This window comes from Myotis nattereri (genome assembly GCF_964212035.1).
Source record: "Myotis nattereri genome assembly, chromosome: 11".
In the NCBI taxonomy this organism is placed as follows: Eukaryota; Metazoa; Chordata; class Mammalia; order Chiroptera; family Vespertilionidae; genus Myotis; species Myotis nattereri.
In genome coordinates, this window is record NC_138086.1 from 17054160 (window position 1) to 17198338 (window position 144179).

Sequence of the window (144179 nt, forward strand, 5' to 3'; positions counted from 1 at the left end):
AGATACCAGCTCTCAAGCACTACCTGCCCCATTATTGGACGCACCGAGGCCCCATATTCCTGTACTTTGATACTGAAGTTACCTTTCTGGCCCCTCTTCACAGCAGGAGCTCAGCTTTGCTGCCCTTTAAGTGAGCACTTCCCCGCAGGATTGGGAGTTTTCTAAAGGGACGGTTGTCCTGAACCGGAGGGGGGAGCCCTCCCAGGGAAAAGACCCATCTAACACCACAGTGAGCAAATCTCTATCAACACGCAGGGGTACAGGAAGCTAGCTGCAGAAATGAATAAACAGACCTTCCACTTCAAGTAAAATTTTCTTTATTAGAATTTCGTATGATATACCTCAAATCTGCCTGTTGCATGAGTGGAACTCCGTATTGATGGCCTGCAGCATAGGATGAACGGCCTGATGGATGAAAGTCAGCTGTTCTTTCTTCGTTTCTGTTGTTGTTTTTTCTGAAAGTCACCCCCACCCTTTTTTTTGTTTTTGTTTTTTGGTCTTTACAGTTTTAACATAGTTTATCTTTCTATTTGCTTGCGTGGGATTTATTTTTACGTTTGTGAATCAGTTCAACAAAGGATAACCGAATCTACTCTGCATAAGGGAAAGCATCAGATGCTGGGTTAAAGATGTCTCATTTTTCTGTCTGTCTTTCACTCTGGCACATTTTGAAACGACAAAGCAGCAATTCTCATCATGAGAAGTGATTGGACCTATGACACGACTCTACCACTTACTAGCAGGGTATGCTTAAAGAGATTTTTTTTAACCTCTCAGAACCTCAAAACCCATCTTTGCCCTTTGAAAAATGAAAATAATAGTGTCGATTATATCATGTGCTGCCTCACAAACTGTAAGTGGTGGCTATACACAGTCTTTTAATCCTTACCTGGAGATATGTTTTTACTGATTTTAGAGGAAGAGGAAGAGAGAGAGAGAGAGAGAGAAAGAGAGAGAGAGAGATGGAGAGAGGGAGAAACACGATGTGAGAAACATCAATTTGTTGTCTCCCAAACTCGCCCTGGGGATGGAACCTGCAGCCTAGGCAGGTGCTCCGACTGGGACTTGAACCCGAAACCTTTTGCTATACAAGACGACACCCAACCAACTGAGCCACCCAGCCAGGGCCACACAATGAATAAATGGAGATCAGATTACTTTGTTAGACTGCTGGGCACATTGTATGTGAAGGCATTTCGTAAACTGTAAATATTATACAATTGCAAGATATTGTTATAAATAGCTCTAATAATTTTAAATTTGACTCATGCTCACTCCACCACAAGCTGGCATAGCTAGGAGATTTGCTTGGCTGCCAAGCCTGAGAGTGAAGACTTGATAAGGGTATTGCCAGTTCTCAGCTGATCCCTGTGGCCTGTTTGGTTGTTGTGCGTCCAGAGCCTGACCTTAGCCTGCCCTTCCCCTGGGAGCCTCCCTCCAGCGAGCTGAGCAGCTCCGGGGGAAGGACTGAGGGAAGTCGGAAGCTTAACTTCCTTAGGGGTCATTCATCACTTTGGTTCAGCAGCCTTATGACAGACCGTGGTGGGAAACGCTGGAAACCCCAGTCCTCCTGCGAAAGGGGAAGACGTGTCAGATCTAGTCCAGGGAGCAATCTCGCATCTGTGCCGTGAGAATGATTATATAAGCCTAAAAAAAAGGCAGAAGTACACAGAGGGTGACAATGAGGAACAGCCTTGATATGTGTGAGAATAAGAGAATTCCCAGGTTTGGTTTGTTTTTGGTGACATGTCCAATTTCCAGTTTACTTGTTTTTTATTTGTGAGAATAAGAGAATTTCCTTTGCAAATGAAACTAAAGCACACGCTTTCCATGTTTCTTCATCAGCAAATTGGGGACAGTTTAAATAAGAAAGGCATTCATGAAATGAACAAAAATGGCATCGTCAGATATGAGCATATAGTGGCCAGCTGGGTTCAATCATTAGTCTGGGGGCCACACTCAGAGGAAGATAAACTGTGAAGCAGAAGCTTCCAGGTCCCTGTGAGTGTCGGGGTTCCCAGGAATAGTGGAGTGGAGTGGGGGGGAGGGGTGCGGCTGAGAAGCCAATGTTACAATGAAGTAGCATTTCTCTATAAGCATTTCTGGAACCTGCTTAAGAAGATTTTAGAAGGAGCTCAGATCCCCTCAGACTTCGTCATTTGTCCTGATTTTATTGTTTAACCTTCTCAACTAACTTTTTATTTATAAATTATATCATTATTATTATTAGAGAGGCCCTCAACACCATATAAACTCCAGGCTCTATAAGAAGTGGATCTAGCCCTGTCTACACTGCCATTGATCTGGTTTGGACTTTTTAAAAAACCTAATTCCTGGACACGTAATAACTACCCTAGGCCCTGGGGACAGTGAGTGGCAGTGGGATGCTGCCAGGGAATGGGGTTCTGTGGGAGCTGGGAGAACTGAGCTGGTCCCTGGAATCAGGAAAGGTCTCCCCATGAGCCTGTTGCTGAACACCTGAGGGCTTGGGGGTGGAGTGAGAGTGGAGACCAGAAACCCAGTGTGAGACTCGGAGGAAGTGACCCCGGCTGAGGCTGGAGAGGTGAGCAGGTCCTGATCCTGGAAGGGCCAGGGTTAAAGATTCTGCCTGGAGCACCATGGAGGCCATGGGAGGCTTTAGGCAGAGAAGGAGCGGCTGAGACGTGTTTGGCAGGAGTTCTCTGGCTGAGCTGCGGGAACTGGCAGGAGCCCGGCCACGCTGCATCGGGAGTCCGTGTTGCAGTCATTGGAGAAAAGGACCGCGGCCGAGACTCCGGCTGAGACGTGAAATCGGAGTCGAGAGCTTGCGAGTGACATGACAACGCCGACGAGAGCAGGCGCCAAAGGTAACACACACACCGGCTCCCGCGAGGGTGGAGGCGGGATGCCAGCTTCAGAAACGTGGCAGCCGGCGTTGGGGCGCGGGGGGAAAAGCAGAAAGGGAAATGATGCTACTGGTTTGAAGCAGGTTGAGTTGTAGCGCCAGCGAGACAGCCAGGTGGAGATTTTCCGAGTGTTTTCATCAAACATTCTTAAGCTTGAGGATGCAAACTTTAGCTCAGCAAAATGACATGCCATTGGAAATCTTGGACCTGTGGGGTCCTTTCAGTTATTGAAATGACACACATTAAATCTGCGAGTGGCAGAGGTGTAATGCAGAATAAAGCAGAGGATCGGGAGAAATGAGACTTTTATTAAATGTATGCATATGATACAGTCACTTAACTGGAGGAATGCTGATATAAACATTTTGCCATATGAACAGTTCCAGAAATTACCAAACTCTTCTTGAAATGTCAGGGTTATTAGAGAAAAGAAAGAAACAGTTGGTAGGGCCTCCCGATACTTCCAACATTAATAACCAAAAGGACATAAGCAACACGCTGAGCAACTCACCTTTAGGCAGTGGGCGTCTCCGGCCACAGAGTGCTGGGCTGCAGCCAGTCCAAGGGGCCTTAGAAGGTCTCCAATCGCTGCCTGTCAAAGCTACGTACTGAAATAGCAGATCTGCTGGCAGGGCTGGCACTGCTGATTTTTGGAGGTGCTGATGAGTGTGTGTGTGTGTGTGTGTGTGTGTGTGTTTTTAAATATATTTTATTGATGTTTTACAGAGAGGAAGGGAGAGGAATAGAGTTAGAAACATTGATGAGAAACATTGATCAGCTGCCTCCTTCACACCCCCTACTGGGAATGTGCCTGCAACATGCCCTTGACCAGAATCGAACCTGGGACCCTTCAGTCTGCAGGCCAATGCTCTGAGCCAAACCGGTGAGGGCACTGATGAGTTTTATTCTTGTTGAATCTCCGGCATTCTCCCAATACTTGCCAGGATCAACAGTTGCCTACATTAAAGAAGGTAAACGATGACTATGAATGCTGCTATGGGATAATGCTAGGGATTTCCACGTAACAGCCGATGATAATAAAGTCCAAACTCCTTGACATGGCCCCTCAAATAAAAAATTTCAACATCTGTATGCATCTTCCATGTGCAGGCATGATACTGGTGAGAGAGAGAGAGAGAGAGAGAGAGAGAGAGAGAGAGAGAGAAAGAAGAAGAAGAAGAAGAAGAAGAAGAAGGAGAAGAAGAAGAAGAAGAAGAAGAAGAAGAAGAAGAAGAAGAAGAAGAAGAAGGAGGAGGAGGAGGAGGAGGAGGAGGAGGAGGAGGAGGAGGAGGAGGAGGAGGAGGAGGAGGAGGAGGAGGGAGGGAGGGAGGAAAAGAGGGAGGGAGGGAGGGAGGGAGGGAGGAAAAGAGGGAGGAAGGGAGGGGGGGTGAGAGAAATGATGCAGGAAGAAGAGGTCAAGATACCAAAGCACTCTGTGATATAGTACAAGAACCAGCTGTACTATTCTGGCCATCTCCACATACTCCCACTCCTACACCGAATAATACTGTCATCCTCCTGTGGTTTGCTCAGAGGCCTCTCTGTCTGGGTGGAAAGCTCTTTACCGATTCTGAGCCTTCGCCGACTCCCACTCCCAGGCGGGCCACGGGCCATGCTGCTTCTGCCCCTGCACCTGCACTCCACCTCCTCCTCCTGCTGGCACCTTGGCGGAGCCCTCCCTGCACTCTGCTGCCGTCAGTCGTCTGCCTTTCTCCCTGGAGGATGAACTCCTGAGAGCAGGGGCCAGATCAATTTCTATTTTTCTGTATGTAACCCTAGCTCCCAGCACAGTACCTGCCCACACAGCAGGTACTTGGCAAACATGTGCTTCATAAACAAATAATAGCATTTTCGAGAGGAAACCAAAGAAAATAAAGGGTGAAAGAAGAAACTGTTTTCACTAAAAGGGGAACTGGACAATATACTGGCAAGTAGTGTGTATCTGATTGCCAATCAGGAACCATGAAAATAATTCTCCCAATAAAAGATTTTTTTTAAAAAAAAAAAAACAAATGATGCTAATCTTGAAAAGGCTTATAGTATCATTGACTCTAAAAGCAATTCTGCTCAAAAACACCATGTGCTTGCCAGGCCGGTGTTGCTCAGTGGTTGAGCGTTGACCTATGAACCAGGAGATCATTGATTCCCAGTCAGGGCATATGCCTGGTTGAGGGCTCGATCCCCAGAAGGGGGCATGCAGGAGGCAGCCAATCAATGATTCCCTCTCACTGATGTTTCCATCTCTCTCCCTGTCCCTTCCTCTCTGAAATCAATAAAAATATGTTTTAAATAAGCACACCACAATGTGCTCAAATGAAAATTCCAAAATAGAAAATGCTGGTGGTGCTAGAAATATGATTTGTTTTCCCCTCTTAATATAGACAAGGTTGCAAGGAAATCTAAATTATTCATTGCACATAACTCTAGCCAGGGCTAGGTGGTAGTGTTTTGTCACTCAGCAGAATTATATTCAATGGACTTAAAGTTTGTGGAGAATATTTAAAGGGGGATCCAGTGAATTAAGATCCCAATGAATTGCGATTATTATCATAATCAGAGAGATTTTAACATATATATAGTATATCTAAATGGATATTGTCTTAAGGTAGTGTCCTTGGAGAGGCCATTTTTCCCCAGTGATGCTGCCACAGAGCAAACACGTTCATGTCTCCACTTTTGGAGTCATTTTAACAGTCATCCATGAGCCACCCAAGATTTGTGAGACTATTTATTCTGGGTTGTTCCAGTGAGAAAACTAAAATTTTTATTTTTTTTATTTTTTATTTTATTATTTTATATGTTTTTATTGATTTCAAAGAGGAAGGAAGAGGGGGAGAGAGAGAGAAACATCCATGATAAGAGAGAATCATGGATTGGCTGCCTACTGCAAGTCCCCCACTGGGGATCGAGCCCACAACTCGGGCATGTGCCCTTGACTGGAATCGAACCTGGGACCTTTCAGTTCACAGGCCAACTCTCTATCCACTGAGCCAAACCGGCTAGGGCTCAAAACTAAAATTTTTAAGTTGGTTTTCCAAGTGATCAGTTTACAACACAATAGAAATAAGAATTTTGTAATGACTGAGCCATCCAACAATGGAATGAATTTTTGGTAATGTAACATTTCCACTGAAGGTGTTCAAGCAAAGGCTAGGTGACCACTGAACAGAAGTGATAAAGAGAGGATCCATGTATTCAAAAGTCCCTTTGAGTTCTGACCACCTGTGATTCCAGGAATATCTGAGTAATCCTATCTAATAAAGACAGAATATGCAAATTGACTGTCACTTCACGACAAAGATGGCGGTGCCCAAAGCCAATAAGGAGAGAATATACAACTTGACATGACAAAGATGGTGGCAGCCGAGCCAGGACATTTGCGTTGTCACCATGACGACGATGCAGGTGTTCTGCCCCACCCTGGCTGCTCCGGGCCTCTGGGCAGCACTTGAAGGTGGAAGGTGGCTCCGGGCCAGAGCGAAGGCGGTGCCAGCAGCCAGGGGAAGGAAGGCCTACTCTTGCATGAATCTTCATGCATCGGGCCTCTAGTTATTTTATAATCACATTAAATGTGTAGCATTATAATCTACACACATCAAGCCCTTACTTTTCTAGGTCTATGCTCAAATGTCAGTTATTACAGAGATCTTTCCTACTTGCAATATTATTCCTACAACAGACCCAAAGACTGAGAAACAGCGATCAGGCTATCAATCCCCAGAAGGAAAGTAGGGGAGGGCGGGGGTAAGGGGAAGAGATCAACAGAAGGACTTGTATACATGTATATAAGCCAAACCAATGGACATGGACAACGGGGGGATGGGAGCATGAGTTTGTGTGTGGGGGGGAGGTTGGGGGTTAAAGGGGGGGATGAGGACACATTTGTAATACCTTAACTAATAATAAAAAAATATATATATATTATTCCTACAATCTCCTTTCTTCCCTCTTGCCCTGCTCTGTTTCTCTCCATGCAGCTTCTGTCTGATATGCTCTGTAGTTGCTTGGTCATTTATATGCTGTCTGTCTCCAGAAGGCTCCATCAAGGAAGGGATGTGGTTGGTTTTTTTCACTGCATTAACTCCAGCACCTAAAACAGAATCCGACATGTAGTGTGTGTTTAATAAATTGTCAAATATAAACAATATTAAAGTGTTGCAGAAAAATTAAAAACAAGAAAGAGAGACAGAAAGGAGAGTAAAATACAATTCCTCTACTTTTTGTACATAAATTACATACCTTCAAATTTGCACATATCATATGGGCCAGTACATAATTGTTGAAGAAATAAACTTGGGCTATCATTTTCATGTATTTTCTTCTCATCTTTTTTTTTTCAAAAAACACAAAGGTTTTAATATGGTTTTAATCATAATTCATTGTTTTACCTAAAATGTCATTATACAGATGAATAACTAATCTTCACCACACTTGGCTATAATGATTTGCTGTCCTTTCCAAAAACCAAACCATTTTCACATAAGGTAAGATGTGTTACCACTGAAGTTATGCAAAAGCATATGCTCAGGCCATAAAAAAATCTAATGAACATCATTTCTAATTTCATAATCATCTCTCTCATTAGAATCATTGAAAAGAGTTGTAGCTATTTTTGGAGGCAGTATACCATAATGAGTGAAGATAATAATAGTTAAAATATTTTTGCAAAAGAAAAAAGTTGGAGTACTTACACTTGCAATTTCACTATGTACAACAGAGCTATCATGTGGTATTGGCATAGAAAATTTACACAAATTCATAGATCAGATTTGAAAGTCCAGAAAGAAACCCTTATACTTGTGGACAAGTAATTTTCCACAAAGGCACCAATGCAATTTAATAGTATTTTTTTAAGTGCTAAGACAACTGGATATTTGCAAGAAGATGAATTTAGACTATTATCTTACACATATGCAAATATTAAGTCAAAATGGGTAACAAGCTTAAATATAATAACCTAACACTATAAAACTCTTAAGAGAAAACATAGGAGTAATTCTCTCTGACTTTGAGCTAGGAAGTGATTTCTTATGACACCAAAAACTCAAGCAATAATAGAAAAATTTGATAAATAGAACGTCATCAAAATTAAGAACATTTGCTCTTCAAAAGACATGAATAAGACAAGCCAACGAATGGGATAAATGATCTGCAAATCATATATCTGATAAAGTCCAGAGTATATGGAAAATATATGTCCCAATAAGAGACAACCTATTTTTAAAATCAGCATAAAATCTGAATAATTATTACCAAAGAAGACATAAGAGAGACAATGAACACATGAAATGATTCTCAACATCATTAATTATTAGAGGAATGAAAGTTAAAACTATAATGAGATACCATTTCATATCCTTGAAATGGCTATAATCAGAAAAAAAAAGCAATAGTAAATTGGGATGTGGAAACACTTGAACTCTTTTCAATTGCTGATGAGAATGTAAATTTGTGCAGCCATTTGGGAAAATAGTTTGTCATTTTCTGGAAAAGTTAAATGTAAATTTACCATATAACTCAGCAATTCCACAACTACATACCTATCTACCCAAGAGAAATGAAAACATACGGCCACATAAACACTTGCATATAATTGTTCTTACAGCAGCATTATTTATAATAACCCAAACCTGGAAACAACCCAAATATTATATATATATATATATATATATATATATATATATTCACCAGCTGCTGAATACATAAACAAAATATTATATATTATACATGTACTGATAAATGTATATTTCAATGCATATACATTTTAACTGATTTTTAATCTATCTCTGTGCTAAAATGATACATTTACAAAGCCTCATGAGCTATATATTTTATCACATTTCATAAGAATATGATATATATATATATATATATATATATAATTTCAAATTAGCTTCTCTTCCGTTTTCAGCCCAGACACAAATATGAGTGCAAATTCTAGCTCTGTGGCCCTGGCTAGTTACTTGACCTCTCTGAGACCATATTAGTGAAATGTGGGAATAACATTTACCGCACAGAACTGTAGAATTAAATGAGATGAACTATATAAAACGCTTAGCACTAGGCTGGCACAGTGTCAGTTCTTAACAAATCCTACCCAGTATTATTGTTGGTCTTTTCGGAGTTTTATTTGCAAACCTAGGAGCTTCCTAACACTCAGGGGTGAGGAGAGGGGAGCCATTTTGCGCCGCGGAGATGGCCACTTGGCAGTCTGGCTGGCCGACTCCCAATCTGTCACTTCATCTCTCAGAGCCTTGGCTGCCAAAGTCTGTGAAGGAGGACACTGTTTGTCATCTCACCGGACTTGCTGTGATTAGGGAAATTGTATTAAAGTGCTTTGTAAACTACACAATGCCATAAAAAACCTAAAGTGTTCTGTGAACATAGCTGTCTGTTCCCATCGCGGCGCTTTTAGGAAAACCTGAATAACTAACTACTGCACCCCTCAGATTAAAAGGACCCCTTTCGTGGCCACGGGGGTGGCAGCCAGTCACTTCAACATGAACTTGTATTCCCCTGTTGTTTGAACCTAAAGTGAAAACCTGTGTCTCTCCCTGTCGGAGACCTCTCTGCCTGTCCTCAGGAGCTATCAGGCGCAGCTAAATCTGTCCCTGGCCAGTGTGTGCATAATCCCCACTGGTTCTGAGACCTCCATCCACCACTGATGTGACATTCTTTGTGTTCAAATGTCTAGCTGACGTCTGATGCTTAAAACAGCCCATGCCTTCACCCCGGCCGCATTGTCACAGCCTGTATCACCCTCTTAAAAGGCTATCGCAGCCGCTCCCAGCACCAGTTGCTGGCCAGCCTGCCCCTGGCCGCCTCGCCTGCTCCTGGCTGCCTTGCATGCCCGGGTCCTCAAGCTCCTTGTGCGTCTGACCAAACAGGAACCATGTCTACCTTCGGCTACAGGAGAGGACTTAGCAAATATGAATCCATCGACGAGGACGAGCTCCTGGCTTCCCTGACGCCCGAGGAGCTGAAGGAGCTGGAGAGGGAGTTGGAGGACATTGAACCTGATCGCAACCTGCCGGTGGGGCTCCGACAGAAGAGTCTGACGGAGAAGACCCCCACGGGGAATTTCAGCAGGGAGGCGCTGATGGCCTATTGGGAAAAGGAGTCCCAGAAGCTGCTGGAGAAGGAGCGGCTGGGGGAGTGTGGGAAGGTAGGCTTTTCGGACCTTTTCTTGGCTGCTCCCCGGACCCCTCCACCCCCACCCCCACCCCAAATCTAGGAACCTGCTTTCTCTCCCTCTGCAGTCCCCCTCACTCTTCGGTCCTTATAACCTGCTACTGAACACTGTCTCGGGCTGAAACAGTCCTGTAAGTTCTATGGCCACCCGAAGGATCGTAATGTGTAAAATGATTGGCTGGGGTTCTAATAATTGGCTAAAGATGGAATCTTCAAGAAGAAAATAGTTCAAAAGTAAGGCATAGGTTTAGATAGTTTGCCAAACGTAAGTCTAATTTGAGTTATAAGCTGGGGATGTGGCATAGTATCTGTGTCTGAGATTTTATAAATATGTATTATAGTTATGTAAATTTATTTTCTTCTTTAAAGACAAAAATGGGTACTCTTGTTGCGTTGACTGTGATATGGCTACACCAGGAAGTGTGGGGTGGCAGGAAATTACATGAAACTGAGAGTCAGGGGACCTTCTTTCTAGTCCCTTCTGTGTCTCTAAGTTGTTGGACAGATAGTCACTTAAGCAGGCTCCTCTTTCCCGTCTGTCCATTGAGGGACTGGGGGCCTGTGGTTTTATTGTACGCATATGAACCAAACCCCTTTGAAATTTGGGTCCGTTGTGGACCTTCTCCTTAAGAAAATACACGTGCGCTTGTGCACACACACACACACACACATTTCTACACAGAATTTCAAAAATGATGACATGCATCCAAAGCCCCCTGAGGGCCCAGGTTAAGCCTGCCTGGGTAGACGGCTCTAAGATTCCTTCCTACTTTACAGTCGTGATGCTGGGGCCAGAAAATGGACTTCTATCAGAGCGCAGGCCTCCCGAGCCCTTGTTCTCTGCCCAGTAAACGTTTCTTTAAATTCGCCAAATGAATCATGAAAAGGAGCTCAAAAGATGATGGGAAAATGGTAACGGCCATGAGAACGTTGATAACGCCAATTTCTGAGTTTCTGGAAGAACACGGGTCTGGAGCGATAGTTTAAAACCTCTGTGCTTCACTACAATCACCTGAAAGCCAAATGGCCTGGAGCCCACGGGAAGACTTCCACAGGACTAATCTAGGCGCTGTTAGCTGATCTTGGTGACAGGGTGTGTGGGCCACATTTGTAGCAAGATATGTGTGAGCTTTGCCCATGTCAATCACCACAGGAGGGGTCACTGGGATCGGGCCCGTGTCTGCCAAGGCCACGCTGGCCGCCTGCATGGAAGGCCTGGAGGGGGAGGTGACAAGGAAGGACACACATGACAGGCCAGGATTTAAGGTCAATTCCTCCACAGCCATGCTATTTAGGGGTCTTTTTTTTTTTTTTTCCTGATGTGGGAATGTGCGTTAAATATATATATATAATATGCCCTGTTTGTGACAGTTATTCAAGAAATTCCTTCATAAAAAGATTAAAGGTGACCCAGAAGATGCAGGACAGACAGCCATTGTAGCAATAACCCTGCAAAGGCATTTTAATGCCACCATGTCTTTAGCTTGGTGGGTGGGAAGCAGAAGGCGAAGCCTGCTGTCAGCGGTGGGTGGAACCCACCTGATCCCGCCAAAGGTTTGGCTGATCCCCACCAGTGGCTTATCGAGTCAATTAGAGAGGCTCCCGTGTTGATGAACTTTGACTCCTTTCTGGCTAATTTTTCTCTCGCTACACTTTCCTCGCTGGCCAGCTGTCCCTGTAGTCACATGGAGTGCTGGGCAGAAGCTTGCTGATGGAGAGTGTAAATCCATTCCAGCCGCAGGGAAAAGCTCAAAGCAGACGATGGGTGGGTGGGTGGGCGGGCCAGGAGCCACAGCATAAGTGAGGAGCACACAGCACAGATCATGAGGAAGGAGGAGATGGGGGTCTTTGCAGCTACTGGCTCTATAAAAGCTCAGGAAAACCATGTTCAACTTCTGTTGGATGACAGTCTCTGCCCCCCCCCCCACCCCTCTTCACACAAAGCTATGTGACACTCAATAGCTCCATGGGCCTTGGAGACCAAGGCTCTAACTCCCCTAGCTTGAGTACATTCACATCATTTCAATGAATTCTTACCTCCCGCACACGAGAACTCAGACTAAGAGAGGTTCAGAAATGCATTTGAGATCAACACTCTAAAAGCAAGCTGAAATTCACACCAAGTTCTAATGGCACAAAGACCACGATTCTCAAAATGTGGGTGCCCGACCTTCAACATCATCTGGGAACTTCCCAGAACGGCTAATTGTATGCTCCCTCCGACCTGCGCATGAGGGACTCTGAGAGTGGGGTCCAGCCATTAGCCCGTGTCATGTTACATCCATTCAGTGAGCAAATATTGATAGAGCCCCCGCTACATGCGGAGCCAGGCGAGCGAAACAGACATGATCCCTGTCCTCACCCTGCTAACAGCCTTTGGGGGAAAATGGCAAACAACTCATTAAAATAGGCACTTTTTAGGGGGAAGTACAAGGTGGTGGGAATGCATCGCCAGGGTGATTTCAGGGGGTGTCAAAGAAAGCTTTCTGGAAGAAAGCACGTTTTTGAGGGGACAACATCTCTTGCAGATACAGCCTAAAGTTCTTCAAAAACCAAAATGGATAAAAATTTAAGGCACCATACCTTGAATTTTGAGAAAGGTCCCTTTCCTGCAAATATGGAAACAACACACACACACACACACACACATCCCTCTCCCTCCTGATCTTGAAGAAGAGAGTAAATTAAGACTGGACAAGCCATCCCAGAAGCCTGACCCCTTCCCCAGGCCATCACTTGGTGCCTGCCACTCCAAACAAGTGGATAACTAGAGGCTATTTTGTGATAGCAACTGGGCAAACAAACTTGTGGAGACAAGCACAGTGTTATCCAAAGCTCATTCCACAGGCCTCAGGCAGTAGGATCCCTCAGGGTAAAAAAATAAAAATAAAAGGTGCCAGTGTGGAAGGAAGAACCAAGGCATTGGGGACAGGGGAGGGACATGGAAAAATTGAACTGTCAGCAATTTCCTTTTTTAAAAAAAAAAAATCAGAAAAGGTAGCAAGAAAAAGAAAGGAGTCAGTTGGACTTTTTAGTAGAGTCTTGTCAACAGGAAAGACAAAGTGAAATTGTGTTTGCCTGAAGGGCTTTCATAATGGAAACGTGGTAAATAATTGAAGACCATGGGCTGAGGCAATGGCTTGCTTCAAGATTGTCTACTGTTCTCTGCTGTTCCGCGTTACACTTAGAGTCTAGTTTCTGCGGTCCGTCTCATCTAATCCTGCACTCGCGTGAGATTTCCAGTTGATTTGCTGAAAAGGGTGACCGAAGTGTTTTTCTTCACAGAGCCAAGCTTTGACCTGCTGCCCTGACAGCAGCCCCTCTCCCTGGGCTTCTTGCCCCGGAGCAGGGACAGGGCCGGCAACGGCTCACGGGTGTGGGGTCTCTGGGCACCTGTGCCAGGCTCTGCCCCCGAGGAAGATAAATGCTGGAGAAGCACAGGACGCCGCTGCCTCTGTCTCCACCGAGGCAGGCCCGGCCCACAGCACCTGGCTCCTGTCACATCTGCTTACAGGAGACCACGTTTACGAAAAGTCTTCAACATTAAGAGAAGAAATCCATTAACGTGTTGTGTATTCGTGTTGCCATGTGTTTCTTTGGGATGGAGAAATAAGCGTGGACAAAGGGGTGAGGGCAGAATCCAGAAGGGAGGGGTGAGTTTTTAAAAAATTGTACGTAGGCTAGGTGTCCAGTAGTTCAGAGTAAGTAGTTAAGAAAAAGAATACAAAATTGATCACGGGTTTCCAAAGCCAAAGTTCCACCTTATTTTTCAAAGTGGCAACATGATAGTAAATTTTAGTTCAACAAATTGCGTTCTGAATGCTTATTCTGCAGAAAACACAACAAATGTTTGTAGAAAAAGCTGTTGAAAATTATGCAATTAAATGTTAACCTTGGTCACCGAGATTAAATTTTCTTCTTATATATTTTTGTTACTTGCCATGTGTTGCTTTTTCTTTTTCTTTATTTATTGAGATATAGTTGACATATAACAATGTATTCGTTTTATTTGTACAACATAACAGTAAAACCTTGATATCACGGACTAATTTGGTAAAGTAGATTTTCCGAATATATATGTTAAAAAATTGACAAATTAGTTAACCTGTTTTTACTTACATAGACAATTAAAATTAAGTGTGTATGAAAAGTTTACTTTCACAAAAAACTTTTCTATATGCATTACATCACTTTAAATGTCTACTGAGTAGGTCTAGGAAATGCGTGCATTCACCAGTCACGAGTAAACAAGTGCACACGTTGGGGTTGGCTTAGAGCAGGTGGGGCATGGCCTGCACATGTTAAAACTGCCCCAGAAAGTCACGCCACACGACAACGGAACCAAGGACAGTGCCAGGTGCGGTGTGATCACGTGCTAATCGCTTGGTAAACATTGTTTACCAACAGTGACTCTTGGATTTAAATATGTAGACTATGATTGCAAACATGCAATGTTAATTTATGTTGGGGAAATCATGACAGTGTTTTTTTCCCAACAGATGGCCTATTCGCTAAAATGTGTTTAAAATATAACAGTGGCCCTAGCTGGTTTGGTCAATGGATAGAGCGTCAGCCTGCGGACTGAAGGGTCCCAGGTTCCATTCTGGCCAAGGGTACATGCCTGGGTTGCAGACTCGATCAGGGGACATGCAAGAGGCAGCCAATCAATGATTGTCTCTCATCATTGATGTTTCTATCTCTCTCTCCTTCTCCCTTCCTCTCTGAAATCAATAAAATATATTTTTAAAAAATACAATATAATAATGGATTGACAAAAAAATAACCTGTGGCTTTAATGATCAGCAAATCTTGGTTACATGTAAGCATTTTAAAATTAAAGGTGCTAATTTTCACATATGACAGACAGACGGGAAATGTGGTCTGCTGCCCCCGAAGGCCAGCAAGGTCTGCAAAATCGAGGGTATTGTGAAAGAAACCATGTTACTTTTGTAAATTTAAAAAGTGTGCTTAGCAGTGACAAACTTAACGATGGTGCCATGCTCTCTAGGTTGCAGAAGACGACAAAGAGGAGAGTGAGGAAGAGCTGATTTTTACTGAAAGTAACAGTGAGGTGTCCGAGGAGGTGTACACCGAAGAGGAGGAGGCGGAGGAGGAGGAGGAGGAGGAGGAGGAAGAGGAAGAAGAGGAGGAGGACGAGGACGACAGCCATGAAGAGGAGAGCGCCGTTGAAGACGAGGAAGCCATCAACGGCACTGCCCACCCTGAGCGCGCCAGTCCCGACAGTGCCCGGCCGAAGACCTTTAAGAGTCAGTTAGAAAACATCAACTTGGCCAATGGCCACGGCGGGAGGCGCTCGGAGTCGCCGGCCGCCCTGCACCCCAGCGGCAACCCCACGGTCATCGAGGAGGCCTTGGCGAAGATCCGGAGCAACGACCCCGACACCCGCGAGGTCAACCTGAACAACATCGAGAACATCACGTCGCAGACGCTCGCGCGCTTCGCCGAGGCGCTGCAGGGCAACACGGTGGTGCGCACCTTCAGCCTGGCCAACACGCACGCGGACGACGCCGCGGCCGCCGCCATCGCCGACATGCTCCGCGTCAACCGGCACATCACCAGCGTCAACATCGAGTCCAACTTCGTGACGGGCAAGGGCGTGCTGGCGCTCATGCGGGCGCTGCAGCACAACCCGGTGCTCACCGAGCTGCGCTTCCACAACCAGCGGCACATCATGGGCAGCCAGGTGGAGATGGAGATCGTGCGGCTGCTCCGGGACAACACCACGCTGCTGCGCCTGGGCTACCACTTCGAGCTGCCGGGGCCGCGCATGAGCATGACCGGCCTCCTGACGCGCAACATGGACAGGCAGCGGCAGAGGCGGATGCAGGAGCAGAGGCAGCAGGAGGCGGACGGCGGGGCCCAGCCCAGGACCGCGGCCTGGCAGAGAGGGACGCCCGGCTCCTCGCCGTACGCATCGCCCAGGCAGTCGCCCTGGTCGTCCCCCAAGCTCCCCAAGAAAGTCCAGACCGGGAGGAGCCGCCCGCCGTCTCCGGTGGCCCCGCCCCCGCCCCCGCCCCCGCCCCCGCCGCCGCCGCCGCCGCCCCCCGCGACGCAGAGGCTGCCACCCCCGCCGCCGCCGCCGCCGCCGCCGCCGCCGCCGCCGCCGCTCCCAGAGAAAAAGCTCATCACCCGCAACATCGCCGAGGTCATCAAGCAACAGGAGAGCGCCCAGCGGGCTTTACAAAACGGACAGAAAAAGAAAAAGGGGAAAAAGGGGAAGAAACAGCCGAAAAACGTCCTCAAAGAAATAAAAAATTCCTTGAGGCCAGTGCAGGAGAAGAAAGCAGAAGACAGCTACCGACCTTCTACCCCACAGAGATCTGCCCATGACAACCTCATGGAAGCGATCCGGGGGAGCAGCCTGAGACAGCTAAGGCGGGTGAGTACCCCAGGAGACCCTGCGGCTCAGGCCCCCCTTGCACAGTGGCACCCAAGTCGCCTCCCAACATACTTACCACTATTTTAACATGCGAGAGCAAGCCTGCCAAGTTTGTAACATCCAGAGCGCGTGCCTGGTGAGCCGATTTCCATTTGAGAGAGGTGCCTGGTCCTTTCAGGATTTTGTTAAGGCCTAGCCCCATGTAAACACGCCACAACATATAAAAATACTGATTCAATTAACAATAATAAATAAATAAATAAATAAAGCAGGGAGTATAATCTGCATTCCAAAAAAAGTTCACCACTTGTCAAAAATGTTACCGAAGGGTTGGTTACACGTGGTTTCAAACCTAATTTGTAATATACAATTTTAATACCCGGTATCGAAAACCAATCCATAGCTGAGTTCCTCTCCCTCAGAGATATTTTTCACTTCGTCATTTGTGTTGTTTTTATTGAAAGAAAACCCCCTGTTTTTGTAGGTGGAAGTTCCAGACGCTCTGCGATAAACACACAATCTTGAGAAGAGGATGCAGACTTATTCCTTGGCGTTAAATGAAACGCATCGGGAGATGCTTCTAAAGTACCTTCTTCAATTGGAAACGTCCTCTGACTTTAAAAAATAGCCTCAGCCATGAAGTCCAAAGAGAATCTTAAGAATCTTCTGTAAATATGAAAATAAACTTCTTTTTTAATGTCATGAGATTTGTATTGGCAGGAAGCAGTTTGTTTAAAGATGCTTCATAGCTCTGAGCTGCTGAGTTAATGAAATATGCTGTTATTTTTGTAATCCCAATAAATTTGGATTGAAGTTTTTTTAAAAAAAACAACAAACTAATATTTTTTTGTGAGTTGGTACATTTTCAGGTGTGTATGTAACATTGTTGAATATTAAAAATATTACATTATCACCCAAAAAAGGGTTTTGGTCCTTAGAATTTGCTTTTCTTTGTCTTCTCCATGAAAAACGTGATCAGAGCTCTTTCTAAAGGTCTGGAATCAAAAACTCTCTTTACAGTCATCTTGGTAGTGAGATAAAAACTCAGGAAAAGACCCCAAAGTGGACATGATCATCCTGAAGGCAGTGATATGAGACCCAGGCTATCTACTGAGACCCCCACATACTCATAAGATTTATAGGTCAATTTAATCATTTAGAATTAAAATCAACTCTTTCTGGAAGAAGAAAAATTGAAAGTTTCTTGGTAAACAGAATACAGATGCCGGGGGGAATGCATGGAAGACAGGCCCCATGAATTTGGAGCGATCTGGTGGCTGATGCTAAAGATTCCTCTCTTGAGCTCTCCTTGCTGAGCCCTCATCCAGTGGGTCTCAGCCTTTCATGCCCTACACATACAGTGGCGGTGTCAACATCCACGACACACATCCAGGGACAAGGACACATGTATCTGTAATCATAGTGTGTCCCCACCCCATCCCCTCTCACTCAAGATCTCAATTCAAATATCCTTCTCCACTCCAATTTATGAAAGCTACAAATCTCTTCTAAAGTCCCTTGTAATAGCTACGATTAGTCATGTTTCCTGCGTGTCCTGCAGAGTAGAACAGTGGTCTTGGGTCACCTGTTCAACGATTGTTTGCTTTATAGACAAAGCTTCAATCAAAATTACCTTCAATTTTCACTAGAAAACTCCCCCATAGTTCTTGGGTCTGTGTCGTTTGGTCTGTTTCTCTTGTTCGGCCATTCTCTCTCTTACTCATAAGAACAACTGATCATTTTTCTTAAGGAGGTAGCTCAGTGCCTGGACACGGTGTGGGCAGTGACTGGCATTTTCCGAACTCTCTAAGTTGTCTCCTGAACTTTTCACAGCAACATTCAAAGATGCTATCCTGTTTTACAGAGGGAGCCCAGGCTCAGGGAGGGTGAGGTTGCAGGAGAAACTGGCCGTCTGTCCCGGCTCAGCCCACACTCCCCGGCACTCTCTGTTCAAACCTCCCAAAGGCTCCCCGTTCAGTTTCCCTTGGTAGTGACTTCACATTTTTTTTTTTTTTACCTCTTTTCATTGGTGTTCACAATCATGGCCATCATTGTTGTTCAAAGAAATAAAAGCTAACATGTAGGTTTTTAAAAGGTGGGTGTGTAGCCCTGACTGGTTTGGCTCAGTGCGTCGGCCTGGGGACTGAAGGGTCCCGGGTTCGATTCCGGTCAGGGGCATGTACCTTGGTTGCGGACACATCCCCAGTAGGGAGTGTGCAGGAGGCAGCTGATCGATGTTTCTAACTCTCTATCCCTCTCCCTTCCTCTCTGTGAAAAATCAATAAAATACATGTTTTTTAAAAAAGGTGTGTGTGTGTGAATTTAGAGCAGGAAACCAAGGCAGACATTCCTTTTTCCCCTGACCCTTTTGTGTACATGAGGACTAGGCCCTTCTAAAGGGGAACCGCCTCCAATCCCATCACGATGTGGCAGAGGAGCAAATGGTTGCTCCTGAGGGGGGTTGTCCATAAAACCATGCATGAACGCCAGGAAGAGGGTGTGCGGCAACCCCCTAGAGTGAGGGGAGAGAGAAGAGCTGCCAGACCTTCTCACCAGGAGTGGGCAGGAGACACATACTGTTTCTTTGCATTTCAAAAGCTGTCTTTCTGGTACTTTGGGGGCTCAGGAAAGAACAGCCTGCACTTACTAGGTGCATCACAAGACCTATGACAAGTATGATACCATCAGATACTAAGTGAGTACATTGCTCATTCAGAAATACTCTTCTAGAATGTTATCGCACAAGACAATCCCGTAAACATGCAAGGTGTTATTTGGCACAGGGCAGAGATTCTTAGCTCATCCCTCCTGCAAACTCATAGAGTGAATATGGGAACAAATTCGTTCATCCTCTATAAAGAGCTTTCAGCTCTCTGGGAGAGAGGCTGTCCAAGACCAGACGCAGTGTTTAGGCTGTGATTGATATCTGCACATTAATCTCTTAAAGAACACCTCATCCCCATTTGAAATGGGGCCAGGTACTGAGTCTCGCTGGCTCTGAGAGCCCTGCTGCCACAGGTATTTAATAACTCAGTGTCAGCAGGGCCTTGATTTAATACCTGCCCAGTTGTAGTTGTTACGAGTGAGTGAAAGAGTGAGTGAGAGGAGGAGGTAACTACAGGCTGCCATGCCTGTATTGAAATGCATGGAAGAGGGGGTTAAATCGATACATTCTTAAAAGGGTCTCTTAACTACTTCTTTTTTTGACAAAGTTAACATTGTCTTTTTCTTTGGTTTTTGTTTGTTTGTTTATTTTCTGAGGCTCCAGAGGTAAAGCTTTATTTCCACCAATCGGCAAATACATGATATAAAAGACTACAAGTTGACTTAAAAATTATAAAACTAAACAATGTAGTACCGCCCTGGCTGGTTTGGCTCAGTGGGTGGAGCGTCAGCCTGCAAACTGAAGGGTCCCAGGTTCAATTCCCGTCAGGGGTACCTGCCCGGGTTGCGGGCTTGATCCCTAGTGGGGGACTTGCAGGAGGTGGCCGATCCATGATTCTCTCCATTGTGGATGTTTCTATCTCTCTCTCCCTCTTCCTTCCTCTCTGAAATCAATAAAAATATATTTAAATATATATATAGTGCCAACATTGATGCATTTGACAACTCCCACAAGTATTTTCCGAGTTCCTACTAGATACTCTTTCGGATACACAGCCAAAAAAGGAGATAAAACACCGGGCCTCATGTAACTTGCATTTGGGTGGAGGGAGCTTACACCATCACTTCATACATCACGCCTATATTTATCAAGTGCCTCCTGTGTACCAGGCACTCTGCTCAGCGGTGAGACCAACCAACTTTAATTAGAAAATATCCTCCACTTGAAAGTAATGGGAATCCAAAGCAAATCATCCGTTCCAGGATATGAGGCAAGCACGGAGTGAGAGGCAGGTCTATGGTGTCCTGTGTGGGCACTGAGGAGCCATCATCTTCTAAAACTAATGTCAGCAAACTTTTTCTGCAAAGAGCTAGAGAATAATTAATTTAGACATCATGGGCATTTGGTCTCTGTCGCAACTCTTCAACCTGCTACTGCAGGGCAAAAGCAGTCATACACAATACCTGAATGAATGAACGTGCCTGTACTAATACAACTTTATTTATAGGCCCTAAATTTTTAATTTCATGTACTTTCATGGGTTGTTCATTTTATTCTTTGATTTTTTCTAGCATTTGCACATGTACAAACTCTTCTTAATTTGCAGGCTATTCAAAAATAGGTATTGTATGGATTTGACTGTGAGCCAGTCAAACTTGGGACTGGTTTACCATAAACCCTTGGCCAAAGGCAGATTAGGGGTCAAGAAAAGCTTATCAGGGAAGGTGACTTGGATTTTTAAAGAATAGAGAAGATGCCAGGTTATCAAAAAGTCGAATGATGAGGTACGGGTGGGGAATGAGGAAGGACATTTAAGTTTGAGGAACCAGGATGTTATAGAAAATAGTAAAAAAAAAAAAAAATCATAGAATTTAGGTATTTCTGGGAAAACATTTAGTAAAGAGTTAAAGAGTTAATATTTATCCTTTTTTCCAGTATTGGATAATTTTAGTGGATTAAGAAGAGAACTATTGTATTGGCCTTTTCTATTTACAAAAATAGTACATGATCATTAAGAAAAACCAGAGTATACAGATAAGCAAAAGAACATAAAGAATTTCTAAAATCCCACCCCCATGGAATTACTGATAACCCTTGAGCATATATCCTTTTAGGTCCTTTCTAATGCATATTTAAACACACATATGACTATGTTTTCAAGGGGAAGATAGTGTACAGTACATACCATTATGTAACCCACCATATTTTATTTAAGCAATTTCAATAATTGTTGGCTATTTAGGTTATTTTGATTCGTTCTATGATGCTGGCTATTTAGTTTGTTCATCACCTGAGTTATTCTAAATTTTAACTTTTCACAAAAACCCGTAGAAGAAACGATTGACTGAGTGATTGACAGCTCGAAGTTGACAAGAGTTGAGGCATTACTGTGGTACACCACAACTGGGAATTAGGTTTCAACCGAATTGTCATGTTTAGTAACTTTCCCTCGGCCAAATTATATGTTGATCTGAACCTCAAAGGCATGCATTGCTAAGATGCATTTCAAAAAGTCCATACACTTTTCTGTTTCTGAATGAAAAGGCTGGGATGGATTGGAAATCCCAAGAGCCTATCCTGAACAATGTAGTATAAATTAAGGAATGTGCACTGTTGTGAAAGTCACGGGCAGCATCAAAGGCCTGCAGGAGGAGGAGGGACATAAGGCTTATAGAGCTTAAGTATAGGACTCGTGTAACTGAACGAAGGATGGAGTCAGTGAGGCCCATGCTGGTGGCAGGAAGAACAGTCAGGAGGCCATTGTAACCATCTAAGAAGGAAGTGATGCAGACTTGAACTGTGAACGCTGCGTAGGTGCACATAGGTCAGAACAGATAGATCAGAGATGAAGAAAGCACCTGCTGAACGAAATTCAGCTACTGGTTAGATGAAGGGGGCAGGAGGTAACAAAAGCGAGGAATCTAAGGAGAGAGACACTTAGTTCCTGGCTGGGCCTTTTGGGTGAGTAGTAGTGACAGAAAATGGGATAGAGAATATAGCAGGACCAGATTTGGGATGAAACAGATGCATTTAGTATTTGAATACATTGTTTCAGAGGTCCCTGTGCCTTTGAATGTGTGGGTCTAAAATCATGGAGGTGGGATCTGTGTCGAAAATGAGGATTTGGGGAGTCATGCGGCATGAGTGGCATGTAAAGGTGGGAGCTTAGATTAGGTCACGCAGGGAGAGTGTGGAGAAGGAAGGGCTGAGGCTGAGGGTGACCAGAAAACCAAAGAAGAATCATGTGGCAAAGCAGAGTGTCAGCAGCATAAAATGCCATTCGGGTCTGGAGCTTGAGCAGTGATCTTGGTGAGAACAAGTCCCTGGGAGCAGCGGGGATGGAACCAGGCTGTAGGGGTCGAGTGGGACGATTCGCCAAGATGAAGTATAAAGAGCATTGCTTCCTAAATGGGGGTGCTGCTCTGGCGAAGGGTTAGAGGGTCCACAAATCTCAGACCAAAAAAGGCATATCTTCCTGGTGTGTCTTTTACTTTACATGAAAAATAAAATTAAATTATAGCCATGTATGCCCACATATATACATATATCAGTATTTTTACTTGACAGGAGGAAACATAGATTATATATTTACACATACATACATTTATGAATTATATTTTTTTCTCAGGTCAAGTAAAAATGTCATGTGTGTGCATATATATATAAAGTCAACTGGAAACCTCATTCCATCTTGTGACAGCCCGAAGTCTTCTGCCAGGTTTCTGAGAATTCCTAGGATAGAGGGTGGTGGCTGGAGACGTCTCTCCTCATGGTTGTCTCTGGCTTCAGATTCTGTATTCCAGTCTCACAGTCCATATGCCTTGCATTATGGACTATTTGCAAACATGTCTTAATCATCCTGTTATTGTACTGGATTCTGTATCTTGAATCTTACAAACCCGTGATTTAGTGGCCCTCTTCCAAATTGCATTGACCTAATGTGCTAATTCACCTGTGGCCATCGGCCCTCATTCTCCAGTTCTTCAACACTGGGTGAGCATGTGGGCAACGAAGGTGGGGCTGACATTACAGCAATACCATCGAACACGAGGCATTACTGTTACTATAAATCCTCTGGCTCACTGAACCCCACCGGTTACTGTAACCCACATAATGGTCTGTTCTCTTGCCAGTTTATCCCTTTTGTTCTTCTCTCATGATTCTGTCTTGTTTCTGTCCTCCTAAATTATAGTTGGGAATTTGAAAGTCTTTTCGCAGTTATGCACAGCAAATACGGGTCTCTCTAGCCCCTCTCCCAAAGAGCAGCTCCATTCTCCCTTTGCATATCCCAACTGGTCAGTGTGGTGCAGGTCTAGAGAGCCTTTATTTAACAGGGGCCACTCTACACGAGTTGTGAGTAGAATTTCTCCCCTCCGAAAAATGGCAGCGTGTCTTCTCTGCAACCAACACAAAAACCCTGTTGACTCACAATCTGTTATCTGGACTGTTGCTTCTGAACTGGTTTCTTCCGAACTGGTGGTTCCTAACCAGTTTCTAACTAGTTTCTCTGTCTCCTATTTGCACTCACCTGAAATCTGTCTTCAACATACCAGCGTGGTATTTGTCCAAAATGCAATTCTGATCATGACAGTCACCTATTTGAAATTCTTCAGGGGTAACCCATATTCTATAGAATGAAATTCAAATCCCTTGGCGTAGCCAACGTGGCCCTGAATATCGTTCTCCCCCATCTTCCATCGCTTGTCCTCATGGACCCTGTGCTTAAGCCAGACTTTGCAACTTGCAGGTCACTGAAGCACACCTTTTCACATGCCACCCTACCTGTCTGGAATGTCCCTGTCCCTGTTACAGCAGATTAGTGCCTAGTCACCCTTCAAAGGACACCTTGAATGCTGAGTAGCTTATTGCCCCCAAGGAGATGGGGGAAGGGGCATCCTTCAAGAGCCTCTGTTCTCCTGCACTGTTCTCCCTGGGTGGTTTCACCCAAACTCTTATCTGTAAGTACCACTCATACCACGTGACCCCCCAATTCTGACTTTGAGCACAAATACCATCCCCATGATTCTAAACCCACACATGCAAATGGACAGACAGTGTGTTGGAAACTGCACTCGCCTGCCTCCTCCAATGCCTGCCCCTGTTAGAGTCTATATTCCAGTCCACCGTCCATTTTGCCTTGCATTATGTGCTATGTGTGAACATGCCTTGATCTTCCCATTATTGCACTGGGTTCTGTATCTTGGAGATCAGAACCTGCATCTTATCTTTGTGCTTAATAAAATGCCAGCACTCAATATGTACATTTGAATAGCTGGAGATAATGAGCTACTCAATGGCAATGAAGGGTCCTCGCAGGGTGGCCAGCCCTGGTATGGGATCGGAAAGAACCATAATTGAGAAATGATGCTTGAGAGGCAACACTGGTCCGAGCGTGTAGGATGGGGCAGGACCTGCAGGTGGCGCTAAGGGGTTCCAAGGAGCATATCGCAAAGGAGTAAGCAGTGGTAGGCATTCCCTCTGTGGACATCGTAGGGCCAGAATTCTGAATACCCACATCCCCTCTCGCTTGCCCTCCTCCCTCAAAGACCCCACCCCTTTTCCATGTGTGATCAGGGGCAGGTGTTGGGCTGTAGACATGAGTGGCTGTGCGGGATACAGTCGGGAGAGTGTCTGGACAAACCCGGGACTGAAAACTAGAAAATGGAAGTCCTGTTCTGTAAATAAACAATTCTGAGGTAAAATCAGTATAATCATTAAAACCCTAACTCTTGAGTTCACAAATTTTCATTGTAAAACAAAGGTTTTTACTTTGATATAGTATGTTTGTACATTGGTTATTCTGCACTAATTTTCAAATAATCACTTATTCCAGATTTAAACATTGTGTAATCATAGTCTTTAGTACAAATTAAACAGTTTCTTAGACAACTTTCGCAAAGTTACATATTTTAAAAAATTAGGTATTTAATGGAAAAGTATCTGATCAAGTCTCTGATTGAATCTCCTCTGATTAAAACACTGTTGTCACCAGCATAAACTTCTAAATTCTCTTTTTGCATGAACTCTCAGATGATCTGAGTAATCCCTGTTACATAAACACAGAAACAAATGATCTAAAGTCAGTCCTGAGTTTGCATGTACCCTCCCTGAGTTTATTCTGTATTAATTCCCCTTCAGGCGAGGCCTATATGGTGGCAGCATCCTACATTGAAAACCAGTGCATTCATGTCACCAAATGATGCAACCAATAGCAGCTCAGAGGCTCTTTACATTGAAGCAAAATTGTGAAAATTAAGCTTTTTCAACATTTAAAGGAAGAACCAGAGGGAAAATACAATTATTATACAAACTAGAGGTCCAGTGCATGAAATCTGTACATGGGTAGGGTCCCTAGGCCTGGCTGGCAGTCAGGGCTGATCGGGGCCTTCTGGCTACTGGTCGGGGCCTCCCTTCTTTCTGTGCCTCCCCCTGGTGGTCAGCGCATGTCATAGTGAGCAATCGGTCACAAGGTCGAACTCCCGTGGGGACAATTTGCATATTAGGCTTATATATATAGATTTGTGAATGTCTTTCTGGAAGTTATACTTTAATCTTTGTAGCTCTTGCTTTATCAACATGTCACTGATTAGTTGTAAGACTATGCAGGAGAACAGCAAAAAGCTGAAAATGTCACATTCAGGAGGAGCTAGGGAGCACTAACACTCTCATTTATTTTTCTCTAAATGCAGCCAAGAAATTTTGGTGACTATTTTCAGAGATACTTACAGGAAGTTGAACAGGAATCTTGACCTGTCAGAACTTGTTGGGATAGTAACTATTCTTTTACCCCAGAAGCTGTCACTAATAAAAGTGATTTTTTTTTAAAAAGCAAATAATTTTTAATATATACCAAAAAGGTGAAACAAATCAACTTCTCCATATATGGAATATTACTTAAAGTGATGGCAGAAGAATGGTGGTGTGAGAGATCCCCTTGGCCTCTACCTCTGAAATTTCAACAAGTTAACCAACCATAATTCAACAAGGAATTACTCACTCAATACAGAGGGATGCCTGAGAGACCCAGGAATTGAAACATCTAAAGGTAGGCAACCAGGAATAAATAATGAGATGAGAAGGGAGGACACCTCAGACGGCCCACAGGTGCAGCCCTGCAGGTGGGACCTCGTGGCTCAGCCTGAAGAGGGGAGGAAGTGAGCGGTAGCAGGTGCTTCCTTCCACAGGAGGATCAGAGAGCTGTGGGGGGCAGCCCAGCAGAGCAAGTGGAGTGAACAGTGACTGAGCCAGCAGATACCTGACAGAGCACAGGGTTCTGCCATGCGGCTCTCCACTATCAGGCTGGGCGGCAGTGTTTCAAAGAAATGGAACCAGAAAGCCCTGCCACCACTTGGACTCCCAAAACTCGCCTCGCCTCCCACTGCCCTTGGAGTTGGGTTGAGGAATATATTATCTGTAAACCAGTAGAACTGTTGTTTCCCTCTGTGACTGATCCCCAGGTGAGGCAGGACCCTCACAGAGGTCAGGGGTCACCATTACGGTGAGGGCAAAACAAACCCCACCTGAAAGCAGCATGGCTGTACTCTTACGGAAGTTACAAAGGTCAAGTCTGGGAGCTCTTAGACATAAAAAATCTTGTGATTCAGCACCATATACTAGAAAATAGTAGAAAGACCTCTTCAGAGAAAGCTATCGTAGCAAGCCATTAAAATAGAGATATAAATGCCTAGACAAAGGAGAACAGCAAATATGATGAATAACCACAGTAACAAGGATGAGCAGAAAGAAAACGAAAGGTCTCTAGAAAGCAAGCTAGAACACATGGGAATATGTGACATAAATGATAGGGATTTCAACATTGCAGTTCTGAAAGTACTTATCAAGATGTGACAAAATACAGACAGGCCATTCGATGCATTCAGAAAACAAATCAATGAACAAAATGAGTAAAAACATTGAAACTTAAAAAAACAACCAATCAGAAATCCTGAAAATGAAGATACAATTAAGGAGATTAAGAGTAAACTACTGAGCACAGAAAACAGAGGCAACCAGATGGAGGAAAGAATTAGTGATATTAAAGATAGGAATCTAGAAGTGATGCAGAAGGAAAAAGAGAGACCTGAGCATAAAGAAAAATAAAAGAGTTATTTGAGAATGGACTCCATCAGAAAAAACAATATTGGAATAATAGGTATTCCAGAAGAGGAAGAGAGGGAGAAAGGAATGGAGAGTCTATTCAAACAAATAGTGGATGAGAACTTCCCAAACCTATGGAAAGAATTAGATCCTTGAATCCAAGAAGCAAACAGAAAAACTACTTACCTCAATCCAAAGAGGCCATCAAAGGCATTAAAACTGTCAAAAATTAATGAGAAAGAAAAAAATTCTCAAAGCAGCCAGGGAAAAGAAGGAAGTATCCTACAAAGGAAAACCCATCATTAATTTTATCTGACTTCTCAGCAGAAACTCTACAAGCCAGAAGAGAGTGGAATCAAATGTTTAAACGTCTAAGAGAAATAACCAGCTACAAATACTATATCCAGGAAAATTATCCTTTAATTATGAAGGAGAAATAAAGACATTTCCAGACATACAGAAGCTGAGGGATTTTATCACCACAAAACCTCCACTGCAGGAAACACTCAAGGGAGTTACTACTCTACTTGAAACAAGGAACATAAAGTCACAACACTACAAGTAAAATCACCAAAAAACTTACAGCATAAACAGGGATAATTTGTGAGAGCCAAAACATAAAAGGGGAGGAAGTAAAGGTCTGAACTGGCAAAGGAGGAGGAAGATCAGATGCACTCAAAACAAACAAACAAAAACAACTACTGTATATATGCAACTTTATTTTTTATAAATCTAATGGTAACCACGCAAGAAAATCCCCAAACCAGAACACATAGTTTAAAAGAAGAGGAAACGGGGGAAAGAAGCATGGAACACCACCAAATAAATACAACAGAAACACAAAGGAAAAGAACCAATGGGGTCACAGAAAGCAAAAGATAAAATTGCTCTAAGAAATCCTCATACATCAATAATTACCCTAAATGTAAATAATTCACCGATAAAGATGCACATAGTAGTAGAGTGGATTAAAAACCAAAACCTAACCATATGCTGACTACAAGAGACACATCTAAGCTGCAAAGACAAAGGTAGATTCAAAGTAAAAGGGTGGAAAATGATTCTCCAAACAAACAACATCCACAGAAAAGCAGGTGTAGCCATACTTATATCTAACAAAATAGATTTCAAGATAACAAAGATAATGAGAAACAAAGATGGACACTTTATGATAAAGGGGGCACAACATCAAGAAAACATAATACCATCTCACACCTGTCAGAATGGCTATCATAAACAAATCAACAAAAGACAAGTGCTGGAGAGGATGTGGAGAAAGGTAACACTCATGCACTGCTGGTGGGAATGCAGACTGGTGCAGCCACTATGAAGACAGTATGGAGTTTCCTCAAAAAGTTAAAAATGGAACTCCCATTTGACCCAGTGATCCCACTTCTAGGAATATATCCCAAGAAACCAGAAACACCAATCAGAAAGGATATCTGCATTCCTATGTTCATAGCAGCACAATTTACCATAGTGAAGATCTGGAAACAGCCTAAGTGTCCATCAGCAGATGAATGGATTAGAAAACTGTGGTACATCTACACAATGGAATACTATGCTGCTGTAAAAAAGAAGGAATTTTTACCATTTGCAATAGCATGGATGGCCAGAACCGGTTTGGCTCAGTGGATAGAGCGTCGGCCTATGGACTCAAGGGTCCTGGGTTTGATTAAGGGCATGCACCTTGGTTGCGGGCACATCCCCAGTAGGAGATGTGCAGGAGGCAGCTGATTGATGTTTCTCTCTCATCAATGTTTCTGGCTCTCTATCCCCCTCCCTTCCTCTCTGTAAAAAATCAATAAAATATATTTTTTTTTTTTTAAAAAAAAGAAGCTGAGGACCAATTTGGATGCTCAGTGTTTAAAAAAAAAATAGCATGGATGGAACTGGAGAGCATTATGCTAAGTGAAATAAGCCAGTCAATGAAAGAAAAATACCACATGATCTCACTCATTTATGGATAATAAAGACCATTATAAACTGATGAACAAAAATAGATGCAGAGGCAGAGCAGCATCAAACAGACTGTCAAACTACAGTGGGAAGGCTGAGGAGGGTTGGGGGGCAGGAGAGGGGGTAAGAGATCAACCAAAGGACTTGTATGCATGCATATAAGCATAACCAATGGACATAAGACACTGGGGGGTAGGGGAGAACGGGGGAATGTCAAGGGGGGGGGTAAGGAGACATATGTAATACTCTTTGTAATACTTTAAGCAATAAAACAAGATAAAAGAATAATACTTAATATATGTGCACTCAACCAGGGAGCACCAAAATATATAAAACAATTACTCACAGAACTAAAGGGATAAACAGATCAAAACACAATCATAGTTAGGGACCTTAATACTATATTGACAGCTCTAGGCAGATCAACCAAACAGAACAGCAGTAAAGAAATATTGGCCTTACATGAAACACTAGACCAAATGGACATAATTGACACTCACAGAATCTTTCATCCAGGAACATCAGATTCTTCTCCAGTCCACATGTAATATCCTATATAATAAAAGCCTAATATGCTAAGTGTCTGGTTGTCCAGTCGGCTGTTCAACCAACCAAAGCCTAATATGCTAATGATATGCTAAGGCAGCTTAACCGCTTGCTATGATGTGCACTGACCACCAGGGGGCAGACACTCTGACGGGTAGGTTAGCTTGCTGCTGGGTCCGGCCAATCAAGACTGAAGGAGATGGGCCAGACATGCCCTGGAGCCCTCCAGTGGCCCCTCCCCGGCTTGCTAACCCTCCTGCGTCCCTCTGCAGCTCTGATTGTGCACTGGTGGGCTCCCTCGGCCTGGCCTGTGTCCTCTCACAATCTGGAACCCCTCGGGGAATATCAGAGAGCGGTTTCGGCCCCATCCCACAGGCCAGGCCGAGGGACCCTACTGGTGCACAAATTTGTGCACTGGGACTCCAGTTTATAAATTAAAGGTCACAACTGGGGTGATAAAAGATATGAAATAAATGGGAAATGCTTAAGGTAAGAAGACAGACCAGCAGAGATTGCTTTAAGTTTGGAGAGAAGGTTCTGAGGTAATTCCAAATAAATTCTTGTGTAATAATTAAGCACTTGGGATTACTCAAACATGCAAGTTACCTAATCTTTCAAATAGAAAAAAATAATGGAAAAGAATGGGGATGAGCAAATCCTATTCTATTAACTGAATACTGCACAAATCAGGTTATACTAATCTCAAAACTTGTCTTGCTTTAGTAGCTGCTGGTTTAGCTACATTATTATAACATTTTCCTTTACGTTGCATTTTAAAAGTTTTGACAATAGAATGACAACATTTCCCTTTGGGTCTTTGCATGTACACACATGAGCAGAAAAATCCCAAGCCTTCTACATTGAAGAAAAGATATTGGAGTAATATTTTTACTTTTCATCTCGACCAGTGATGGTGAACCTTTTGAGCTTGGCGTGTCAGCATTCTGAAAAACCCTAAATTAACTCTGGTGCCGCGTCACATATAGAAATTTTTTGATATTTGCAACCATAGTAAAACAAAGACTTATATTTCTGATATTTATTTTATATATTTAAATGCCATTTAACAAAGAAAAATCAACCAAAAAAGAGTTCACGTGTTACCTCTGACACGCGTGTCATAGGTCCGCCATCACTGATTCTTGACCATCACTGGTGTGTTAACACATCTGGGAGACAGGGAACTACAGTGGTTAAGAGAGATAAATAGCAATGAGAAATTTTTTTTTTAAAAAAATGAAACCAGATAAAATAGGATTAAAAAATTTAAGACTCCCACTTATTTCTACTTGCAGTGTTCTCCCAATTGGTAATTGTTGTTTTTTAAAATAAATTTTATTTATTGATTTTAGAGAGAGAAGGAAAGGAAGAGAGACCGGTCTCCAACCCCGCAACCTTACTGTATTGGGGCGACACTCCAATCAAGCCACATCAGTCAGGGTCTCCCTATCGCTAATCTCAAAACTCTGCTTGCAAACACAGTCTCCTCCTTTCTATTCTCTTAGACCCTCATACTAGTTACAGGAAAAAAGGTTGTTTCTCTCAGGTTCACAAGCTGATTTGAGGGGCCAATTAGCATTGTCTTATAGACAACTCCAGAATTGAGACATTATGAATAGCTTTGCTTCACTATAGTTAATTGGACAAAATACCTTTTCCTTTCACTTAATTTCTTCCTTTCAGTACCACAAACACTAGCTGTGTTTTATTTTTCTTCCTGTTTTCTAATAAGGGTAAGGTACATGCCACCAAATTAGAAGCTCTCCTCTCTTACTACTAAGGAAACCAGAGAGTTGTGGAGTTAAAGTGTTCCGTTTGTCCTCATGCTCCTTGGAAGAACTTCCCGTCAGTAAATTGGCAGTGCAGCTGTTGACTGAAAATTATACAGAAAGATTAAAACAGCCTCAAACTAATTTTGTCTGGCAAATTTATTGTAAGGGTTTACAAAATACTTATGTTTAAATGAAGGCAATGACCATTCACATTTATAAGAAACTAACACATAATTTGGATGTAGAATATAAAGTTCAATCATTTCAACCAAGTCCTAAATGACAGGAGTGTCTGGTGATGACTAAATGCTTGGACAATGTAGGGTGACTGCCATCACTGAGCCAAATATGATCACATGCTTCAGTCAGAGGCTGGCTCCTCAAAGCAAGCCAGGTTTCCCAGGGAACACAGGGATAGCTTCCATCACACCCAGATGACATGTGAGAGAGTGAAATTTATAGCCACAAATCTTTCAGAAAGAGTAAATCTGCATTTTATCCATAACTCACAAAAAGTAGAGAAAACAAGGAAAAAACAGTATTATGGTACATAATAAAGAGCAACTGAAATAGTAGATCTGGCTTCTAGTATGAGCTTCTTCTAACCTTGGGGCAAGCCCCTCCACCACTCTGAACACGGGTACCTTTACCTGAGAAATGGGAGTAGGCTTGATAATAACTCAATGGTCTACAACTGTCTTTCAGTGGTGAAGTATTTTAAAGGAGGGAGGGGAACCTATCTTATTCCACTACATATTTAATATCCACTACATATTTAGTCTTAATAGTTATTTAAATATGGTGATATTGCTTAAAATTTTTTTATACTTCAGCCTTGATGAAAATCCTCACACATCCAGCAATAACTAAAACTGAATTTAGGTCAAGATATGTCAACCAATTCAAGACAGAAAATTACAGTGGGGCCTTGACTTACGAGTTTAATTCGTTCCAAGACCGAGCTCGTTAAGGAGCTTGTTAACTCAAATTACTCTATCAACTCAATGCAAAAAATCGGCCGAGAGACAGCTGGTATCTCAAAAAACTCGTTAGTCGGGACACTCGTAAGTCAAGGCCCCACTGTATGTCAATGTGATACTTGTAATTTCAAGTTCCATAATGCAATTCGATACTGTTAAAACTGGACTTACTCTTAAATAGAAAGTTCAAAAAAAATCCTTAAAAACTAAAGGGCCATTTCAAATTACTAGCAATTCACCAACACAAAAATATCTAAACTAAAAACCACCTATAAGGTACTATTATATTTTACTCAAAATAACTGTGCTATTCATATCTTGATCTGTCAATCTTAATGGTGGTACACATGACCAGTTTAGATTTACAATGGACTTCTGTGAAGTGAAATACTTATCAGTAGTTACTATGACCACTGACGAATATTTAAAAATAAAAAAAATTATGGCTGATTTATCTAGACATATTTTGTTATAAAGCCAAAATTTTCACTGGGCTCCCTCATGGCAATGGAGGATACCATATACCACCGATAGAAGTAAAGGCAGTCTTACTATTAGCTACAAAATATGTTCCCCATCACAGTCCTAACAACCGAATTATTACACCTTTTCCCAGTGGCTTCATGAGAAGCAAAGTTTAAAAAAAATCCATGAATAAAAGACCAAAATATTGCCAGAAAATGCTATGATCTGGAGGTAGAGGTGACAATGGCAATAAAATAAGTATGCAAAGTAAAATTTCTCCACGTTTCCATGCAGTATTTTCTATTGTACTATAAATAGGCCTTATCTCTATAGTTTTCCTTTAAGAACTTCATGTGAAAAGAGCAAGTTATTTCAGGCATTTCTCTGTTGATTACATAAATATGTGACAAGAGCAATTCGGAGGCACTTTTCTCTAAAACTTTTTGGTAAAGTTTGGTTAATACATTCTTAAGTGTTCACATTTGTACGACACAAACAACTTTTTAATAGAACATATTATTCTTGACATGTTTGTTAAATTCGGTGAAAGGTCTTAGCAGGCATTCAGTAGCATCCTACACACTGGATTCCATAACTTAGTTTAATCTTAAGACACCCACTCGTGCCAGGGTCAGTAGAACAAAAAATTCTATTTATCAAAAACTGAGCTTCCTGTTTAAAGCACGCACCATCTTTAATACCATTCATTAGGAGCTACTTAAATTCCACATGAACTGCTGTATTGGGCTTTTACTGAAACTACCAGTAAACTCCAATATTCTAGTTTAGAACCGCAACACTGTTGCTGCGTGAAGGTTTCTTTCAGTGCGACTTGTGACATGAACGCTCTGTATGTCACAGCAGCGGCCGCCCAGGAGCCGAGCAGCTGCCACTTCTCCCAGCAGAACAGGCTGTAACATTCCTTTCTTTCCGTGTTTACTTAATGGCACACCAGCTCTCAGGGCATGCGGCCGCTGAAAACTCCAGCCATTATCGTTCACTGCTGTGTGCCCTTCACTATATCGTTTCACACCCCCCCCCCACCCGCCGCCGCCTTCACTTTTAGTCTTTTAACAATAAATGAAAACACACTATTTTATATTTTTTGGGTCAAATTAATTTTATTATGTTCCATGATGAATTGCCACCAGTGCAACATCCTATTCACTATACATTTCAAAAAGAAATTCACATACTAAACAAAAATTCAGTTGATAAATGGAAATGAATGATTGAAAGTCATTTTGAATCTCATACATACAATATGTGGCTAGCTGAAATTGTCTATATCACGTAGCATTTAGATTTAAAAAGCCTCATGCTGGTTTGTTAATGCGAAGGCTGTCAGACAATCACTTAGCTGGAGTATATATAGGAGGCTTCCAGACAAGGCACAGGTACAGTGCTGCCCACAGTGCACGGTGGTGGAGGACTGAAACATGCAACCTTTACATCTAACGCAGATTCAGTCCTCATGCCCGGACTGAACTCCACAGCTGCAGTGTTTCAACCAATAGTAACTTAGACTTTGTGCAACAACAACAACAAGTCCTTTTCTTTAATAAAGAATAAACTCAAATACCTTTGGCAAATTTCTTACCCATCTTAAGTGTTTAAAATTGTGTTCACAACTCAAAGAATTCATAGCCTCTGCTCAGAGCAGCTCCTGATAGTTATTATACCATAGTTAGCGGAAAACCCTGAATTCCTTGGCCAAAAGTTAGAGAGATCTTAAATTGGCATTACCTTAAAGACATTTCTAGAATATGTAAAGTGTTTTTTATAATGTTGAAAAGAAAAAAATGGAAAATGTTTGGTATTACTTAAAATAAGTAGTATGTTCTATTTACCATTTGCACAAATTCCTAATTTTATTGGTTAGTAAGTTGTCTAGCCTCATCTATACCAGGTTCAACTGAGCTCAAGCCACAGTAGAAATTATAGTAAGCAGAAAAAGGTTTCCAGCAGCAGAGGGCACTGTTTCTGCAAGAACAAAAAGTCTAGATCTAGAATCTCTCCCATGTGCTTAAATTACTCTTGCAAGGAAGGTAACATTCTTTGAATAACTTAACTGTTTTACTGTACCACTTAACTGCTTTTAGCAACAAAACCTTTTAAATTATTTCTTATGATAACTAGATGCATGATCACTAGAAGTTATGTGATAACTGGTTAAAATTCAAGCCACATCTTGCAGGTCCAGCCTGTCAAGATCATGCCAATACTAGATTTGGGTCGGTATAATTCTAGAGAGCTTAATTTTTAGTTGGATACTGTGATTACAGTAATGAAATACATTTGGAACTACATTCTGCATGACTCAATGTGAGAAAAAAAATGTCTTATTTAAATCAGATAATTTTTCTATCTAAAATTTAAAGTAGGAAGGTATTATAATTAGTGTTACAAATATGAAAACCACCTTTAGGCAATTAGTGTATTGTAGAGAGGCAAGGAAACCCTAATTTTAACATATCATTTTTCTGTGCATAACAAATGTGCAGGTTGCAAATTTTTATTTTATTTTTTTTAAAAATCTGTCATTGAGTTATGTTTTTTTTTTCTTCAAGAAATTTGACATTGGGGAAAGCAATCTTATAAGACAAATGTAACCCTTCACCTGACATTTGATAAAAACCTTGAGAAATTATAAAAAATTTTTAAAAAAAGCATAATGGGTTCAACAGTAGATTAGATTCTTATGGTTGCTATTTTTGAATACCTCAATCGATATAAACTGCAAAATAAAAGTTATTAAACTCATATAATTTTTATAATGTTCTAATTTTTATACTATACACAACCAAATAGTAAAGTAACCATAATGTAGTTGACTTCAGTTCATATGAAAATTATTCACAAGATTCCCCAAACTCCAATAATTTAAATAACATTTATTTCAGAATAATACCAAAATTATTTTTAAAATTTTTGCCAAAAGAGCCAAATCAAGTACAGGTATGTAAGGGCTCCTAATGATACCAGCCTCCAAATGCCGCTGCTTTACATAACAGGCAATATTGCTGTAAGAGGTGTGTTACTGTTTTCCCTAACTAGCATTTCTGTGGTGATTTTATGTAGAGCATATTGCTAAAATTTGAGAAACTGCATCATTGTAGTGACGTCTAAAAACTGTGCAATGTATCAACTTCAACATTCATATAGCATTGTGTTCAAAATAAAGGGGCTAAATAAACTAAGGTTTGCATCACTTAAAAAGAATGTAGTGCTACACTAGATTTTAATAAGAAAATTTAGGTACAGAAAAAGTAGGGTATGAAAATAGTGTTTTCCTTCTGGCATTATAACTAAATTACATTAAGGTTTTTGTCAGTCTCACATATAATATTTAAACTCCCTTGTTGATGGAATGAAAAAATATTCACAAATTAAGTGAGCATCCTGGTGTAAACTTGCACACAAGAACAGGGAGTAGCTTTGTAGAGGATTATGACAAACCTTTACAGATTAAATGAGGTATTGCACAGATTAATAAAAAAAAAGCAAAAAAGGCAACAAAAATATACAGCAAATTGGTAGAACATTTACATGGTAATTTTACAGAATCCATAGACAGAAAGTAGTGTTTAGTATTTCACCTTAAAAATATATATATAATATATAGATCAATCTTCCCACTCATCATCATCTTCAAAATCTTCTTCTTCATCTTCATCTTCATCCTCATCTAAAAGAAAATTGAGACAATTAAAACCTATGTATAAATAAAATATTACATAATTCTTGGGTGATTTCTCCAATTATTCAACTTCTGAAACACAAACCATTTGATACCTGAAGAATCTAGTTACTAAGATAGTTAAAAATGAATCTAGTAAAATGCATCTTAAGAGTGTAGTGATGAGTAAGAGATGAGAACTGGAGTCAGAAGACGGGTTCTGGTCCCTTAGTATTTATGTTACAAATTTCAACCTGTGTGTTTCTTTACGTGTAAAGTCACATTTAGGTTGGGCCTCTCTGAATTTTAGATTCGCATAGTGCAAATCCAACTGCTGCCTGGTATTCTCTACATGGATTCTCAAACTCAAAAGTTCTAAAGTTTTATCTCCTTCTCCAACCTGCTTTTCCCCCACCACCTTAGTCTGTGCCCTGATGATTACCAGTCTCTCTGCTGTTTAGGCCCTAAACCTAGAAGTTATTATTGATTCCTGTTTTCACCCCCACCCCCATCCAATCCATCAAGGCTGCTCCTTTCCTCCACTTCCACTATTGCTCCCACACCACCATCACATCTTGCTTGGATATTACAACTCTATAGTCCATTTGCCTTAAAGCAAATGGAGTGATATTTAAATTCTAAGTTTTAAAAATACAATTTTATTGATGTAAGTGGCCGACTACTGTTATTTGAATAAAATTTGATGTTACCTCACTCTACAAGACCCTACATGATTTGCCTAGTTACTGTCTCTTCCCTCCCCTAAACTTTTTTCATATGCCGTCTCCCGCAATTCACTGTTGCTAGGCGCATGACTTTCTTTCTGTCCCTTAAACATGCCAAATTTATTCTTGTTTTAGAGCTTTTGCAGTCATTATTCCTCTGTGTGGCTGAGTCTTCTCATCATGTAGATTTACTCAAAAACCACTTCTTCAGAGAGGCTACCCAGACCACCCTATGTAAAGTATAACCCTCCACCACAATCAGTAACCCCTCCCTCTTGATTTTCTTCATAATATGCATCATTACCTGAAATTTTTTACAGACCTGTCTTCACACTAGAATATAAGCTCTAAAACAGGGTCTTGCCTGTCTTTTTATCACTGAATTCTTAGCATCAGGATAATGTTTCACAAAGCTGCTCAGTAAATGCATGTTGAGTGAATGAATAAATATTAAGATGTCATCAAATTCTATGAGCAATCTTTTATATTATGTACCCACTTCCCATAATTACTGACCTTTTAAAAACTATATACCTCATAAAACCCACAAAGGGCAAGTTTGTGAGAATAGTGGCTGAGCAATTGTATTTGATAATGATTTAGTAAAGCGCCAATAGAAACTGAATATGTGACATATGTGAGCTATGGGTACAGAAAACAGAATAACCTTTTTGCCTGTAAAACAGATAGTTTGAAGGCTTCTACAAAGTACTTGAGCTCTAGAATTAGAACTTGGAAATTAACAAAAGCCAAATAAGAGCAAAGATATCTTCCCTGTGCCCCAAACTAAGTTTTCACTTTTACAACAATAAGAATAAAAAAATAACAATAATTTTAAGTAATTGAGACTTAGCTCTAAATTGTTACAGAATTTATTTGGAAAGGAGTTCAATTAACTTTATGTTAGTTAATCTCTCTGTTTACATAACTAAAAAGAGAAAAAATTTGCTCCCCAAAGCTTCTGCTAGGCATGCTTCACAGAATTCACCTGGAGGAAGGTATCAAGTGCATTTACAGGGTGATGAATATAGGCGTTTATCAGCCTGCATGGTGTGGAAAAGTAGCTAACAATTCTATCATCAGGTACTACCACAGCTAAATAATAGTTAAAAGAGATGGTCCCCAAAATAAGTAAAAACCATACTATATATTCATCACATCAACATAGCTATTATATAATGGTTACTTATATCTTTACAGAAACTTACTATAGGGTAATTTTTAGCAATACCCTTAACTGACTTTAGTGGTGTGAATAAATAAGTGGATAAACAGACTTACTACAGATGTTCAAATTATGCTAGTTATTATCTAACACCCAACCAGGTAGTAAAGAAGAGAGTGAGAAAATATTCTAACAAATATCAATTTCAGTAATCATACTTTTTATAGTAATGTCACTATCAATTGCTATGTCTTGAAAGAACAGTTCAGCTAACTTTTTAGAACCAAATGGGTCAGAAAGTCATGTTTTCAAGAGAAAAATTTGGTTATCTGCTGATTAGAACGTGAATTAGCAGGTGAAGGTTTTCTAAATAAACATTCAGAGAAACAAGTCTAGAAAAACATTATCTTTTTAATCATTATCTTTAAAGGAAAGGCTGTAAAATTGCAATCATCATACTGTACTGCTAAGCTACTGACTGCAGTGACAGACAGGAATCTCATTGACACTAAGCCATAAAAGAAACAGAGCAGGCAGTTCCAAAACAGTCTCCCTTTCTACCTTCCTATTCTTTCTTGAATCCACAGACCCTGCTCCTTCCAGGTCACCAACGACCTACCACTGCTAGAGGTACAGCTTCACTCCCTATTCCTAATTTATTGACCTATCAGACACATCTGACGCAAATGATTAGCCTATCCTCCTTCAAAAACATTTTCTCTCTCTCTTTTTTTTAATAGAGAGGGAGAGGGAGAAAGAGAGAAACATTGACCAATTGCCTCCTATAAGCATCCAAATGGGAATTAACCTGCCACAAGGCGACACTCCAACCAACTGAGCCACACTAGCCAGGGCCAAAAATTTCTTCATCTGGCTTCTAATACAGCACATTCTCCAGCCCCAGACCTTAGAGACCGTCTCTATTTACTTCCACTTCTTTGCTGATCTCATCCAATTCCATAACTTTAAATACCTTGTATATCTTAATGACATGCAAATTTGTACTAACAGTCCAGACCTCTCCCCTGAATCCCAGATAACCAAAAGCCTACTGATATCAACAGTTGCTTTTTTAATAAGTATCTCAAATTTAATATGTATAAAACCAAACTCCTAATCTTTCCTGTCAAATCTGCTGCTTCTGCTAAATCTTTGTTCCCTCTGTTAATGAAAATTTCACCCTTTCAGTTTTCAGGTCAAAACTTGGGATTTTTTTCAAACCTCACTTTCATTCCATCAGCAAACCCAGTGATCTTCACATTCTAAATATGAGGAAGAAGGTCCAACTACTTCTCACTAATGCTAGCAACCTGATTAAAACCTCTATCGTCTTTTGCTTGGATCACTGCCACTCCTCTGTTAAGAACCATCTATCACATTCATGGCCTCCAAAGCCTTACTACTGGCCCCCTACTACAGTGGGGCCTTGACTTATGAGTGCCCCGACTAACAAGTTTTTTGAGATACGAGCTGTCTCTCGGCTGATTTTTTGCTTTGAGTTGCGAGCTAAAATTCGGGTTACGAGCCAGCTTCAGCTACCCCCCGCTAGTTGGCGCAGCGAACATCACAGTGAACGCCACCACATCAGCCCAGCATCACGTGTCTCACTCGTTCACTGTTTTGTTTTTAAACTTAATTTTTTTTTCTTTTTTTTTTTTACATATGTGTCCCTTTTTTCCCCCCGCCCTTGACAATCCCCTGGCCTCCCCTACCCCCCAGTGTCCTATGTCCATTGGTTATGCTTATATGCATGCATACAAGTCCTTTGGTTGATCTCTTACCCCCCTACCTCCTGCCCCCCAACCCTCCCCGGCCTTCCCGCTGCAGTTTGACAATCTGTTTGAGGCAGCTCTGCCTCTGTATCTATTATTGTTCAAAAGTTTATAATGGTCTCTATTATCCATGAATGGGTGAGATCATGTGGTATTTTTCCTTCATTGACTGGCTTATTTCACTTAGCATAATGCTCTCCAGTTCCATCCATGACGTTGCAAATGGTAAGAGTTCCTTCTTTTTTACAGCAGCATAGTATTCCATCGTGTAGATGTACCACAGTTTTCTAATCCATTCATCTACTGATGGGCACTTAGGCTGTTTCCAGATCTTAGCTATGGTGAATTGTGCCGCTATGAACATAGGGGTGCATACATCCTTTCTGATTGGTGTTTCTGGTTTCTTGGGATATATTCCTAGAAGGGGGATCACAGGGTCAAATGGGAGTTCCATTTTTAGTTTTTGAGAGTCGTTCACTGTTGATCTGACATACGAGTAATCTGAGTTACGAGCTCCGTCACGGAACGAATTAAACTCGTAAGTCAAGGCCCGGCTGTACTCATTTCATTCCTCAGTGTTCTTCCCTCCCACCCTTGCTCTGGTCATACTGACTCCACTGTTGTTTCTCAACTGCAGGGACTTTGTACTGGCTGACACCTGAGCACACTTTGCCAGTTTTCTATATGGTTCACTCCCTGAACTCCTTCTAGTATTTTCTCAATTGTCACCTCAGCTAGGCCTCATCACCCTATTGCAAAATAAACTGCCTCCCATAGCATATAACTCGCTCTATCTCCCTCTTCTCCATAGTTTATACATATATATATATATACACACACCATAATTTAACATGCTACGTTTTTTTCTATTTTATTTATTGTCTTTCTCCACTAGAATGAAAACATGAATCTTTGTTGTTGTTTTTTTATTTTATAATTATTCCACAATAAATATCTGTGGACTAAATTAGCCTATCTTTTAACACATTATGGGAATATTAGGCCAATTTAAGGAAAACAAATGTTGCTCAAGGATCTTATTTTAATTAATCTTCACATCAGTCATAGGATTTATGAACTCTCTCCATGGAACAAGAAAATGGAGGTCCATTGAGAATAAGTAATAGATTGAATAAGAACAAAGATCTGATCATGCTGGGGAAGCTAAACCTCAACTCCTATATCAGCAAAACCCATATGCCTGCTCTTTTTAAAAAGCGATGTTCATTTACAATATTTATTAATATTAATATTTATTAATAAGCTCAGGACTGGTAGTAGTTTATTCATATAAACCTATTAAGGAAATGACAAAAAAGGAAAAGAAAAACACACACTAGGATTCTTTAGCAAACTCCAGGAACAGTGAAATTATCTAATTTTTTAGTCTAAACTCTCACAAATCAGGAAAACTTCCTAAATTCTTTATGTCACAGGAATGTTAAGAACGAGATCCAGGAATCTCAAGACTGTTTAGAGGTTGTTTGCCAGGCATTCTGCCAGAATTACCCAGTATAGGAAGCAAAACTGCCATTTTTCCAAAGTAGTTCTTCCAAGTTATAGTTATGGCTGTGGTGTTCTGACATCCATTAAGCTTTAGAGAGACTAGTTGCAGTGACGGACAACTTTTAAAATACTCCCTGGAATCCATAACAATAAGTTATTCAATAGCAGGGAAAATCTAGCAAAGACTGAGTCATAAAACAAACAAACAAAAAATAGAACTCAAGAATTCAAATTTACTAAATATACATGTACACATGCAAATGTACCTGAAGAATGAATGGCTTTGCTCCTTTTCTGCATCACTTCCATTAAGGCCCCCACAATTCCTGAAGTGGGTGCAGGTGTTGGTGGTGTAGACTCTTGGCCATCAGATACCTTGAAAAAGAAAGTTTGCAAAATTCAGTAATAAATCATTTGCAAAAATTTTGTCTCTAAAAAGTTTTACTTTCTTAGAATCAGTTCTTATTTTAAAAGAAAAACAAATAAAAATACAAACCAAGCTCAGGACAGGATTAACTAAATTAAAAAGAAATAAACTACTACCTTAAAAAAATTATTGAAGACATATTTCTGCTCCTTCTTAATGTATAAACCATTCAATGTAATTCCAATTTTTGACTAACAATCAAATTCTTTCTTGAAAAGCACTTGCCCTTGCAGCTGGGTTATTTCTGTTTATTCCAGCACACAAAGTTGTAGCTGATGAAACTAAAATGGAACATCATTTTATAAACTATACAGCAGCTTGCATGCTGTGTTGGTGGTTGAGCCTCACAGTCAGTCAGTGTGAGGACTGAGTTCATGAACAAGCCAACAGCAATTAAGTCTCAATTACAATGGGGGGTAGGTGCAATAAAATGCACAAGGGACATTTCTAGAGCAATCAATCACCTCAGGGGATCAGGGAGACTGTGCTGCTGGGTCCCACAAGATACCTACTAAATAAGGCCATCCTACCAAGACTTGGGAGGCATAGCAGAGCTACCTAATACATAGAAACAAATACAAAAACGCAGCCAAAGTGGGAAGAAAAAAAACACAAGCTCCAAATGAAATAAGAGAATACTCCAGAAAAAGAGCTAAATGAAGTGGAGACAAGCAATTTATCAGATATACAGTTCAAAGCAATAATTATAAGGATGCTCAAAAGTATGAAAAAAGACACAGAAACCATAAAAAAGGAAGCGGTCAGAAATTAAGAATGCAATATGTGAAATAAAGAATCCATTGGAAGGAATAAACAGCAGGTGGGATGGAGCAGAGGATCGAATCAGCAAATTGGACAACAAGGTCGAAAAAAGACCCAATCTGAGCAACAAATAGAAAAAAAGAATTTAAAAAAATGAGGAAAGTTTAAGGGACCTTGGGACAGCATGAAGTGTAACAACATAATACGGGTACCAGAAGGAAAAGAGAGCAAGAAAATGAGAACCTATTTGAAGAAATAATGACAGAAGACTTATCTAACCTGGTCACATAGTCCAGGAAGTACAAAGTCCTGAACAAGATGGACTCAAAAAAGGCCCACATCAAGACAGATCATTATTAAAATGGCAAAGGTTAAAGACAAAGAATCTTAAAAGTTGCAAGATAAAGGCAGTTAGTTACCTATATGGAACCCTCCCTTAAGACTGTCAGCTGATTTCTCAACAGAAATATTTCCAGCCAGAAGAGATTGGCATGAAATATTCAAAGTAATGAAAAGCAAGTAAAAACAACCAAGGCTATTTTACCCAGCAAGGCTATCATTTAAAATTGAAGGAGAAATAGCTTTCCAGACAAGAAAAAGCCAAAGGAGTTACCACCACCAAATCAGTATTACAAAAATTATTAAACGGGGGGAAGCGGGGGGGGGGGGGAGAGAAACAAATAAACAGAGGAACATAGTTAAAAGTGGAAAGACGTAAAAGCTGGGGTAGCAATACTTCTATCTAATAAAATAGACTTTAAGAGACAAAGAAGGACACTACATAATGATAAAGGGAGCAATCCAACAAGATATAAACCTCGTAAACATTTTGTACCCAACAAAGGAGCACCTAAATATATAAAGCAAATCTTGATGGCTATTAAGGGAGAGACTGACAGTAATACAGTCATATTAGGGGATTTTAACATCCATTGGTATAAATGGATAGGTCTTCCAGAAAGAAAATAAATTAAGATGCTGGTCTTAAATGACACACTAGATTAAATGAATTTAATTGACAGACGAAGACTGAAAACATGTCAAGCATCCTCTCTGATCATAATGATATGAAACTAGAAATCAGAAATTAAGAGAGGTAACAACTGACACCAAAGAAACACAAAGGACTGTAATGAAATATTATGAACAACTATATGCCAACAAATTGGACAATCTGGAAAATATGATGAATTCCTAGAAACATATAATCTTCAAAACTAAATCAGGAAGAATCAGAAAATCTGTATTCACAGATTACAACTAGTGAAATCAAAGCAGTAATTAAAAAAAACCTCACAATAAACAAAAGCTCTGAACATCCTGGATGGCTTCACAGGCGAATTTTATCAAATCTTCAGAGAAGAACTAACACTTAGCCTTCTAAAACTATTCCAAATATTCAAGAGAAGGAAAGATTCCCAAGCTCATTTTACAAGACCAGCATTATCCTAATTAGAAAACCAGATAAAGACACTGCAAAAGAAGAAAATTATAAGCCAATATCCCTGATAAACACAGAAGCTAAAATCCTCAACAAATATTAGTAACCAAACCCAGCAATATATTAAAAAGACCCTATACCATGATCAAGTGGGATTTATTTTGGGGATGCAAGGTTGGTACAATATTCACAAATCAACAAACATGATACACAACATAAACAAAATGGAAGATAAAAACTACATAATCATATCAATAGATATAGAAAAAACATTTGATAAAATCTAGCATCCATTTATGATAAAAACTCTCAGCTAAGTGGGAATAGAGGAAACATACCTCAATGTAATAAAGGCCATATATAACCAACTCACAGCCAGCATCATAGAAAATGGGCAAAAACTACAAGTTTCCCCTTGAAATCAGGAACAAGACAGGGAATGTATGCTTTCACCACTCTTATTCAACACTAGAGGCCTAGTGCACAAAATTATTGCATGGATGGGGTCCCTAGGCCTGGCCAGCGATCAGGGCCTATTGGAGCCGCCTCGCCCAGTCCCGATTGAGGCTGGGCCAGCCGGGGCCTTGGGGCCTGCTGGCTGCTGGCTAGGGCCAGGCCAGCAAGGGGGAAGGACCGTGGGAGGTTTGCCGGCTGAGGGGGAGGGACAGGGGGAGGTTGGCTGGCCGTTGGAGCACACTGACCACTAGGGGGCAGCTTCTGCGTTGAGTGTCTGCCCTGGTGGTCAGTGCGCATCATAGCGACTAGTCAACCAGTCGTTCTGGTCACTTAGGCTTTTATATATATAGACTAGAGGCCCGGTGCACAAAAATTTGTGCACTGGGGGGTGAGGGGGGAGAGGGGGTCCCTCAGCCTGGCCTGTGCCCTCTCGCAGTCTGGGACCCCTCGGGAGATAACGACCTTCTGGCTTAGGCCCGCTCCCGGGTGGCAGAGGGCAGGCCTAATCCCTAGGTGCAGCCCCTAGTTGGGCTCAGAGCAGGGCTGATTGGGGAGTTGGGGCGCCGCCCCTGTCATGCACAGAGCAGGGCGGATCAGGAGGTTGCGATGCCACCCTCAGTCACGCTCAGGGTAGGGCCGATTGGGGGGTTGGGGCACCGCCCCCTGTCACACTCAAGGCAGGGTCGATGGGGAGGTTGCGGCGCCACCCCGTCACGCACAGAGCAGGGCCAATCAGGGGGTTGGGGCGCTGCCCCCTGTCACGCACAGAGCAGGGTTCATCAGGGGGGTTGGGGCTCCGTACCCTGTCACGCACAGAGCAGGGTCGATCAGGGGGTTGGGGAGCTCCCCCCTGTCACGCACAGAGCAGGGCGGATCAGGGGGTTGGGGCGCCGCCACTCTCACACTCACGGCAGGGCCGATGGGGAGGTTATGGCTCTACCCCAGGGGTGGGCAAACTTTTTGACTCGAGGGCCACAATGGGTTCTTAAACTGGACCGGAGGGCCGGAACAAAAGCATGAATGGAGTGTTTGTGTGAACTAATACATGTTAACACTGCTGCTGGTGAAGGAGCGGAGGGGAGAGCAAGAGAACCCTCAGCTCTTTCGGCTCCGCGGGCCGGATAGAACAGCCGAACGGGCCGGATCCGGCCCGCGGGCCGTAGTTTGCCCACGGCTGCTCTACCCCGTCACACACAAAGCAGGGCCCGTGTAGGGGGGGTTGGGGCGCCGCACCCTGTCACACACAGAGCAGGGCAGATAGGGAGGTTGTGGCCCCGCCCCCTGTCACACACAAGCCGCAGGGCGATAAGGGGGTTTGGGCGCTGCCCCGTCACGCTGATCCCGATGCCAGGAGGCCTCACGGCTCCGCTTATCCTGGTGCTGGGAGGCATATTACCCTTTTACTATATAGGATTGAGGCCTGGTGCATGGGTGGGGGCCGGCTGATTTGCCCTGAAGGGTGTCCTGGATCAGGGTGGGGGTCCCCACTGGGGTGCCTGGCCAGTCTGGGTGAGGGGCTGAGGGCTGTTTTCAGGCTTGTGGGTGACTGAAGCTCCCAACTGCTCCTTTTTTTCTTTCCTTTTTTTTTTTTTATTCTGGGCCAGCTTTAGCTCTGAGGCTCCAGCTCTTAGGCCTCCGCTGCTGAAAGCAGGTATCTGGCCTTTGTTTACCTTCTGTATTTGAAACAATGTTGTGATTCTGCTGGCTGAAGCCCAGCGACTAAAGCACGTTTCTGGGGTTTTGTTTAGCTTCGATATTTTCAACATAGTTGCTTAGAGTTGCAGCTCAGAGGCCGGCAGCAGCAGGCGGGGAACGTTGGGAGTCCTCTGTCACTGAAGCAAGCAAGCCTCATGTTCGCTTTCCAGCTGCCTGGCTGCTGGCTGCATTCTTGGCTGGCAGTTAATTTGCATATCGCCCTGATTAGCCAATGGGATGGGTAGCGGTCGTATGCTAATTACCATGTTTCTCTTTTATTAGATAGGATAGTACTGGAAGTCTTACCCACAGCAATCAGAGAAGAAGAAATAAAAGGCATCCAAATAAAAAAGGAAGAAGTAAAACTTACTATTTGCCAATGACATGATACTGTATACAGATAACCCTAAAGATATCCACCAAAAACCTACTAGAACTGATAAATGAATTCAGTAAACTAGCAGGATACAAAATAAATAAGTCAGTTGGACTTTTATACACCAATAACGAACTATCAGAAAGGGAAACTAAAATAACAATTCCATTCACAATTGCTTCAAAAAAAATAAAATACTTAGGAATAATTTTAACCAAGGATGTAAAAGACCTGTACTCGAAAAATTATAAGACACTGAATTAAGAACTGAAGAAGATACAAATAAATGGAAGGATATACAATGTTCATGGATAAGAAGAATTAACATCATTAAAATGTCCATACTACCCAAAGCAATCTATAGACTCAACACAATTCCTATCAAGATACCAATGACATGTTCAACAAAACTAGAAGAAATATTCCAAAAATTTATATGAAACCACAAAAGACCTAGCAATAGCTATCATGAAAAAGAAGAACAAAGTTAGAGGAATCACACTACCTATTATCAAACTATACTACAATGCCATAGCAATAAAAACTGCATGGTACTGGCATAAAAACAGACATGTAGATCAATGGAACAGAATAGAGAGCACTGAAATAAACCCACTCCTTTACTGTCAATATTTGATAAAGGAGGCAAAAACATATACAGTGGCTTAAAGATGTTTATTCAATAAGTGGTGTTGGGGAAATTGGACAGATATGTGCAAAAGAAAAAAAAGGGAAAACTATACCACCTTCTTATAACACACACAAGAATAAATTCAAAATGGAATAAAGACTTAAAATGTAAGACTAAAAACTGTAAAAATCCTAGAAGAAACATAGTAAAAATCTCAGACATTTCTTGTAGCAATATTTTTTCTGATACAACTCCTTGGACATGGGAAACAAAAGGAAAAATTAACAAATGGGACTATATTAAACTAAAAAGTTTTTGCAAAGCAAAGGAAACCATCAACAAAATAAAGAGACAACCCACTGAATGGGAGAACATATTTCCTGATAGATCTTATCCTATCTAATAAAGACAGAATATGCAAACTGACCATCACTTTGCAACAAAGATGGTGATGCCCACAGCCAATAAGGAGATAATATGCAAATTGACGCAACAAAGATGGCGGTGGCCAGGCCAGGACCCTTGCATCATCGTCATGGCGACGACACAGGCATTCCGCCCAACCCCGGTCCCTCCGGGCATCTGGGCAGTGCGCGTAGGCAGAAGTCGGCTCTGGGCCGGAGCAAAGGCAGCGCCGGCAGCCAGGGGAAGGAAGGCCTATTCTTGCACGAATCTTTGTGCATCAGGCCTCTAGTAGATCTTATAAATAACTTATAAAACTCAACATAAAAAAAGCAATCCAATTAAAAATGGGCAAAGTCCTGAATAGGCAGTTCTCCAAAGAGGACATACAAATGGCCAATAGACATATGAAAAGATATGCAACGTCACTAATCATCAGAGAAATGCAAATTAAAATCACAATGAGATATCACCTCATACCAGTCAGAATGGCTTTTAATAAACAAACAAACAAGTACCAGTGAGGATATATTGAATCCCTGTGCACTATTGTTGGGATTGGTGCAGCCACTATGGAAAGCAGTATGGAGTTACCTCAAAAATTAAAAATGGACCTGCTTATAACCCAGTGATTCCACTTCTGGAAAATTATCCGAAGAAACCTGAAACACTAATTTGAAAGAATATATGCACCCCAATACTCACTGCATTGTTATCTACAACAGCCAAGATCTGGAAGCTGCCTAAGTATCCATCAAGAGATGACTGGGTAACAGCCGTGGTACATTTACATAATGGAGTATTACTTGGCCAAAAAAAGAAAATTTTACCCATTGCAATAGCATGGGTGAACTTGGACAACTTTATGCTAAGTGAAATAAGCCAGAGAAAGACAAGTACCATATGATTTCAATCATATGTAGAATCTAATGAACAAACTGAACTAACAAGCAAAATAGAGGCAATCTCATAAACAGAGATCAGGCTGACAGCTCTGCAGGGAGGGGGAGGGATTAAACAAAAAAAAAGGGAAAAAAAGAGAAAGACCTTATGGACACAAACAATAGTGTGGTGATTGCAAGGTGAGGGGCGTGGGTAGAGGTGGCAGAGTGTAGGGGGAAAAAATAAAGAAAAAATATTCAAACTAGTTCCCCACAAGATACAGACTCATTCATTAGTATTTAGGTTTTCAGAGACTGTATATTAAGTATTTCTGGTACAGAAGAAACACAAATGAAAAAAATAACATAGTTTCAGAACTCTGAATTGCAGAACAAGGTGCTACAAGAAGCGTAACAGTAGCAAGGAGAATCATTCTGACTTCCTTTGAGCAATTTGATAACATAAAGCAGAGAACAGTACAGGAGCACAGCACTGTCATAAACACTGTTTTTAAAGCACTTTCTTGAACATGATGCTCTCTGAGGTACTATGAACACAGAATTCAAAATGTATGTAAATAAATACCTATACACTTCCTGCCAACATTTTAATTAAATCTGTGGTTTTATATTAATCATATTCACATACCAAATTGATGATTTATATAGAATATTTAAAGAAACATAGCCAGATTGGTTATTTTTTTTAAATGAAGTAAAATTATGGACTCAAATCACATGTATAACATGCCAATAATTCACTGATTATGCACATCACAAAAACACTCCTGCCTTGCCTAGTAGTTCAGTTGGTTAGAGCATCGTTTCAGTACATAAAGGTTGTGGGTTTGATCTCTGGTCAGGGCACATACAAGAAGCAACCAATGAATGCATAAATAGGTGGGATAACAAATCAATGTTTCTTTTGCTCCCTTCTTCTCTGTCTCTAAAAATCAATCAATAAATTTTTTTTTTAAGAGAGAAAATGCTCCAAATACATTCAAAAGGGAAGTGATCATTTAGTATAAAAATAGCCTACTATTCTACATTTAGAAAAAAAAACATGTCTTTCTAAAAAGAAATTTAGAGAACAATTTATAGGGTTGTGGGGTTTTTTTGGTGGTGGTGATAGAAAAAGTAGATGGGGGAAGAAATTACGAAATATAACTCACCAGCTGTTAAATTAAGAAGAGTACACAATTGTACATAAAAATCAACACCTTACTTTCACTAAATGAGTGAAAAAAACAAAAGCTGGTTTTAAAGATGAGAGGAAATAAAAGGTTAGGAGTAGGAGATGGGAGTGAGAGCGACACAGGAACTAGCATAGGTTACAAGGTAAAATCAGAAACTAAACGACTCTATTACATAAAACCTGCTATTCACCTGGGCTATGGTCATTTTGACACTAATTCTCCCCACTAACAACTATTCAAAGTTCTTAAATTGCTCCTGAGGAACCTTTAATCTGAACTAAATGGGAAGAGGGAGCAGAGATGGTTGCTCACAAGCTGATATAAGTATCAGCAACAGAAGACCCAGATATATTTGAGAAATCAGAAGTTTCTTAAATCTGTGATATGCTAATGTTTCATTCAATCAGTATGTTCCCTATGCATCATTCTCTTTTGAGAAAGTTACCATAATTTTCTATATTCCAAAATAATCTTCAGTTAAAATCTTCTTTCATCGCCACTTACTGCATAGAAAATTCTACATCAATTACCAGCCCGAGAGATTACACGTATAGACCCAGAAGGAAGTTCCGAATATAGGCAGAAGTCAGCAAGCTATTGTACATGAGCCAAATCTAGCCTGTCTTCTGTTTTTGTATAATTTTAAAGCTAAGAACAACATTTACATTTTTAAATGGTTGAAAGAAAATCAAAAGAATATTTGTGACATTTGAAATGATATGAAAGTCAACTTTCAGTGTCCATGAGTTTTACAGAACACAATCATGCCTTCTCATTTATGTACTGTTGGTGGCTGTTTTTGAAGTATACGTGTCTGGCTGCCCCTTTTGTGGTTCAATAGCAGAGCTGAGTAGTCGTGACAGAGACCGTATGGTCTACAAGCCTAAAATATTTACTATCTGGTTCTTTAAAGGAAAAATTTGCCAAATCTCTGCTCTAGAAAATAAAAATGATCAATCACCTCATTCAATTCAGAGAACTCAAAATTATCTGCTTTCATGTCAGAAAATTCTATTAGAACTCATTCAATTTTCTGTGGAGTCTGATTCAATACTCAACTAAATTTATAGATACAGAAACTTTAGTATGCTTTTGTTTTCACAAAGTTAGTGATTTGAATTTACCTAGGTAAATCAAAATTGATTTCAAGTAGGGCTATTTTATTTCTCCATACTTTAGTAAAGACTTTTCTCTAAAGTACCTTTTACTTAAAAGTAAAGTCTAAAAAAATGAACTGTAAACATACTGTAAATTTCCATTTTTATGAAGTTCAAGAATAGGAAAAACTCATCATTGGTGACAGACACCAAATCAGTGGTTCATTTGAGGAGGAAGACTAACTGGGAAGAGACATGAGAGAACTTTCTGGGGTGATATTTAGATACATAAGTACCAGTTACAGAAATATAGGTATAATTTATGCATTTTATGGTATATAAAAATATCAGAAATTCATAGTTTAAAAAATGAATACCAAGAGAAAAAAATTAAAAAATACTTTTCAAGGATGTCTTACAAATTACTTTAAAAATCCATAATGATAGACAGTCTAATATGAAAAGAACAGATTACTTACAGATTTCAGTTGAATACCCTGTCGGATCTGGTCTAAAAGTGCATCCCTCCCAGAGCAAGACACCGGTCGACTGTTCTGTTCCACTTTTTTTAGCTGAGCACCCTCTCTGATTTGATCTAAAAGAGCTGCTTTGTTTCCTGAAGGATTTGGAATTTGATGGTCACCATCAGAAGGGAGGCCAGGGGGAGGTGGTGGCCCGGGTGGTGGTGGCGGTGGAGGCGGTGGGGGCGGTGCTGCTGACCCTGCCACAGACAGAGGTGGAGGAGGTGGCGGAGGCCCTGAAGGTGCTGAGGAGGGAAGGGCTGGAGGTGGCGGAGGATACATCCTATTTGGCGGCGGTGGAGGGACTCCTACACCTGGCCTGGATGGAGGTGGCGGTGGAGGTGCAGCTGTGGGAGCTCTTGAAGGTGGTGGAGGAGGAGCGCCTCTTCCTCTGGCAGGAGGGGGAGGAGGGCCTGAGCTATGTGGAGGGGGAGGAGGTGGAGGAGGCCCTCCCCTTGATGGTGGAGGAGGTGGTGGTGCTGAAATAAAAACAAAAAAAGAAATCATGTTTTCCCCCATAAACGTCAGTGAGAAAGTCATTTTAATATTTAAAAAATTATGTAAGATAAAAAAAGCACTCATCTTTGTTTTTTATTTTATAAAGGTATCTGACCACAGATGGTATCTTACAATTCTATTTAGGAATATTCAACTTAAAGATCAGCTTCCTGTTGTTTCTTAAAAATATATTAGCTAAAACAGTAAAATGTAGTTTTTAGGAACCAGTACCACTTCTGAAAGGCAATAAACATTTTTTAAAATAAAGTAACAAAATAAACAACAGAATTAAATATTTGTCAGTAGTATTATTTTACATTTTAATAAAAATTAATGGATACTTTCTCTCTCTAAAGAATCAAGTATATACTTAGTTGTTTTATAAAATCAATTCACATTCAGAATTATATAGTTAATGTAGCCTAACATTAGAATTCATTCAGAGTAATCTGAGCTGAAGCCAAATATAATGCTTTTTCTTTTAAAATGTAAACCTTTGCTATCTAACTTACAATTGCACTTACGTCCTATATTTTCTATTTTGGGTCCCCCAAAAATGTATATACACTTTTTAATAGCTGATAGCTCAATTTTGAAAGCAAAATGTATTTTAATAAACACTGCCTTTATAATTATTCAGTGTGTGCATACATTTCTTTGGGACACCCCATATAAAGACTACATAACAATACATAAATAGATAGTATATAATATAAAATAATGAATAACCGAATATACTATAATAATATAAAACATATGTAATGTCCTGTATTTTCTAAAAGATGGTCAGTGATTCTAGTGATGGCCTTACGGAGGTTGGCTGCTCAGCTGAAATGTTCAATTACTTATTCAGGAGACAAGAACTATTAACAAATTAACTTGAAAATTTCTACATGGTACAAAATAAAAGCTAATAATAAAATATTAACATTATTCTGGTAGTAATATTTTTACTCTTATTATATGAAGTAAAAATGTAAAATATAATAGATAAATCAATTCAAAGTATAAATTTATGACATTTCTAGATATATGATTTTACCAACAGTATACACATATTTATATAATAACGAACATTTTTTCTCCACTCACTTTTAAAAGTTAATACAAAAATTAACTATTTTTAGGAGTAGAGAAATCTTAGAATTCATAATAGCTATTTATATTTATTGATACAAATTCTAATATATAATTGCTGGATACTTCTATAATTTAAACCAACCATGTCAAACTTGCGGTCCATGGCCCACAACTAATATTTTTGCAGCCCAGCCAATATAATGGTATGTAAGAAACGTTTTAATAACAATTTTGTAAATTAATTTTTACAATATCCTGTTATACATAATTATTAATAACGAACTACAATGTTTGCTAATGACTGATTACTATAATCGTGTTGCATTCATTTCCCTTACGTGCCTTACGTGCAGGCGCACCATTTCTCTCCACTAATACCAGCAGCGAATATTTTAGCAGGCAATTGCCATGTCATTAGTCTCGTACTGACTTTTTTGGTGTGCACAACAGGAAATATTTCGCTTTTGGAGAACAAGAAAAATAGGTTTATTTGCGTTATGCTTATTTAATTTGTGCAGTTATTCAGTGTCTGTTAATGTTCAAGAAAAATATTAATTTTTATTAAAACGTTCTATTATTTTATCTTAATGATTACTCATTTACTTAAGCCCTTTGTATTCAGCATGTCTCTATCAAAATAAACTTACATTTCTATGAAAATTGAAACTTTTGTTTTTTTTTGCAGCCCACATAAACTTAAATCTTATTTGGCTCGTGTTAGCCTTTGAGTTTGACATGCTTTATTTACAAGAATACAATTACCTACCTTAATTACAGATAACAATAATGCAAAGGTACCAAAGAGAAAAAAGACTCACTTCAAAGAAAATGAAATGGCATCTTCCAGTTTAATTTGGAACATTCATGGGAAATAAGCTATAAAAATATGCTATCAAATATAATCATAAACATTCAATGAAATATGCAGAAAGGCCAATATACACAAGGGTATTGTCACCTGGCATACAAACTTCTATAACTAAAAATAATATATAGCTGAAAATAGGAGTGTTATCCTACTTAGATGTAGGCCATCACAGATGTAGGCTCCTATGATTTGCACTCAAGGAATAAGGGCTGCAGAGCTAAGATATGCCCAATTTTCTGACCAGATCCAAAGCAAGGAGACCTAACATATTTTGTATAAAAGGGCAAAACCAATAGGATACATGGTATGTATGTATTATGTATACTCCCTGAATAAGCCAATACATATAATCATTCAAGCAGATACAAAGACTTCATTTTAACCAATTTAAGATTTTTATTTCAAACTAGAGGCCCGGTGCACAAAATTTGTGCATTGGCGGGGGTGGGGGGATGGGGAGGGGAGGGAGGAGGTTCCTCAGCCCGGCCTGTGCCCTCTCGCAGTCTGGGACCCCTCAGGGGATGACTAACTGCTGGCTTAGGCCTGCTCCCTGGGGGATTGGGCCTAAGCTGGCAATCAGACATCCCTCTGGCAGCCTGGCAGCCCTCAGGGGATGTCCACTTGCCAGCAGGGAGTGGACCTAAGCTGCAGTCGGACATCCTTAGCGCTGCTGAGGAGGCAGAAGAGGCTCCCACCACCACCGCTGTACTGGCAGCCATCAGCCTAGCTTGTGGCTGAGCAGAGGTCCACCAGAGAGCAGCTCCTGCATTGAGCGTCTGCCCCCTGGTGGTCAGTGTGTGTCATAGTGACCAGTCATTCCCAGTCTTTCTGCTGTTAGAGTCAATTTGCATATTACCCTTTTACTATATAGGATAGAGGCCTGGTGAACGGGTGGGACCGGCTGGTTTGCCCTGAAGGGTGTCCCAGATCAGTGTGGGGGTCCCACTGGGGTGTCTGGCCAGCCTGGGTGAGGGTCCCCACTGGGGTGCCTGGCCAGTCTGGGTGAGGGACTGAGGGCCGTTTTCAGGCTGGCCAGCAACTGAAGCTCCCAGCCTCTCCTTTTTTTCTTTTTTATTCTGGGATTTATTTACCTTCTATAATTGAAACTTTGTTGCTGTCACTGGAGCTGAGAGCCGGGCTCCTGCTTGCTCCAGCTCTGAGGTCATGGCCTGCTGAAAGTAGGTATCCTGGGTTTGTTTAGCTTCTATAATTGAAATTTTGTTGCTTTCAGAGCTCAGAGCCGAGCCACGGCATGCGGGGAACCTTGGCCTCCTCCATCACTGGAGCAAGCAAGCCTCCTGCTGGCTTCAGCTGCGTGGCTTCCAGCCACCATCTTGGTTGGGTTAATTTGCATATCTCGCTGATTAGCCAAAGGGAGGCGTAGCGAAGGTACGGTCAATTGCCATGTTTGTCTATTATTAGATAGGATACTAATGATATTTGTCTAGACTGGCACTTTTATGTTTTAGTTGTTTATTAATCAAGAAGGACCCACTCTATTCTACCATACAAGGTATTAGTCAACCATTTCTCATAGTTTCACTGAGGAATTTCCATCCATAATCTTTTATATGTAAAATGATAAATTTCTTCAGTAAAGAGAACTTGTAGTAAGTACATTTATTATAATAATTTGAGATCCAGCTAATACCCATTCAAATAGACACTAAATCATTGCTCAGGGAAGAAGCCTTATTAATTTATGTGAAAAAAGGTCAGCTGCATCCAGTTTTCGGTATAGCACAAGGTCAGCATTTCTATTAACTTGAAAATAATGGGAATGTGTATATTTTTGTGAGGAAAACAACATGCCACACGCCAAGGTAAAAATGTGAGTTAAATAATTAAATTCACATTTGATTCTTGGCCCAATGTTAGTTAGGTTTATATGCACAAAAATGTCTGCTAAGCAAATACCACACAACAACACTATGAGAAAATCTGATGGCCTACAAATTTCTAAAACTCTAAGAGTCATCACAAAAACTAGACTGAGAATGACAAATTTCTTAGATCAAATGAAAACTATTATTATCAAAGCTTAGTTAAAATGAAAAAAATTTTAATATTTACAGAAAAAAACCTTATCTTGATGGTACATTATTAAGGAAGGTCAATATACTTTGTTTCAGAAAAATATTCATATTAAGAGTAATTAGTAGATAATTCTCTAGATATTTATAATACTTAAATGCAGTATTATAGAACTCAGGAAAACATTAAAGAACTGCTCTCATACACTCAGAAAAATGTTATTAACCACAAATTAAAACGTATGAGAATACTGACAACTCTGAGTAGGCAATTGCAAAACTAAGTGTGAGTTTATGTTTAGTCCTCCCTCCTTGCCACAAATGTAAAAATGTACGTATGCTTGACATAGGATATTAAATAATGCCAAGTATAAAAAGCAATGACTAAAAGTAAGTATAATCCTATATAATAAAGAGCTAATTTGCTAATTAGACTGAACAGCAGAATGACAGTCCAGACAACCTTCTGGACGAAGCTGGGGCTGCGAGGGCTGAGCCCCTTGCATGAATTTCATGCATCAGATCTCTAGTAAGTAATCAAAACAACAGTGGTGCTGTGGGAACGGGATTAAAAAAAAAATCCACAGAATTTCAATAAAGTTATCTAAATTGTGGACAAAATATGAGCTCTGACTCATATAGAAATAAATTTTCTTTTTACTTTAAACATCTATATGCCCAAAACATTAGTCTGAGTAGAGGGCAAAAGACCTCACTGGATGTCAGATTTGATGGCAAGGTAAATGAACTCTAGCTTCTCTGAAAATAAACACACCACAGCATGCATAATTTAGTGCACTGGGTCAAATAACATCCCACATACATACCACTCCATTGTGGGGGACCTACAGAGAAGATTATTACGAGTTAATGGATTTCAGACAATTGCACATAAACACAAAGAAAGATACACTGGAAATCACAAGTCTAGTACTTTTTATAATCCTGATTAAATAATTTTACAAAATTAAGTTTTAAGACATTTGATTCAATAGATTTTTACAGAAAAACTCAAACTTTTCCCTAATTTTTTCATACTTCTAAAATTATTTGCTCAGCTTAGAAAATATCTCCTTAATAAAAATAAATATCAATTTATTCTTCCTTTAAAAAAATTTATCTTCTATAAAAACCACTGTTTGGTGGGTTCTACACTAGAAATTAGGTTCTTGAGTATGATAATAAATAACTCTGTTCCCAACAGTTTTTTTTTTCTTTTAATACCTGTGTCTTTTTTTGTTTGTTTTAGGTCATTTAATTGACGGAAAGCCTTGCTTATTTTAATGTTTTAAAATCAGCTAAAATTACAAGCAGTAATAAAGTTTAAAAACACAAACAAACCCAATCAAGTTAATATAGTAAACTCTTAGTTATAGGAATTCAGGTGAAAGGGTTGTAGTACGGGTGGTCTAATAATACTTTATACTTATAAATTCAGAGAGCTCAGAGACCCTGAGAACCATTTGGTGGTATAAGGTGAGGGTCTGCGGTAACAGTGAACAAAAAGAGTCAAGGAACACACAAGGGTCCTCAAGACTTCCCATCATCTGCACACTGACGGTAACCCTGACTTACTCTGGGAGCATTTATAACAATGGTACAGTGGCTCACAATGTTTTATTAAAACTCTACAGAAACTGGAAATGTAATTATTTAACAAAGTAAGATAAATTCGCATCATACTAGTTTCAGTGAAACTAGCATTGTGTTTCCACAATAGTCATTATGACTGAATACCTGTTTACATATCTGTTCCCACACTAGACTATAAAATTTCTGAGGCCAGAGACAGACTGTATCTTTATATTTTAGTATCCTGAGACTAGTGGTGGTGTATATTTACTGAATATATGAATGAATGAATGAAAGATTAAATGAACATCACTGGTTAAAAATTCACGTTAAGTCAAACACCTAAGTTAAAATGACAGGTAAATTCTTCAGAAGAATAATTTGATTAACTAGAGCTTTCACATTGCTAAACTTTATTATAAGTATGCAAAAACAAAGAAGAAAAGCAGCACCAAATAAATAAGGTAGCAAAGAAATGATTGCCATACTGGAAAATTTAGAGTTACTGTCTTTGCATTTTATTGTGATAATTATTAAGATACAACTAAAATACAAGGTGCTTTGATCTTAAAAGGTTGCAAATTATTTGTGCATTCAGGTATCAAAAGACAGATTTTATACCTTTTAAGAAAAAAGTTTGTATTTAAAAATAAATAGAAATATTTTTGTTATTTATATCCTGAATATCCTTACAATTTATTGATTAGGTAGTGATTGTATTTAAATGAATAGTTCTGTATTGTAATAAAAACAATTTTAACGGCTTCTAAGATTAAGTAAAATATTAGGTAATCATACATTTTTATTCTAAAATAGAATAGCCAGAAGATTCTGTATGAATTTTCATAATTTAATGTAAGACATCTTTATAATAAGCAAAACTTTGTCAAGCTTTTTGTTATACCAAAATAATGTAAAACATAGTACACTGGGCCAAACTAGTTATGAATAAACTCAAATATTTGCTTAAGGAAGGTTCACATTAATGTGTGTAGTTGTCTTTCAAGAAATTAACCTAAAGATTCAAAAGAACAAATAGACCAGGATTCCTAAATAGAAATAAAAGTTACCTTGCCTTCGTAGTTCATTTTTAACAGCTTCAACACCTCCTGTTTTTTCAATAAAGTCATATATGACTTTTGATGTTTCTCTGTCTTTAAGTTGTGCCTCTGAGATTCCACACATATCAAAAAGATTCTTCAATTCTGGATCCAAATTATTCAGCTATAACAGATAAAATAACTAATAAAATCTCTCCCAATTTTTAAAAACAAGCATAATATTTAATTCTCATCTGTACTATTTATGAAATTATTTTAAGTTCATAAATTTTTAATATGGTTATATTGTTTATATGCTAAATAAACTTTCTTATTAAAAAAATAATACAAAAAGAATTGATTTTAGCCTGTCTGGTGTGGCTCAGTGGTTGAGCACTGACCTATGAACCAGGAGGTCACAGGCTCCATCTCCAGTAGAGGGCGTGGAGGAGGCAGCAGATCAATGATGTTTCTATTTCTTTCTCTCTCTGCCTTCCTTTTTGAAATCAATAAATATATATATATTTTTAAAAGAATTGACTTTATATTTTATCTCCATCTCTTTTATTCCTTGCCTTCAAAAATAGGGAATGTCAATTAGATTTTTTAAATTAATAGTTTTGTTTTATAGATAAATTAGCATCATACTAGTTTCAGTGGAACTAGCATTGTGTTTCCACAATAATAATTATGACTGAATACCTGTTTACATACCTGTTTCCACACTAGACTATAAAATTTCTGAGGCCAGAGACAGACTATATCTTTATACTTTCCCATTCATGATTCAGACATATTTAATGCTCACCTATACTACATTATCCTAAATAAGATTTAGTTATAACCACAAAAAAATACAAATTAACTTGCAAATTTGAGAACCCCAAGCACCCTGTACAGTGTCCAACTCAAAAAGGCACTCAACACTTACGGAGTTAACATTGTAGCTTTAACAAAACAGCCAAAAGGATTTTTAACCTCAATCAGAAATATTTTTCAAATTAATTTTTACAAATCCTGACTGTCAAATGTGAAATACCTATTACTTAGATAACCAAAGTAGAGATAAAATATTAAACACCTTTTTTTTTTGCCTGAAGTTTCACTTATCTTGCTCACAGTGCTACAAATTAATGAATGATGAAATTGCCAAAAATAATAGAATGAAAAGACCTATATCATTCAACAACTGAATATTCAGAATTTGATTACAGTACTTTCCAATAATTTGGCATATATTTATTTCCCTGAAATAATTATTGAGCAGAAATAATTTTCTTCTCTTTGCTTTCAAAACACAAGGATTTTACTTATACAGTAAAATAAAGTCAAGGTATCCAAAAATTTTCTCTTTAGAGACTTAGCCATGAATTACAGAACAATACTATGGTTTCAAACCTAGTGATGTGTACATAAACACAGCACATTCAAATAAACACTAAAATTCACAAAAATAAATAATAAAAACAAAAATCCAAATATAGGCCATAATATTCCCACATAGTTAGAGTAATGTTTATGGCTTGAAAAGACACTTACATCAAAGCCAGTATTTGGATCCCAACCAACATGTCCAATGTGCCTAAAGTAGAAGATAGGGGAAAAAACACACAAAGGGCATTAACACCAAGATATATATGAAATCCAATCTACCCACTGAATTATTGGCCTTAACTAACAGTTCTCATAGATATAACGAAATTCAGGGAAAAACTACATAAGTAGGCAGGAGAAGAGGATTCTAGCCCAGGCTCTGCTACTAAATGAGTCTTAACATTTTCGCACAATCTTTCTGAGCATTCATTTCCTTAACTGTCAAACTAGAATATTAATACAAGCATTATATATATATATACACACACACACACACACACACACACACACACACACACACTCTCACACTAGGGGCCTGCCTGCATCCTCTTGCAATCCAGGACCCCTTGGAGGATGTCGAATAGCTGGTTTCTGCCCAATCCCCAAAGACCCGACCCAGACAGGAGGGAGCCCGATCCCCGTAGGCCTGATCCAGACAGGAGGGAGCCTGATCCTGTGCGTTGAGCATTTGTCCCCTGGTGGTCAGTGCATGTCATAGCGACCGGTTGCTTAGGCTTTTATTTATATACATGAGAGGAAAGGAATTTTGTAATGAGCTAATAAAATAATGCCTGCTACAGACTATTTGTGCCTCCTGAAAATTCATAGATGTTAAAACCCAATCCCCAGTGTGATAGTATCTAGAAGCGAGAATTTTAGGAAGTGATTAAGTCATGAATGGGATTAGTGCCCTTAAAAAAGAGGCCCCAGAGAGCTCCTTTACCCTTTCCTAACATGTGAGGGCACAACAAGAAAACAGCTATCTATGAACCAGGAAGTGGGATGTCACCAGACACCAAATGTTGCCTGTGCCTTATCTTGAACTTTCCAGCCACCAAAACTGTAAGAAATAAATTTCTGTTGTTTATAAGCCACCCAGTCTATGGTATTCTGTTACTGCACCGCAAATAGATTAGGACAATGCCTCTAAGGAACTGCCAAATACCATTTTTTATAGAGAAAAGTGAGAAATCATCTTTATGTCCAACAATTAAAGAAACTTTACCTAATTTTTTTTCTAATGAATGAAAAGGTAAAATAAACTATAAGATTCACAGAAAGTCAGCTTAAAAAACAAACAAACAAACAAACAGAAAACTCCAGCAAAATCTGTAACTAAAAGGTGTGCAAGTGATAAATGTAAGGGTTCTATCAAAAGAAAATTTTATAACAAGTTAAAAACCTAGAGTCATAATGACTAAATAAAAAATAAAGATAAAAGCAACAAAAGAACTGTCTTACTGGAAATTGCTTGGTGTTCCAATATCTGCCTTGGTTAATCTCTTCTTTTTAGCTTTTCCTTTTTTCTTTTCTTTGGTATGGGAGATGTTGCTGACTTGTGGACCATAAAATCTATTGGTTGTGATTTCTGGATTTTTAATGTCAACTGTTGCCATAGGTAGATTAGGACCTGAAAATAAAGTTTAAATAACATTAAAAGAATATAATTTAACATAATTATTATAATCATAATATATAATTTAAATGTCTTTTTCTGAAGTAGGACCACTTCAATATTATAAATTTTTTACATTTTAAAACTGCAGGCTAATTTTTATAAATAATGAAAAAAGTACTGCCTAAATTTTGAAAAGACTATATAATAAATTCTTAAACATACATAATTTCAAAGCAAACTTCATAACATTAAATCTCATGAAGAATATAAATTTTCAATAAGAATTTAAATATAATTGGTCTAGTAGTCCCTTAAATTTTCACTGTAATTGCCTCACATCCAACACATTAGTCACTGATAGAGTGGTATATATCACATACCAAGAATAGTAAAAAAAAAAAAGTAAACTAGCCACCTATTTTACTTTTAAATCTAATAAAGAAATCTAGTCTTACCTCTTTGTTTCAATTTTAGTAGTTTGAGGAAAAAAGTACTGTAATTACTGCTGCTTTTTTCCAAAACCTCCATAATTAAGTCTAGTAATATTTTCCCCATCAGTATATATAGAATTTGACTATCATAAGTATAGAGCTCAAAAACTTAATATCAAAGAAAATTCTCAAAACTCTCATTTTCTGCAATAACCAACTGTAAAACTATCTTAGGCACCTATTAAATATTGTTAATAGCATCTTTAGGAGTTGCACTAAATGTAGCACAAAACCTGTGTTATGATTCATAAAATACTACTGGTCTTAAAAGTGTAAGAGTCTGAACAAAATGTATTCAACATAAAATTTTCTTATAAAGTTACTAGAAGAGTAACACATGTTCCTTATAAGTCCCACTTTACAGGTTTCAGGTGCACAAATTGACAACACATCATCTGTACAATTTATTGTAGTGCTCACTACCCCAAGTCAAGTCTCCTTCCACTACCATTTATCCCCCCATACACTCCTCCACTCCTGCTTCCCTGGCAATCACCAGTTGCCGTAGTCAATAAATTCCTTTTTTTTCCTTCCAACCCCTCCATTCCCCCCAAACTCCCCTCGGCCTGTCGCTTAATTCACTTTGTTCATTAGAGTCCACATATGGTACTTGTCTTTCTCTGACTGGCTTATTTCACTTAGCATAATGCTCTCCAGGTCGACTATGCTGTCAGAAAGGGTAAGATTTTCTTCTTTTTACAGGTGAGTAGTATTCCATTCTATAAATATGTACCACAGTTTTTTTTATCCATTCATCTACTGATGGACACTTGGGCTGTTTCCAAATAATACGTGAGTCTTCAACAAAATCTCCTAACAGACCAAATTCCTCTGAGATGATCATATCAATGATAATTTAAAAAATGTTGTATAAAATACAATCACCATTGTGCAGAAAAACAGTAAACCCAACAGGTCTGACACTATCCTTTGAAAGGCCTGCTTGCAAGGTTGGCCTTTAGTTGGTTATCTGGGATCTCGGACTTCAGGAGGGTTCTCATTATTCCCTGATAAGACTGGCTATTTCTAAACTGTTTGTGGCAACAATGTGGGTTATGCTAAACAGCTGCTTTCCTTCTGGGAGTTTAGAATCCTGGTAGGTACTATATGATTAGCAATCTATGTGACTAGCCACCAAGAAACCCTGGGCTTTAAACGATAATCTGAGGCTCCCAGGAGCCGCTTCTTTAGACATTTCACATGTGCCGGGACAATTCATTACTGGAGAAATTAAACGCGTCCCTGTGACTCCAATGGGAAAATACTCTTGTGTGGTTTTCCCCCAGAGTTAACCCTGTGTCTTTCCCATTGTTGATTTTATTATATACTAGAGGCCAGGTGCACGAATTTGTGCACGGGTGGGATCCCTCGGCCTGGCTGGCGATTGGGGCTGATGGGGGGGGGGGGGGGGAAGAGGAGAGGTGGGCGGCCAGCCAGGGGGAGGGACTGCAGGAGGTTGGCCCCAGCAGCAAGCTAACCAACAACTAATTCTGCGAGGAATCGGGCTCCCTTCTCCCTCCTGTCTGGGTCTGGGGTGCGGGTGAATCAGATTTGGGGCTGTTAGGGCCCCAGCAGTAAGGTATGAATCAGTGCACTGCACAGCTACTGGCTGGTCGTCTGGTTGTTCTGTCCTAATGGTCGCTTTGGTGTGAGCGCGTGCGCGCGCGCGCACACACACACACACACACACACACACACACACACACACACTAGTGGCCCGGTGCACAGATTTGTGCACAATCTAAAGAAATAAATTAGAAGAAAAATTCGTGTGGTAATTACATTACTGCAAAAAATTACATGTCAAAATAGTTGGTCTTCAGACATATTCTGTCGATAACACGCTTTCTTTCAGCTTCAGAGGTACATTATGCCAATAGTTGGTCTTCAGATACATTCTGGCGTCACGTGTGATTGGCGCCAGCGAGAGCTTTATATGTATCATGCATGCACAAGTCAATGTTTATTTTTAAATTGCCAGTGCATGTCATATGTGCTGGCCAGTCAGTCGGTTGGACAGTTGAACAGACGTACAGTCAGTCACTTAGCTGTATCTATCTATCTATCTATCTATCTATCATCTATCTATATAGATATATATCTCCTTTCACTATAATAAATATTTGGCATGAGTACCACTATATGCTAGGTCTTGTGAGTCCTTCTAGAAAATCACCAGTTGTGGAGGTAGTCTTGGGGACCTGAACACAATCATAGAAGAGCAAATAAAAACCCCAAGAAATTGTAGGCTAATGTATATTAAGTTATTACTAAATGCCAATTTGACTACAACTCTTAAATTGTGCTAAAAACCTCAAAGGTAGTCTATTAAACTAAAGAAACACATTTACCTACATGGGTAAATTATATCTCTCTTCCTCTCTATTATTAAAGATGAACTAAAGCTATAATAAAATTATGAAAGTCATCTGCCACTTCATAGAACAATTAAACAATGTGGAAAGATATGTATGTTTAATATCACCAAAACTCAGCTATTTTCCTTCACTATTCAAAGTACACTTATATATAATTATAATATACAAATGTCTAAAAGTTCTATGTATAATTGCATATAAAATTCCATAGAAGTTGCTCATGTTGGCAAGAAACAAAGAAATTCTTCTTGGAAAAAATGGAAGCTAGTGAACAATATGGATAAGTTCGTTAAGAGCTAATTAAGGAATAATCAAGGAATAATCTGAAAATAACTGGATCAAGAATTAAAGATTTAGTGTCTGTTCAAGTCTTCCGATCATTTTTTAACAGGATTGTTTGTTTTGTTGTTGTTGAGTCGCATGAGTTTCTTGATATATTTTGGATATTAACCCCTTATCAGAGAGCAATTGTTTTCAAATATCTTCTCCTATCGAAGCTTTTTAGTTTGATATAGTTCCATTCACTTATTTTTGCCGTTACTTCCCTTGCCTTTGAGGTACACTTCTCCCAAGAAGACATACAAAAGACCAATAGATATATGATATGTGCTCAACTTCACCATCTATGAGAGAAACTACAATGAGATACTATCTCACACCGGTTAGAATAGCTACTATCAATAAGACAAATAATATGTAATACACACATAACTTTCCAAATTGTTTGTTTGATAAGCAAGTGTTTGAGAGGTTATAGAGAAAAAGGAACCCTCATTTACTGCTGGTGCGAATGTAAACTGGTATAGCCCAGGGGTGGGCAAACTTTTTGACTTGAGGGCCACAATGGGTTCTTAAACTGGACCGGAGGGCTGGAACAAAAGATGGACGGAGTGTTTGTGTGAACTAATATAAATTCAAAGTAAACATCATTACATAAAAGGGTACGGTCTTTTTTTTTTAGTTTTATTCATTTCAAACGGTCCGGATCCGGCCCGCGGGCCATAGTTTGCCCACGGCTGGTATAGCCACTATGAAAATCAGTATGAAAATTCCTCAAAAAGTTAAAAATAGAGTTACCATATGACCCACCCCTCTTCTAGGTATCTACCTGAAAAATTTAAAAAAAATTTATTAGCAAAGATATAAGTACCCCTATGTTCATTACTCACAGTGGCCAAGACATGGAGATAACTAAAATGTCTTTTGATAGATGATTGCATAAAGATGTGAGTACATATACACAATGGGATACTACTCAGCCATAAGAAAAGTTAAAATACTGCCAATTGTAACAACATGGATGTTAAACGAAATAAAGACAGAAAATGTCAAGAACCATATGATTTCAATCATATGTGAGATATAAAACTGAAAGCAACAAAATGAACAAATAAGACAAACGAACTCGCAGACACCGACAACAATATGGTGATTACCAGAAGGAAAGGGGCATGTTGGAGAGCTAGAAAAGGGTAGAGGAGATCAAATATTTGATGACTAAGGAGATTTGACTTTGAGTGGAAAACACACAATGCAATATACAGATGATGTGTTATAGAATTGTACACTTAAAACCTATAAAATTTTACTAACCAATGTCACCCCAATACATTCAATTAAAAAAAGACAAAGAAGAATTAAAGGTTAGTTAAGCAATACAGAAAGCTTATTAAATAGTAGATTAAGACTTGGATTTTCAAAGTTGTTCAGACATTAGATTTCCATGCTTGCTGTAACTTCACAAAGTAAGAGAAGTTATTGAGAATACCCAGAATTTGTGTGTTAGAGAGTTGATTAAGGTCATACCCATACCTTTATATACTTATCTAGTGACCTGATGTTACTTATCACTCTCCCCTTTCTGCTTTCTTCCTTCTTATAATTTACCTTTACCAATCAGTAAGAGCAACACTGTCCACAGTAAGATACTGCAAATTATTATTTACTCTCTTATCTTGATACTCAATAGTATAAATAAAACAGGACGTAAGCACTGACTTAAGACAGACTTAGGGAGTACCAGAGTTAGGTGCTCTCTTTATACATACCACCCTTCCTAAATAGGTGTTCATACAGCAACTACAGGGTGGGTTTACAGTTGTGAGTACATGAAATACGGAGTTTATTCTTGTATTATTATTTATTAATAATTATATTATTTTCCATACGAACAACTAAGTCTACTTTTGCCACACCTTTACAAAAGCAACAAATTCACCATTAAAACAAAACAAAAGAAAATTAGCAACTATATAGTTGACCCTTGAACAACATAATGGTTAGAGGTGCTGACTCCATACAGTCGAAAATCTGTGCATAACTTGTGACTCCCCTTACTAATAGCCTATTGTTGACCGGAAGTTTTATCAAGAACATAAACAGTCAATCAACAAGTATTTTGTATGTTCTATATATTATATACTGTAGTCTTACAAATAAAGTAAACTAGAAAAAAGAAAAGGTTATTAAGAAAATCATAAGGAAGAGAAAATACATTTATATTACTGTACATATTTATTGAAAAAAAAATCCTTATAGAAGTGGATTTAAGCAGTTTAAATCATGTTGTTCAAGGGTCAACTGTAATTAGTGTTTATAAAAGAACAAAAAAAAATTTTTATGCTGCTTTAGCTTATATAAAATAATCTATTATACTATGGATGGTCTAAGGCAATGATGGCGAACCTATGTCAGAGGTGACACATGAACTCATTTTTTTGGTTGATTTTTCTTTGTTAAATGGCATTTAAATATATAAAATAAATATCAAAAATATAAGTCTTTGTTTTACTATGGTTGCAAATATCAAAAAATTTCTATATGTGACACGGCACCAGAGTTAAGTTAGGGTTTTTCAAAATGCTCACACACCGAGCACAAAAGGTTCGCCATCGCTGTTCTAAGGTAAGAATTGGATATAGTTAAGTTTAACAGTTTAAATTATCAAAAAAATATATTATTTTCTGGGAAATAACAAAGTAAAGGTTCTTATAAACCCAATTCATAACTCACTAGAGAAAATAGCACAGCATCTCTGAAGAAAGTTCAAAGATGAAGAGACAGAAATAAAAGTGTTATGTGGAATGAATAACAGAGTTTAATTCACACTGTAGTTACACTATGTGGAATGAATAACAGTTTAACTCGTACTGTAGATGCACTGTTTCCATTCCTCTCTCTACCCAAAACTCAGGTATGGATACACTATTACACATCTCTCCACACAGTTATAGAGCCCTGGCATTAGCTATTTAATGTCATTATATATAAATTATATTAGTACTTGTTAAGATATTATTGAAGTCTATATAAGAATATCCAGATTAAAAACATGTTAGAAAATTACTGTTAGCTGGGAAATTTAGAGTTTTTCTAAATGTTTCATTTTATATATGAAAGCTAAGGGCAAGAACCATCAGGTGGCATGTTTAAAGTGACATAATTAGTGACAAAGGCGATGAAGTCTACTTGGTTCCTAGACCACTAACCTTTCTATTAACTCCTATGCTTTCTACCAAACTTCAAACCATAAAGTGATTAACAATAATAATACTACAAATGTTATCATTTTATCAGTTCTCTTAAGTTTGTAGTCCAATAATTCATTATTCAATAAATATTTACTACTAACTTTCACAATTTAGAAAAAAGGTTTTCTACACATTCAAGAAATGAGGTACTTGGTTATTTGGGTTGACAACAGTAATTTACTTCAGACTTTGAAGGTGTTATGAAATAAGTTTAAAGTGGAGTTCTAAAGCCCAAGTAAATATTTGTTTCAAAAGTGACAGTAAAAAAACTGGTAACAGGTATAAGGCAGAGTCATTTTTTAATAAGTACGTTTACAGGAGATCTGGTAACAGAGATACTCTCGAATCATTTCTAATAAAGTTTAGTTTAATTTGCTGTTTATGAAATTACACTAAATATATAATGGAGAGGGCCATTTCCCTTCCTTTTTTGGGAAAACAAAACAAAAAAACAAGTCAGAGGACAAATTACCTTCTTCTGATTAAGGACAACTGTCACAGAAATGGTTTTTTTTTTAAAAAAAATATTCTCATTAAACAGCATTTCTAGTTAGTTTTAAAATTAAAAGAATAAACTAAAGTCTTCCCCTTAATTACATAAAAAGTCGGAACTCTCACCAAGGTAAAATAGTCGAGAAACAGGTGGCCCAGAGGCCTCTGATGTCAAGCAGGCATGAAGTTGAGAACAAATCTTATTGGAAAGCGTCTAAGCTATAAGTGAGACTGACCAATAAAGAAAAAAGAAAGATGTATGGATTAGGAGTTAGTGAGGAAGACACTGAATTGCATTTCAGGAATATATGTTACTTCTACATAAAGTATCCTTTTAATAGTAACATTTGAAAAGGTCTGCTACACTGATAATGTAAATGAGGATCTGAGACAAAGCACGGACAATGCAAAGTGGTGGAGGTGTCCATTGCCACCTAGTGGTATGGCACCCAATGCAGAAAAGAAATGCGCTGCCTCCAAAACAGGGGTCTCCACACAGGAGGGAGAGAACAAGACAATCGACTGCAAAGTAGGAGAAAAATATTAACATTTCTATTAATTATTATTTCATTATTTATTGTAACGTGTTATACTAAAACCATATTATATGTATATTTTGTAAATAAATATACAAATATTGGCAATATATGCTGTGTATTTATGCCTTTTAACGATTCTATTTTTTTAACTCTCGATTTATTTAATGAAAAAATTAGTTTGGGACAACTGCATCAAGGTGTCAGAACTATAGATCTAAAGATTTTTTTTTTTAATATATTTTATTGATTTTTTACAGAGAGGAAGGGAGAGAGATAGAGAATTAGAAACATCGATGAGAGAGAAACATCGATCAGCTGCCTCCTGCACATCTCCTACTGGGGATGTGCCTGCAACCCAGGTACATGCCCTTGACCGGAATCGAACCCGGGACCTTTCAGTCCGCAGGCCGACGCTCTATCCACTGAGCCAAACTGGTTTCGGCAGATCTAAAGATTTAAAACCAAGATCGATCTCAGAGAAAGAAACTACATTAATTATGAGTATCTCTCTTAGTAGAGAAATAAAATTGTGAGATACCACTGTCACATAAAGAAGAATATGCAAATCCTATCTATTCATGGATTAGGTACCTCTTCAGAAATACATTTTATATGGATTGAAAAGGTTAAAATTTTGAAAAACCATAAAGTATTTATATCCTTTTATTATATTATTATTTTGTACAACATCAAATCTTAGGTTACTCTCTCCAAAGAGGCTACCACTAGGAAGCCTTCCCCACTGGTACTTGATATATGCTCACAGAATGCAAAATAATTTAATAAAAAAGAGATGAAAATATTGAGCACATATCAAGGAAAAATAATTACACTACTGCTTTAAAGGCTCACAGATGAATGACTTCCGATTCAGCTGCTTCTGCTTCCTTTGCCTCTGCAACATGCTAGCTGCGTGAACTGAAGCATGTTATTAACTCCCTCTAGGTCTGTTTCTCCTACAAAATCATCTTGACAGTACAGTGGCTAAGTGACTCTGGATGCCGATCTCTTGAGACTGAATCCTGCTCCACCACTTACTAGTTAGGTGATCCTGAACAAGTTACTAACTATCTGTGCCCCAGTTTACTCATGTATAAAATGGGGATATTAGGAGCTACTTCAAAAGGTTGCTGGGCAGTGCCTGGCAGGTTGTCAATGATTGTTAAATAGTAGCTGCTGTTACTATCTTTGTTATTGTCTTCATCGTGATAACTAAGTTATTAAGCATTATGCTAAGCACTTTGAGCACTTCATTTCTCCACAGAAACCCTATAAACTTAGTATTAAAATTTCCATTAAAAGAGAAAGGCAGCCCTAGCCGGTTTGGCTCAGTGGATACAGTGTCGGCCTGCGGGCTGAAGGGTCCCAGGCTTGATTCCTGCCAAAGGCATGTACTTCCGTGGCAGGCTCAAACACTGAGGGCCTGGTTGAGGAGTGCGTGCGGGGGCAACCACCTGATGTGTCTCTCTCACATCGAAGTTTCTCTCTCTCTGTCTCTCCCTCTCCCTTCCAATCTCTCTAAAAATCAATGGAAAAATATCCTCGGGTGAGGATTAACCTAACTAACTAACTAACTAACTAACTAACTAACTAACTAAGAGAAAGTCAAAGTATACAATACTTGGCACATGGTAAGTACTACTGAAAATAGTCAGACATTAAAAAAACTGGGAAGGCCCCGCCGGCGTGGCTCAGTGGTTGAGCTCAGTGGTTGAGCATCGACCTATGAACCCGGAGGTCATGGTTTGATTGCCGGTCAGGGCACATGCCTGGGTTGCGGGCTCAATCCCCAGTCTGGGGCATGTAAGAGGTAACCAATCAATGATTCTCTCTCATCACTGATGTTTCTATCTCTCTCTCTCCCTCTCCCTTCCTCTCTGAAATCAATACAAACATATTAAAAAAACAAAAACAAAACTGGTAAGGCAAGTAATCCAAAATTAATATTTGGTTCATGTTTTTATATTGGAAAATAAATTTAAGGACAAAATCAGAAAGCAATACATCTGTTTAAAAGAAGCAAATCCCAATAATCACTAACAGTTGTTATATAGTAAGAACTCTGTATTATGTTAAGTGTTTCTCTGAATAATTATTCTAAATTCTGATGAGAGGATGTGAGATGCTTTTAAAAAGGAGCAGATATATTCCCCATTATAATGAAGGCTCCTGGGGCGATAGTTATTTACTGTCACAGGGTCAGGAACACCATTTAAATGTGATAAAAGTCATGGATTCTCTCTCCTCAGAGTAAAAATCATAAATACTTACAAAATTTAACACACAATTTAAAGGAGGATTTATAGAGTCCCTATGAGAATCTCTGCCCTAGAGGTCTGGGACTTTGTCATTTATATATTGGTATTACTTTTACTATACAGTATTTTAAAAAATATATGAAACCATAATATTTCATCAAATTAAGGAGGGTTATGTGCAGCTATTATTAGTTCTAAACATTGAAAGGAGCTAGTTTCATATTACCAGTGTGAAATAATATTTTGAAATAAGACAAAAAGATAAATCTAAAGTAAGAAATCAATCAACATGCTAGGCAAAATTTAGTGCCTTTAAGGAAGATATTAAAACTAGATTGCGCAGTTTCTAAATTTAATTAATTGTGAATACAGAATTAAGATATAAGATTAGTGATCTATGTAGTATTCCTTCATCCTAAAAAAAAAGCCAAATGGTACATTTCTAAGTCTCATCTATCATCTGTTATTTTAAAATAAGAACATAGTATTAGATCAGATATTAACTAGGTATTAATGTATGATATATGTTTCTATAAGAATTAAACTATAATCTAAGATCTTTTTGATCAATAATTATAAAAAAGCTTACCATTAGGGGCGTCTCGTCTTTTCTCTGTTAGAAAATAAATTAAAAGAATATTATTAGACATATGTAGTACAAAAATCAACATAAAAATTTACTTAAACTCCTGTCTTGATTGATTACAGGTGATTAAAGAAGGTTTCTCTGAGGAACTGACAACTGAGAAGACATCTGAATAAAGTGAGAGAGGGAAACATATTCAAAGGCCCTGAGAAGGAAATAGCATGAAGGAACAGCATGAAGGCAGGACTGGAATGAGAGAAAGGAAGAGTGGAATGAGATTAAGTTAGAAGGAGAGCCAGGGACTGGACAATGTAAGGTCCCAGAGGCCACGGTTAAGGTATATAGATTATATTTAAAAGTTTATTCTGGCTACTATGTAAAAAACAGATAGTATGAAGCACAGACTGGAAGCAGGGAGTCTAGTGAGGGAGTTGTAGTAGTCCTGAAGACGGATGATGGCTTTAATTAAGGTGACAGCAGCAAAGGTGGTGAGAAACAGATCCAAGACATATTTTGAACGCGGAGCCAATGCGACTCACTGACAGGATTTATGAGGGACCATGGTGAGCCAGAGAGATGAGAGGGAGCCAATGTCTCTTACTGAGATGGGAAGACTAGGCAAGGAGAAGGAACAGGTTTGATTGGGGTTGGGGAACATGGTCAAGTGTTCTGCTCAGATTGCTAAATTTGAAGGCTATTCTGAAACCCAACTAAGGTGGACAAATCTGAAAGTTGAAGAGAGGTCAGCAGTGAAGATAAAACTTTGGGAATCATCAGCATAGAGACAGTTTCAAAGCTACAGGACTGAGTTAAAGCTCAAAGTTAATGAGAATACTCAGATGTCTGAGCAATGGGGCAAACTAAAAAAAATACTGAAAAGCTGTAGCCAATTAGGCAGGAGTACAGCAAAGAGAACTGCTATCAATCCTTTGTATTCATAATCTCACCTACCAGGTTTGACACAATTTTGGTTTAAAAAGTTCAAAGTAGTTCAAGAACTTTAAACAAATATAATTTCCAGATATTTTTAAATTAAGAATTCTCCAAAATTATACGACAAAAACACATACATGATAAAATAATAGATTATAAACCACTATAATCTAAAATTAAGAATCCTGGCAATGGTAAATATATTACTCCATCTGGTGGCCTCATGAAATAACTTTCTGAAACAGTTGAAGTAATTTAGCCCTATCTATGTCAATGAATGTCAATCTCCAATTTCCAAGATGATGTTAACTCTGCATCCAGAGAGGAAATACTTCTTAAAATTGGTGATGACACAGATGTGGACATATATTGAGATAAACATGAAGTTGAGAGCGTAAGTTCTAAAAAGCAATTACTTAGATGACACTATCCTCACCTGAGAAGCATTCATGTAAAAAAAGGGAGGGTTTGGTTGAACACGGAATGTTAATACTGTGAAATGTCTGCTAGAAGCATTAGCAGAACAGTGCTTAATCAAATCAAGCATCATTTTAGTGTGACAGTACAGCCAGACTACTTCTGGAGTATGGTATTGAAATCCGGACATCATATTTGAAGTTGGATCATTTCTTCAAATCTGGACCATGTGAAGAAGACACAAAAGTAGGTTCAGAGCAGTGTACTCAGGATGATGAGTCTATAAACTCCATCATGTGAGAAATAAGAAAATAGAACTAGACTCAAGAAGTACATAATAGATGGAACAGATAACTTCTAATATTAAATGGCTACTGGGAGGAAAATAAAATAGACTAATTCTTTTTTGCCCCAAAAGTTGAACCCCATGCATGTAAGTTAAAGAGAGGTAGTTGGAATTTGAGTTAGCATGAAGAGTTACTAAATGATGAATCAGCTCCGTCCCTAATGTGATCTTTCTCCTTTTGAAACACTATGTCTAAAAGCTTAGGAACTATATCAAATAGAATTCTTATACCAGGTAAAAGAGTAAGTGACCTACTAATTTCAAAGTCACTATTATATATTTTAAGAAGTATTCTTTTACTCCTTTGTATAATGAAAATGTCACATATTTTGACTAAAAAAAGTCCCAGGGAGCTCCTGGCCTATGACCAAAACATGTCACTGAAATACGCACAGAACCACAAATAATTCCATAGCAATTAAATCCTTTCCTAACATGGAATCAAGTGGTAAATGCCTTAGGCGTCAAAAGAAGTAACAAAAATAATAGGCCCCTAATAATTCTCCTATTCACTCACTACAAGTGGAATATAATAAGTGGGGCAACAACTTAGTTCATTTTATTTTCAGTATTACCTCACCTCCCACTTGCAAACCCTTTAAGAGAACAATAAAGATGTATAAACTGGAATATATGCTTTTACATTCCTGTTTTCCCAATCCAGTTTCTACCATTTTTACGGCTTATTTCCTCTTATTGGTAAAGTACAATCGTGAATATAGTAATCTTCAAACTGGGGTAACATGTACCCGTGCATGTACAAAAAGACTTTTCAAGGAGTATACGGAATGGCTAGTTTTAAAGGGATTTACCTGTTCATCCCAACTCCATGTGTTATTTTTCCTACAACTGCTCTGCTTAAGATAATTATGGAGAGGTTCACCTTTCTTAAATCACCCCCCTTCTCCTACTTTACAACAGAAAGGCCTGGCACACTATTGTCAAATAGTTATATACCAAAGAATTTAAAGCTCTGTACTGCAATGCATCATTTAATTGTTTTACATGCATTAGCATTGTATACATTAAACTAAGTTCCTTATGGTTTCATCATTTACAACATTAGGGACAAAATAGAGACAAGGCAATGTTTATAGATCTTGTTTGTAACTTTGCTTATTTGCTTCAAGACTTGCCTAAAATATCTGTTTATAAAGTATGAAATACTTTTAAAAATGTAAGTTATAGTGTCATAAAAATGCAAATTTAAAAGTCAGTATTTAATTTTAAAGGTAAGGATTAGCAACTTTTTAAATAAAGGACCAGATAGTAAATATTTTAGACTTTTAGGTTTTTTTCTGTCATAACTATCCAACCGTGTTGTGGCAAAAAGCAGTCATAGACAGTATGTAACCCAATGAGCATAGCTGTGTTTAAAAAAAATTTTATTTACAAGAATAGGCAATGGGCCAGATCTGTCCTGTAAGCCATAGCTTGCTAGCTCCTGTTAAAAAGAATTAGAAAAAAATAAAACTTACCAGATTTCCTTTGTCGTCGGCCCAACAAGTCCGTAACTGCTTTTCGGAATTTTTTTGCTTCTTCTTCATTGGCAAAATTAAGAGCAACTTGACAAGTCTAAAATATTTTCATCAAAAAGAAAAACAATAAAAAACATGAATTTAGTTTTATATAACAAAAAGGTGATAACTAACAGAAGCACATTTCTGAAGTTTAACTTTATTAAAAGATAAGAACTCATTTTATGACATGAATAACTTAAGAAGGCAAAAAGTTAAAAGGTAAAATAAAAGACTACTATTAGAAAAGTTACCTATCACAGTAGATACTCAAATATTAAACTGAATATCTTCAAAAAAACAACAGGCAAACTGAATCTGATCCTTCAATAGAGCTCTGTAAATAAGCTAGATGTGAAAAGGCAGACACTGGAAAAGCTGGTAAAATGCAGATCAACTATCTTTACTAGTTTGTTTTCATTTTGCAGCTTAATTACAGGCATTATTTAAATTACAACCTTAATTCAGGTAAATTATTAAAAATATAGAAACATACTGACATTATTATTAATGGCAATTAATACATACTTTAATATGTATATATTTATATCCTATCAAGAGATATATGAAAAATCATAGCTAAAGAAAAAAAACTGTCAGAAAAGATACACGATCTAATCCAAACCTTTTTCATTGAAGAACATTTACAAAATACAAGTATAAAAACAAAGAAAATTAATTCACCTATAATCCATTCACTCAGATAATCCCTGTGAGCATATGGTATAAAAATCCTTCTAACATTTTCCCCAAGTATATGCAATACATTTTTTAAATTGCCTCCCCCCCGCCCCCCCGCTCCATTTACTGTATTTTAGCGCTCTTCTAGGTCATAAACTACTTTTTCAGAAAAAAATTTGAATGGCAATAGAATCTTCAATATTTAAAAGCTACAATGGATTAGTGAACAATTAAGACTTCGTTTTCATACATAAGAAAACACAGAGAGATTAAACTATCTGCCCCAAAACAGAAAGATAAAAGAAAAAGAAAAAATCAGCCCAGCCCGCATGCCTCAGTGAGGTCACAGTTCGATTCCCGGGTTGTGGACTCAGTACCCAGTGTGGCATATGCAAGAGGCAGCCAGCCGATCAATGATTCTCATCATTGAAGTTTCTATCTCTTTCTCCTTCTTCCTTCCTCTCCGAAATCAATAAAAATATTTCTTTTTTTTAAAAAAGAAAAAGATCAAACTTCCTTTCTACAATAGCAAATTACATTTACAGTCCTCTTTAAAATCTTTTATTTTTGCCCTTATATCTTAGCCATTTCTGCCCGGCTAACATGGCCCAGGGGTTGAGCATCGACCTATGAACCAGGAGGTCATGGTTTGATTCCCGGTCAGGGCACATGCCCGGGTTGCGGGCTAAATCCCCAGTAGGGGTGTGCAGGAAGCAGCCGATCAATGACTCTCTCTCATCATTGATGTTTCTATCTCTCTCTCCCTCTTCCTTTCTCTAAAATCAATAAAAATATACATAATTTTTAAAAAAATCTTAGCCATTTCTTCCAATGTAGCTATATCTATGAAGTTTTTAAAAGTAAAATAATTCTTTTTCTATTCAATAGTTACACAGAAAACTCATAAATGCTTTCCACAGACAAATGTAAAAAGCAATTACGTTAAACAAGGCAATAAAGAAAAATATAACTTACATCTCCAGCAAATGTATGAAAATATCCTCTAGGACTATTATATACAAAGTTATTGTATAGTTCTTGCTCCCACAATAGTTTCCCATCCTAGAAAAAAGTAAAAGCTGGAGTTACCAAGAAAATAATCTCTAGGAATAAAACAAAGAAGATGACTACTATTAAGGGAATTATTTATATTAATAGCTTTTAGATATACACATACAACATATGTAATACATAAGTAACACACTATAATCAGAATTTCTTAATAATACTAGATGTTTCTCTCATAAAAAGTACATACCATGTGAGTTTAATTCCGTATGCTATGATATTATCTCATTAGCCAAGCATTCCCAAATACAGTTATACTTGTTCAATTACATAACTAGAACAATTACTAGATCAGCAATGTTAGATAGAATACTTTTGTACATGCACTGATTATCAATGCATAATTTCATCAGCAATATTTATAGACTGTATACTATTAAATATTACAGAAAGAGTTCATGTTCCTTTTCTCAATTCTCTAGCAGGGTCAAATATACCTTTTCTGTACTGCTCATTAGCAATCTATGAAATCCTAACTTCTGCAGAGTAGCCTCCCAATTAAACACTGGTATAAATATCAATCATGTGCAGAAAGAAACCAATGATTAGAGTGCACCACGGTTAAACAATGGTTAAGAGAGCCATGGATGACTGTCATACCTATGGCCCTAGTATAAGAAATATAATTAACCTTAATACCAAAGGTGGCTAATTGCAAGTATTCAGCAATGGTTATCTACAATTGAAAATAAGTAGTTAGGGAAATACAATCATTGCCCAATTCTGAAATGCAAGGTTATACCTATACCAAAATTTAAAAATATTTACAACACACTGTACATAAATTATGATCACTATACAGGAATTCCTTTCTTCTCAGTGAAGTTATATGGGCATTCCATTTCTAAACAGTACTTCTCATTGGTGATGAGAAATAAAATGGGGCAAAAGTAGGTTTTCAGTTGTGAGTAGGCAAAACACAGAGTTTATTCTTGAATTATTATTTATTGTATTTTCAAATGAACAACTGTAAAGCTACTTTTGACCCACCCTTATGTCAAAGGACTTAGGAATTTCTTTCAAACTATGCATGTGTTCCCCTACTTCCCATAATCACTGCCCAGCAAGCCACCATTAGTAACAGGAGTATGCCACATCTCTCAGCTGTGTTGGGGTATGGAAATAAAGGTGTTAAGAAGCACTAACAGCCCTGGCTGGTGTGGCTCAATTAGTTGGGCATAGTCCTGTGTACTAAATCGCCAGTTCAATTCCCAGTCTGGGCACATGTCCAGGTTTCGGGCTCCATCCCTGGTGGGAGAGGTGCAGGAGGCGGCCAATTGACGTTTCACGCTCACATCGATGTTTTCTCTCTCCCCCCCCCCCTTCTCTAAAATCAATTCAAAAACTTTTTAAAAAAACTAAAAAACACTAATTTACAAAGTGCAATTTCCTGGCCAGGTAGTTCAGTTGGTTAGAGCAGTGGTCGGCAAATTGCGGCTCGCGAGCCACATGGGGCTCTTTGGTCCCTTGAGTGTGGTTCTTCCACAAAATACCACGTGTGGGCCTGCATGTACAGTGCGATTGAAACTTCGTGGCCCATCACAGAAGTTGGTATTTTGTGGAAGAGCCACACTCAAGGGGCCAAAGAGCTGCATGTGGCTTGCGAGCTGCAGTTTGCCGACCACTGGGTTAGAGCATTGTCCAGATACACCAAGGTTGAGTCTTCGATTCCCCATGTCAGGGCACATACAAGAATCAACCAATGACTGCATAAATAAGTAGAACACAAATCAATATTTCTCTCTCTCTCCCTAAAATCAATCAACCAATCAATAAACAAACAAAAATACTTCACTATGCAATATGTGGCTGTTTAAAAAACAACACACACACAATACTCCCCTCCCCCAAAAAATGAAAGTGCAGGAGCATAAATCTCAGGGAAAAAACTTTGCAACAGACCCAGATGGTTATCCCATTTTACAAATAAATAAGCTGAGGCCTAGAGAAGTAAAACAGTTTCACTACAAGCTATCTGACCATAAGTATCATTGAATAGTCAAAGTCAATTTTAGTTTTCTGTAATTATAATTTCACTATACTTATTGTCACATACAAATATTAAAGAGGCTTACCTATGAAAAAGGTTTCAAAAGGTAAATGGAGACTTCATCTCAGCAAAAAGAGAATTACTTTTATAATAGCTATAATGGATGAATACCTGACAAAGAACAGCTAATCTGGACAATGGGAATGTGGATTATGTTTCAGAGTGAGGGATACAAGGCTGCAAAAATGTGAACATGCCCATCTTGAGAGGATCATAAGGAAAAGTGGGCAGCAAATACATTATCATCATTATTATTTTTAATCCTCACCCAAGAACATGTATAGAGAGAGGGGGAAGTAGGAAGAAAGAGAGAGAGAATCAGCTGCCTTCCCAGATGTGTCCTGATCCAGGATCAAACCCATAACCTTGGTATGTGCCCTGACTGGGAATTGAACCGGCAACGTTTTAGTGCAAAGAACAATGCTCAACCAACCGAGCTATTCCGGCTGGGTGCAAATACATGATTATAGATACTGTATAATTCTTTAAACCTGAGCTGAGTAAATGACAGTATATACCAAACTAAAATATACTTTTGTAGTTCCCTGAAAGGACTATCTATATATACTAGTCTGTAATTGACAGGATGGAATAAAAGAGTATCATTAGAAAAGAAGAGAATGTGGAGAAAGCCTAAGACCCAAAGGCATAGAATAAACAAAGGTGGTAGAAAGAAAACTAGGGACCTATTCATGTCTGGCTTAGGAGATGTTCCCATTTGGTCTCAATGTCCAGGCTTCAATATCTAAAACCAAGCTTGCCCTTGTAATACTAATTTAAGTATAACTTAAATATTATATATGGTATAAATAAATCTACACTAAATTGTAATTGAGGTAGAAAATCTAATCACCTGCAATTTAGAGGAAGCAAACAAAACTCACCTTGATATCAAATATTCTTAAAAAATAAGATCTCTGTGGATTGTCCTTAACCAGACAAGCAACACCACTGCACTTCTTTGACCACATACAGTTCCGATCTGCTGCATATAACTGTACCACTGCTGAAGACATAGTCTGTAATATAAAAAATTTATAACTATTAGGTTCAAAGTAACACTCAACTGACTGCAGCCCCTGCTGACATATTAATGCAATCTCCTGAGAGACACTGAACCAGAATCACCCAGCTAGGCTGCTCCTGAATTCCCGACTCATAGAAAAAGGAGTTAATAGTTATTGTTATTTTAGGTCACTACTTTAGAAGCAATTTCTTATGCAGTAATAAATAATAGCTATACTGAAAATAATTATTGAAAGCTAACATTTACTGATGCTTAAAATGTGTTAGGAAATGTGCACATTCAAATATAACTCCATTTAATTTTTATTTCTATTATGTCCTCATTTTATGCTTGAGAAACCCAAGGTTAAGGAGGATAAATAATTTGTCCAATATGACAAACGTAAGTGACAGAGATCAAATTCCCATACAGATATTTGTGAGTTCAAATCCTATATTCTTACTCCCTGTAATAAACTGTTTTCTAATAAAGTGAACATTCAAGCAATTAAGTAGTAGTATTAGTAAAGGCTGACTTCTATATAGCAATTAACCACTTTAGTATAGCTATTAAGTCAAACTTGAAAACAAGCTACTAATTATAGTGCAGTGCCCTTTTAGATGCATAGGAGAGAGCTAATTCATTACATGCTATGGACACCTTAGTCGTGAGCATTCAGGTTTTCCAGTACACAATGCTGCCACCTCCCTCATAATTGTATCACAAAACAATGAAAATTTTCATTTAATTATAAATTAAGTCATTTTATAGCATAATCTAGAATGCAACTATTTGATTTTAAGTTTCTATAAGAATGGTACATACATATACTGGTATAGCACTTACAAATCTTTTATAAATAATCATGTTTTCTGATCCAGTAATTTCATTCCTAAACCAAAAAATTAAGAAATAATTTAAAACATAACCAAAAAATGGCCCTGGCCAGGTGGCTCACTTGGTTGGAGCGTAGTCCCATACACCAAATGGTTGTGTGTTTGATTCTGGTCAGTGCACATGCCTAGGTTGTGGGTTTGATCCCTGGTCGGGGCACATGCAGGAGGCAACCAATCGATGTTTCTCTCTCACATCAATATGTCTCTCTTGCTTTCTCCCCCTTCCTCTCTCTCTAAAATCAATAAAAACATATCCCTAAGTGAGAAATAATAAAATATAACCAAAACTTATTTTATTATGAATATAAAAGGACAAAATATGTATATAAATATGCGCTAATCATTTTTTAATAGGAAGACTTTAAATATCCCAAAAGAGGAGATGGTTAAATAGTTATGGTATATCAATTCAATGAATATTGGGCACTGTAATTAAAAATAGACTACATTAAGATTTGAAGGTAATGCTGTTTTGGGTTACCAAACTATGCCTAGGAAATGGCCTCTATGATAAGAACTATTATATGTATATGTACAAGTCTCTTATTATAATAAAGTAAAAAATGTAAGATCAGTATACTGTTGGGGATCAAAATTTCATGAAGACATACATTTCCAGATAACAATGTTCCATTTTATGTTGCAGACCAAACTCATCTTTGAATTTCACAGAGAGTCGTGAACAGGACACAAAGCAGCAGGAAAATGTCCACAAGAGATATTAGAAGTTATAAAGATAGCTTAGAAACTAGGACATTGGGCTTTAAAAAGAAGATTGAAGAATGTGGGTATGGCTTTGGCCTGCTCTAAGTATACTGTGCTCTTCTGTAAGTACAGTCCCAGCATGATAGCTCCATAGACTCTCTAACCCTAAGCCTTAGCATTAAAAACTACAGAAAAATGGATTTTGTATATATTATCCAATGGTGTAAGAGACGAGGTTAAAGAATTCAAAAATCAGATGGGAAAATTTGTTTTCTAAGGAAAATTCCTATAAATTACAGCCTTTTCAATATGGTGCTATCCAAATGCATTCACTTCTAAAAAGAAAAGCAATTATACCATTAAAGAGATTTAAAAATTCTCGTATTTTACTTTTTAACCAGAAAACAAGAAGTAACAGCTTGCAAAAGAAAAAAATGTCTTATTAAATAGAGTCTATACTTCTATTATGGAAATCTCTTGCCATAGGATTAACATTATAAAACATTGTCTACATGTATATGTGATTTTAAAACAAAAACAAACTCCCAAAACTAAAAATCCATATTTAAACGTTGATATAGGTTTAAAACAAATTCTTAAAATATTTGCTTAAAAAATAGAGACCCATGAAACAGTTTTATAATTTTCCACACAAACATGGTTGGAATTATAACCTTATTCTAAAACAACTTATATGTTAATATTAAAGAACCCAACTAATCATAAGAAATTTTCAGTAAGTGGATTTTCAAAATTTTGCTACAACCTTTTATTAGTCTATTTCGCCCCTTCTTATCAAAACTGGCAAAGTCTGAAAATTATGCATTTAAAGCCTTTTCTGATTAATTCAGAATATTATAGTGAATGCAATAGCAGCTTTACATACATAAAATTTGAGATATAAATGCTAGAAATAAAAACTGACTATCCCTTAAACTCTAGGCTGACAAGGGGTTTAATTAAGTTTTTTAAAATATTCCTTCCCTTCCTTTCAAGTAATTACAGCTAATCAACTCCATTACTTCTTGTCTTTCTTAATCAAAAAGGTATTACTTGAAAAACAACCTAAGGACAAGTGTTTAGGAAAGGAAATCTATTTCTTATTAGCTCAAAAATGTTAGGGTTAAAATTTGTTAATTAAAATGGAAAACAGTATATATCAATTTTGTAGAAATATTTTACACATCTTAATATTACAGTACTGAGTTATTACAGTAACACGTGCATCCTCAGAATTTTAATTTTCAAGGGCAGAAATCAGGTGGAGGATGCCCCTGGTCCAGTGATGGCGAACCAGTGACACGCGAACTCATTTTTTTGGTTGATTTTTCTTTGTTAAATGGCATTTAAATATATAAAATAAATATCAAAACTATAAATCTTTGTTTTACTATGGTTGCAAATATTAAAAAATTTCTGTATGTGACACGGCACCAGAGTTAAGTTAGGGTTTTTCAAAATGCTGACACGCTGAGCTCAAAAGGTTCGCCATCACTGCCCTGGTCAGTGTGCTTCAGTTGGTTATGTGTTGGCCCATGCACTCAAAGATTCCCAGCCAGAGCACTGCCCGGGTTAGGCTCCATCCCCTCTAGGGGGTGCAGGAGGCAGACAATTGATGTGCTGCTCTCATATCCATGTTTTTCGTTTCTCTCTCAAAAACAAAACAAAACAAACAAAAAAATGGAGGATGAATTTAGGGACAGGAACCTGTCCCACTGTCCTCTGGCAGGGCACTTTTACCTCTATTGGGTTGCCTCAGCACCAGTCAAGAAGTATATCTTTGATTCCTTAAGTTCTTACTGTTTCCTTCATGTTTCTAGTGCCATTTCCTGAGTCTTGTATAAATCTTGTTACATCACATCTTATTCTAAAATAGAATACTTTTCTATATTAACTTATTACCTATTAAATGCATTGTTATTCCCTTCAGCACCTAAAATATTTCTGCAAGCCTATACTTTCAGTTCACCTTTGCCCCTTGTAAGCAAATATTTGTTAAATTTAAAACTGCATTTTCAACCCTAACCGGTTTGGCTCAGTGGACAGAGCGTCGGCCTGCGGACTGGAGGGTCCCAGGTTCGATTCCGGTCAAGGGCATGTATCTTGGTTGCGGGCACATCATCAGTAGGGAGTGTGCAGGAGGCAGCTCATCAATGTTTCTCTCTCATCGATGTTTCTAACTCTCTATCCCTCTCCCCTCCTCTCTGTAAAAAATCAATAAAATATATTTTTAAAAACAAAAACAAAAAACCCTGCATTTTCTGATTCTGGTAACAAATAGGGGAAAGACCTTGGTTTTAGGATACAACCCTGAAGTATTTATTATTTGTTAAATGGCATTTTTTAAATATGTTTTATTGATTTTTTAAAATATATTTTATTGATTTTTTAATATTTTTTATTGATTTTTTATTGACCGTAACATTGTATCAAATACAGACGGTAAACAAAGGCCAGAAACCTGTTTTCAGCAGCCGAGGCCTCAGAGCTAAAGCTGGCCCAGAATAAAAAAAAAAAAAAAAAAAAAGGAGTGGTTGGGAGCTTCAGTCCCAGCCTGAAAACAGCCCTCAGCCCCTCAGCCAGAATGGCCAGGCACCCCAGTGGGGACCCCCACCCTGATCCAGGACACCCTTCAGGGCAAACCAGCCGGCCCCCACCCATAGACCAGGCCTCTATCCTATATAGTAAAAGGGTAATATGCCTCCCAGCACCAGGATCAGCGGAGCCGCGAGGCCTCCCGGCACTGGGATCAGCGTGACAGGGTGCAGCGCCCAAACCCCCTGATCGCCCTGCAGCTGCGTGTGTGACGGGGTGCGGCGCCCCCCCCCCCCCCCACGGGCCCTGCTCTGTGTGTGATGGGGTAGAGTCATAACCTCCCCATTGGCCCTGCCCTGAGTGTGACAGTGGCGGCGCCCCAAACCCCTGATCAGCCCTGCCCTGAGTGTGACAGGGGGCGGTGCCCCAACTCCCCTATCGGGCCTACTCTGTGAGTGACAGGGGGGGAGCTCCTCAACCCCCTGATTGCCCTGCTCTGTGCATGACAGGGGGGAGCTCCCCAACCCCGATTGACCCTGCTCTGTGCATGAAAGGGTATGGAGCCCCAACCCCCCTGATGGGCCCTGCTCTGTGAGTGACAGGGGGTGGCGCCGCAACCTCCCCATCGACCCTGCCTTGAGTGTGACAGGGGGCGGTGCCCCAACCCCCCAATCAGCCCTACCCTGAGCATGACATCGCAACCTCCCAATCTGTCCTGCTCTGTGAATGACAGGGGGCGGCGCCCCAACTCCCCAATCGGCCCTGCTCTGAGCCCGACCAGGGGCTGCACCTAGGGATTGGGCCTGCCCTCTGCCACCCGGGAGCAGGACTAAGCCAGCAGGTTGTTATCTCCCGAGGGGTCCCAGACTGCGAGAGGGCACAGACCGGTCTGAAGGACCCCCCCTTCCCCCGAGTGCACAAATTTTTGTGCACCGGGCCTCTAGTTTATTATAAAGGGGCATCATATCAGCAACTTACTTGTCAAGTGACTCAAAAAAATAACATATACGTACATATGAAGAGAGAGAGAGAACCAAGGTAAAATATTATAAACACTAGACTAATCTAGGTTAAAAATATATAGGAATTCTATGTATTTTATTTGCAGCTTTTCTATAAGTATGAAATTACTTTGAATAAACAAAATTTTAGAGCACAAATGATTCAAGTTAAATGTCAGACAGTCAACCTCTACACCAGGACAGTCTTCGGAAGGAGGCTCTCGTGGTTAAAGGAAATAATTTTTTAAAAATATAATTTCAAAGAATGTCTACAATATACTGAATGTATAAATAAAAATCAGTGGACTTAATATATAAAGTCTTTTCTATGATTACAAGGATCTAGATTAACGGTCAAAACACTCCAGCTTGTGTGTGTGTGTGTGTGTGTGTGTGTGTCCCAAATTTCTAAAATCTATTCTGGCAACACTCAACCTAAATGTTCTCATTATATAAAAGCAAACTTTTCAACATGTTCCTAGATGCTCTGATGAAGTAGTCACCTGAAGTATCCCATTATTATCCTAAATATGAAACATTATAATAGGAATTGTAACAGTAAAGATAAAAAAAATGGTTGAATTCTTATAATTACCTAATTATGCCGTGATCTCAAGGAGCAATTGCCTAAGTAACATAACACCCCAGTTACATGGCAACCTATAAAACTAGGAAGAAATCAGCAATTTAAAATACAGAAACAAAACTCCTGAGTGGTATCACTGAAAATTATCCAGGAAAAGAAAACAGAAACAATTCACTCTGAAAAAGGGGAATGTTATTACCCTGGTAATTTCTACCATTTTCTGAGAATTAATCAGAAAAACAAAGAAAAAGAAAAATATAGAAATTTTAAAAATACATGAAGAACAGGAAGACATCACAAGAAACAGTTTTATTTTTTTTTACAGCAAAGCTGGAAGATTGGAAGAAGATGATAAAAGCCTTAAGTAACAGTTCCAATAGTGAAGGAAAATGGCGCTTAATAAAAAAAAACAGCTGCTGTCTTAGGAAACAAACACATCAATAGTCTTTTAGGTCTTAGTAGTTATTTAAGAAAAGTACTGTGCCAGGCATATTCACTCACCAAATGTTTACTGAGTACCTACCTACTATGTACACAGGACTGTAATAAATGAAGGTAAGGTGGAAATGAAAGTGGGGTCGAATACAAAAATGAATTAGAGTCCTCATGAAACATGTTTTCTAATGGGCAGAAAGACATTAGTAACTATTACTGATGCTATAATGGAAAAATCCAGTATGTGAGGCAAACGTAAAACCTACTCGTGTGGGAAGGCTTTCCTGAAGTGACAATGCACCTAAAGAATAAAAAGAGGTGAGTCTGGTGAGCCAAGCAGAGACAAGGTAACATCCTAGGATCAGTGATGGCGAACCCATGATATGCGTGTCAGAGGTGACACGTGAACTCATGTTTTTGGTTTTTTCTTTGTTAAATGGCATTTAAATATATAAAATAAGTATCAAAAATGTAAATCTTTGTTTTACTATGGTTGCAAATATCAAAAAATTTCTGTATGTGACAAGGCACCAGAGTTAAGTTAGGGTTTTTCAAAATGCTGACACACCGAGCTCAAAAGGTTCACCATCACTGTCCTAGGTAGACACATCAATAAAGACTCAACCATGGGGAAATGCGAGGGGGGTTTTGGGAGCTGTGTAGGGTGAAGGATAAGAAGAGATTAGTGGCATGGAATGAAGTTACAGACTTAAAGTAGCATCAAACATGGCTCAACTCTGTGGTTTTGCGAGATAAAACAACCCTATACAGTTTGGAAACCTTGTTTGGAGATGTGGTACAGTGGTATTTAATGTGTCTCAGTAACCCAGTTCTTGTATACTCTCCACCCGCACTGGCCCTAGGTGTGTCCAGCTGACTTGCTTACTTCAGGTGACTACTTCATCAGAGCATCTAGGAACATGTTGAAAAGTTTGCTTTTATATAATGAGAACATTTAGGTTGAGTGTTGCCAGAATAGATTTTAGAAATTTGGGACACACACACACACACACACACACACACACACACACACACAAGCTGGAGTGTTTTGACCGTTAATCTAGATCCTTGTAATCATAGATTACATAGATTAACCAACAGGACCTCAGGAAATGTAAGTAGAAGCTTGAAAAGTACTTGCACGTTGTGGCTTGCCCTCTTGGAAGTGCTGCCAGGCATATTCATTCACTAAATGTTTACTGAGTACCTAAGCGCTGCCCTGAAACTTGAAGTGAAAGGCCACATGGAAAGCAGGACCCCAGTCATCCTACCAATCCTTGTTGAGCCCCGTTCCCATAAGACATGCCAGCTGAATGCGTCTGCATGAGTGAGCCTAGGTGACAGAAACAGACTAACCACCCAGCCAATCCAGAGAACTGTGATAAGCTGATATTCCTTTAAGTCACAAAGTTTTGAGGTGGCTTGTTTGCAGCAACAGATTAACAGATATACAGGACTGTTTAAATATACTAAAAAACAATGAACTATAATAGACGGTTCTAGCTCAGGGGTGGGCAAACTTTTCGACTCAAGGGCCACAATGGGTTCTTAAACTGGACCGGAGGGCCGGAACAAAAGCATGGATGGAGTGTTTGTGTGAACTAGTATAAATTCAAAGTAAACATCTACACTAATAAAAGAGAAACATGGTAATTAGCGTACGTTTGCTACCCTTCCCACTGGCTAATCAGCGAGATATGCAAATTAACTGGCAGCCAAGATGGCGGCCGGCAGCCAGGCAGCTGATGCAAACAGGGAGGCTTGCTTGCTTCAGTGATGGAGGACTCCAACGTTCCCCGCCTGACTTGCCAGCCTCTCAGCTGCAACTCTAAGTAACTATGTTGCAAATACAGAAGCTAAAAAAAACCCAGAAACCTGCTTTACTAGGCGGAGCTTCAGCCAGCCGGACCGCAACATTGTATCAAATACAGACGGTAAACAAAGGCCAGAAACCTGTTTTCAGCAGCCGAGGCCTCAGAGCTAAAGCTGGCCCAGAATTAAAAAAAAAAAAAAAAAAAGCAGCGGTTGGGAGCTTCAGTCCCAGCCTGAAAACAGCCCTCAGCCCCTCAGCCAGAATGGCCAGGAACCCCAGTGGGGACCCCCACCCTGATCCAGGACACCATTCAGGGCAAACCAGCCGGCCCCCACCCATGCACCAGGCCTCTATCCTATATAGTAAAAGGGTAATATGCCTCCCAACACCGGGATCAGCGGAGCCGCGAGGTCTCCCGGCACCGGGATCAGCGTTGACAGGGTGCAGCGCCCAAACCCCCTGATCGCCCTGCAGCTCTGTGTGTGACAGGGGGTGGGTCCCCAACCCCCCCGCCCCCCACGGGCCCTGCTCTGTGTGTGATGGGGTAGAGCCATAACCTCCCCATTGGCCCTGCCCTGAGTATGAGAGTGGTGGTGCCCCAATCACCTGATTGGCCCTGCTCTGTGGGTGATAGAGGGCGGCGCCCCAACCCCCCCCCCCCAACGGACCCTGCTCTGTGTGTGATGGGGTAGAGTCATAACCTCCCCATCTGCCCTGCCCTGAGTGTGACAGTGGCGGCGCCCCAAACCCCTGATCGGCTCTCCTCTGTGGGTGATAGAGGGTGGCGCCCCAATCCCCTGATCAGCCCTGCCCTGAGTGTGACAGGGGGCGGTGCCCCAACTCCCCTATCGGGCCTACTCTGTGAGTGACAGGGGGGAGCTCCTCAACCCCCTGATCGGCCCTGCTCTGTGCATGACAGGGGGGAGCTCCCCAACCCCCTGATTGACCCTGCTCTGTGCATGAAAGGGTATGGAGCCCCAACCCCCCTGATGGGCCCTGCTCTGTGAGTGACAGGGGGTGGCGCCGCAACCTCCCCATCGACCCTGCCTTGAGTGTGACGGGGGCGGTGCCCCAACCCCCCAATCGGCCCTACCCTGAGCATGACTGAGGGTGGCATTGCAACCTCCCAATCTGCCCTGCTCTGTGCATGACAGGGGGCGGCGCCCCAACTCCCCAATTGGCCCTGCTCTAAGCCCGACCAGGGGCTGCACCTAGGGATTAGGCCTGCCCTCTGCCACCCGGGAGCAGACCTAAGCCAGCAGGTTGCTATCTTCCGAGGGGTCCCAGACTGTGAGAGGGCACAGGCCGGGCTGAGGGACCCCCCTTCCCCCGAGTGCACAAATTTTGTACACCAGGCCTCTAGTCATTACATAAAAGGGTACAGTCTTTTTTTTTTTAGTTTTATTCATTTCAAACGGGCCGGATCCGGCCCGCAAGCTGTAGTTTGCCCACGGCTGTTCTAGCTCCTTCCTCTGTTCCATTTACATTGAACATATGTTTAAAGTCACCAAAACTTTAAAACTAGAAATCATAAAAGTTTTACAGCACACTCTCATTACCAGCACACATTCTTTTTTTGGAACTATTTTTAAAATTATTTCATATCCAAAAGCCTTACTAAAAGGTATGTGCTGGGCAACAGAAAAAGCTCAGTCACTAAACCACAGCCATACATCAATCTCATATGGTGACTGTGATTTAAATTCATACATTTAGAAAATTTTAAATATGTGACACAGACCTCTAAACAATCACATTTATAGATTCTACAAAAGATAAAATTTATAGATGCTAAAACTACAAATGGTATTCTTAATTTTCTACTTGAAAGACAATCATACACAGATAAAGGTGATCTTATTATAGACTGGGTCATGTTCGTAAGCAGGTGAGGACACTGTTCAAACTGTTAAAGCGTAGCACAAAGGTATGGCTTGCTCTTTTCTGCCTCTCCCTTCTGTGTAGCTCAAGTGGACCTGCTTAAAAGTTTTTTATTTTCTTTCTTCTTTTGTCTTTTTACTTTTTGTCTAACTCTCTCTTGCAAAACAGTTGAAATTTGATAAAAACCTGATGTCTGGGTTTGAATTTTCAGAGTATGAAGGTAGAAAAGAGCTCTCTTAGGATTCCCACCTTAGCTCATGGAAGTTTAATAGTATCAGCTAAGATCCAAGCCCTAATAACAATAACAGCAATACAAATACACACCCACACACACACCCTTCCCCCCCTTCCACACACACTCTTCCACCACTTGCCTGTGCAAATAATAGTTTGGGATAAGAGCGTGAAAAAATAGGTATTTTGGTCACTGACAGAATTTTAGTATTCCTGAATCCTAGAGCCAAATACCATCTGATACCATATCACAATAAATTGATCAAGCTTATAATCCAATTCCCTCACTTTACAAATGAGATAAATTTATTTTCAAAGGTCATATATTGCTCAGCTCTGGATGAACTTCCCAATCAGCTACTCATTTTGTATTTACCATACTTTACTCATTGATTCAACCCAGTTCCCAATTTGTCAAAATGTTGCCCTATCCTATCTAAATGATTTTACAAGAGCTATACTGGTAAGTCCTTGACATAATTTTATTCCTCTACTGATCCCATCAGGATAAATGGAAGGAAATAGAGGATTGCTGGTGCATGAGAAAAAACTTCAAACAGATGTAACGTATATATCCATGGTAGATTTACCATGAAGTCAATTAAATGTAAGTTTCAAGGTCCTTTACTTGGAAGAGCCCCTTACAAGGTCTGGCTTGTTCTCCTTTGGGACACATGAGGTAGCACCAACACCAGCCTCATGCCTAGGCACTCCTCACCAGCTATCCCTAAAGGTGATACTGGGACTTCCATCAAGGATGCATTATACTTCTATGTCTGCCCAAACCCAGCAATACCCTCTTCTCTTGGACCACATGATACGTTTATACACAATCTTGCCTGTTAAAAGTATTAAGAGATGTCTTCCCCACTCCCCCCATTGACTCCCCTCTTTCACTCCCGTCCCCTTCCCAGGCCTTCATCCCACTATTGTCTGTGCCCATGGGTTATGCATATAGGTACCTAAGTTCTTTGGTTGATCTCTTCCCATCCATCCCCCTCACCCCTCTGAGAATCTCATCTGTGGCATGCTTCCATAAACTGCCTTGTCAGTTTATTTTGTTCATTAGATTCCACATATAAGTGACGTCATGTGATACTTGTCTTCCTCTGACTGGCTATCTCACTTAGCATAATGCTATCCAGGTCCCTCCATGCTGTCTCAAAAGGTATGAGATCCTTTTTTACAGCTGCCTAGTATTCCACTGTGTAAATGTAACACCACTTTTGTATCCATTCATCTACTGATGGGCACTTGGCTGTTTCCAGATCTTAGCTATTCTAAAAAATGTAGCTATGAATAAAGGGATGTATATATTCTTTCTGTGTTTCAGGGTTCTTAGGCTATATTCCTAGAAATGAAATCACAGGATCAAATGGCAGTTCCAATTTAACTTTTTGAGGAAATTCCATACAGGCTATACCAGTCTGCATTCCTGCCAGCAGTGTACTAGAGTTCCTTTTTCTCCACATCCTCAACAGCAGCACTTGTTGTTTGCTGACTTATTGATGGTAGCCATTCTGGCAGGTGTGAGGTGGTACCTCATTGTCATTTTAATTAGCATCTCTCTGATGATTAGTGACTTGAGCATTTTTTTCATGTCTCTTGGCCATTTGTATGTCCTCTTTGGAGAGGTGTCTATTTAGGTTTTCTGCCCATTTTTTTTTTAAATTGGATTGTTTGTTTTCCTCTTGAGTTGTATGAATACTTTATATATTTTGAAAATTAACTCCTTATCAAATATACCACTGGCAAGTATGTCCTCCCATATAGTGGGTTCCATTTTCAATTTGATGCTCGTTTCTTTTGCTGTGTAGAAGCTTTTTATTTTGATGTAATCCTATTTATTTTTTCCATTGTTTTTCTTGCCCTAGTTGTATCAGTGAAAATTTTGTGACATGAGATACCTGGTATTTTGCTGCCTACATTTTCTTCAAGGATTTTTATGATTTCACAACTTACATTTATATCTTTTATCCATTTTGAGTGTATTTTTGTATATGGTGTAAGTTGGTAGTCTAGTTTTGTTTTTTTACATGTGCCTGTCCAACTATTCCAATACCATTATTGAAGAGACTATCTGTACTCCATTGTATGTTCTTGCCTACTTTATCATATATTAATTGAGAATAATGACTTGGGTCAATTTCTGGGTTCTATGTTCTGTTCCATCGATCTATATGCCTGTTCTTGTGCCAATACCAGGCTGTTCTGAGTATAGTGGCTTTGTAATATAACTTGATATCTGGTATTGTGATTCCTCCAACTTTGTTCTTCTTTCTCAAGGTTGCTGCGGCTATTTGGGGTCTTGTTTAGTTCCATAAAAATTTTTGGGGAGTGTGCTCTAGATCTGTGAAATATGCTGTTGGTATTTTAGTAGAGATTGCTTTGGGTAGCATGGACATTTTAATGTTAACTCTACCTATCCAAGAACAGTTTATATTCTCCACTTGTTTATGTCTTCCCCTCTTTTTGCAATGTTCTATAGTTTTCTGAGTACAGGTCTTTTATTTCCTTGGTTAAGTTTATTCCTAAGTATCTTAACCTTTTTCTTGCAATGGCAAGTGGGATTGATATTTTTAGATTCTCTGAGAGTTCATTATTGTTGTATAAAAATAATTTCTGGGTATTAATTATCCTGCTACATTGCCTAAATAATTTGTTTAGTCCAGCAGTTCTTTGGTGGAGTCTTTAGGGTTTTCTATGTACAATATCATGTCGTCTGTGAATAATTGGAGTTTTACTTCCTGCTTTCCAATTTGGATGTCTTTTATTCATTATTCTTATCTGATTGCTGTGGCTAGAACTTGCAGTACTATGTTGAATAAAAGTGGTGAAAGACAAATCTATCTTGCTCCTGTTCTGAGGGGAAATGCTTTTAGTGTTTGCCCATTAAGTATGATGTTGAGTGTAGGTTTGTCATATATGGGCTTTATTATGTTTAGGTATGATCCATCTATTTCCACTTTGCTGAGAGTTTTTATCAAAAATGAGTTAGATGTTGTCAAATGCTTTTTCTGTATCTATTGATATGATCATGTGATTTGTCTTTCAATTTGTTTATGTGATGTATTACATTCATTGGTTTGCAAATGTTGCACCAGCCTTACATCCCTCCAATAAAATCCACTTGGTCATGGTGTATGATCTTTTTTAATATATTGTTGGCTCTGATTTGCTGATATTTTGTTGAGGATTTTAGCATCAATGTTCATCAGAGATATTGGGCTGTAATTCTCTTTCTTGTGTCTTTATCTGGTTTTGGAATTAGGATAATGCTGGCCTAGTGAAAAGAGCTTGAAAGTGTTCCTTCCTCTTGATTTCTGGAATAGTTTGAGGAGGATAAGTGTTAGTTCTTCTTTCAATATTTGGTAACACTACCCTGTAAAGCAGTCATGGACAGAGCTTTTGTTCGCTGTTTTTTTTTTTGTTTTGTTTTTTAATTACTACTTTAATCTCACCAGTTGTTATTGGCCTACTCAAAGTTTCTGATTCTTCCTGATTTAGTTTTGCAATCTTGTATTTTTCTTGGAATGTGTCCATTTCATCCATGTTTTCTAGCTTGTTGGTATATTTCATAGTATTTGCTCATAATATTTGCTTAGAATCCTTTGTATTTCTGTGGTGTCAGCTCTTACTTCACCACTTTCATTTCTAATTTTATTTGGGTGCTCTGTGTTTCTTGATGAGCCTGGCTAAAGTTTGTCAATCTTATTTATCTTTTCAAAGAACCAGCTTTTGGTTTCATTGATCCATATGTCATTTATTTCTGCTCTGATCATTATTTCCTTCCTTCTACTTGCTCTTTCTCTTTTCTTCCTTTCTCTCTGCCTCTTTCTGTCTTTACTCTGGGCTTTTCTTGTTCTCTTTCTAGTTATTCAAGCTGTAGGGTTAGACAGTTTATTAGCAATTTTTATTATTTATTGAAGTAGGCCTGTAGTGCTATGAACTTCCCTCTCAGGACTGCTTTTGCTGTGATCCGTAGGTTTTGGGTTGTTGGGTGTTCACTTTCATTTGTTTCTGGGAAGTTTCTGATTCCTTCCTTGATGTCAATGGTAACCCATTACTTGTTTAATAACATGCTACTTAGCCTACATGTGTCTGAATGTTTTTTATTGTTGATTTCCAGTTTCCTACCATCGTGATGAAAAAATGCTTGATATGATTTCTATCTTCTTGAATTTGTAGAGACTTAGCTTGTGTCCTATCATGTGATCTATTGTTGAAAGTCCATGTGCACTTGAGCAGAATGTATATTCTGTAGCTTTGGGGTGAAATGATCTGAAAATGTCTATTAAATCCATTTGATTTAGTGTGTCATTTAGAGTTGCTATTTCCTTACTGATTTGTCTAGAGGATCTATCCAGTGATCTCAGTGAGGTTTCAAGTCCCCTATCATGGTTATATTGCTGTCAATCTCTCCTTTTAATTCCTCCTGAATTTTAAAAATATATATTTGAGTACTCCTAGATTGGGTGCATTTATGTTTATCAGGGTTATATCCTCTTTTTGGATCAACCCCTTTAGTGGCCTTGTGTTGTGTTATGGTCTTCATTTTAAAGTCTATTTTGTCAGATATGAGTATTTCTGTACCCCAGCCTTTTTTTTTCCATTTCCATTTACCTGGAAATTCTTTTTCCATCCTCTCACTTTCAAATCTTTTGTTCTGAGGTGAGTCTCTTATAGACAGAATATATATATAAGTCATGTTTCCATATCCATTCAGCTACCCTAGATCTTTTGATTGGCACATTTAAGCCACTTATATTTAAGGTTATTACTGATACTATTTGCTGCCATTTTACTCTTTATGCCTATGTTCCTCCCTCTCTATTTCTTCTTACAACAGTCACTGTATGATTTCTTGCAGTGCTGGTTTGATGGTAATAAATTCTTCTAGCCTTTTTTGTCTGTGAAGCTCCTAATTTCACCATCAATTTTGAATGACAGCCAGGCTGGATAGAGTAGTCCTGGATTCAGCCCCTTGCTTTTCATTACTTTGCATAATTCATGTCACTCCCTCTGGGCTGAAGTGCTTTTATTGATAAATCAACTGACAGTCTAATGAGAGCTCCTGTGTAGGTAACTTTCTGTCTCTCTTGAAGCCTTTAAGATTTTTTTTGTGTTTAACATTTGGCATTTTAATTATGTGTCTTAGCGTGGGTCTTTTTGGGTTCATGTTGATTAGAACTGTGTTTTGTTGTGTGCACTGTGTGACACCATGCCAGGGAAGTGTTCAGTCATTATTTCTTGAAACAGGTTCTCTAGTCCTTGCTCAGATTCCTCTTTATCTGGTACCCCAATTATGCAGATGTTGTTACACTCCATGTTGTCCCAAAGCTCCTCCTGCTTTTTGATATTTTTTCCCCCAAATGCTACTTTGAATGTGTGTTTTTTACTACCTTCTCTTCTGATTAGCTGATTCTGCCCTCAACTTCTTCTAGTCTACTACTGAATCTTCCCAGGGTATTATTTATTTCAACTATGTTATTGTTCATTTCCCATTGGTTCTTCTTTTTTTATAAACCTTTACTGTTGAAAGTATTATATATGGTCCCGTTTACCCCCCAGTGACCGCTTCCAGCCTGTGCCAGGCCTTCATAACCTGTGTCCATGGGTTATGCATATATGCATACAAGTTCTTTGGCTGATCTCTTCCCACCCATTCTCCCCTACCCATTGATTCTTATTGTTTCAACTTCATTTTAAAAAATATGTTTTTCAAAATTGATTTTAGAGAGAGGAGAGGAACGGTAAGATAGAAACATCAATGAGAGAGAAACATTGATAGGCTTCTTCCCTCATGCCCCCCACTGGTATTTGACCTTGCAACCCAGGCATGCGCCTTGACCAGGAATCGAACCGGTGTTTCCCAGGTCGATGCTCAACCTCTTTTGTTATGTTGGTATAGCTCTCATTAAGTTACTTACAATTCTCATTAAGTTGTTTGTAGTTCTAAGCTGCTTGAGCACCCTCATAACCATTACTTTGAATTCTTTTTCTGACAAACTACTTGCCTCCATTTCATTTAGTTCCTTTTCTGGTGATTTCTCCGCTTCTTTCATTTGGGGGTTGTTTCTTTGCCTCTTCATTTTAGCAGTCCGGTAGTCTGGTGCACCCGGCGAGGCAGACAAGGGTAGCAGGGGCAGGTACATGCATCCAGAGGTGACTGGCCATGCTGGGTTGCAGCAGTGGGTCTAATATGGTGGTTCCAGGTTAGACACCAGGATCGCTGTGGCAGGTCTGTGTGTATGGGGGTGTCAGGTGACATCTACCAGGTGGTGTCAAATGGTTAGAGCAGCAGGTCCCTGTGTCCAGGTGGGCCACGTGTCAAGATAGCAGGGAGGACTGAGCACTGTTCTCTGGTGGAAGGGGTGAAGTAGGCTGGGTGCTGTTCCACTGGTGGAGGGGCTGGGGCAATATGGCAGAGTGGGCTGATCGCTCTGCTCATGGACAAGTCAGGGGAGGTTGGGTCCTCCACTGTGGAGGAGGTGGGGAAGCCAGGAGTCCCCACTATGGATGGGGCAGGGTGGGCAGGGCATCCCCCACCCCCACTACCAATATGGTAGGCTCCAGGCACTGCTTGTCAATGTAGCCAGCTGGTCCTCAGGCACACCAAGTTGCTATGTCTGGTCTGTATGTCTGGTGCTTAGGGTCCCAGCAGTGGGGCCATGTGCATCTGTCTGTGGTCTAGGGGCACTGGCACAGAACCATTCCCTGCAGCCCCCTTGTGGAATACCTTCCTGCTCCTTCAAATTGAGCACTCTCCCAGGCCCAGCAGCACATAGCAGTTGGCAGCTCCTCTGACAGAAGTGCCTGAACCACTCCCCGGAACTCCTACTCCACATAGATGCCCACCCACACCACACCCATCCACACTGCCCCTCACAAACATTCATCCACTCACTCTCTCACCCTAACTCAGGTCCTGCCTGTCGCCATGTAGGTCTCCTCTGTCTCATTAAATTTTGAAGATACATGGGACAGTCTTTCTCTAACTCATGATCCTCTCAAATCCTGACCTTCGCCCTAGCTGGTTTGGCTCAATGGATAGAGCATCAGCCTGCGGACTGAAGGGTCCCAGGTTTGATTCCAGTCAAGGGCATATGCCTTGGTTGCAGGCTCAATCCCCAGTAGTGGGCATGCAGGAGGCAGCCAATCAATGATTCTCTCTCATCATTAATGTTTCTATCTCTCTCTCCCTCTCCCTTCCTCTCTGAAAATAGAAAAAAAAAGAAGAAGAAGAAAAAAAGACCCTGTCCTATTTCAGTTCCATCCTCCCTCTCTCACCCTCCTTTTACCTGGCTAACCTTGCTCACCTTTCAAATCTCGGTTTTCATCTATAGCAGTGGTTCTCAACCTTCCTAATGCCGCAACCCTTTAATACAGTTCCTCGTGTTGTGGTGACCCCCAACCATAAAATTATTTTCGTTGCTACTTCATAACTGTAATTTTGCTACTGTTATGAATCGTAATGTAAATATCTGATATGTAGGATGTATTTTCATTGTTACAAATTGAACATAAAGCATAGTGATTAATCACAAAAACAATATGTAATTATGTATGTGTTTTCCGATGGCCTTAGGCGACCCCTCTGAAAGGGTCGTTCGACCCCCAAAGGGGTCGCAACCCACAGTTTGAGAACCACTCATATGTTTTCCGATGGTCTTAGGCGACCCCTGTGAAAGGGTCGTTCCACCCCCAAAGGCAATGGTTCTCAACCTTCCTAATGCCTCGACCCTTTAATACAGTTCCTCATGTTGTGGTGACCCCCAATTTCATTGTTACAAATTGAACATAATTAAAGCATAGTGATTAATCACAAAAACAATATGTAATTATATATGTGTTTCCGATGGTCTTAGGTGACCCCTGTGAAAGGGTCATTCGACCCCCAAAGGGGTCCTAACCCACAAGTTGAGAACCACTGATCTATAGGATCCCTTAGCTGACACGCCCCCCCCCCCCCCCCCCCCCCCCCCGGTTCCCGGGCCAAAGTGTTAACACTCAACCTGCTATATCCTACTAATTATGATGATAAGCAACATGAGTTTGCCTAACAAGACACTCTGGTCAGCTTCAGTCATCCAAATCATAGGAAAGAAGCAGCAGTTCCTCTCTTCAATAAGCCTTACTTACTAAGAAAATTACCTTCAAAAAAGTCAGTGGACTAGTCAGGTAACTAGGTCCTCTCAAACTACACAAATGGTTGGGTTATACTTTAATGAACAGGAATTGCTAAAGAATAAGATGAAATACATAATCACAAAGTCAACAAGAAGCAAACCTGCTGAGAAATTTAAAATTCATTTAGAAAAAACAAAAAGCTTGGCACAGGAAAATGTATGATCTCTGATATAGCAAGTAAGTACATGGTTTTCCCCACTAGGACTCATAATACCAATAACAACTCTCCTGATAGAAAGCAGAATTGAGTGCTTTCTCAAAAGCACAACTGCCACAGTTCCCTGCAGTTGAGCCCACATGATCAGAAAATATAGGCAAGCATTACTCAAACAATCTTGCCTATGCAGAATAGTAATAAATTTATAAAATACTGTGGTATAAATTTCTGATAATTAGCAGGGATGAGAAATGTTACATAATCAAACTGTTCACATAGGTGACCTAATTTATCATATGTGAATTGAAATAAGTTCAATAATGTGTTTATTTAACTAAACTTGGGTTAAAAGGTAACACATTTTTAAAAGACTTCTATTAAAATATTTTAAATCTTACATTTATTAATTCAAATATTTAGAACCTGAAAATTATCCAAAATTACTCAGGTAAGTGAAATTTCCTAGATTAAAAAAAACCCCACTCAATTAAAACATACTTCACACTTCAGCTATACAATACTATACAGCTGCAAAAAAAGGGGGGGGGGCTCTTTAAGTAATGACAAGATACTTTACAGAAGGAAAAAGCTAGATATAAAATGAAGGGAATAGTATGCTTACATTTAGGCACAAAAGCAGTAACAAGAATAAGTAATTTGCATTTGCCTAAAGTATAAATAAAACTGTTTAAAAAGGGACACAGGTAACTAGAAACAGTTGCAAGCTGTTAGGGGTTCTGTGTGTGTGCTTTGTCAGGGAAGGAAAAAGTAGGCAAAAGTATGGACAAGATGGAAGAGAAACTTTTCAATTGCTTTACATATTTTTTGATTTTCAACCAGGTGAATATTTTAGCTTTTCAAATGACTGTATATTGATTTGAAACACACACACACACACACACACACGAAAAATACCAATTCAAGTCACACTATGGTACAAGTCTGGGAGGAAAAAATAAAACAAAAAGAAACATCTTTCTTATCTAGAAATTGTAATCCAAGAAGAATTTCTAGTAACTTGTAAGTTTCCCTTTAAAAATTAAAAGTGAACATTGCTGAAAATAGAATAGCATAGTGTCCAAAAGCATAAACTAATAAAAAAGCAAACTTTGGCAATGATAGCTTATGTCTGTAATGAAGGTCAAAGTCTATCATTTCTTTCACAAACTGTCCTTTTAAGTCTTCTGAACTTTTAAACATGATTAATCAAGATAAGTTTAAAATTCAATTGGCTGTCTTCCATACTTGTTATTTTATATGTAGCAACTCATATTATTCACGTTTTTAAAGAAACTCACAGGGATGTGTGTGTGTGTGTGTGTGTGTGTGTGTGTGTATACAAACACATTTAAAGTGTTTGACTTTTATATGTACAATCGAGGTGGGGGAAAGGACATGCAAAGATAAGGTTAATCAGAGAGTAAATAAGTTTAAATTCAATGTACAACCTAACTTAAGGACATTAAGTACAACATTTGAGACTCTACCATACATTATGCATAAGAATTAGGTGCAAAAAAAAAAAAAAGAAAGAAGAAAGAAGAAGAAGAAGAAGAAGAAGAAGAAGAAGGGGGGCAGCAGAACATTTCTGAAGTTTTTAATATTGGCACTTTATTCACAATTGCAGATTTAAAATTGTAGTGTTAAACATTAATAATTACCTAGTCAATAATTTGAAAAATTATTCATCGGGTTTTATGTATTTCCTTAGAAAGCTCAATGTTGCTAGTTTCAAATGGCAACTTTTATTCAAAATGCATGAGCATTTCTAGCTCTGGTTTTTATCACTGAAATGAATACCCATAACGAGATGTTTGACTGCAACCTCCACAAAGGAGTAGGAAGCTAGCTGACAAAATAAAAGGTGGATCATGTGTTGTTGTTTTTCTCTTTTAAAAGATCTTTACCATCAATAAATCATGAACTTGGGGGTGGAGAGGGAATGTGAGGATTTTATATAGTAACAGTAACTCCATAAAATTATACTATGTAAAGACAAAAACGAGCCAATGATGTTGTCTATACTAGTAAGTGGAAAGGGTGACTCTTAGATCCTATGTATACATTTAATAACTTGAATGTTCTATGTTTAATGTGTAAATTATTTGGCAACTAGTTCCCTTTAAGCAGACCTTTTACAGTGTTAGTGTATCTATTTTGTTCTCTATAAATTCTTATTACCAATTATCTTTTAATAGATTCATGCTTAAAAACATAATAATGTAAACAATAATATAAACAGAGCTACTTTAAAATGGAGCTGGAGCTGCTATTCTAGCGGAACCGCCTGGCACGTTTTATGCCCCAAATCTTTGGGTGTTAAAACAGGGTGAGATAGACTCTGGAATTTGCCTAAAGCAACCCTGTGTACCAAACTAGTTGGAAAGATAACAAGAAAGCAGTTATACTACTGAATTGAAATTAAAAACACTGTTTAGAATTAACATCACTATGTTTTGTTATCTACACCAATAGAAATGCCTTCCTTCTACTGATAATAATTTTTATCCTTCCCTTTCTCACAAATACCCATTGCCTTTGTTTCCTAATCAGAACACTATTCCGATTTCTGTCTGAATCAGTGCTTTCCAGATTAACTATTTTTATCAATCGATCTCAAATAAATGTTTGTTGCCTCTCACTTTTTATTTATAGGTGAACATAGGTTCCCATATGTTAAGAATAAGGTCCAAACTTAGCTTCATCACACCCGGATATGAATCATCCTATTGTCCAGTATATCCATGCTGTATACACTAACCACCCATTAGTCACTAAATGGCTATCTTGGTTATCAGATCAACTGTCACAATATCCCAGTGCTTGTATTCAAGTAACCCTTATTTTACTTAGTAATACCCCCAAATTCAAGAGTAGTGATGCTGTCCATCCCTGGAGATTGGTAAATCCATAGGTAGCCATTGAAAACGATACATTCACTGACATGAAACACTGTCAATAAAAAATTCATGTCTGTGCTTATGAGGTGCGTTTGCTGAGAGTAAGCACATATGTACATTACTCAAGAATTTGTGCAAAAAAATTTACATAAACAAACCCAGGAGGATATAGACAAAAATGTTAATTAGTTATTCCTGGGTGACGGGATTTATAGATGATTTGCACTTCTGTCATATTACTTTGAAAACTGCCAAACTTGCACTGTACAATAGAAATACAATGTGAATCATATAAGCAATTTCAAAATTTCTAATAGCCAATACATAAAAGTAGATGCATTTGGTGGTTATAGCTTATGGGTAAGTGAAATGAATAACAGCAATGTTATAAGAGGAAGCAATGTGCATTCTCTGTTGTAAGGTACTGCTACTGCCCTGGCTGGGTAGCTCAGTTGGTTAGAGAGTTGCCCCGATATGCCAAGGTTCAATCCCGGTCAGAGCACATACAAGACTCAATCAGTGAATGCATAAATGAAATGAAACTAAATTTTACTAAACATTTCAGCAAATACACTATGCTGAAACTACAAACTGATGTTTCTCTTTCTCTCTCAAATCAATAAATAAAAATTAAAAATAAAAACAAGGTACTGCTACCACCCATTTAAAATTGGACACAGATTGATTGTAAGTGTAAACTACAAATGATGGCAAATTTTTTTTTAAAAAAGTATAAATTACTTCTTAGGAAAGAAAAGGAAATCATATAAAATGTTCAATTAAAACCAAACAAAGCAGAATAAGAGTGAAAAAAACAAAGGCCATAAATAAAAAAACAGTTAACAAATATAGTCAGTATTAATGTAATTAATCAATAAACACTTTAAATGTAAATGGTCTAAAAACACCAAATAAAAGATAGATTGACAGAGTGGATTTAAGGAAACAACCAACTATATGTTGCCTACAAGAAACCTGTATTTATCATAAGGACATATAAATTAAAAGCAAAGGGCACTAGCCGGTTTGGCTCAATGGAAAGAGCAACTGCCTGTGGACTGAAAGGTCCCGTGTTTGATCCCAATCAAAGGCACATGCCCAGGTTGTGAGCTGATCCCCAGTAGGGGGCGTGTAGGAGGCAGCCAATCAATGATTCTCTCTCATCATTGATGTTTCTATGTCTCTCTCCCTCTCCTTTCCTCTCTGAAATTAATAAAGGTATAGTTCAAAAGATAAATAAAACAAATAAATTAACTAAAAGCAAAGGGATAAAAGAAAATATACTATGCTGACAATAACTGAAAAAAGCTGTAGTAGCTATATTAATTGTGGGCAAAACAATGCTTCAGGGGCATTGCATAATGATAAAGGGGTCAATTATCCAAAAACACATAATCCTTCATGTGTATGCATTTAACAACAGAGCATCAAAATACTTGAGACAAAAGCTGAAAGAATCACATGGAAAAACAAATGAACTGATTATTTTAGCTGGAGATTTCCATACCCCTCTATCAATAATTGACATATCCAGTAGGCAGAAAACCAGTAAGGGCAGAGTTGAACTCAACACCATCCAACCATCAATCAGCTGGAACTAGTTCCCATTTATAGACGACTTCATCCAACAACACATTCTTCTCAAGCTCACATGGAATAATCACCAAGAGAGACCACATTCTGGGCCAAAATTTGTGGGATACAGCAAAAGCAATGCTTAGAGGGAAATTTATAGCATTGAATGCATATCTAAGAAAACAACAAAAAAGGATCCAAAATCAATAAACTAAGCATCTACTTTAGGAAACTAGAAAAAGAGCAAATTAAATCCAAAATAAGCAGAAAAAAATTACAGCAGAAATCAATGAAATAAAAAACAGGAAATCAAAGGGAGATATGAAAAGACCAATAAAATTGATATATTTCTAGACAGGGTAAGGTAACCAAGATAAAAAGAGGGAAGACAAAAATAACAGAAATGAAAGAGGACCTATGTACCCAAATGTAGATGTTATGAACCAATTATTTGAAGGACAACAATCTACCAAAATTCCCAAGGAAAACTAGCTAATCAGAATAAACCTCTAGTAAAGAAACTCAATCTACAATGAATAACCTTCCAAACAGAAAACACTAGGCCCACGTGGTTTCACTGACAAATTTCACTAAACATTTAAGAAATTATACAAATTCCCTACAATCTCTTCCAGAAGACAGAAGCAGACGGAACACTCAATAACTATTCTTTGAGGCCAGTTACCCTAATATCAAAACCAGACAAAGCTATAACAACAACAAAATTACAGATGAATACATCTCATGAACATAGATGAAAATATTCTCAGTAAGTTGAAACCAACAATACATAAGAAGAATTATATTCCATGATCAAGTTGGATTTATTCCAGATATGCAGCATTTGATTCAACATTCAAAAATCAACTCAAGTGCCCTAGCCGATTTGGCTCAGCTGGATGGAGAGAGTGTTGGGCCATGGACTGAAGGATTGCAGGTTTGTACCCTGGTTGCAGGCTGGATCCCTGGCTTCAGTCAGAGTGTTGCAGGAGGCAACCAATCAATGTGTCTCTCTCACATTGATGTTTCTTTCTCTACTACCCAGTCCACTTTCTCTAAAAAAAATCAATGGAAAAACATCCTATAGTGAGGATTAACAATTAACAAAAATTTACAAAAATTTTAAAAAATCAACTAAAGTAATCCATCACATTAAGAAGCTACAGAAGAAAAACCAAATGATCACATGAATAGATGCCAAAAAGCATTTGATATAATCCCACACCCATGATAAAAACTCTCAGCAAACTAAGAATAGAGTTGAACTTCCTCAACTTGATAAAGGACATCTATAAAACCTAAACTAACATCATACATACTACTAACAAACGATATGCTTTCTGACTCAGTATGAAGTACAAAGCAAGGAACAAAGTCCCCTTTCACCACTCCTATTCAACTCTGTACTGGAAGCCTTACCTAATGCAAGGAGAACTGGAAATAAAAATACACATTGGAAAGGGAGAAACAAACTGTCTTTGCTTGCACATGGCATGATTATCTATAAAGAAAATCCCACAGAATTAAAAAAACAACAAAACTCCTGGGATAAATAACCAATTATAGCAAAGTTGTAGGCTACAAGGTTAATATACAAAAGTCAACTGCTTTCCTATATAGCAGTGAACTGGGATTTATAATTTAAAAACAAATGCCAATTACATTAGCACACACAGAAAAGAAAAATAAGTATAAATCTAACAAAATATATATGAGAGCTTTATGTTTACAAAATTCTGATGAAATAAATAAAAGGAAATGTAAATAAAAAAGAGGTATTTTACATTCATGGATCAGAAAACAAAATATTGTTAAGATGTCAGTTTTTCCCAACTATATCTATAGATTCAAGGGAATCCCAAAGTTATTTTGTGGGTATCAACAAACTGATTCTAACGTTTATATGGGAGAAATATATAAAATAAAATAAAGAGAAAAAATGTTTACGTGGAAAGGCAAAAGACCCAGACTAGCCAACACAACACTGAAGAAAAAGAACAATGTCAGAGACTGACACTATCTGACTTCAAGATTTACTATAAAGTTATAGTAATCAAGGTATTGTAATTTTGGCGAGAAGAAACAGATCAGTGGAAGAGAATAGAGCCCAGAAGTAAACCAACATATTCAACAGATCTTTGACAAAGGATCAATGACAATCCAATGGAGAAAGGATATCTTTTTGAAAAATGGTGAAAAACTAAATATCCGTATGCAAAAAACAAACCCCAATCTAGACATTGGTCTTAACACCTTTCATAAAAATTAATGCAAAATTGGTCACAGATCTAAATGTCAAATGCAAAGCTATAAAATTTCCAAAATATAACAGTAGAAAATGTAGGTGACCTTGGGATTCACTTTTTAGAAATACCAACAAAAAAACCTGCACAATCTATGAAAGAAATTGATAATTTGGATTTCATTAAAATTAAAAATACCTGTTCTACAAAAAAACACTGATAAAAGAATGAAAAGCCACATACAGGGAGAAAATATATGAAAAAACACACATCTAATAGTGAATGTGTTTAGACAAAGAACTCTTAAAACTCAACAATAAGAAACAAACAACCCAACTAAAAGTTGGGCAAAAATGATTATAGCATTAATCAAAAGAAAGTTTCAGTGGCTATATTAATATCAAAGTTGATTTCAGAACAAAGTATATCAGGGACGATGGGGGTCATTTCATGATGGTTAATTCTTTGAGAGGACATAACTATGAAAGTTTATGCATCTAAAATATATGAAGCAAAACTATAGAATTCCAAAGAGAAACAAATTTATATAGTGGAAGAATTCAGTACTCCTTTCTCAACAATTGATAGAGCAAATAGAAAATATACTAACTTGATATAATTAACATTTGCTCAATACTCCACCCAACAAGACTGGAATGCATATTTTTAAGTGTATGAAGAACACCAATTTAGATGACATTTTGGGCTATAAAACACTGCTCAATAAAAAGGATTCATATATAGTCTCCCAAAAAAATGGAATTAGGTTAGAAATTGATATAGAAAGACATCTGGAAAAAATCCATAAATCTCTGGAAACTAAAATGCATACATCTAAAAGAACCAGTGGGTCCAAGAAATGAAAAGGAAAATCAGAAAGCAACTTAAAAAATAAAAATGAAAATACAACATATCCAATATGTGAGATGCCACTAAAGCATATTTAGGAGGATATGGATAGCACTAAATATCTGTATTACAAGATGAAAAAAGGTCTCAAATCACCTTAGTAGTTACTACCTTAAGAAAAACTAGAAGTAAATTAAACCCAAACTAACCAGAAGTAAATAATAAAGATCAGAGTAGAAGCCAATAAAATATTAGTAGAAAACAAGAAAAATAAAAGAAAATCTATTATTTAATCTTCACCCAAGGATATGTTTATTGATTTTATTTATTTTTATTTTTTAAAATATATTTTTATTGATTTCAGAGAGGAAGAGAGAGGGAGAGGGATAGAAACATTAATGAGAATCATTGATCTGCCTCCTGCACGCCCCCTATTGGGGATCGAGCCTGCAACCCGGGCATGTGTCCTGACCAAGTACCAGGTGGTCAACCACTGAGCCACACCAGCTGAGCTGTTTATTGATTTTAGAGAGAGAGGAAGGGAGGGGGAAGAGATAGAGAAACATCGATCGGTTGCTTCCCATATGCACCCCAACTGGGGATAGAACCTGCAACCAAGGTATGTGCCCTGACTGGGAATCAAACCAGCAACCTTTTGGTGTGCAGGATGACCCTCCAACCAACTAAGTCACCTGTCCAGGACTAAACTAAAACCATTAAAAAAAAAATTAATAAACATCTAGCCAAAATGATCAGGGGAGAAAAAGAAATCTCACACGCCTGGGATTTACTTAAAAATAATTCAGGTGTGTGTGTGGGGGGGGTTGGGGGGTCAGAGTGGGGAAGGTGGGTAGGAATATAAAGCAAACAAGATTAGCTATGAGATGATAATTCTATCTTACTTTGTATGTGCTTAAGTTTCCATAATAAAAATGTTTTTGTTTTTTTTTTTTTAACTTGAGGTAGCTCTAAATGTACCTCATATAAACTGCCCAGAATATAACCCCTTTTAGGTAAAATGCAGACAGCTGTAAATATAAAATATACACATCCTATGCATATAAAAAGGGGAAGAGTCACATCAAACAATTAAGAGCTTTCTATGGAGCCTAGCTGTATTGAGAAATGAGAGTTAAAGGATGATTTTAACCTTTAACTCTGTACAGTACATTGTGTGCGTGTGTGCACACTTTAAACAATGAGTATAATTGGGTGTTACTTTTGTACTCAAAAAATATTATGCATAAGCACATAAACATAGCCAGAAAATACTGAAAAGGAGAGTAATGAAGGACTTAATGCTAATCAAATAATATCATCATTATAAAGCTACACGAATTTAAAACTCTGTGTACTGACAAATAAATAGAAGAGAATGCAGAAGTGGATCTAAACAATCTGGTAATTTATTAAGTAAATTATAAAGGTAGCATTTCAAATAGGTGGGAGAAAATAAGTGGTACTGGAATAACTAGCCATTTGTAAACATATAAAGCTGGATTTCTACTATACTCGTTTTCCAAAGTCACTTCCAAAAATATCAAAGATAATAAGTTCAAAATAAAACCATAAAAGTACTAGGAAAATGTGAGTAAATATTTTTGCAATTCTGAGCTAGGACAGTATTAAATAAAAACCTGATACACAAAAATTTAAAACCAATACAGTGACCAAAAACACCAAATAGTTCTATCAAAGATAAACAAAACGACTGCCAAAAACATTGTAATTTTTAATTTAATTACTATCCCTAAAGAGTTCTTCCAGTTACTATGAAAAAACCAGGTAGAAAAATGGTCTAAAGACAACAAAAGCAATTCACGTAAGAAATATAAATGACCAACAGACATGTAAAGATAATTAACTACAAATGGAACAATGAGACTTTTTTGGCCAGTGCAACTGTCAAAAGCAAAAAAAAATTTAAATCCTAGTGTTGATGAGAATATATAGAGTTTGGTAACAACTATTTGAGAAGACAATCCAGCCATTTCTATTAGTATTTCTAATGCCCTCCAACTTCATTTCTTAGAATTTATTCTATAGAAATACTTGGAAAGGATACATAAAAATATGTATTTGAATGTTCATTTTAGCATTGTTTCTAAAGGCAAAAACTTGGAAAGTAAACATACCCACTGTTGAGCTAAATTGTGTCTCCCTAAAAGATATGTGGAAGTCATAACCCCTGTATCTGTGAATGTGACTTTATTTGGAAAGAGGTTCTTTGTAAATACCACCAAGTTAACATTGCAGACCAGTAGTTTTATTGCTAGCTTTATCCAGTGGCCAGATACGTTTCTACTGAATGAGTACAAAAAACATTTTTACATAAATGTTAAAGGCACACCTTAAAATTAAATACCCATTGCATTTTGAAGTTATTTATTACATGTTCTTACAAGGTAATATCTTTTTAAAGTAGGATACTTTGTAAAACACTGTGTAATATGAAAACATGCCCATTCTCGTGATCCCTCCGCAATGTGTTAAGATGAGGTCATTAGGAATGCCACTAATCCAATGACTGGTGTCCTATAAGAGAAGACAGAGACAGACAAGCAGAGAACACCATGTGATTATATAGGCAGAGATCAGAGTCATGAATCTATAAGCCAAGGAACATCAAGGACTGCCAGCAAATGCCAGAAGCTAAGAGAGAGAGGCATGGATGGGACAGATTCTCAGTGTCTTTAGAAGGAACCAACCCTGTGATACCTTGATTACGAAGTTCTAGCCTCCAGAAGTATGAAAATAAATTTGTTTTAAGTCACCCAGTTTATGGTAGTTGGCTATGGCAGCCCTAGAGGTTAAGAAGTTACAAGAAATGCATAAAATACAGGATGAAGTAATAAAAAGTCTGCGACAGATATAAATGGAAGTGAAAATATATGAAAGTTAAATTAATATGTGAAAAAGTTTAAATTACAGAATATGTATAACACCATTTTCTGATAAATTAAAGAGCACATCTTTTTTCCCTTTCAACTCCTCATTGAAATCTATCCTTCTCAAATGCTGGCCAAGTCAAAAACGAGCCAGACTGCCTCCCTCTGTAATCTTGACCTGCACTGACACCATCACAGATCTAATTCCACTTACAAGACCTCAATAACAACACTCCGCAAAAGATTCCAAAGCTCTAGTCCTGCAATTCTTACTAATTTAGCCATTTCCACTAGGAGGTTCTGTTGTCATCTGGAATTCACAAAGCTATTTTTTTTTTCTTCACAGTGTTTTCTAGAATATAGCTTTGAAATGGCAACTAGATTTCATCTACTATGAACCTGGACTGGTTAGTGTGGCTGCCTTTAGGCATATGCTGAGTATTCAAAGACCACTCCTGGCAGCAGTAAGGAAAAATGCTGTGAGGGCTAGATGGTGTGTGCCTTGAGCACAAAGACCAAGGACTTTATATCTCTCATAATCCTTTTTATGTTGCGGATGCTGCTATAATTCAGGTTCCTTAGCCAGCCCAGGCCTCCTGAGATAACAGTCTGAAAGTGTTTAGTAGATGCCCTGCCAGTATGGCTCAGTGGTTGAGCATCAACCTATGAACCAGAAGGTCATATGGTCAGGGAACATGCCCCGGTTGCGGGCTGGATCCCCAGGAGGCAGCAAATCAATGATTCTCTCTCATCATTGATGTTTCTCTCTCTCCCTCTCTCTCTCAAATCAATAGAAATATTTTTTTAAAAGTGTGCAATAAACTTTAAAGCATTCCTATTATAAATAATTTCCAGTTTTCCCCATCTCTAGATCCTTCCTATCTCGACACTTTTTGAATCAAAAATCTTTAGATCCCTTGCTACTTAGGGACTAAAGCTCAGCCTCTAAATCTGATCTTCCAAAATCTGGGATCATTTTACCCTTCCTCATCATTCACTATTTCCTCAAGAAAATACAATTCTCAGTTTTAGCCAAGCCAATCTATTAAATACTTCCAAATACTCCATGCAAATTTTCTACTCCAAACTTGCTCCCACATTTCCCCATACTTCCACTGAGCTGCTTCCTTATGACATAAATTCATAAGGTCCTTCTATGTTCACGCCCCACAATGATGTATCCCAGTGATCCCTCTTTCCTCTCTATGCAAATTTTTATGATAGACTAGCTTTAAAACATAGTTTTTGTGTGCATAATTTTTGTGTTCCCCAGCTATGTAGTAAGCAACGAAGGGATAAGAACTGAACCTTAGTTATTCCTCCCTTCTATGTATTTCAAGGTACTGGGAGGTGGCTATGTACTCAGTAAGTCCTCAGTACTTGATCATGATGATATTTCATTAATAAAAAGTAAAGAAAATCATCTGCGTTTCTGACTAAATTTATGCATTGCTTATAAACCAATCAGTTCATTATGAAAATTTCTTAGATATTTAGGTATCATCTGATATTTTTATGGCAATAAAAGTATTCACCATACTAGAGGAAGCATTTCACTTAAAATTTTTAATTTTGGAACCTGAGGTATAATAAACAACTTCGCCTCTATTTTAATTCTTAAAAATACTAGATAATTTTAACTTCTCCAAATCTAATATAAAGTCTAACTTTACAATGAAACTTGCCCTAAAGTTATTGTATATTTGGCTCATAATAATTTCTATCTCCTCATATCATTTTTAACAGCACATTATATTACTGAATGTCTTTCTTATTTCCTTTTTGTTTCACTTTGCCTCTACAACACTGATTCCAAAATGAAAGTGATGTTTCCTTAATAATTTCATTTTCTTATACTGATATTATAGTGGTGTAATCTACTACTACTTCTAAGAATACTGATACGGATAAAAGCAGAATATACTTTTGTACACTGTATTTATGAATAAAGTTAAATATGTGAAAATCTTCTAATTACTGAACACTTAAAAATACTTAACACCTAAAAATACTAGACTGTTCAGTCATACACCAATAAAAATATATTTACAGTTAGTAATATATGTTACTGTAGACAAGAATGTATGAACTTGTTTTGCTTCCAGAAGCTTTACAGTAGAAGTGAACTCTATTAACCCTTTGCGGTCGTTTGTCTACTCTCAGCCACCAAAGCTTTTTTACCGTTCCGGTCGTATGCTCTCAGCCACCACAGCAAGGAACCGTACGAATCTTAACTCTATTCATTCATGTATCAGTTCATAATTTCTCTGAAAGCTCTTAAGTGTCTAAGCGACCTTGTCACGAACCAAAATATTGCCCCGACAAATCGGAGATATTGAAACTCAATATAAACAAACACGGTCGTTCCACACTCGCCATGCAAAACACCGTGGCGAGTCAGACGCCTTTTGAGAGTGAAGAAATCCACAAGCTTCGGAGATACTTCGCAGAATTTCAAATAAAGCTTTACAAATTACGTTTAACTGTAATTAGGCATTCTCGCTTGTTAAGATAGTTCAAAATAATACTCCAAAATGGCAAAAAGAAAGTTACCGAAAGAAGTGTACTGCGAATCTGAAAGTAACGATGAAGAGTTTTATTTTGGCACCTTGAATACTGACTCTGACGTAGAAAGTGATAACGTTTGTAGTAATTCTATGAGTAGTGACGTAGTTCCAAAAAAGAATTAATAAATCTTGTTTATCCTTCATAATCTTGCATGTTATATATCACTGTTCTTTCAATGGAAATTAATTCCGACCAGTACGGCACCCATGTCCAAATTTAATACGACCGCAAAGGGCTAAATATCATATCACTAATAAAATTTCATGTAAGAAATAAAGTTCTAATTGGAATTAATTTGTCAACAAGAGAAACTCTTAGAAACAACTCCATCTTAATTAAAAGGCAGCACACTTCTAATAAGCCAAATATTCTTTGCAATCACAAGAAATAATTCAAAATTAGTTAAGACTGACAATCCTATTACTAATGCCTTTCAATGATGTTCACCTGACTTTTCAAAGTAAAATATTTATTAAATTGTGATGCTTAGGAAAAGGTTAGTAAGAAATGGGAATTTGCAATGAAATGATTTCTGATTATCTACCTTTCACTTAGATATATACTATCTTTGTCTCCAGAGTGCAAAACACATGTATGCCAAAATTAACTGAAGGCTATTTATTCTTTTCCTGCTACAGAGTCCCTGGCATCTAGAAAGTTATAATGATAGAACATTAAAGCTGGAAAGACTGGTGTTATCTTGTCCAAGCCCTCATTTTCAGATTAAGAAAAGGAGGTTTAAAGGCAGAGATTCTTGTTCACGTTCACAATTAACTGGTGGTAGTGGAGCACAGACTAAAACCCAGGAACTGTTTAACTCTTATACCAGAATCCCTTTTTTCCTCTTTGGTCAGCAGCCAGGGGTGCTAGCTAAGGCTGCCTAGAATTCCCCATAGTTTAGTTCCAGCTACTGCTTAACTCTAATTCACATACTCTGTAATTAACTAACATTTAAATACAATTGTTAGAATTTGCCTAAATCAAAACAAATAAAATACAGAGTTCAAATTTTTACTTTAAAACGTTCTTGCCAGTAACAGGAATGGTACTAATGATGGCATTCTTTCACATGCTTTTCCAAACTCCCAGAACACTTAGTGTCAGGCACTCTAGGTGCTTTACATACATCATTGCATTATTTTATAAATCCTTGACTAAGCCCATTTTACAAATCTAGACACTAAGGCTCATACTGGTTAAGAAATTTTCCTGTATTATAGAGCAGTGATTTTCAATGGGTGTGCCACCAGAATTTTTAAAACATGCAATACCTGACTATTTAGTCAGGGGAAATGACCGCTCTTCAATTAGACTGTCAAATAAAAAAGTGACAACAGCCAACACAATAGCCATCCAGTACAAAGGAAATCAAAATCATGCCCATTTTTTTTGTCATATCAGCAAAAAAATCTATTTTTTGGTGTGCTGCAGAATTTAGTAGCTTATATGTACCATGAGATGAAAAAGGTTGAAAACCAATGTTATACAGCTTATAACCCAGATCTGGATTCTTGTAAATATCCACTCTGTTACTTTGTAGTCACCCTTTTCCTCTATACTAGAGGAAAGATTAATTTCTCAGTTTTGTATATTCCAAATCCCATGAATTTTTAACCTTTTTCCTTTCACATTACTCAAGGTGAAATACATTCCTAGCCCTAACTCCCTTAATTCAGGCCTTCATCAACACAATGATCCCTCTAAGCACCCTTCCCTCAGTCTATCTAGACCTATTTAAGGATTTAGAGCAGAAACAAGTAACTGTTGAGCAGTTACTGATACCACCTATCAGTAGCAACATTAAACCACTTTGTTTTCTTAACAAATGAAGACTTTATTAGTAGAACATTAGAAATGGAAGATCTTAACAACCCGATGAAGCAGTAAGAATTGCTGAATGAGTTCCTAAGCAATAAACAAGTTAGCAATTAGAACAATTCAAAGAGTATTCAGTGATCTGTCTGTTAGATGTTATCAAAATTATATACATACAGAAAACTACACAGGCATAAAGTCCAATCTCCCAGAATTATATACAGGACGAGAAAACAAACACCTAAAGAATATAAGCAAGTACTAGAAATTAAATGAAAAAAAGATTAAAGTTGGTTAATAAAAATGGTATCATTAAATCTTGAAACAAACAAACCAGGTGAGTATGAAAGGGAAAGGTAACTGCCAACAACATTACTAAACCCCAATCCTTTTAGGCCAGAGATGGTTGGTTGCAGAGAGCTAGTATAAGGTTCTATTTTTTCCAATCCTTACCTAATTTCCTACTCAGGACTATATATTAAACTCCACTTGGCAAGAGAGCACATACTCTTTATAGAAAATAAGTTAAACCACACTACACGAAAGACAACAAAACTAACTACAAAACAAAACCTGATAATCTTGTTTTAGCCCTTTTTTATTATTCTAGAAAACACTACCAGCTAATGAACTATTTACTTTTATGAAGAAGTACATAACACATATATTACATATAACTTTAAATGAAACCTCAACTTTCACAAAATCTATTTTTAAAAACTGAAAAAACAAAGATTTACTGAAGATTCGCCTTCTCCATGAAACCATCATCAATACAGTCTCAACTTACATCTGAGTATATTTTCATCCAGTGAGAAAGTTCTGCAGACTCCTGCTGGTGACTATACTTGTCTTTATAACAATTCCCTTCCCTAACTCCTGTTATCTGAAGGGGAAGAAATCCTACTGGGGTCTTTTTAATTATCCTTGAATTCCTACCAGCGCTGCCTTAATTCAGGCCCTCAACACATTTCACATTGACTATATAAACACCTATCTGACCTCCTCTGTCCTCATTCTCATCATCCTCAATCCACCTCCTGTGGTGCCTCCCCCTTCCTCCCTAAACTTTCTAAAAGTCAAATCTGGCCTTGGGTTCCTCACTAAGGAGTGTAATACTTGAACCGTCTCTCTCTCACATCTATGAAATAAATACACACTGATATCTTAAAGGGATGGAGAAATGCTGTACTAAAATAACCTGTTTTAACTTAATTTACCTTAATTCACAAAATACAGACCAAAGGTTCAGGGGAAACCTATTAACATGTCCAATGTGCTTCAGGGTTACCCTGTCAGAAAACTATGGACAGCAGCAGTGGTTCTCACACTGTGACAGGTGCCAGTCTTCTGGGAAGCCTGCTAAAAATCGAAATGCCCAAGTTCCACATCAGACCCACTGAATTTGAATATCATCTAGGAATTCAGTGTAGTTATATGCATTTGTAAGATCATCTCCACATAATTCCAATGCAAACTAAATCTGAGAACCCAAGCAGAAACCCTCCTTGCTCCATAACATACTATTATTAGTAGGTCTCCTGACTTTTCAAGCAGTTTCATACCTCTCATTAACCTGGGGGAGTGCCCACTAATCTTAAATATTTAAGTATACACCATTCTAAAAAAGCTTTTACTCATCCTCTCTTTTGGTCCCCTAAGTCTTTATAAAAATAATAGCCCATATATTTACATACAGTCCTAATCCACAGCCCCACTGCCCCCATAAGTGGTATCCCTATTTCGGAGATGAGAAAACTAATTTGAGGACAGGGAGCTTACCTTGTGCAAAGTGACCACATGAGTCTGAACTCCTGTCTGACTACTAAGCAACAGTTTCCAGGGTAACATGCAGCTTCTTACATATCACTCTGAAGTATTGACTTACACATCAGTTTACACATTTGTTTCTTTTTTATACAGAAAGCTCCCTGAGGGTAGGCATTAACCCTGGTTTGACCTCAACATCTAGTTACTCAATACATATTCGTTGAGTGAATGAAAGACTGAAATGCCTGAGAGCTGGCACTGTAACTACTCCCCTGAATACACTTGCTTAACAAATTTGGTTTGACGTGGAAATCTTATTGCGGAACTTTAAAAAAAAAAAAAATGAAACAACTTATTTCAGTATTATCTTAAACTACAAAACAAAAAACAAAAAAAAAACCCCTGCATAGTCAGCAAAGGGGGGAAAAAAGATTGTTCCAAAAATTAAAATATCATTCTTACTTTACTCTCTAATAACTGGAAATGTCAAATATTAAAGTAATCTTTGCAATAATTTCATACCAGGAGAGCAGGTAACTATAGCAGTGTGGTTTTTAAATGACAGAAATTCAAAAGGTAAAGTTTATTAATAGAGGACATAAAGAAATTAAGCGCTGAATACAGTTTATTTGGCAACCCATTTACACTAACTAGTAAACAATGTTATCTTTATCACTGTATTCTTCCACATCTGTCATTTATTGAAACCCGTAATCCTTATAGGTAAGCAGAGAGCAATTAGTCAGTAGACTTGCAATGTCCTTCCTGCCTAAAGCTAATGTGTTTGGTATGTAAAACAAAGCACATACAACTACTTGCTGACAGCAAATGTAATAAACCAACCACGTTTTTATTTTCCATTTGCAGATAATTGAACATTTAAAGTGCTAGAGATTTACCTAAGTTGGAGATATGCAATAAATTAGGGCTTAAATAAGAACCTTAAACTTTAATTACATCAATGTTGGGTTGAACAGAAGTTCTTATTCTTTTAACACCACTTGTAGAAATAAACCAGTAACAAGAGAGAAAAACCACTTCTAAGACAACATGATGTAGTGGAAAGTACAACAGACTAGGCATCGGGAGTCGTGGTTTCCTAGTTCTGGTCACATTACTAAACTGCTCTGTGACTTAGGGTTCACTGGCACAGTTTTCTCATTTGTTTAAAAAAAGCTGGGGGGTGGGGATAACCAAGTAAAGATACTTGGTTATCTTTACATTAGTTTGCCAAAATTCCGATTTTAAGCCACCTCTCTTATTTCATTCTTTCCGTAAGTCAACTCAACGTACGTCCTTTAAGCTCTAACTTCTGAAATATGAAACACATCTGAACGGACTGTCCCGACTCAATGTCCAGTTGGACAGGACAGGATACAAAGGGTAGACTCCTATACAGTTAACCATTAATGCAGTAATTCCCCCGGAAACTGTCCAAGCCTAACTTCCAAAGCAGGTGTAGCAGGTCTTGACATACTGAACGCCACTACGCCAAGTGGCAGGACGGTCCCACGGACATTTCTGCAGGTGCTTCGTGGGTCCCCGCGGCACCCACCCCGCAGGTGCTCACGGAGCAACGAGGGGAGAAAGGGACCCGCAGCAGCGTTTCTGCAAACTCAGCCGCGGGCGGCTGCACCCGCTGGACGAGGGAGCAGCCGCTGGACGAGGCCTGCGCCGCGGCGCGGAGCCTCCCCACCCCCAGGAGCGGCGGCAGCCAATGTCAGGAACGCTTCCGTCAACAACACACATTCCCCGGCCCCGGCCCCGGCCCCTTCCCACCGCGGAACTGCCGGCTCCCAACCGGCACGGGGGGGGGGGGGGGGGGTCTTAGGCCGCACACCACCAACCTAAGGCTCACTCGCAGGCCCCCAAAGGTCAAGAACGACCACAGATCTCGGTTCCCCTGCGCAGGGGTGTGGGGGGAGCCGCCCCTCCTCCCACCAAGGTAAAAAGAAAGAAAAACCAGTGGGGAGGAGAGGGATGACCAGGCCTCTGGGCGAGATTCCTAGAGGAGTAAGCCCCCCTGCTCTGCAAGGGGAGGCAGGAGCATGGCCTGCCCTCGTCCTGAACCGATGCGCCCGACTGCATTCCCTCCTGCAATTCTCCACGGGCATTAAAAACAACTCCACGGCCCGATTCATTCATATCTGGGCTTCCTTCCCCCACCGACCCACGGCTGAGACCTCTGGCCTGGTGGAGACCCAGCGGCAGGTGAAGCCGGGACGGGGGCCCGGGGGCGACGACCCAGCCGCTCCGGCAAGAACCCCGCGTCGGGACCTCCCCGCGACAAAGTTTGAACCGGCAACCAGGGTGCGGACCTGGCCGATCGGGGCTCCGGGACGGGGACTCCCCGCTCCCGGGCAGCTCCGGAGGCGGCGTCGGGGGCCGCGGCGGCCCGCACCGGCCGCACCCGGGCAGCGGACCTCGGGAGCGGGGTCCGGGGCGCCGACGCGGGGCCCGAGGCCGGGGGAGGCCTGGCCGGCAGCCCGACCCTCCGCGCGCCCCCGCCTCCTGCCCACTCCCACTCCCCCTCCCCGGCCCGGGAGGAACGGCGGCGGCGGCGCCGCGGGTCTCGGCCACTGACCACACATTTCTTGCCGAGGAAGGTGAAGAGAGACTCGTTCTCCTGCGGGGTGAGCAGCAGGGACCCCACGTTGGCGACCCTCCGCGGCGGCGGCTGCTGGCCGGAGCTCATGGTTCCGCCGGCGGGGCTGCGAGTCCGGGGCCGTCTCCTCCGGCGAGTGGGCGAGCGCGCGTTCCCCTCGGTGACAGGGGCGGGAGGAGGGGAGTCACAGGCTCAGCATCTCGCAACTCCTCCGGCGCCAGGAGGAGGCGGCGGCGGCGGCCGCGGGGAGGAGGAGCCGGCGGCGGGCCGCGCGCAGGAAGGGGAGCCCCCGGCTCCGGCCCGGCGAGGCTCTGGCCGGTCGGCCGCGGTCCTCGCGCTCCGGCGACCGCGTTTACACTCCCCGCTCCGCCAACCCTCCTCCGGCGGCGGCGGCCGCACGATCCAACATGGCTGCGGGGCGGGCGAGACCATGGACGCAGGGCGCGGGGGAGCGCGCCGGAAACGCGCGGCTGCGGGCCGGCAGGGACGCACCACCCCGTGCGCCGCCGCGGGTCTCGCCGCGCCGCCCGGGCCCCGCCCCCTTCCGGCGGAGGCGTGCGCCGCGCGGTCGCACGGGGGCTGCGGTCCTGCGGCGGGACCCGCCGCTGGTGTCATCGCTCGGCTGCTCCAGGCTCCAGGCTGCGGCCGGGAGGGAGGCCGGTCTCCGCCGCGGAGCTGCGGGCCCTGTGGCGCACGGACCCCCGGAGCCTGGATCCCGGCCCCCGGAGCCTGGATCCCGGCCCCGGAGCGGCTCTTGCTTGTGGGGCGCGGCCGCGGGACGTCACTCGCAGTGGAACCGGAGACCGGCGGGACGCCGGGGGGGACGTGCGCTGCCCCGCGCCCCTCGCGGGTCTCGGCCGGAGCCGCAGGTGCCCGGCTTCCTTGCACTTTGCCCGGACTGGGTGCTGGGTACTGGGTACTAGGTGCTGGGCGCGGGGGAGCCCACAGGCCTCGCCCGGGGTTGCGAGGGAGGGATCCTGCTGCTGGCGCTGCGGAAACACCAGGAAAGTCCTCCCGCGGCTCCCGGAGGCCAAAGTATTTGCGGCATTTAAACTCAAGCTCTTCCTTAAAGGATCCTGAAGGCGTTCCCCCCACCCCCACCCCCCCTCTGTCTGGGGAACCGGAAAATATTCCTTTTTTTCTTTGCATCTTTCGGTTTCTCTTAAATCCCGAAGACCTTGTTTTCGTTTGATCCAAAGTGATCGTGCCTGTTTTGGAATGCCACACAGGAAAATGACATCTGGTTTAATACTTAGAAGTAAATCTCAAGAATTAAAAACAAAACAAAACTGTATGTCTCAGAGTATTAAAGGTTACTTAAGAGGAACCCTTTGGTTCAGTAAATTAAATACGAAACAACTGTTGTGAAACGAAGTTTTGGGATATGGATATATAAATACTACCCACAGCAGTGAATTTTAGACTAAGCTTCTGATTTACCCACTTTAAAGAAATCAGCATTTATTGCATAAACTTTACCCATCATGTTTGCTAATTATTCAACTTTAAAAAAGTTAACCGGGTATTAAACTTAAGACATCCATCCTATGCCAAATCAAATTTGGTAAAACTATTTGCAACATCTCCAATACAATACAAATCTCGAAAGTACTACAGGGATTGAAAAACCATTATCAGTACACTTCGGGAAAATATAAAAATTAAAACATTAAAGCTGTCCTTAATAACATGAGCTAAGTAGGAATAAATCTGCAAAGGAAAAAGATCATGTAATCCTTGGAGTACTCACATAAAATATGGATATTTCAAAATTACACTTGATCAATAATGTTAGGGGAAAGGTGACTTTTAAAAAAAGCAGGTGGGCCCAGGCTGGTGTGGCTCAGTTGGCTGAGCATCAACCTGTGAACCAGGAGGTCGTTCCATTCCCTGGCAGGGCACCTGCCTGGGTTGTGGGCTCCATCCCTGGTGGGAAGCGTTCAGGAGGCAGCAGATCTGGATGATTCTCATCATTGATGTTACCATCTCTCTCCTTTTCCCTTCCTCTCTGAAATCAATTTTTTAAAAAGAAAATGGGCTTTTTATTAAGTAATTATGTTTATAAATGCAATGGTAGAAATGTCAACCTAGAGTTTTCTCTGAATTACCGAGCTAAAAAAAGAAACCAGAAGCTAAAGCAGTTTGTCTCTTGAAACAAGCTTGAGGTCCCTATAACTTCAAACCACAGTAACAGTGGAAAGCATGACAAATTCTTGTGGAATGATAGAAATTAGATCCTTAATACTTTCAAACCTGTGAATCAGGATAGTAGCAAAAGTACAGGCTTCAGATAAGGCCTAAATTTGAGTTCTTGTTCTACCACTTAACCTTATGGACTTTGGATCAGTACTTCTCTGAGTCTCATTTCCTCATCCATAAAATAGAAAATAATTTTTATTTAATAAAGGTATAGTATAATTAACTCTACTTCAAAGTTGAAAGATTTACCAAGACAACATGTAAAATACCTGATACATCATGGTTCTCAAATATTATCTGTCATTGACCACTGTTGTCTATAGTCTCTGCCTCCCCGTGGCTAAAGGGTCAACAGTTGTGTTGAAATGGGGATTTTTTTTTTCTAACCTGTGTTCTATGTAAACCTGATACTTTGAAAACTGTCCCTCATATTTAGAATTCTATGTAATTCTCCAAATACATAGTGATTACTTTGGGCTACAGTTCCTTGGCCAGCAGAATTTCTGATTAGGCTGTATATTATGCCAATCTGCTATATGTCCCAGCATTCCAAAAGTACAAAGCCTTTTAAAACTAGAAAGCTAAAGACAGGATCATATTAGTTTCTAATGAATAAAGACTGAAAGATAGCAATTTTTATGCTAGAATGCCTGCTTTAAAACTTGTCCACTGAAAGATGTGGAAGAGGGTTAAGGGAAAAAAGCTGTGGGAGCATGGGTGAATGACAGTAGCTATGAGTTGAAGACTCCCACACAGAGAACTATTGGGTTCCAATCATTTCATAACTTCTTGTTAGCTGACACTATTTGCTTTCATTACTCCGCGCCCCCACCCCCCCAGGAAATTTTAAATGTCTTATCTATTTCTAAGTGAAATTTTCTGACTATTTGCCGTTTTTTTTCTTTAGAAATGAAGATAGAAGATTATAACCACCAGAGGCTTTTCTTTCTTAAGCCCAAACTATTTCTTTAACTTTTCCTCAAATTTTTAAATACGGAATTTTGTCCACAAAATTGCAATTTCATTTCTTATTTTCTGCTTGGTCATTATTTTTGCCATTATCTGGGCTTTTTCCAACTCTTTGTTCTTAAAATTTGGAAAATGTAAGTGTGAACACTGTATTGGAACTAAGACTTTCTTCCTCTTTGGAACATTTGAACAGGCAATATTTGGGGTTATCCCCTTTACCATGCATACAAGCATCTGTTTTTCCATGTCCATCCTGAGACCAAGCAGTACTGTCTGTATTTGTTTCAAAAGTTTTAGCAAGTCCTTTCTTCCTTTCATTCTTGATAGCATATCCTCTCTTTGTCAGAACACAAGACATCTTTCTCTCTGTTTCCTTTGGCAAGTTATTTTCTTATCTGAAATTCTTTTTAGAGATTGGATTTGATCCAGGAAATAAGAAGGTTTCTATTTCCCTTCAACTAAGTTTGTAAGCTAGGTTAAAAAGACTAGGAATTTTTATCTTTATATACATATAAAATGCATATACCGAATTATGGATATTTCTTCCATTTGACTTTCTTTGACTCAATTAGAATCTATTTAGTACCTTTATTTTCTTCTTTCTTTGCTATAATCCTTTAAAGTGAAGCCCTCATTTTAACAGAAAACATTAGGGTAGTTTATTTATAGAAATGAGGGCAAATTTTTAGATGCACTCCTGCTGTTATTATATCTTGCACATTTCTTCTGATCCTTTGATAATACAGCACACTTTTCTTCTTTACAAACATTATTGTTTATGTACTGCTACAAGTCCTCCAAAACACCCTGTTCCCCTTGCGAAGGTTAATTAAAAGGTAGTGACACCCTTCATTGTAGGGCAATGTAGAGGCAGCTACACCCAGGATCTATGCCATTCAGCAGCCATTGTAGCCATAATTACTGGCACAGGCTTGACTATGGCAGAACTGAGCTATAGAGACGACAAACCTGGATACAGCAGGAGATGAATGTCACATCTCCCATGCAGCCTCCAAGTGCCATGGGTTTAAAATGTTCGCATTGTAAAATATCTGTGTACATTTTTATGTCAATGTTGCATATGGCAGTGTTTTAGAGAATTTGTTCTAGTATTTGTTTTCCCAAGTTAAATGTTCAGTGTTTTCTTTTTCATTAACTAACATCTTAAAAAATAAGCTACCAAACTTTTTCTCTCCCTCTCCCTTTGTAATTCATTTCACAAAGCCTCTTTAGGGCTTTAATTTTTAGGAATGCATAGCTTATGTACCGCCCATTCTGATTTCTTACTGATGTTAGTGAAAAATTGAATTCTTACTCCTGCTAGTGCATTACCAGTGATAGTTACCACCAATTACTACTAGTATATGGCCTAGTCTCCAGATACCTCGTACGTACCTTTATTCAAGAAATGATTTGAAGAACTAAGTATGTTATTAAGTATGTTATAGTTCCCAGAATGCTACTTCCTGGTTTCCTCCTCTCTGCTCCTTAACTTGAAGGAATATTAAATGGCTCTCAGTTTAATTCCAGATAAGAGGGAAAAACATTGGCTTCTTTATTATAACGTGCTCAAGGATAATTTGCATTATGGAGGAGTTGGCAGTGTGAATACTCATGATGATTTATAAAAGTGATATATGCACACAACTTTAAAAATAAAATAGTACTACAAAACTTAAACAAAAAAAACAGAAGCTCCATTTACTCTCCCCAGAAACATCTACTTTATACTTCTAGAATTTACCTAGGTACTTCTAAATAATATGCTAAGCTGCTATGTATTGATCAATTAACTTAAAGCATTACCTAGCAATTTCCTATCATAACTGGTGAGAATTCTCTCCTTAAACTACTCCTTCCCCTTTTCTCCTCCCCTGGTGTAAGTTATAGTACAATTTGTGTTTTAATTATTATTACATAGAACAATGTATTCTCTAGTGATTCGAGTATTGCACTATGACTATGGTTACATTCTTGTACCACTTTAATTTTTTGGTTTTTTCCCCCCCTCGATATCATCTTTATTTTTTGTTTAAATTTTTCTTTTTTTTTCTGTATTTTCAACAACTATAAACTCTCATCTCATATATTTTCTATGTAATCAAATGTATCAGAAATATGTTAGATCCACTTATGTTTTTTGTTTATTAATCAGAGACTTCCCAAGGCCCTCCACCCTGCTATATTAATCTAGATATGCTGTCTTGGCTACATGGCTATTGTCTGGGGTTTTCTGTAACCTCTATACTGTGTTGTACCCTCTATGTCTTGGATCTATGTTATATATGTTGCTTTATTCCCTTGTTTTGGTAGTATATATATTTTTTCCTAGGGAAAAAATGTATAGAAAGTAACATTTTGAGATCTTGTATATCAGATCATGTCTAATTCTCATCCTTGACTGATTTAACAGGATATAGAATTTCAGATTGGAAATCAGTTTACTTCAGAATTTGAAGGTGTTATTCCATTGATTTCTAATTTTGAACATTGCTGTTGACATATGATGATGTTATTTTGATTCTGATCCTCTGTGTATGGCTTTTTATTATCTCTAGAAGTTTTAAGAATATTTTGTTTGCTCATGGAATTATGAAACTTGATGTTGTTCCATATTGGGATCTTCTTACCTTCATTGTACTGGATATACCAAAGGCCCCTTCTATCTAAAACTCATGCATTTTAGTATTGGAATGTTCTCTTGTGTTATTTCTCTCTCTCTCTCTCTCTCTCTCTCTCTCTCTCTCTCTCTCTGAAATGCCTGTTTGTCAAATGTTAGACTTCCTGATTCATTCTCTATGCAACCGGAAAGTACCCCTGAGTTTCACTCTGGAATTACACTAGTGAACTCTCATCTCTAGACACAGACACCATAAATTCACTGTTAAAGTTGGGAACTGGAAACTAGAATTTCTCCTGGGTTTCTAAAAGCTGTGTATTTCTTTGCCAGAATGGATTTCTTTGTGCCACTGCTTCTTTATGTACTTAGAAATCACAGTTGCCCATGGGTTTGACTGTTTAGAGAAAAGTCAAATACTTGTACCCTAGCTGCAAGATAGCCTGAGAGTTCAAGTGCAACTTTAGAGATCTACAGATTCACAAGATCAGAAATTCTCTGAACATAGGAAGGCTATTCATAGGCACTCATTAAGTTTGGGGAGAGGATGGCAACAAATAGTGAGAATTTCAAGGAATTGAATGTGTGGGCAGAAAAATAATTTTCCTTCTACCCTTCTAAGTAAGTTCTTCTGATTGGAGTAATAATCAAATTAACATGAGACAGATTGACAGGAGAAAATGACCAAGTTTATTATGCTTGTACATTACAGAGGTTCCATAAGAATATGGGGCTTAGGACACATTTAGTAGTAAAGGCTTATGTGCCATTCTGAACTATGGAGAGAGAGGCAGGGTCTGGGACTACAGAGGGAAAGCAGTCAATTAACAGACAAAGAAGCAAATATTTGGTAAACAGAATCTTGCTTGGCCACCCATAAACACTGGGACATGGAGGGAAGTCTAGTAGATTTTGCTTGGTTTCTTCCTGTTTGTAACATGTAGTTTATATGATGGTGATAAGGTGATAGCTCCCTTCCTTTAAGCAGGTCTTTCTATATGAATTCTTTTAGGTAGGGTCACTGTTTCTTCTGAGTCATTTGTTTATTTATTTATTTATTATTGTTGTCAAATAATCTTTCACTGAAACATTTTCCTTTGTAGCTCATAACTAGCCAGACATTCCACTGCACCACTGTTGATATCATCTATGATGTCATGAGGGTGGCGGCCATCAACATTGCAGCCCTCAGACTGGGCAGTTCCCAGGATCTCTTTAATGGTTCCAGAGTGTACTCTAGCTAAAATCAGTGCTGCATCTGTCGGGCAATGCTGACAATCTCGTCAAAAGTGATATTTCCACTGTGCTTAATGGTTTTTGTTTGTTTGTCTGTTTTGCTTTCTTCTATCTCTTGGCAGTTCTTTGGGGGCTTTGATGAGCAGGCTGAGGCAGAAGGCACTACTTCCATCTGGACCTGTCTGTTCTGAATGGTCAGTTTCACTGTAATCCTCAGACCCTTCCAATCACCGGTTGCTTTGACGATGTCATCACCAACCTTCTTTGGAGATAGGTCCAGGGGGCCAATCTCGGGGGCCAGGGCAGACATGGCACCCACTTCCCCGCCGGTGCACCTCATTGGGGTCGAACTTCTGCAGCATGGTGGAGGCAGCTGGTGCCAGGTGAGTCCGGATTCAGGATGGCCAAAGAAAGTTGCACCTGAGTCTTCTGAGTCTTTTATTTCTTAAAAATAACCAGCTTAAAATAATATCCCAAAATTTGGGGGTGGCAAACTTTGCTTCCTGTCAAATGACGGGGGTGTCTTTCTTAAAGGCAAAACAGTAATATATTAAACATAAAGTTGCTTTTTAGTTTTCTCAAGGTGACAGTGTTTTGCATTACATACATGAAAGAATTGTAAAACTTTGTCTCTAGGAAGTAAGCAGTCTTTTTCCATTTTTTGAGTTTAATAAGAACTAGCAGTGTTTTGTTACATCAACTAGGTTATTTGTCTTTGGAAAGTTAGTAATGGATGACTGGGTTGGGACTATTGTTGCTACTGTAATTAGCTAGTTATTAATATTAATTGGAAAGGAGCAAAGGGAAGGCCAGGCATTATAAGGGTGGCCATCTGGGCAGCTTCTTCGGGAAGCTGCCACTTTACACTCACCAGAGAACCGCCAGTCCATTCCCTGCAAATCACTGCGGGAAGGGACTGGACAAAGGGGAGGGTGGGCACATGCACAGTGAAGTTGAGGAAAAATACTTCCCTGTCAGTCTAGCCTGGGAAGCCGTGGATTGGCTAAAGGGGATGGAGCCACTGCAAGTACATGAAGAAATCTTAGGAGATTAAAATCCCCAAAGAATTATCTTTGTGTGTTCCTCTGGCTTTGCTCCTGCTTCCTTGCACCTGTATTTCCTCCATAACGACGTGGCGCTAAAGGCCACATGACCCAGGGCAATGCAGACCCCACACACAATGGACTGCAGCTGGAAACAAGCTAAGTTAGTCTGATTCTGCACTGAACTGTGCAAATATAGACCAGAAACTCTAGGCAATGGTTTTAATCAAGAAAGGGGCTGTGGCTCCGCTGAAGATACAGTGTACTGTACTTCTTCCATGGTGTGATGGAGGGAGAGGAGCCTTGGGAACTCAGGGGTTTAGTTCCATGCAAATTAGTGCCACTCATTCTCCCATGCGAGTCTCAGAAAGTCTCTATTCTCATGACATTGCAAGAAGCCCCCTTCCACCAGCAACAGGAGAGGACATGGAGGGCACCCCACCAATAACACTATAACTTCATATGCTGTTATGTCATTTATCTGTGAAGAGCTGTTTAGCTGACCTATTAAAATTGTAGTATGTCATTTTAATATGTTGTCAAAGCCAGTGATATACAGATTTATCAGTTGGAACTTATAAATTACTTTTTAAATGTTTGTCTCCCTCATTAGCCTGAAGGTTCTTTGAGAGCTGGAATCAGAAAGTGATCAGGAATGCTGGTGGTAGGATTCAACAATCTATGTTTAAAAAGCTCTCTAGGTGAGTATGATGGACTGACCGTCAAAAGGACATCCAGGTGATTAAATTCACCTGCACCAACAAACGTCTTCCTCCCTCTCCCCCAGTATGTAAGACATAGCATTATACAGATTGTATGTGAATTCCATTCCTCTATTCCTTTTTGGGGAGGGAACTTATAAAAACCACTGGGACTTATTCTTGTCAGTTAAGGCCAAGATAAGGTAGAATCTGTGCACACAACATGTTCATTGTTCACACCTGGCAAAACAGCTGCTAGGGCAAACCATTAGCTGTTCTGAGTTTATATTAACTAGCCATTCCATCTTAGCAGAGTAACTCAACTTCTGAATACTCGATTTACTGATTTGTGAAATGAAAGGAATGAATTAATGATTGCTAAGGTTCTTTTCAGCTCAAATGATATAATCTCATCCCTTTTTGGATTTAAAAGACTTTCAGCATTTTAAAAACTAATGGGTATCCCTGGCTGGGGAGCTCAGTTGGTTAGAGTGCCGTCCGGATATGCCAAAGTTTCGGGTTTATCCCCAGTCAGGGCACGAACTAGAATCAACCAATGAATGCATGAATGGGTGGAACAACAAAATCTCTCTCTGTCTCTCTCCACCTGCAACCCCCCCTTCCTTTTTCTCTCTCTCTAAAAAATCCATAAATTATTTTTTAAAAGTAATGGGTAAAGTGGCAGTGCATAGAGAATGTAAACAATGTTATTTTTTTTCATTATGACAAATACCATTTTGGTGGTATAAAAGTGAATATATAAACCTTAATATAAGCCCACTTCTATTGGAATAGGGGGCAGTAAAAATTATAAGCCCCTAAGCATAAAAATCCTACTATGAATTACCTCAGTATACAGGAATGCATAATTGGTGACTATGGGTTTCATGGAATTATTGACCTAATATGTATCATTTATATTCAAAACTGGATTGTATAATACTTGATATTTGTTATGCCTCTCAAGTCTCCATGGCTAGTGGTTAATATTATTGGGTTTTTTACTAGATAAGGAAAAACAGTAACTAGATAACTTAGTAACTTAGCCAGAGTCAGTGGTCATCCCATATAATAAAACCCTAATATGCAAATCGAGGGAATGGCAGAATGATCGGTCACTATGATGTGCACTGACCATCAGGGGGCAGACGCTCAACGCAGGAGCTGCCCCCTGGTGGTCAGTGTTCTCCCAGAGGGCGAGTGCCGCTCAGAAGCCGGGCTCATGGCTGGCGAGCACAGTGGCGGTGGTGGGAGCCTCTCCTGCCTCCGCGACAGGTGGGCGGTAAGGAGCAAGGAGTTCCGGACTGCGAGAGCCCTGGACTGTGAGAGGGATTTCTGACTGCCGGATTAGGCCTGATCCCCCCAGCAGGTGGACATCCCCTGAGGGATCCTGGACTGCGAGAGGGCGCACGCCAGGCTGAGGGACCCCCCAACGTGCATGAATTTCGTGCATTGGGCCTCTAGTATTAGAATAAATTCTTTATTCCTTGTTTGAAAGTCATTCAGCTCAATAGCTTTGCTTTGAGTCAGTGTGTCGGAAGTGGAGGGCAGTTATGCAGTTCAAATTCCTCATTCACCTATGCCTAAAAATGGAAAAGCCAAAAATGTAAAACAGAATATAGTATATGGATATATTGGTTTGTTACATTGCAACAGGCATTGAATAAAATTTCATTGAGAGGCAGGATAATGTAATGAAAATAATGCAGACATTCTAGTCAGACAGACCTACGTTGAAGACCAGCTCTACAGTGGTCAAGTTAACTTCACTGTACTTCAGTTTTTCCTCTGTGAAATGGAGATGATGCTCATCTCATGAGATTGTTGTAGGGAATAAACATGAAATAATGTGTGTAATAGTACCTACTGCAAAGCCTGATGCTTAAAGGTGCTATTACTATTAAATGGTAGTTGTTACTACTAAATAGAACTAAAGTCCAAGGATTTCCCACAAAAAATGATTTTGAAGACTATTAGATCAAACTATTCAGCCTTATTTATTTATTTTTTATCTTATTTTATTTTTTAAAATATATTTTATTGATTTTTTACAGAGAGGAAGGGAGAGAGACGGAGCTAGAAACATCGATGAGAGAGAAACATCGATCAGCTGCCTCCTGCACATCTCCCATCGGAGATGTGCCTGCAACCCAGGTACATGCCCTTGACCGGAATCGAACCTGGGACCCTCCAGTCCACAAGCCGACGCTCCATCCACTGAGCCAAACCGGTTTCGGCTATTCAGCCTTATTTATATACACAAACTATTTATATACACAAACTATTCAGCCTTATTTAAACACACAAGCATCGTAGCTTGAAAACTTACAAAAGTTTCAAGCTTATTTCCCTGCTCTGTTCTCTCATTTCTTGAGTATCCAACACTAAAAAGATATTTTGCCATCTCATCAATAATTACAAATCTGCCTATTATTTTAAGATTGGACCCCTAAATCTTAGTACTAGTTTACTGAATATAACTTCTGGTTTAATTGTGTCTATCTCCAGAGTCTATTTATTTAAAAAAAATCATATTTAGTGTTTGTATTAAACCAGTTTTCCTAGAAGCAGAACCTGAGACAGGGATTCAGGCCCATGCGATTTATTGAGGACATGTTCTTCAGGAAACACTTGTCAGGGAATGAAGGAGACTGCATAGGGAAGAGGAAATAGTTATGCAAATGACAGCTGAGATGTCTCAGGTGAAGGCTACCCTTAGCTTGATCCCAGAAACTGAGGCCCTGGATCATAAGTCATTCCACAGAACTGTCACCTTGAGGCAAGAGGATTAACTTTTTGTACGTCATTTATTACACAGCCATTGGCTTTGGGAGGAGGGAGCGGTTTGGGTGATGGCTCCCAATAGCCAAGGCAGTGCCAAATCTCTGGAGAAGGGAGCAAATATGAGCCATTAGCCGGCAACACTCCCAGCAGCTCGGAGCTGGGTGCAAGGACTGGTCCAGGGGTTGTAGTTCATTGTACTGGAAGGTTTCTAAATCTATGATTTTTCCTTTGCACTCACAGCATGCCAAATGGTCATAACGAGGCTTATATGAGCTGAAATCTAGTCACACTATGTTGGCCAGGTTGTGCGTGGGCCCTAGCACTCAGAGGAGAGATCTTTGGCTAATTTCCTACAAAGCCCTGAATAGACTAGGAACAACTCTAAGTATAAGCTGCAATGGAAAGGTCTCAATAACTACTGCTCAGCAGGGCAAGGAAGGCAATACAAATGTTTAAGGAAAAATAGACAGAACTTGGCTGGAGATCCTGGCTAGAACCAGGCAAGAGAACCTAGCTATGATGATCACCTGAAAAAAAAAAAAAAGGAAAAAAGGAAAAATAATACTCGGATACAAACTGTCCTGTCATCTAAGTCCAATGATTGCTTTTGTCTATTTGGACATCACTTAATCTTGATTTCACTTACAACCAGGGATACATTAAAAACAAACAAACAAAAAACAAAACTTGTCACTTCTTAGTCCCAAAGCACCTGGAGGCTTGTATTAGCTTCGGTTTAGATTCTCGCTTCAGCTCTGACTCTGTAGTGCCCTGTGACTTCAGAGAAACTTCGGCAATCAAAAAAGAAAAAATCTCAATGACCCTGGTCCAACCAGGAACTCATAAGTTACTTTAAGATTTTAAGACAGAATGAATTTAATTCAGAAACTTGTTTCCACAGGTGATAGGAATGCTGAAAAACTAGGAAACTATAAAAACAGATTATCAACAGTAGAAGGTCTCTACAGATGTGAGGCTGGAGGTGTAAAGAGAGAAGGTGGAGCTGGTCACCTTGCAGCAGCTGGAACCACAGCTGGCCTATTCTGTGCTGCCAGGCCCTCACAGGAAGGAGGAGAGCATTTCCTGATTTCTCTCTCCAGCCTTCCAGTCCTCAGTCCTGCCAGTGCCTCTCATTGGCTGAACCCAGCTGGAAGTCAGCTGATTTGAAGGCTGGGAATTTTACATTGTAGGGCTCACTCCGCAATCTCTATAACGCATGACAGAGCAGAGGAAGGGTGAGAAATAGGTTTGAGAACAAATTCTCAAGGACAGATCCAATATTTGCTAACATAACCTCTGAGTTTCCAATCTGAGAGAATATCTCCTTCAGAAAGAGCAACACATGTATATTTCCAAATTCATTCTCTCTTGACTATACTTCTCCCATTCAGAGTTTCTGCTCATTACTAGCCTTCAAATGACTTACCTATAACTGGATTCCACACGTCATCTTTAGCCTTCTACATTTTCCTATAATAGATGCCTACTCTCCCACAAAATCTGATGTTCATGCCCCTGAGTAATGGCAGCCACATTTGCCAGGTATGTTTTGTGACCTTGCCTTCTGGCCATAGCGGATTGGACTGGGACTGAAGACCTAGTTTCTGCTAGGCCAACTGAATTTGTCTCCTGATATCTGAGAACCATACGCTCTAAATGTTAGTGTATGCTAACTGCATGAACTAAGGACATATAAGCACAAACAATGTGGGGTGGCCATTTTCTACCGTGTGCACGAAAGATAAAATAATTCGCAGAGAGAAATCAGAATGAAGCAGACTTACAGAGAGAGGCATAGATGGGAGACATGTGCCCCCCCACCCCCACCCCCAGAGAGAGACACAGGAAGGGTAGCCTGCATCCTGCTCGCTGTCCCATTACTAGTTTCCATCTTTTGAGATGCCAGTTTCACTTCCTGTTCTTAGATTCTGAGAAATACTCTGTTATCCTGTGTAAATTCCTATTTTTTGGCTTATTCCAGGGGGTTTCTGTTACCTGCAACAGAAAGATCTTTGATTAGGTCAACATGTAAAACTAACCTGATGAAATTAAGTTACATATTTGCTTTCTTGCATTTCCATTTCTTCTCCTTTCAGATAGTTATGAAGATGTAAACAGTGGGTATCGGTACTTTTCTTTTCCCCTGGTACTCTTCATACTGAAGCTGTTGCATGCTTAAAGTATGTTCAATTAGACTGGGACTTTGAATCTATGAAGGAGGAAAACTCATCAATAAGCATTAAAACTGACTTGGTATGCCCTGGCCGGCGTGGCTCAGTGGATAGAGCGTCAGCCTATGGACTGAAGGGTCCCCGGTTCAATTCCGGCCAAGGGCACATCACATGCCTGGATTTTGGGCTCAATCCCCAGGAGGAGGCCGGCAGGAGGCAGCCGATCAATGATTCTCTCTCACCATTGGTGTTTCTACCTCTCTCTCCTTCTCCCTTCCTCTCTGAAATCAATAAAGAAATATATTTAAAAAACAAAACAAAAAACCCTGACTTGGTATGTTGACTCAGTTCCTACATAATGATGGTATCTACACGTATACACATGTTAAGGATCTGACACACAAGGCGACTGTGTCATCCTGTCACAGTTTCCTGTTTTAATGCAGACGCAGCCAACATCCCAGTCTTCCTCAGGCTTTCCAAGCACCATGGGATTTACTGTGTCATAAGGGACAATTGACAGACAACTTCACCTCAGCCCATACTTACTAGAGAAACTTCTTTTACTCTTGGTTCCATTCCAACATAGTTCTGAGATAATTGGATAAATAGATTGAAACAAGGCACTCATATCTGCAGACATAAGAATCCAAAGAGATCCACCAAGCCTCATTAGAAAGACACAAAAGGAATAGCAATCTGTCCTTCATTTTGAAGGAGGTATTTGTACATATTCCCCCAGAAGCATCCCTGAAGTATCAAGCTCCTGTATTTGATAGTAATGTCTATCTCCCCAAACATTCATTTATCTGACCAAGGCACTTACAATACTTGAAACTTCCTAATCTCAGGCCATTCCAGCGTGATGTTATTTTATGCCAGGAACTAGCATGATATCAAGTAGAATGGGAAGATGGTCTAAGACAGTGGTCGGCAAACTGTGGCTCGTGAGCCACATGCGGCTCTTTGGCCCCTTGAGTGTGGCTCTTCCACAAAGTACCACATGTGGTATTTTAAATATGAGGGAAGCTTTTCTTAACAGGTTTCAGGAATTCAGAAATAGCAAAGCGACGTTAGCCTTTGTTAAAAAACCTCTCAATGCTACTGTAACAGAATTAAATTTTTCTCCCTTTAATATTGACCTTGGCAACTTTGAAATGCAATTGCTGGATTTAAAAAACAAAGAACTGTGGAGCTCGAAATTTGAACATCTTTGTGCTGATATAGAAATATTGGAGAAAAACAAATGCGCACTTAGTTCACAGCACAAGTGGTCTGTCTGCTTTGAAAGACCTGGAGAAGGAAGATATGTTGATTTTTAACACCTGGAATAATGTTCCTGACTCATATAATCAACTGAAAAAAATAGCGTTTGCTGTTCTTTCCTTATTCGGGTCTACATATGTATGCGAACAATCATTTTCAAGCATGAACCTTATCAAGAGTAAATTGAGAAGTCGTCTTATTGATGAGAACCTGGAATTGTGCCTAAAATTAAAAACAACAACATACAAACCTGACTTACCCAAACTTTCCAAGGAGATGCAAAGCCATTGTTCACATCAGTGTTTGTCAGTCATTGTCATGATTTAATTTTATGGATATTGTAAGGTAAATTGTAAGGAATTTAATTTTATCAATAAATAATATCGTTATTAAGTATGATATCAAGTTTATTCAACGTACCTATAGTTTAACTAAGACTTAAAACTTTAAGTTTATTAAGTTAATTTTAGGGAACATTGTGGAGTGAAAGAAGATGTAGTGTTGAGGATTGAGAAAGGTATGTTGAGATGGTTTGGGCATATAGAGAGGATGAACGAAAGGTGATAGACGAAACAAGTATATAAGATGAGTGTGGATGGGAGAGTTGGAAGGGGTCGACCTCAGCGAACGTACCTCAATCAGATTGAGGACGTTTTTAGCAAAGGCTAGCTTAGGGAGTACCCTGATTAAGTTATTAACAATGTACCTACCTATATAGTTTAAGTTTAAAAAATTTGGCTCTCAAAAGAAATTTCAATCATTGTACTGTTGATATTTGGCTCTGTTGACTAATGAGTTTGCACCACTGGTCTAAGAGAGCTGACCTGTGCTTGAGAAATGAGCCGACCCGTGAGCCCCACGATATCCTCCCAGTAAATTCCCTTTAGCTTCAGTTATCCAGGGTCAGTTTCTGGAACTAGAAAAATTAGGCGAGTCTGAATTTTGTACCATGAAGGTGCTTGAAAGCAACAGCTCTTCAGGGAGATTAAATTATTTGGAATTGGTTATCTGGCAGGATGAGACAAGATATAGCAAAGCTGCCATTCATATTCAAGATGGCAATAGCAGTGAGACAGCATTACATTATTGTCTCTGATTATTAGCATTTAGAATCTACTTAGGAGAATGGATAAAGAAGGTGTAAAAAAAAGAACGAATTATTGCCATTGTGACAACATGAATGGACCTAGTGGGTATTATGCTAAGTGAAATAAGTCAGACAAAGACAAATACCATATGATTTCACTTACATGTGAAATCAAAAAATCAAAGTAAACGAACAAATAAAACACAAACTAATAGATTCAGAGAACAAATTGATGGTTGCCAGATGGGAGCAGAGCTGGAGGGATGGGTGAAAAAAGTGAAGGAATTAAGAAGTACAAATTGTCACTTATAAAAATAGTCATGGGGAGCCCTGGCTTGTTTGTCTCAGTGGTTGGAGTGTTGGCCCGAAGACTGAAGGGTCGCAGGTTTGATTCTTGGCCCCTGTCAGGGCATGTGTGGGAGGCAACCAATTGATGTGTCTCTCTCACATTGATGTTTCTCTCTCTCTCTCTGTCTCTCTCCCTCCCACTCGCTCTAAAAATTAATGGAAAAAATATCCTTGAATGAGGATTAACAACAACAACAAAATAGTCATGGGGATGTGAAGTACAGAATAGGGAATTATTAAATCTACTAGGGGCCCGGTGCACGAAATTCGTGCACTGGGTGTGTGTGTGTGGGGGGGGGGGGGAGAGTGTCCCTCAGCCCAGCCTGCCCCCTCTCACATACTGGGAGCCCTCAGGCGTTGACCCCCATCACCCTCCGATCGCCTGATCGGCCCCTTGTCCAGGCCTGACGCCTCCGCCAGAGGTGTCAGGCTTGGACAGGGGACCCCCATCTCCCCCCGATCACTGGCTCTGGCCCCCGCCCAGGCCTGAGGCCTCTGGCCCAGGAATCATGCCTGGGCAGGGAACCCCCATCTCCCTCTGATCGCTTGCTCCACCCCCCGCCCAAGCCTGACGCCTCTGACCTAGGCTTCAGGCCTGGGCAAGGGGACCATCATATCCCCCCAATCCCCGGCTCTGCCCCCCACCCAGGCCTGATGCCTCAGCCAGAGGAGTTGACCCTCATCACCCTCCGATCACCAATCACCGGATCGGCCCCTTGACCAGGCCTGAGGCCTCCGGCAGAGGTGTCAGGCCTGGGCAGGGGACCCCCAGCTCCCCGCAGTTGCAGGCTCCACCCCTGCCCAGGCCTAACGCCTCTGGCCTAGGCATCCGGCCCGGGCAGCGGGGACCTGCAGTGGCAGCGGGGGGCGCCGCGATCGTGGGCTCCGCTTTAGGCCCAGGCAAGGGAACCCTAGCTCCTGGGACTGCCAGCTTCGACCGTGCCCAGCTCCCATCGCTGGCTCCACCCCTACTTCCTGCTATCACTGTCCAGGGTGGCAAAGGCACCTGATTCTCCGATCATGGCTGGGGGGCAGGGCAAAGGCGGCCCTGGGGCCGCCTTTGCCCTGCCCCCCAGCTCTTAGCTCCCCCCTGGGTTTCCAATCACTGTCAGTGGCAGGGGGCTTCTTCCTGCTTTCCCTTTCACCTCCCTGCATTGTGCCTACATATGCAAATTAGCCACCATCTTGTTGGCAGTTAACTGCCAATCTTAGTTGGCAGTTAACTGCCAATCTTAGTTGGCAGTTAATTTGCATATAGCCCTGATTAGCCAATGAAAACGGTATCGCCGTTCGCCAATTACCATTTTTCTCTTTTATTAGTGTAGATATATATATAAAAGCCTAAGGAACAGTTACAACCGATTGACCTAACGACTGGTCAACCGGTCACTATGACACGCACTGACTACCAGGGGGCAGACGCTCAATGAAGGAGCTGCCCCCTGGTGGTCAGTTCACTCCCACAGCCAACCCCCTGTGGCTGGCCAAACTCCCGTGGTCCCTCTCCCTGGCCGGCCAGCCCTGATTGGCCCCAATTGGCCCCAATTACCAACCAGGCCAAGGGACCCCACCTGTGCACAAATTCATGCACCAGGCCTCTAGTATTGTAATCATTATGTGGGGTGTCAGATGGGTACTAGGCTTATTAGGATCATCAATTCATAAATTATATAAATACCAAACCAATATGATATTATATGTTAACTGTAATTGGAAAATAAAAATAAATAAAAATCTAGCATCTACTGAGATTAGAGAATGCTTTAGGGGTCTGCAAACTATGGCTGGGGCTCAATCTGGTCTGTTACCCATTTTGATAAATAAAGCTTTATTGAAACATGGCCATGTTCATATTTTAAGTATTGTCTCTGCCTGCTTTCATGCTACAATGGCAGAGCTGAAATTTGCAACAGAAATCGTATGACCCACAAAGCCTCAAATATTTACTATCTGGCCCTACAGAAAAGAAGTTTGCTGACCCTTGCTCTCGGTAACTGCATATTTTTTCGACATCAAATAAAAGTATGAGAAATTCAAGAACTGTTAGATAACAATGGATAAAGTAACCAGGGAGAATGACAAACTCTAGTCTATGAATTCCTATCTCAGAGCATAGCCTGATAGGGACAGTCTGTGATAATTAAAAAAGAAAAAAAGTCTGGCCAGTGTGGATCAGTGGTTGAGCATTGATCTACATATGAGCCTGGAGGTCAGGATTCTATTCCTGGTCAGGGTACATGCCTGGATTGGTTGCAGTCTCAGGTCATAGTAGGGGGTGTGCGGGGGGCAGCAGATCAATGATTCTCTCTCATCATTGATATTTCTTTTTCTCCCTCTCTCTTCATCGCTGAAATCAATAAAAAAATATTTAAAAAACTATCTTGGATAGTTTTGTGTTCAGAATTGCTAGATTAATGATTTATGGATTATAGTATCATAAATACTTTGTAATGAGGTAGGGGATGACCACTAAAATCACTTATAAAAAGAAATTCACTGGTTATTTTATTGTAAGTTTCTTATAAGAATCATTGAATTTAGGATGTTACTCAAGCCCCCATTAGCTCTGGTATTCTGTGCTCACTGAGGCACTGAACTTTGTCTTTTCTAAAGCCTGCTTTGCTGTGCTCAGCAGGTCTCTGTAAACTTGTTCCATCGATGATTTACCTTTTCTATATTATAAATATTTTTTCTACATTGTCTCCTTCTGATCAATGTATAAATCTGCTCAACTACCTCTCAAATTAAAACTACCTTGATTGTTTAGTAACTAACATGTATCTCTCCTCTTTGAAGTCAAGCTTTAAAAAGAGAAATCTACACTCATTGTTTCTATTATTTTCTTTCTCTTTCACTCGTCAAGCAACATTTCAATGACTAAGTTCACCAATGACTTAATAACTACTAAATCCCCCAAACATTGATTAGTTATGGCATGTTGGTAGAATTTGACATTTTCTCTTATTTGAAGGCTCTCTACCATCAATTAAGATGCTGTCTCTCTCCTACTTATGTGATCACTCACCCACTCATTTTATCTGTGGGCTCTGCAGCTTTAATATTGACCCACTCAAAGTTTGACTATTTTGCTCTTTTCTTTGGTGTTGAATATATTAGGAATCTTAACAAGATTTAGTGAATAGATTAATTTTAATTTGTTAATCCTATTCACAAGAATATATAAGCTAGCATTTACTGAGCACTTATAACCTTGTTGTGTGCTTTAGATACATTCTTATTTAATTTAATTCTTCCTTGCCTTATGGGAGGTATTATTATCACCACTTTTCAGATGTAGACAACTTGCACAAGGTCAGTGAGAGAACCAGATTCAACCTGCGTCTTTTGACAGAGAGCCTCTATACGAGTGGTTCTCAACCTTCCTAATGCCGCGACCCTTTAATATAGTTCCTCATGTTGTGGTGACCCCCAACCATAAAATTATTTTTGTTGCTAATTCGTAACTGTAATGTTGCTACTGTTATGAATCGTAATGTAAATATCTGATATGCAGGATGTATTTTCATTGTTACAAATTGAACATAATTAAAGCATAGTGATTAATCACACAAAAATATGTAATTATATATGTGTTTTCCAGTGATCTTAGGTGACCCCTGTGAAAGGGTCGTTCGACCCCCAAAGGGGTCTCGACCCACAGGTTGAGAACCGCTGATATACCCTTAACAATGACACTATGTCCACGGATCTTACCGTCATCTTTGTGAATCACAAATATCTCTCCTGAGGCCTAGATCTAAAGCACCAACTGATAAGCTCCTCAAAGTCATCATGCATGCATCTGAACTCATGATCTTCGTTGCAAATCTTTCCCCTTCCGGTGTTCTCTATCTTAGTGAATAACACTGCCATCTACTCTTTGCCAATCAGAAGCCACAAAACCATCCTGTTCTGTCTCTCACACTGCTTTGCCCTCTAATCTCCAGTCACCATATCCGGTCAATTTTACTCCTATTAATGCTTTACCCATCTCTTCTCATCTCTTCTGTCTGTGCCCCAAATCAAGCCAGAGGAACAACTGTAAGCCTACTTGTGCCCAGGTTATTCTACTGCAAAATGCAACTTTAAAGACTTATAAGCAAAACATTTTACATTTTATTCATCCTTCAAAATATATATTAATTTTAAAATGTCAATTTGTCTAGGAAACAATTAATATAGATTTTTCTGGAAGTTCTTGCATTTTATTTCTTTGGAATTAACAAAGCTACAAGTGATAAAGTAAATTGTCACCGAGGCGAAGAAAGATGATAACCACGAGAAGCTGTCGCCTATATAGAACAATCTTGTTGTGTAGGCAAGCTGGGACAGGGGTAGGGAAGAGAGACATGTCAGTAGAAGTGAAGTGAGAAATTGACAGTATACAATTTTGGGGGGTACAATATATTAGGGATTTTTGCACATCAAAGGTATTGGGTACCTGTTCATTCTTTGGGAAATGTGGTGAGAAAGGGACTTCTGATCTCTGACTCTCATGTTTTGCCCTTTATTCCCTTCTTTTCATTATTTTTGTCAGAAATGATATCTGCTAATGAAATAGTTTGTCTTTTCAAAATTAATCCATTCAATGGGAAATATTTATGTAAGTAAAAGAAAAAATAACTTTTAAATGTTTAAATGATCAGAAACTATGGCTTACGGGAACAACTGCTTTCAACTCATTCACTCCCAAAACAGTGCAAGCTTTTATCTTAGTCTTTATATTTATTTCAATGAAGGCTATGACTGAACATATTTCATACCTAAAAATAGTAAACAATATACTCTTCCTGTTTCCTTACTACAGCAAAACATTGTCTCAAGACAGTTGATTCTCTGGATATGTTCTATCACTTTCTCATGTTCATCAGGTTTCATTTTTTATCATTTCACCCTTCCTTAAGTTATTTGAATTTCCTTCCAAAGACATGCTTTCCAAGGCCAATTCCCGATGTTTTTCTCATTTGCTTGTTGCTGTTATTCCATTAAGCTACTTAATCTTTCTTCAACAAATAGATTCTTATTTTCCACTCTCCAACTTCTATTCCTTTAGTTCCTAATTGAAAAGGCCTGCTCAATGTGGATTTTTAATAACTTATATTCTGTTCTGAGGGACATTATGTTCACATCTTACCTACTCTCCATATTTAGAAGGCTCCTAATTGAGTTGCTATAGAACTCTTTGAATAACAAAAATCCTTTTTTGTTGTTTGTCAATAATTGTTGCCTTTTGTTCCCTTGATTTTCAAAGCCTACGAATCTGCCCTCAATTAAAAATGTAGAACACCAGTACTCCAAAACCATCTCAGACAGCATAAACCATAATTTTTTGCTATTCAGCTACTCTTAAAACCCAGTAAGAGATGTGGGATCTAAGAAAAGGGTTCAATGGAAATGTTCTCCATTGAAACTCCTGGGTAACCTAACTTTTATTTTTGCATAATGTAGATCCCTGGAAGGCTGCCTGGATGTGCTTATTAGCTTAAGGCTCTTGTAGAATCAAATACACTGTTACAGTTTAAAAACTCTTGAGTTTAATTGAAAAGCAAGAAAAAATATGACAAAGCCACTTTTATATGGATTGTAAAACTATTGTTCAGTATATGTTTCTTAAGTCACATAAGTTAATAGTTTCTCTATAAAAAGTGCTAAATGAGAAACTTTGGTTGGAATCTAGTTGCAGAGAACAGTTCTCCAGAGCATTGGCATAATGTCTCTTTTCTCATGATAGTTGTCAAATATTGTCTCTCCCCATACCTCCCCCTGGCCCACCTGCTCCACCTCAGGCTGCTAGAATACTCAGAGCAGCATTTGATGACCAATCATATCAACTATGTCAATGCTTTCAAAATTTCAACATTTGCATTATACTTTCATAATGTTTGCCATTTCCTAATACTTCTAGAAGAATTTATATTCTAATCTTAATCAGATCATTTTTTTTTACCTTAGCAAATTCGTTTTTTTAAAGAAGAGTTGGGTTTAATGTGCTTGCTATATTTTTAATTTGCATTAAAATAAATATTAAACAATCTCACATACTATCAGTGGTATCCATATAATACACTGAAAAACATTGAACTGTATTAACCTTTAGGATTGGATTGATCCCCTATATTTGGTTCATTTTTTATTTAATAACTTTATTGTATGTGCCTTTTGTTGCCTCAAAATATCTTTGCTAAGAGGGATGCTTAACTGCAGCTGGAGGAAATCAAATGCAACTAGCGTATGTAAATAATAACAGTAATTAATTGGGTCTATTGGTTGTCATCACTGGAAGTCCAAGATAGACCTTTTAATGGATTCATGACTCAATAATCAGTAGGTCTCAGCCTTTCATTCCTCACCTGTCAGCTTTTTTGAATCATGTAGCCATGATTCTTGGGTAGGCTCTCTCTATGTCCTTCTCCCTGTGGCCCCAGGAGTTATCACCTACCCGCTTAGCAATAATTTCAAAAAGCAAACAAGCTTCTCTTTCCCTACAACTAGAGCAAAAGCTTTAGGTCTGGCTCTCACTGCCCTGACCAGCATCATGTACTCATTTCTTAACCAATCACTATGGCATGGAGTTTGCAGTCTTTTGATTGGTAAAGTTTGGATCATGTATCTGGGAGAGATGGGTCAGTTCCACTCACATCATCTATACTTGTAGGTAGGTAGTTTCTAAAGGAAAAGGGATGTGCTTACTAGCTGTAGTTGACTCAATGTTTGTGTCCTCTGCCTCAGGCTCATAAGTTGAAATCCTAACCCCCATGCAATGTGATGGTATTTGGAAGTGGGGTCTTTGGGAGGTAGTCATGTCATGAGAATGGAATCCTCATAAATGAGACTAGTGCCCTTATGAAAGGGACCCCAGAGAGCTCCCTAGCCCTCTTTCTGCCATGTGAGAATAAAACGAGAAGTCAACACTCTGCTACCAAAAAGAGGGCCTTTCCCAAACTCAACCATGCTGGCATCCATCTCTGACTTCAGTCTCCAGAGAATGAGAAATAAATTTTTGTTGCTTATAAACCACCCCGTCTATGGTATTTTGTTATAGCAGCTTGAACTGACTAAGATGCCAGTGGTAGGGAAAATGAGTGCTAAATAGGAAAAAACATCAGGTGTATACCATAAAGTAGGGTTGCCAGATGGGGGTGGGGGGGAGGGAAGGCAAAACACCCAGTGAAATATAAGTTTCAGATAAACAATGAGTCATTTTTAGTATAAGAGCATCACATGCAATATTTGAAACTGCTCATACTAAAAAGTTATTTGTTATTTATAAGAAATTTAGATTTAAACAGGCAAATCTTCCACAAAGGTATGTAGATAAATTCAATAGAAAAAACAAACAAACACAAAGCATGTATAATTAAGGTTCAGTTTAAAGAAATAAGATATAAGTAATTTTATACTAGCCACTTAATACATCCAGAATAATAGGTGTTGTAAAGATTACATCACTATAATAAAAATAGCATATATTTAAATCAAATTTTCCTTATCAAAAAGAAAAAAATATTGCCCTGGCCGATGTGCTCAGTGGTTAGGGTGTCGGCCCTCAAACTGAAGGGTCTCAGGTTTGATTCCCTGTCAAAGACTTGTACCTGGGTTGCAGGCTTGATCCCTGGCCCCAGATCAGGGTGCATGTGGGAGGCAACCAATCAAAGTGTCTCTCTCACATTGACATTTCTCTCTCTCTCCCGTTTCCTGCTCCTTTCTTCCCTTTAACTCTGTCTAAAAATCAGTGGAAAAATATCTTTAGCTGAGGATTAACAGCAACAAAAAAATTGAATAATGATCCAGTAATTCAAGAAATATGCCCTCATTTTATTTTTGTAGGTTTAATTGATGTCATTTAAGCATCTACATTTTCCATTTTCTGGTTTGTTTAAGATAAATACCCACTTATGAATATAGTTCCACTTATTTAGCACACCTGCATACATGAAACTATAGTGCATTTATTGAGCAATGGTTCTTTGATTCATCCCTAGACTCTTGGTTTCTCAGGATGGCTTTTGTTTGTGTCTTGTGACAGACTTGTGTAAGACAGGTGGATTAATCAGCATTTACCACGCTTATTTTAGTAATAGCACTGCAGTTGTCATTTGAGGAGCCACATCTTTTTCTATATAGGCAGTCTTGGTAGGATGGTAAGTCTAGGTGTCCTGCCATCTGTGAACAGGTAGGCATGTGACCTAAGCCAGGCCATCAAACCATTCCTCCCTGAAATTTGAGTTTCAAGAGGAGTTTGACTCTATAAGCAAAACAGGAACTGATTCATTCTGAGGAGATTCATAGCTGAGGAGGTTGTCTATTTAGTTCCTGATGCCCTGGTTTCTGCTCTGTGTAAAGTCTTTATGAGCTTCCTCATTCTTTCAATAATTTCCTTTTTGTGTGCTAAAGTGCATTCTTGTTTAGAGACCCATGAAACTTCCTTAGTGGATGTCATATAATTTTAACCTTTTAAATTATATTTCTTATGTCAGTTTACAAACTCAGTACAAGAATATATCAATACTGAAGTAAAATTTCTGTGATATAGTAACAGTAAAAGAAACACAAATGATTGGTTTATTACCTACGTCTATTTTATCTCCCCCCCCCTCAAAGGAGAATTATGGGTTCAATTAAAAGTGTCTACCTTAATTAACTTTCCTTACTGCTTCAAATATCTGATATTTGAAGATGCACTGTAAGGCTTTTAGGAGGATACAAAGATTGGTAATGTAGTTTGCGATTTCAAAGCCTTCAGGAAACAGGTTAGTTTTTATAGGAAAAGAACCCGAGACAGAATTTTAGTGTTTAGGTTACAGGAGCGTCGCTGAGACCTACAGCTATTGAAGAGAGGGAAGGAAGCAGGAGTAGGCAGGAGGAGAAAAACGGATGAATTGTGACGCAGAACCAACAACAGTTTGTGCTCATCTCGGAAAAACCTCGAGCTAAAATGGCCCTTCAGAGATTCCCAAGATGGCATCAATTAGTCATTGGATATGAACAATCAATAAAGAGGCATTACCTTAGACGAGATGGCTCTCTCTAGTCAGAGCAATCCTTGGGGGCTGGCAGCCGAAAGCTATCTGTCAAGAGCCCTCCCAGCAGCTGGGGAAACCAGTCCTTCTGGAAGGAGGATCTGGGTGACTCATTGCCATGTCCACTGCAGTTAGCCATCCAGTTCAAGAGATTGTGAGATACAAACATCTTTCTGCTTTGTATTTTATATAGTCCTTTTTAAAAAATATATTTTATTGATTTTTTTTTTTTTTTTTTTTTTTTTTTTTTTTACAGAGAGGAAGGGAGAGGGATAGTGAGTTAGGAACATCGATGAGAGAGAAGCATCGATCAGCTGCCTCCTGCACACCCCCTACTGGGGATGTGCCTGCAACCAAGGTACATGCCCTTGACAGGAATTGAACCTGGGACCTTTCAGTCCCCAGGCCGACGCTCTATCCACTGAGCCAAACTGGCTAGGGCTATATAGTCCTTTTGCAAAGAATCTCATGGAGTAATAATCACTGGCTCGTGCCCATTAGGGGAAGGGATTTGAAGGAAAAAAACACTTGATCATATAAAGGTCAAATGTGATATGAAGACTTAGATTTCATAGATCAATGAAATTTCCCTTAAAAATTTTGATGATAGCCCTAGCCGGTTTGGCTCAGTGGATAGAGCATGGGCCTGTGTAATGAAGGGTCCTGGGTTTGATTCTGGTCAGGGGCACATGCCCAGGTTTCAGGTTCGTTCCCCAGGCATGCATGAGGCAAGCTGATCAATGATTCTCACTCATCATTGATGTCTCTCTCTCTCTCTCTCTCCTTTCCTCTCTGAAATTAATAAAAATATATTTTAAAAAATCTAGATGAAAAACATAAGGTTACCAACTTTTATTTTTACCAATAAGAATTTAAAAACAAAACAAAACATAAGTCATTGAAGAAACAAGGTATTTTAATATTAAAAGTTAGGATGGATGTATCAGAATAAAGGTCAACTGTTTAAACAAAATAAATTTATCTTTTAAAAAATATATTTTTATTGCTTTCAGAGAAGAAGGGAGAGGGAAAGACAGAGAGAGAGAAACATCAATGCTGAGAGAGATTCATTGATTGGCTGCTTC

The 144179-nt window shown here is 39.3% G+C and overlaps 2 protein-coding genes and 1 pseudogene across 4 annotated transcripts; 1 reads left to right on the forward strand and 2 right to left on the reverse strand.

Annotated features, from left to right (window-relative positions):
* Nucleotides 1–9777: 9777 nt before the first annotated feature.
* LMOD2 (leiomodin 2) lies at nucleotides 9778–19541 on the forward strand (the record flags this gene model as incomplete). Its single annotated transcript, XM_081102368.1, has 3 exons — nucleotides 9778–10050; nucleotides 15085–16476; nucleotides 16961–19541. 3 exons carry the CDS (start codon nucleotides 9778–9780, stop codon nucleotides 16985–16987), a joined length of 1692 nt encoding a protein of 563 aa, XP_080958494.1. The 3' UTR covers nucleotides 16988–19541.
* Nucleotides 19542–30715: 11174 nt separating this feature from the next.
* On the reverse strand, nucleotides 30716–118182 carry WASL (WASP like actin nucleation promoting factor). Of its 2 annotated transcripts, XM_081102560.1 has the most exons (12): nucleotides 117633–118182; nucleotides 79886–80020; nucleotides 76859–76945; nucleotides 75164–75260; nucleotides 71993–72016; nucleotides 61559–61727; nucleotides 60263–60305; nucleotides 58754–58907; nucleotides 51591–52111; nucleotides 42014–42122; nucleotides 36500–36588; nucleotides 30716–30867 (listed from the first exon to the last, which is right to left on the reverse strand). In XM_081102560.1, exons 1-11 carry the CDS (start codon nucleotides 117741–117743, stop codon nucleotides 36527–36529), a joined length of 1512 nt encoding a protein of 503 aa, XP_080958686.1. In that variant the 5' UTR covers nucleotides 117744–118182; the 3' UTR covers nucleotides 30716–30867; nucleotides 36500–36526. The 2 variants fall into 2 exon arrangements, with proteins under 2 accessions (XP_080958686.1, XP_080958685.1); XM_081102559.1 differs by lacking the exon at nucleotides 30716–30867 and having other exon boundaries at nucleotides 33995–36588.
* A 6335-nt stretch (nucleotides 118183–124517) lies between these two features.
* LOC308527317 (large ribosomal subunit protein uL11-like) lies at nucleotides 124518–125051 on the reverse strand (annotated as a pseudogene). The gene has a single exon. The product of its transcript is annotated as a large ribosomal subunit protein uL11-like (transcript).
* Between the last annotated feature and the right edge of the window lie 19128 nt (nucleotides 125052–144179).

Excerpts from the sequence above, each read along its gene's own strand:
- WASL (XM_081102560.1), bottom strand. The coding sequence starts at position 117,743 with ATGAGCTCCGGCCAGCAGCCGCCGCCGCGGAGGGTCGCCAACGTGGGG. Across the intron at positions 80,021-117,632 it reads TCCTCGGCAAGAAATGTGTG|ACTATGTCTTCAGCAGTGGT; the intron begins GTCAGTGGCCGA and ends TTTATATTACAG. Across the intron at positions 36,589-42,013 it reads CAAAGCCATTCATTCTTCAG|ATGAGGATGAAGATGAAGAT; the intron begins GTACATTTGCAT and ends ATTTTCTTTTAG.